The 143413-nt window shown below is 44.7% G+C and overlaps 4 protein-coding genes and 1 pseudogene across 11 annotated transcripts; 2 read left to right on the top strand and 3 right to left on the bottom strand.

Annotated features, from left to right (window-relative positions):
• The first annotated feature begins 31872 nt into the window (after positions 1–31872).
• Positions 31873–85058, top strand: LOC120865178 (core histone macro-H2A.2). Its single transcript, XM_040242192.1, has 9 exons — positions 31873–32150; positions 53300–53531; positions 67331–67437; positions 68695–68892; positions 70504–70614; positions 72025–72124; positions 75807–75896; positions 82498–82672; positions 84246–85058. The coding sequence occupies exons 2-9, from the start codon at positions 53360–53362 to the stop codon at positions 84409–84411; spliced, it is 1119 nt and encodes a 372-aa protein (XP_040098126.1). The 5' UTR covers positions 31873–32150; positions 53300–53359; the 3' UTR covers positions 84412–85058.
• Positions 55629–59090, top strand: LOC120865180 (annotated as a pseudogene).
• On the bottom strand, positions 85053–102282 carry AIFM2 (apoptosis inducing factor mitochondria associated 2). Of its 5 annotated transcripts, none has more exons than XM_040242189.1 (10): positions 102179–102282; positions 94726–94919; positions 94255–94370; positions 92997–93116; positions 92207–92299; positions 90262–90370; positions 89022–89174; positions 87103–87303; positions 86618–86792; positions 85053–85381 (listed from the first exon to the last, which is right to left on the bottom strand). In XM_040242189.1, exons 2-9 carry the CDS (start codon positions 94901–94903, stop codon positions 86641–86643), a joined length of 1122 nt encoding a protein of 373 aa, XP_040098123.1. In that variant the 5' UTR covers positions 94904–94919; positions 102179–102282; the 3' UTR covers positions 85053–85381; positions 86618–86640. The 5 variants fall into 5 exon arrangements, with proteins under 5 accessions (XP_040098123.1, XP_040098125.1, XP_040098124.1 ...); XM_040242191.1 differs by having other exon boundaries at positions 90280–90370; positions 102179–102251; XM_040242190.1 differs by lacking the exon at positions 102179–102282 and adding an exon at positions 101920–102032.
• A 6429-nt stretch (positions 102283–108711) lies between these two features.
• TYSND1 (trypsin like peroxisomal matrix peptidase 1) lies at positions 108712–119302 on the bottom strand. Of its 3 annotated transcripts, none has more exons than XR_005721327.1 (4): positions 117659–119302; positions 115566–115696; positions 114123–114558; positions 108712–111922 (listed from the first exon to the last, which is right to left on the bottom strand). XR_005721327.1 is itself a non-coding variant. In XM_040242183.1 (4 exons), exons 1-4 carry the CDS (start codon positions 118828–118830, stop codon positions 111705–111707), a joined length of 1707 nt encoding a protein of 568 aa, XP_040098117.1. In that variant the 5' UTR covers positions 118831–119302; the 3' UTR covers positions 108712–111704. The 3 variants fall into 3 exon arrangements, 2 of the variants coding, with proteins under 2 accessions (XP_040098117.1, XP_040098118.1); XM_040242183.1 differs by having other exon boundaries at positions 114373–114558; XM_040242184.1 differs by lacking the exon at positions 114123–114558.
• Positions 119303–121232: 1930 nt separating this feature from the next.
• Positions 121233–134489, bottom strand: SAR1A (secretion associated Ras related GTPase 1A). 2 transcript variants are annotated; one of them, XM_040242186.1, is made up of 8 exons: positions 134366–134475; positions 133760–133968; positions 130920–130993; positions 130683–130802; positions 130194–130259; positions 127608–127711; positions 124691–124822; positions 121233–123642 (listed from the first exon to the last, which is right to left on the bottom strand). In XM_040242186.1, the coding sequence occupies exons 3-8, from the start codon at positions 130975–130977 to the stop codon at positions 123526–123528; spliced, it is 597 nt and encodes a 198-aa protein (XP_040098120.1). In that variant the 5' UTR covers positions 130978–130993; positions 133760–133968; positions 134366–134475; the 3' UTR covers positions 121233–123525. The 2 variants fall into 2 exon arrangements, with proteins under 2 accessions (XP_040098120.1, XP_040098119.1); XM_040242185.1 differs by lacking the exon at positions 133760–133968 and having other exon boundaries at positions 134366–134489.
• Between the last annotated feature and the right edge of the window lie 8924 nt (positions 134490–143413).

The raw sequence follows: 143413 nt of genomic DNA, 5'->3' as shown, positions 1-143413 counted from the left end.
CCGTCCAGTGGTTAAGAATCTGCCTGCCAGTGCAGGGAACACGTTTGATCTCTGGTCCAGGAAAATTCCACATGCCACAGAGCAACTAAGCCTGTGCACCCCAACTACTGAATCCCAGGCATCTTAGAGTCTATGCTCCACAACAAGAGAAGACACCACAATGAGAAGCCTGCACACCACAAACAGAGAGTAGCCCCTACTCACTGCAACTAGAGAAAGCCCGCACGAAGGAATGAAGACCCAGCACAGCCAAAATAAATAAATCACCTCTAGATGATGCTTGTGGAAGGCAGGTGGGAGGGAACTTGGGGCATTCACCTTGTGGCCCTCCCTCTTCAAAACAGAGCATCAGAAATACAGTCATTGCATCGAACAATTTAGGGGTCTGATGAAGAAGAAGAAAGTCGCTCAGTCATGTCCAACTCCCCATGGACTGTAGCCTACCAGGCTCTTCTGTCAGTGGGATTTTCCAGGCAAGAATACTGGAGTGGGTTGCCATTCCCTTCTCCAGGAGATCTTCCCGATCCAGGGATTGAACCCGGGTCTCCCGCATTGTAGGCAGACGCTTTACCATCTGAGCCACCAGGGAAGTCTGATGAGGGTCTGACGAGGGGCTTCTAAAAGGAAAAACGTCTACCTCGCCTCTCCTCTTCCGAAGCAGAGCAGACCAACAACTCAACAGGATATATGAGTTCCCCATCTGACTCCGCCATTAAATATGACCAGGAGCCCTTCCTGATCTGAAATGTTCCCCCTGGGGTGAGGCACATAAAACACCTCTTCTGTTTTCTGTTTCCTGACATTTCCTTTCCCACTGTCCTCCCCCACCCCAATCCCCAAACTTCTATCAGCTCCTTAATGTAAAATTGGTAAAACAGACAAGTACTTTAGATACATAGACCTGTAGTTTCGAATGATTAAACCCCACGATGCAGAAAATAGCATCAAAAAGGAGGAGTGGGAAGGTTTCAGCTGTTTTTTGTTTTAAAGGACTGATATTTAAAAGTGCCTGTGAAGAAGTTTTCAGGGAGCTGATCTGCATAACAAAATCTCAGAAAGACATGGAAGAGGAGAGGGGCTGAACTTTTTCACAAGCAATCAGGCAATGGAAGTATTCTTCTGTTAAAAGACAATATTCAGAAAAAGGTAAAATCATGACACACTCTCAGATATAAAAATGAACACATGGTAAAGATTTTATTTGACTCATACGATGAGAGAACCAGACAATTGTCTTAACCTGTCCAGAGGAAAAGTTTAAAATGTACATATGTGTGTGGATGAAAGGAATGTTGAGAGGAATAGCAAAGGGAACAAAGCCAATTATTACCATCGGGGACAGAATTTACATATCTGACCATCACCTACAACTTACAAAGGGTTGCAAAATACTGGTAACCCAAGATAGGCTGTAGAGTAGCGATCCCCAACCTTTCTGGCACCAGGGGCTGGTTCTGTGAAAGACAATTTTTCCACAGACCATGGCTGGGGGGGGATGGTTTCAGGATGATTCAAGCGTACTGCATTTATTGTGTGCTTTATTTTTATTATTATTACATCAGGCAGTAGATCCCAGAGGTTGGGGACCCCTGGTGTAAATGAAACATAGTTTTCCATTAAAACACAAAAGTATATTTCTCAATTGTAAAGCCATGCTCTGCTTTATTTAATACCCAGACCTATTTCACCAATATTAAAACCCATCAGCTTTTTCAACTCATACGTTATGCTGGTAAAAGTATAATCAGGAAAACCCTTGAACAGCTATTGATGGAGCCCCATATTTGAGCGTTAACCTTCTGACCTTTGTGAGCTCTGGGCCCTTCCCCTCTCTCTGTTCACTGTCTCTCCCACTGTCACCCCACCCCACCCCCACTTAGCTTGGGGCTAAGAACTCATGACATAAATAACTAACTCAGCAGAGCTTATCAAAAGCAGATGTGGTGAAGGGTGTTGACCCTGGATCTCATAGCACTCATCACTGGGTAAGCAATAAATCTCTACGTATATACGGCTAGAGTCTTTCCTCTGAATTAAAGACCCCTGACCCTTCACGTGTGTGACTGTTAACTAAGAAGGCCCTCTTTGCTACTGGCCCCTTAATTCAGTGAGCTGACAGTTAAGATGCTCTTAGCATAATGAATTGCGGTCTCTCTTTTTTGAACTCATAAAGCTCCCCCCCACCATGATGCTTCGTGCATATCACCCACCTGGCCTTTTTAATCGGCTGGCAGATTCACAGCATCTTAGTCCTGGAGACATGAACTATGTCCCCCACCCCCTCCACTTTTTCCCAGTATTAATTTAACAAAAGTGGCCACTGTATTAGTCTTGCCACTGCTGAATACTGGTTTCCTTAGGATTTCTGGATTTCAAGTTTAAATAATAAATCTTAATATTCATTCGAGACACTCTCGTGGCACTGAGAGATGAGACCTTCACTAGCTCTCCATCTCCTGAGGCCTCTACTTTGCAAAAAAAGTGAAATCATTGAACTCAAAATCTCTTCTGATACTATGATGGCCTACAGCGATAGCTAAAGATCAATTGTGATCAATGGTACTTTTATATGATATGACTATAGTTGTTGTTGACAGCTGTAAGTGTGGCTGAAGAAAGTCAGCATATTACCTCTCAGAGACAAGATTTGTAAGGTGGGAATTGAGGGAAGATTGGCTTGGATAGCAATCCCAGCTCAGGCTCCACTCGAGAGAACAGTAAATTCTCCCAAATGAGCTGTCAAAGGGCATCTCTAGGGATTCTGAGCTTGAACAGGCCTTGAAGAGCTTGGGAACCAAATATTGCAGAAATAGATTGTTTACCTCCCTGGCTCTTCAAGAGTGAGAAGGGGTCAAGCTGAGTTGAATACACTCTCCTTCAGTCCTCCCAACTCCAAACTCTCACTAACAACATCGGGTGTAAGAATACAATGTAAATGGAGAGAGATTCAACCAAAACATGGGCCTGTACTCTTCAAAAATATTGATGTCATGAGAAACAAAGACAGACCAAGGAACTGATCCAGAATAATGAAGAATAAAAATTACACCGACATGAGACAGAAGTAGATCCTGGATGAGAAAAAAGGAAAGCTATAAGATTTACTATAGGGTAACTGGAAACACTTGAATATGGTCTGAAGCTTAAATAGTATTGTATCAATGTTACATTTTCTGTTTCTTGTCCGACTCTTTGCAACTCCATGGGCTGTACCCTAACAGGCTCCTCTGTCCATGGGATTTTCCAGGCAATAGTACTGGTGTGGATTGCCATTTCCTTCTCCGGAGGATCTTCCCAAACCAGGGATTGAACCCTGGTCTCCCGCATTGTAGACAGACACTTTACCGTCTGAGCCACCAGGGAAGTCCCTAAATAGTATTGTATCAGTGTTAAATTTTCTGTTTCTACAATGGTCTTATAGTTATATGTGTGAATATTCTTGCCTTTAGAAAATGCACAGTGAGTAAATAAATAAAAGTAAAGGGGAAGGATAACTACAATTCTCAAATAGTTCAGAAAAAATGGATAGTGATAAAGACAAAAATAAAATAATAAAACAAATGTGGGAAAATGCAAAAATGGTAAATCTGGGTGAAGGGTATATAGGAGCTCCTTATACTACTCTAATTTTTCTTTGAAATTATTTCAAAAAATAGATTTAAAAATAAGACAATATAGGTATAATTTTAAAGTGCTGAGATGGAATAATTTTGAACCTAAATTCTATATCCAATCAAACTATTATTCTAGTATCAGAAAAAAATAAAGACATATTCAGATGTGCAGGACTCAGAATACTTCTTTGACCATGAACTCTCATTGCAGTTATAATCAAGATGGCCAACCCTACCCAGTACTAGAAAGTGTACTTCAACCAAGAAAAAAGAAAGAAAGACATTTCTGGTACCTGTGTAGAAATGCAAATCAATGAGAGACCACTTCACACCCACTAAGACAGCAATAATAAAACAAGATGGATAACTGTAAGTGTTAACAAGTTGCAGGAAGAGAGGAACCCTAATAAACTGCTAATGGGAATGCAAAATGGTGCAACTCCTTTGAAAACAGTTTGGCAGTTGCTCAAAAAGTTAAGCAGAGAGCTACCAAATGACCCAGCGTTTTCATTCCCAGGATTATACCTAAAAGAATTGAAAACATATGTTCACACAAAAACTTGTACACTAATGTTCATAGCAGCATTACTCATAATAATAAAAAAAAAGTATAAACAACCCAAATGTCCATCAGCTGATTAATGGATAAACTGACTGTGATGGATCTACATAATGGAATAGTATTCTGTCAGAAAGAAAGAAAGAAATGAAGCACTGATCCATGCTACACCATCCGTGAATATTGAAAACATTGTGTTATGTGAAAGAAGACAGAGGTACCAAATTGCAAAAACATATGAATTAAAACAATAACAAAAATGGAGAGTAGCATAGAAATATACACATTACCATATGTAAAATAGAAAACTAATGGGAAGTTGCTGGAGGACACAAGGGGCTCACCTTGGTGCTCTGTGACAACCTAGAGGAGAGGGATGGGGTGGGAGCTGGGAGAGAGGAAGAGGGAGGGGACATATGTATACCTGTGGCTGATTCACGCTGGTGTATGGCAGAAGCCAACACAATTATTGTAAAGTAATTATCCTCCAATACTTTGGCCACCTGATGTGAAGAACTGACTCATTGGAAAAGACTCTGCTGCTGGGAAAGATTGAAGGCAAGAGGAGAAGGGGACGACAGAGGATGAGATAATTGGATATCAACAACACGATGGACATGAGTTTGAGTAGGCTCTGGGAGTTGGTGATGGACAAGGAAGCCTGGTGTGCTGCAGTTCCTGGGGTTGCAAAGAGTCAGACACCACTGAGTGAACTGAACTGAATTATCCTTCAATTAAAAATAAGTTTAAAAAATACATATAAAGTTGAAAGAATAATAAGGCATTCCCCAAAATTACTAAACATTTTTGTTTTATAATAATAAATTTCCAAATTCTTCAAGCTAGACTTCAACAGTATGTGAACCAAGAACTTCCAGATGTCCAAGCTGGATTTAGAAAAGGCAGAGGAACCAGAGATCAAATTGCCAACATCCATTGGATCATCAAAAAAGCAAGAGAATTCCAGAAAAACATCTACTTCTGTTTCATTTACTACGATAAATTTTTGACTGTGTGGATCACAACAAATTGAAAAATTCTTAAAGAGATGGGAATACCAGACCACCTTACCTGCCTCCTAAGAAACCTGTATGCAGGTCAAGAAGCAAAGTTAGAACCAGATATGGAACAATGGACTGGTCTAAAATTGGGAAAAGAGTACATCAAGGCTGTATATTGTCACCCTGCTTATTTAACTTATATGCAGAGTACATCATCCAAAATGCTGGGCAGCAAGAAGCACTAGCTGGAATCAAGATTGCTGGGAGAAATACTGACAGCCTCAGATATGCAGATGACACCACCCTTAAGGCAGAAAGCAAAGAGGAACTAAAGAGCTTCTTGATAAAGTTGAAGAAGGAGAGTGAAAAAACTGGCAAAAACCTCAATATTCAAAAAACTAAGATCATCACATCCAGTCCCATCACTTCATGGCAAATAGACGGGAAAACAATGGAAACAATGACAGATTTTATTTTCCTGAGTTCCAAAACCACTGCAGATGGTGATTGCAGCCACAAAATTAAAAGATGATTGCTCCATGGAAGAAGAGCTATGACAAACCCAGACAGCATATTAAAAAGCAGAGACATTACTTTGCCATCAAAGGTCCATATAGTCAAAGCTATAGGTTTTCTCAGTAGTCATGTATGGATGTGAGAATTGAACCATAAAGAAGAGCTGACAAATTGATGCTTTTGAACGGAGAGACTCGTGGGAGTCCCTTGGACAGCAAGGAGATCCAACCAGTCAATCCTAAATGAAATCAACCCTGAATATTCATTGGAAGGACTGATACTGAAGCTGAAGCTCCAATATTTTGGCCACCTGATGTGAAGAGCCAGCTCACTGGAAGGGACCCTGATGCTGGGAAAGATTGAAGGCAAAAGGAGAAGGAGAGACAGAAGACACGATGGTTGGATGGCATCACCAACTTAATGGACATGAATTTGAGCCAACTGTGGGAGATGGTGATGGACAGGGAAGCCTGGCATGCTGCAGCCCATGGGGTAGCAGAGTCGGACATGATTGAGCTACTGAACAACAACAATATTAAATCTGACAAGAATAAAAGGAAACAGACACTCCAATATACTGTTAGGAAGGACATAAATTCAAGACAGTTTGACTACATCTCTCAAACTTTTGAACATATCTACTAAGTGAACTTGAAATTCAACTTGAACCTACCATACAGAACTTTTCATATGTTTTCATATGTTTCAAAAAAGAATGTAGGTGTTGTAACATTGTTATAGAAAAAAAGTAGAAACAAATCTAAATGTCTACCAATAGAGGAAATATTTTAAAATCCTGCCATAATCCCTTCTGCAGAATATTAAGTGGTTGTTAAAGAAAACCATGTAGTGCCAACGTGACTAGCTCTAAGATTATGCTGTGAATTGAAAAAGCAAGTCACAGAACAATAGAGAAAAGATGTTACTTGTAAAAAGAAAATAACTGTTTATGTACTTATATATATGTAGCTACAAAGAAATAAAACTGGAATTGCGCTCACCGAATATTTAACAGTAATGAACCTCTAGAGGGAAGGGAGGCTCATGTGCTAGAATGAAGAGCGCTGTGTTGTTTCTTCTCCATTTAATAATTATTTTCATCTTTTACACGGTAAGAATGTACTTGTGTATTCTGTACTTTTTAAGACAGAAGACAAGGAAAGTAAAGAAAGCAAATTGAGGGGAAAATGTACTAACAAAAAACAAAATGGGACTTTTCCCTGGTGGTCCAATGGTTCAGAATCCACCTACCAGTGCAGGGGACAGGAGTTCGATCACTGATCGTGGAAGATTCAACATGCCAAGCAACAGCTGAGCCTGTGGACCACAGCTTCTGAAGCCCACTTGCTTTGGAGTTCATGCTCCGCAACAAGAGAAGCCACCGCAATGAGAAGCCCGCAAACTACAACTAGAGAAAGCCCATGTGTGGCAATGAAGATCCAGTGCGACCAAAAATTGATTAATTAATAAATGAATTTTTAAGTGAAAGGAAATATTAATACTACAGTGGTAGTATCAATGGCTAATGTTCTCTCTCTCCCTCCAAAATTTCCATAACAAAATTCCAAACTTGCTTTTGGAATGAAAACCTTTATTTAAAATGTGTCTCTGGACTGGACAGGAAACTCCCTGAGCACCTGGTATTTCTCTGACTAGCCTCCGAAAAGCAGCCTAGCCCTTCCAAATAGAGCCCTAAAGATCCATGCATCTTTGGGGCAAAAGGGATAGGAACATCTTTCTTAATTGCAGTTTAGAACGGTTTCCATCAAAACAGTTAAATAAACTTACTATCTTATCTGTTCAGTTTATCATGCCATCATAAAACCATATGATAATGATAAAGATGATGATGAAAGACTATGTAATTACACAGGGAAATGTTTTTGACAGTTTTAAGTGGAATGAAAATAAACAGGAAACAAGATCAGTTAGTCAGTTCAGTCACTTAGTCATGTCTGACTCTTTGCAACCACGTGGACTGCAACACACCAGGCTTCCCTGTCCAGGAAACAAGATGTTAGATTCTAATAATACATGGACAAAATGAACAAATGTAACTCACACACAAAAAGAGTTCTTTATGTAAAGTGACAGGATTCTGCTTGATTTTTTTCCCAATGATTCTAATAGATGAAAACAACTGGGAAGAAAAGAAAAATGAGTGGAAAATAAATGGGATGTTATTTCACTGGAACATGAGTGTTGTCTATTAAAAGTAAAAACAGAAACGTTCTGATCAATAGTTCTAGAAATGCCCTGTGTACAACTTCAAAATATTTTTCAATATAAGCCCTCTTGATGAAAGTGAAAGAGGAGAGTGAAAAAGTTGGCTTAAAGCTCAACATACAGAAAACGAAGATCATGGCATCTGGTCCCATCACTTCATGGGAAATAGACGGGGAAACAGTGGACACAGTGTCAAACTTTATTTTTTGGGGCTCCAAAATCACTGCAGATGGTGACTGCAGCCATGAAATTAAAAGACGCTTACTCCTTGGAAGAAAAGTTATGACCAACCTAGATAGCATATTCAAAAGCAGAGACATTACTTTGCCGACTAAGGTCCGTCTAGTGAAGGCTATGGTTTTTCCTGTGGTCATGTATGGATGTGAGAGTTGGACTGTGAAGAAGGCTGAGCGCCGAAGAATTGATGCTTTTGAACTGTGGTGTTGGAGAAGACTCTGGAGAGTCCCTTGGACTGCAAGGAGATCCAACCAGTCCATTCTGAAGGAGATCAACCCTGGGATTTCTTTGGAAGGAATGATGCTAAAGCTGAAACTCCAGTACGTTGGCCACCTCATGTGAAGAGCTGACTCACTGGAAAAGACTCTGATGCTGGGAGGTACTGGGGGCAGGAGGAAAAAGGGACGACAGAGGATGAGATGGCTGGATGGCATCACGGACTCGATGGACATGAGTCTGAGTGAACTCCGGGAGATGGTGATGAACAGGGAGGCCTGGCATACTGCGATTCATGGGGTCGCAAAGAGTCGGACATGACTGAGCGACTGAACTGAACTGAACTTATATATCATGTATCAATATTATATAGATAAAAATATATGCCAATGTATTACATATATAATTATACATATATAGAGAGAAAATCCCATGGATAGAGGAGCCTGGTAGGCTGCAGTCCATGAAGTCGCTAAGAGTCGGACACGACTAAGCAACTTCACTTTCACTTTTCACTTTCATGCATTGGAGAAGGAAATGGCAATCCACTCCAGTGTTCTTGCCTGGAGAATCTCAGGGACAGGGGAGCCTGATGGGCTGCCATCTATGGGGTCGCACAGAGTCAGACATGACTGAAGCGACTTAGCAGAGAGCAGAGAGAGAGAGAGAGAGAAAAAATGCACTAGAATACTCAATGTAACATTGTTTGTTATTTAAAAAATAGGAACAAACCTATGTGTTCATCAATTGAGGAAATATTTAACTTCTTAAATGTTTTAATTTCTTTTTATTGGCAAACAGTATAATCTGACAAGGGGTTAATATCCAAAAGATTCAAAGAACCCCTATAACTCAACATAAAAAAAAGCAAACAGCCCAATTTAAAAACAGGCAGAAGATCTGAATAGACACTTTTCCAAAGAAGACATATAGATGGCTAACAGGCACATGAAAAGACGCGCAACACTGCTAATCATCAGAGAAATGCAAATTAAAACCACAATGAGAGATACCTCATGTCTATAGAAATGTGAAAGTGAAAGTCGCTCAGTCGTGTCCAACTCTTTTGACCTGATGGACTGTATGTAGTCCAGGCCAGAATACTTGGGTAGGTAGCTGTTCCTTTCTCCAGGGGATCTTCCCAACCGGGGGATCAAACCCAGGTCTCCCGCATTGCAGGTGGATTCTTTACCAGATGAGCCACCAGGGAAGCCCGTCTATCAGAATGGCTATTCAAAGAGACAGCAAATAACCAGTGTTGTTGAGGATATGGAGAAAAGCGAAGCCTCAGGCACTGGAGGTGGGAATGTCATTTTGTGCAGCCACTATGGAAAATAGTATGGAGATTCCTTAAAAAACTAAAAATAGAGTTGCCATATGGTCCTGCAATCCCACTCACGGGTATATATCCAGAGACAATTGTAATTTGAAAAGATACATACATCCCAGTATTCATGTTGTTGTTGTTGTTGTTCAGCCACTAAGTCGTGTCCAATTCTTCACTACCCCATGGATGGTAGCATGCCAGGCCTCCCTGTCCCTCACTATCTTCCAGAGTTTGCCCAAGTTCATGTCCATTGAATCCAACCATCTCATCTTCTGTTGCCCTCTTCTCCTTCTGCCTTCAATTTTTCCCCAGCTTCAGGGTTTCTTCCAATGAATCGACTCTTCGCATCAGGTGGCCAAAGTACTGGAGCTTCAGCTTCAGTATCAGTCCTTCCAATGAGTATTAAGGGTTGATGTTCATAGACTATTAACCACAGTCAAGACATGGAAGCAACCTTAATGTCCACTGACAGATGAAAGGTTAGAGAAGATGTGGTATGTGCACACAGTGGAATACTACTCAGCCGGAAAGAGAGAATGAACTCATGCCATTTACAGCAACATGTATGAACCTACAGAGTATCACACTAAGAGAAGTCAGAAAGAGAAAGACAAATAACCATCTGATATTACTTACATGTGGAATCTAAGATGAAACAAATGGGACTTCCTCAGTGGTAAAGAATCTGCCTGCCAATGCAGGGAACAGAGGTTCCATCCCTGGTCCAGGAAGATCCCACAGGCCGAGGAGCAGCTTAGCCTGTGAGCCACAACTACTGAGCCTGTGCTCTAGAGCCCGGAAGCTGCAACTACTGAGCCCACGTGCCGCAGCTTTGGAATCCTGCGTGCCCTAGAGCCCAGGCTCTGCAATAGGAAAAGCCGCCACAACGAGAAGCCCATGCCGAGTAACAAGAGAATAACCCCTGCTCGTCACAACTAGAGAAAGAGCCCACACAGCAGCAAAGATCCAGCACAGCCCAAAATAAATGAATTTTAAAAATAAAAAACAAAATGAAACAAATGAACTTATTTATGAAACAGAAATAGACTCAGACATAGAAAACCAGCTTATGGTTATCAAAAGGGAAAGGGAGTGGAGGAGGGATAAATTAGGAGTTTGAGATTAGCAGATACAAACTACTATATACAAAATAGAGAAACAATGAGGTTCTACTGTATAGCACAGGGAACTATATTTAATACCTTTTGATAAGCCATAGTGGAAAAATATGAAAAATAATATATAGATGCATAACTGAATCACTTTGTTGTACACCAGAAACCAACACAACATTGTAAATCAACTATAATTCAATTTAAAAAAAGGAAGAAGATGACTTTGTGGGTATTATGTTAAGTGAAATAAGTCAGGCAGAGAAAGAAAAATACTGTATGATTTCACTTATTTTGGAGTCTAAAAAACAGAGTAAATGAACACATAGAATAAACCAGAAACTGAATCAAGCATACAGAGAACAAACAGCTGATTGCCAGAAGTGAGGGCAGTACAGAGGGAAATTAGGAACTTGATTCGGGGGAATTTCTTTTAGGAGTGACTGGTTTGATCTCTTTGCAGTCCAAGGGAACCAAAAGAGTCTTCTCCAGCATCACAGTTCAAAAGTATTAGTTCTTCGGTGCTCAGCCTTCTTTATGGATCAACTCTCACACCGTAGGTACCATAAGTAAATAAATAAATATGATGGCAGTAAATAAATTTTTTTCTGTTAGAAATGTGAAGTTGGGAGTCATTTTCTTGCAATTAAATTTGGAGGCATGAGATGGACTAAATGTTTGTTTTCACTCAAAATTCATATGTTGAAGCCCTATCCTCCAATTTGATGGTATTTGGAGGTAAGGACTTTGGGAGGTATTTAGGTTTAATCCCCATGATGGGATTAGTGCCTTTATAAGAAAAGAAAGAAAGACCATAACTCTCTCCTCTCATCTTCCCTTCCCTTTCCTTCTCTCTCTCTCTCTTTTTTTTTTCTCTCTCTCTCTCTCCCCACCATGAGAGGGCACAGCAAGAAGGCAAACATCTACAAGCCAGAAAGATAACTTTCATCAGAAAGAAACCATGATGGCACCTTGATCTTGGGCTTGTAGCCTCTATAACTGAGAATATAAATTTCTTTTGCTTAAGCCTCCCAGCCTATGTGTTATGTTAAAGCAGCCTGGGCTCACTAGAACAATCAGTAAATTCTAAGTAGGATAAATATTAATCAGTTCAGTTCAGTTCAGTCGCTCAGTCGTGTCCAATTCTTTGCGACCTTTATTACAAACACACAAAATCCACAACCAGATGCATCATAGTAAAAATACTGAAGCTCAAACCCAAAACTAAAATCTTGACAGCAGCAAGGGAAAAATGATTCATCACATATAAGGGAACCCCAATAAGATTAATAGCTGACTTCTCCGCAGCACTGAGAGGCCAGAAGGCAGTGAGATGATATATTCAAATTGCTGAAAGAAAGAACTGTCAACCAAGAATATTGCAGCCAGCAAAACTATCTTTCAAAAATTAAGGTGCCTTTTTATTTATCAATAAGTAGATATTTTAAGTAAGATCCAGTATGAATCTTCAAGACAAAAGTAAGTGATCTCAGATAATTGTTCTGTGAATTTAAAAGTGCTCTTAAGAATGAAGTATATAAGAAAATTCAATGTATGAATACTAGAAGTCTCCAAAGAAGAAAATTAAAATAAAGGAATAGAATAAATATCAAAACCCATAATTTTAAAACCTTTCTTTAAATTAAAAGATTTTGAAACTACATTTTAAAAGAACATATCATATGTATCTAAGATTATCAACCCAGAATGACCAATATCACAAAATATTCTAATGAAATTGCTAAACTTAAAAGAAAAAAAATACTTTGGATATCCAGTTGAAACAGTAGTTGAGTTATAAAAGAAAGAAAATTAGATTACCATGAAATATTTCTACACTAGCATTTCTCCAGAAGCAAATGGAGAATATTTTTAAGATATTCAAAGAAAGAAAATACAAGCCTAAGATTATCGACAGTAAAAGTAGCACTCAGGTACAAAGGTATAAAGTGTTACCAACACACAAAAACTTATGAAATATTGTTCCCATGAGAACTTCTTGAGAAATATACCAAAGAATAAGCTTTAGTCAAGCAAAACGATTAAAGGAACATTTAACATAAGGATTGGTGATAAGTAATAAACAAGTAGCTATTTATAGAACTAACACTAAATGAGGTCTAAAAGAGAGAGAGATTTATAGTATGAAATGGCTGAAGTGCAAACAAGTAGATACAGTTTAAGTGGGGCACAATATGCAAAAAAATTATTTTAACACTCCTTAGTAATAACACTGGGGGTTGTAATATTACAGTTATTATTCTAAGGGTGTTTTGTGTGAGGGACAGAGTAGATGAGTAATTGTGGGATATTCTATTTCTATCATATCTTCTGTCCTTAAGAATCAAGATTCTTGGTGTAGAAGAGAGGAAATATAAATATAATATAGAAGCTGAATTTTACAACTCTCATTATAAATTAGAAGTATCAGTATGAATGCATGAGATAGTCTCTCTCTTAAAAGAAAATACACAGACACATAAACTTACACACATAAAATCTTAGCTCTGTGCACTAAAGAAGCCTGAAAACAATGACCAACAGCAACGGCGTAACGCTGACCCACTAACAGCAATGACCATCCCTAGCAGAGTGTTTAAAATGCCATTTTCTATGAAAAGACTTCTTGGGCAAGTTGCCATTCCTGGTTTGGGGCAAGAAATGTACAAGATGAGCCTGGAACATATTGGCATGTTACAGAGGAATTTATTAAGCTATTAAGGTGTTAAAAAAAAAAACTCAGAGCCCTTTCTTTGCTTTCACCTGAAACTGTCACATCATTTGTTAATCAGCTATACCCCAATACAAAATAAAAAGTTTAAAAGAAAACTCAGAGCCAACTTGAACAGGTTCCCCCTAACCAGAGACAGGGCAATTTGAGCTTCAAAAAGCATAATTGCAATTGATTAAAACCGATCAGTCAAAAAATAAATAAATAAAATAAAAAAATAAAATAAAACCGATCAGTCAATGAGTTAATAATGATATTAAAAATGAATTTTTAAACTAAAGAGTCATCTTGAGAGAATGATATGAAACCAATTTGTTATCTTAAATGAATCATTTACTCTACCTTCCCATATAAGCTGTACCCTGTACCATGAATAGTCAAATAGTAATGAGAACATGTGTCTCTTTATAAAGCACTCCACCTAATAAATGAAAAAGAAATTAAAGAATTAGAATATCTCCATTTTGCAATCCTCAGTGAATGAATACATTTAGGCATTAAACATTAATGCTAACATCACAAAAAGAGAAACAACCAGACATTAGGTACCTCCTGGTGAAATCTTGCCAAAGGAATTGAACCCAAAACTGATCAGACCTCTGGATCTGGCTGCCCACTTGCAGGAAACATAAAAGACTCGGGCAATATGTTAAACTTACACCAAAAATATGCATCAGCAAAAGCCAGAGCATGTGAAAGCATAGTCAAACAGTTCAGTTCTTCCACAGATCAAACAAAAGAAAAAGAAAAGGATGAAGAAGCCTATATATTAAAAGAGACTTAAAAGGTGCATAATAACTTTTTTATGGGCAAGACTAAAGTTTCTAGAGATGTACCCCTGGGTGATAAAACTACTAAGTAGAATAAAGGAGCGATCACTCTAGAAGCCAAGACAGGGACTTCTGTTTCCCATCAGGATGGAGTAACAGGGACCAGATTGAGCTTCCCACCTGAAATAACTAAGATATAGACAAAATATATGTGGTGGTTGGGGGGCGGGGGGTGCGTTTTTAGATATTGGCTCTCTGGCTGCACAGAACAGTGATCCCTAGGACGTGGGAAACAATGGAGGTAAACTCTAAAACTGCCACAGCTTATTGCCCAGGAAAACATCCAAGCCAAAATGCAGACAGGAGAAACCCGGCAGTCTTCCTGAGCTGGGAAACAAAGTTGGGAGTCCAGGAGGCCAGGTGGCTAGAGTCCATGGGGCAAGTGACAGGTGAGGAGAGGAATGCATGGCGAGAGCACCAGAGGTCCACAGAGAACCACCTCTGCGTACTGATCAGCACTGTGGCTATAACAAAACCACCCAAATCTGGGGAAGGAACCATCAAACAGAGAAAGGTGAACAATTCCTGGAGCTCCCGTAAATCCAGGTAAAATCCATTACCTGGAAAAACCTTATAATTCATGAGGCATTAAGTAGTGGGGCAAAATCAGACCTAACACAAAAATTGTTCTGACCTCACCTATTGCTGTTTTTTGGTCGCCAGGTTGTATCCGACTCTTTGCAACCTCACAGACCTCCAGGCTCCTCGTCCATGGGTTTTTTTCAGGTAAGAATACTTAAGTGGGTTGTCATTTCCTTCTCCAGAGGACCTGCACCTCACCTAACAAAGCTTAAAAGCAAACCTCAAAGTGGTCAAACTGTTCCCAAGTAACTTCACTGAATCCCAGACATGAACTCAAGATTTGCAGAAATATAAAATATCCAGTATCCCACATGTTAAAATTTATAATATGTGGAGCCAACGAAAAATTAGGTAAAAAAAAGGAACAGGAAAATGCGACCCATAAAAAGGAGAGGCAGAAATGATGCAAATGGTTAGTAGATAAGGACATAAAACAATTGTAATTACAATACGCATAGTTAATAAAGTAAAAGAAAGGTTGACCATGCAGCAATTTGAACAAAATATTTTTAAAAGATCCAAACGAACAGAGATGAAAACTACAGTATCTGTGATTTTAAAAAACATACTGGGCAGGAGGACCAGCATATTAAATATTGCAGAAGAAAAAGTATTGAACTTGAAGACCTAGCAATAGAAACTATCCAAAATAAAACATACAGAGAAAAAAAGTCTGGGAAAGAAAAACCTCAGAGCACCTGGGAGCAGTGGGGTAACTTCCAGCAGCCTGAAAAAGAACAGGTAGAGGCCCCAAAGAAGAGGAAGAGGAGGGAGGTGGGGCCAAAATTGAAGAAATAAATAATGGATGAAATTTTTCCAAAATTTATCAAAATTATCAAATGCATATATCCAAGAAGTTCAATGAACCCAAAGCAGAGAATACAAGCAGAAAACTTTACTGAGGCATACTCCAATACTTTAGCCACTCGATACAAAGAGCCAACTCATTGGAAAAGACACAGATGCTGGGGAAGATTGAAAGCAAAAGGAGAAAGGGGTGGTGGAGGATAAAACAGTTAGGTAGCATCACTGACTCAACGGACGCCAATTTGAGCAAACTCTGGGAGACAGTGAAGGACAGAGGAGCCTGGCACACTATAGACCATGGGGTTGCAGAGTCAGACATGACTTAGCGACTGAGCAACAGCAAGATTTTAGCCAAAATACTTAGGTCAGTGTAAAGATAAAAATCTTATAAGCAGCCAACTGATAAGAATACAACTAACTAGGGACTCCCCTGACATTCCCGCGGTTAAGACTTTTGCCTTCCAGTGCAGAGGATGCGGGTTTGATCCCTGGTTGAAACAGTGTCAGACTTTATTTTGGGGGTCTCCAAAATCACTGCAGATGGTGACTGCAGCCATGAAATTAAAAGACGCTTATCCCTGGAAGGGAAGTTATGACCAACCTAGATAGCATATTGAAAAGCAGAGACTTACTTTGCTAACAAAGGTCCGTCTAGTCAAGGCTATGGTTTTTCCTGTGGTCATGTATGGATGTGAGAGTTGGACTGTGAAGAAAGCTGAGCACTGAAGAATTGATGCTTTTGAACTGTGGTGTTGGAGAAGACTCTTGAGAGTCCCTTGGACTGCAAGGAGATCCAACCAGTCCATCCTAAAGGAAATCAGTCCTGAATATTCATTGGAAGGACTGATGCTAAAGCTGAAACTCCAGTACTCTGGCCACCTCATGCGAACAGCTGACTCATTGGAAAAGACCCTGATGCTGGGCAAGATTGAGAGCAGGAGGAGAAGGGGACAACAGAGGATGAGATGGTTGGATGGCATCACTGACTCGATGGACGTGAGTCTGAGTGAACTCCGGGAGCTGGTGATGGACAGGGAGGCCCAGCGTGCTGCGATTCATGGGGTCACAAAGAGTCGGACACAACTGAGCGACTGAACTGAACTGAACTGGGAAGCTAGGATCCCACATGCCTCATGACCAAGAAAACCAAAGCACAGAACAGAGACAATATTGTAACAAATTCAATAAAGACTTTGAAAAAAAAAAAAGATCCACATCAAAAAAAAAAAATCTAAAAAAAAAAACTAGTGAATGGAAACAGAGCGAGTCAGAAGACCACGGAGCAACATTTTAAGAACTAAATGACTACAAAAACTTATAATCCTATAATTTTATACTCAGAAAAAAAATACCTTTCAAAAACATAAGTAAAATAAAGACTTTTTCAAGCATAAAAGAGCTAAAAGAATTTATTAGCAGCAGACCTGTACTTTAGGAAATGTTAAAGGAAGTCCTGCAGATGGAAGGAAACTTAGATGGAAATCTGAATCTATACAACAGAATGAAGAGCACCAGAAATGGAAATATTTGCATAAATATAAAGTGTTTTTCTTATTTGTTAAAATCTCTTTAAAAGATCGTTGGCAGTTTAATGAAAATAATAATAACGTATTTTGAGGCTTGTAGCACACATAGAAGTTATAAATGATAAAATGCCATACATGATAAAAGTCAGAATAGTGGTTACTTTCATGGGAGGTGAGGGGGTTGATTGAAATGGTGATGGGGCAGAATGAGGGGTTTCTGGTGTTGGTAAAGTTCCACTTCTTTATTTAGATATTAATTATGAGTGCTCACCTTGTGATAACTTATATTAAGCCATACATTTGAGTCATTTTCTAGATAGAGGTTTCATCTTACAAGACAAAGTCCTTAAAAACAATATGAAGAGTTTTGTGAATCATATAGACATGCTTAGAAAAAAGGAAGGAGATTAAAGTCTTAATGGTTAGTTTATGGATGTTGAGAGTGTGGATGAAAACTACTTTGCTTATTTTTTTTCCAAAATGCCTACTATGGACATTATTTACTTTTGCAATCAGGAAAAAAATAAATAGAACCAATAAATACTTCGAACAGAAACACTTTACCCACAAATTGGATATGTGGTCTTTTAGGGAAAAAATTCATATTCATTTCACTGTCTTTGCATCTTTGCTTTGACTACATCAGTCCTGCCCACTTCTCTCCAAATTGGTTTGGAGTGCGTGCTAACAGTCAATATCTAGCAGACAGTAGATATTCCAAAAGTTTTTTGTACAGAACTGAATTAAAGGCAACTAAAACCCCATTTTTGTCAATCTGTTGCTCTAATTTAATAATATTTCACTGAGAGATAGGAATCAGGAACAGTTATCCCAAAGCTAGAGTTAATAGTCAGAGACCCTGGGAGACTCTGGTCTTGTCTAGAAGGGCTTGTGATTATTTTGTAAACAAAGAGACTGAGGTATTGCACTCATGAATTCTGTAGAAAGAGCCATAGTTCCAGTATGCCAGACAGAAATACAGAGTGCCTCTAAATATCATCTGACAAAAACCTTATGCCTGAATTAGCTGTACCTCAAACCAGGGCAAACGTAAATGAAGCCTGCCACAAACCTCCAACCGCACCAAAAGACCGTGTCCCAAGGGAGGAAAAATCAGCTCAAGGAAAATACCAGGTTTGACTGGAAATCTGAGGACCTGACAAAGACACAGCCTACTACAAACTTAATTGCTCACAGAGCAAAGCAGGAAAGTGAAAAATAGCCCGTGAACATCTGTTGTTTGTGAATGACTAGGGCTGGGTCAAGTAAGATTAGCCACAAAAGAATGTCAGCCCGATAGCATTTGCAAGAAAACACTTTACACACTCAAAAGATTAGCAAAGGGACTACAACGTACTTTAAAAAAATAAAAGGAATGTCCAGGTTGATTACTGATTTTTTTTTAATGTAAAAAGGAGTGCGGTGGCACATGGGATGTCACGAGCTCCCACTAAGTATAACGTAGGTTTTTTTTTTCATGGCAAAGAGGTTCAAAATTTGGGATTTTATCTAAACTTGAAGCAATATAAGAAAATTTTAAATAGTTCCAAGAGAACTATTTAACTGGGGCTATTAACTCAACTGAATCATTCATACACACAACCATTTTAAGGATATATAAATGTGAGCTAAAGGTGATCTGAACACACATTCTGCTTGGAAAATAAAAACATGTTCATGTGAAGCTTAGTTTACAGAATTTATTCTAAAAGGAATTGAGAGCATCTGATGGGTGAACATTTGCTTCTTTGGGTTATGTACCATAATATCCTCAACATAATTTTCATTACAAATGACTATATGGGTTACCAAAGCAAATACAAAAATCACCACAACATTCTGCAGTAATACATGCAGTCCTTTAAGCCAAGTCAAAGATGGATAATACAGAACTGGAATCATTCCTAGACGGAGGACCACTAGCAATAACCCTTAATAGCCCAGAGTCTCCAGCGGCACATTTAAAGCAGGATTCCTAGAGCCTGCATTTCAGCAACCACCATGGAAAGAAATAAACACTTTGGAGTAGCGCATGAAGCCCTGCTGTTCAGAGCTGGCTGGTTCTGAGCCAATGGTTTCTCATCTCAACGAGTAGCAGCTGTCATAGCTACTCTACAGGGATGTCGTTTTCAAAGTTCTTAAAGATCTTAATTGTGACCAGCCCCTCTGGCTTTGACAGGCTTCCCTGGTAGCTCAGTAGGTAAAGAATCTGCCTGCAGTTCAGGAGGCCCAGGTTTGATTCCTGGGTCAGGAAGATCCCCTGGAGAAGGCAAAGGCAACCCACTCCAATATTCTTGCCTGGAAAATCCTATGGACAGAGGAGCCTGGTGGGCTACAGTCCATGGGTTTGCAAGAGTCAGACACCACTTAGCAACTAAACCACCACCACCTCTGGCTCTAAGGTTCTTCCTGCTCACTTGTTACACTGGGAGCACTCAATTTCATGATCACCGACACAGGATGAAGCGGTGACTACCTTCACCTAACAAGCTGGATGAAGGTGGCAACCAGAGAGAAAGGCAGCCCCGTGTACTAGAAAGAGAATTGGGCCTCTTGACAAAACCAGACTCAAAGGTCGAGGCAGCTGTGACCTTGTACAGATGAGAAAATGATTTCATCAGTAAATGGTGACTACACAGTCCTTTGGTCATAAATCTATGAATACACCAGAAGATTCTGGGTTCATCTGCTTAATTGCTTCCATGAAAAGTATCTTTTAAAAAAAAAAAAAAAGTATCTTTTTATGAAAATGAATGTGTGTCAATAAAGAAATGGGGTCATTTTCATTTGTCCACATAAAATCCAACTGCAAAATCTTCCTGTGTTGAATTATTTTGGAGTCTCTTCTAACCTTTGATGTGAGACACACACAATGATGTGTAGTGAGATTAACAGAGGCAGTTAGGTGGAATGGAAAGAACCTTGGAATCTCCATCAGAAGGTCCCAGTTCTGATGCCTACTGGGCCACTAGCTGGGTGACTTTGGGCCCATAAGACAAAGTTAGAAGACAAATTCTCTCTGAGACTGTGATGTAACTGTGCCTCTTGACAGAGAAGCCTAGAAGAGGAAAGGAAAACATGCCCTAGGTACATCTCAATGATTCATTGCAAAAGACTGTTCTTCATCTTATCCAAAATGCTTGTTTTAATGTACATCTTTAGTTTTGGGTTTTTTTTTTTTTTTTTTTTGACCATGCCAAGCAGCATGCAGGATCTTTGTATCCCTGACCATGGATCAAACCCATGAATCAGTCTTAAGTATACATACGTCCCCTCCCTCGTGAACCACCACCCCCCACACCCCACCCCCTCTAGGTTGTCACAGAGTGCCGCACTGAACACCCTGTGCTATTCAGCAACTTCCCATTAGCTATCTATTTTACATACGGTAATGTATATGTTTCAATGCTACCCTCTCAATTTGTCCCACCCTTTCTTTCCCTTGCTGTGTACAAAGCCTGTTCTCTATGTCTGCATCTCTATTCCTGCCCTGCAAATAGTCATCAGTACCATTTTCCTAGATTCCATATATATGCCTTAACATACAATATTTGTTTTTCTCTTTCTGACTCGCTTCACTCTGTATAACAGGCTCTAGGTTCATCCACCTCACTAAAACTGACTCAAGTACATCCCTTTTTATGTCTGAGTAGTATTCCATTGTATATATATATATATATATATATATATATATATATATCACAACTATTTTATCCATTCATCTGTCAATGGACATCTAGGAGTTTCCATGTCCAAGCTATTGCAAATAGTGCTGCAATGAACACCGGGGTACGTGTGCCTTTTTCAATTATGGTTTTCTCAGGGTATATGCCCAGAAGTGGGATTGCTGGGTCATACGCGATTATTATAAGAAGTATATGAGATAATACATGCAAAGCACTTAGCAGAATACACAGCACATCATAAGCATGCAACAGAGTTTATTATTATTAACATCATTACTGTTCTAAAAGTGCTTTGAAGACCCAGGCACATGGAAAATGTTCAATAAATAATAGCTATTGATATTATAGGGGCTTCTCCGGTGACTCAGAAGTAAAGAATCTGCCTGCAATGCAGAAGAACCGGGTTTGATCCCTGGGTTGGGAAGAACCCCTGGAGAAGGGATCAGCTACCCATTCCAGTATCCTTGCCCATTCCAGTATCCTTGCCCGGAGAAGTCCATGGACAGAGGAGTACAGTAAGTTTGTATGTTAAATAAAATTCATTTTAAAGATTCATTTTAGAGCAAATATTTAAAGATGTAATTACAAAAGCACAATATGGTACACCTCCCACCCCATTCTTGACTATTATTATCATTTTACAGATGAGGAAATTAAGGTTCTAAGAGATTCTATCACCTCCAAAGTCACACAGTGGAGGAACTAGGACTAGAGCCAAATCTTTCATTTCTAAGCTCCATGAACCCACGTGAAGAAAAACAAAATAGGTTAGGAGTGTGGTCGTGTGACACCAGTTCACCCATCACCCAACTGAGAGATGCGTTACCTCCTCCACTGCTTACCACTTCTGAGCCTTTCAATGCCCTCATGTGAAAAAGGTGAGACATTTATTTTACATATAATGAAGAACCTCCTCCAGTTCTGAACGTGACAGAGTGAACATGCAGTGGATTAGTCTACTCACAATGACCTAAACAAGACAGAGGTGTAATTCTCTCCCACATACCAGGGATCATTAGAAGCCCAGAGCTGATAAGGTGCCCCACTATGCTGGGGACCCAGATTCCTTCTCTCTTGTTGCTCAGCCTTCCCCAAGCGTTACCTGCTTCTGCAAGGCTGAGGATGGTTCACCACCATAACCACGTTCCAGGTAAAAGGGTAGAGAAGGAAAAGACCAGCCTCTTCCCTTTAGAGTTTGACGTGGAACTTGCACACGTATCACATGCAGAACTAGCCAGAACTTACTAACACAGCCACATCTAGCTCCAAGGGAAACAAGGAAAAACAGTCATTATTCTGGCTGTCTCACTAAAATTTAGGGGAAGGGGTTCTTTTAAAAAAGGAAAAATACACTGACTAGCAGGTGGAACATTAACTCTGTTACCTATGTTTATTTTCACTTCCTCCTGAAACTCCACTAAAATAATAATAAAGGAATTCACAGACATAAACCCTTAAGGAGAAAAAGTGTAAGAGAAATGACCACAGGTGAAAGTATCAAATGTGAGAGTATTAACAGGCTAAAGCTGCTTTCAGATATGCAAATAGTTTCACCTCTATGCACCCTTTCTCAGGAAGTTCCTGGAAAATGTTCCCCACCAAAACAAGGAAGTCAACCAAAACTAAGAAGGACAGCAAAAGGGGAGAAGGAAATTGTTAAAGGAGTGGGAGAGATAAATCCCTCAAATAATTAGACAGCAATCCGAGAAAGCAAACAGCACAGCCTGGAGTATGCAAAGAGAGAGATCCAAGAGAAATGTCTACGAGAATAGGAAGAAAAGAGGGGGAAGAGAAAGGAGATGGAAGGGGAGGAGAAGAAGGAGAGAAAGGAGGAGGAGAAATGTTATCACCCCTAAAGTAGAATCCCATTCTTCTCATTAGTAGACCTGTATTCCAAAGAATTAATCTCCAACATATACAAGCAGCTCATGCGGTTCAATACCAGAAAAACAAAACCCAATCAAAAAGTGGCAAAATACCTAAACAGACATTTCTCCAAAGACATGAAGATGGCTAATAAACATATGAAAAGATGTTCAACATCATTCACTATTAGAGAAATGCAAATTAAAATCACAATGAAGTATCATCTCACACCGGTCAGAATGGCTATCATCAAAAAGTCTACAAACAATAAATGTTGGAGAGGGTATGGAGAAAAGGGAACCCTCAACATTTCCACTGTTGATGGGAATGCAAACTGGTACAGCCACTATGGAGAACAGTGTGGAGATTCCTTAAAAAAAAAAAAAAAAAAAAACTGGGAATATAACTGCCATATGACCCATCAATCCCATAGCAGGGCATATACCCCAAATAAACCAGAATTGAAAGAGACACATAGACCCCAATGTTCACAGCAGCACTATTTGCAATAGGTGGGACATGGAAGCAACCTAGATGTCCTTTGTCAGATGAATGGATAAGGAAGTTGTGGTACATATACACAATGAAATACTGCTGTTGTTCAGTCACTCAATCATGTCCAACTCTTTGCAACCCCATGGACTGCAGCACACCAGGCTTCCCTGTCCTTCACCATCTTCCAGAACTTGCTCAAACGTGTGTCCATTGAGTCAGTGATGCCATCCAACCATCCCATCTGTCATCCCCTTCTCCTTCTGCCTTCAATCTTTCCCAGCATCAGGGTTTTTTCTAATGAGTTGGCTCTTCGCATCAGGTGACCAAAGTATTGGAGCTTCAGCTTCAGCATCAGTCCTTCTAATGAATATTTAACACATTTGAGTCAGTTCTAGAGGTGGAAGAACCTGGAACCTAATATACAGAGTGAAGTAAGTCAGAAAGAGAAGACAAACACTATATATTAATGCATATATATGGAATTCAGAAAGATGGTACCAACGATCCTACATGCAGGGCAGCAAAGGCGATACAGATGTAAATAACACACTTTTGAACTCAGTGGGAGAAGGCGAGAGTGGGATGATTTGAGAGAATAACACTGAAACACATATATTACCATATGCAAAATAGATGGCCAGTGCAAGTTCAATGCATGAAGCATGGCACCCAAAGCCAGTGCTCTTCGACAACCCAAGGGGTAGGGGTGGGGAGGGAGTTGGGAGAGGGGGTTCAGGATGAGGGGGACACATGTATACCTGTGGCCAATTCATGCTGATGTATGGCAAAAACCATGACAATATTGTAAAGTAATTATCCTCCAATTAAACTAATTTTTTAAATAAAAACAAAAATCATATTCCATTATTATTACTATATTTAGAATTGTGTTAACAAAAAATTATGGAAATTTGTTTCTTCTCTTGCTATATAAATACCTACATAATATCCTCCACAAATCTAAAATATTGACTATCTGTCCCTTTACAGAAAAATGTTTTCAATCTGCGCTATGAAGGAGGTTTTCTGGGAGTACGTAACAGAGGAATCAGAGCTAGCTGGTAAGGTGAGGAGTCTGGGGTGAGACGAGAAGATTGAGTGGGCAGCTATCTTTTGTGGGGGAAATCCCCGTGAGAAGCTGCCAACAACACAAGATGGAGCTCAACAAAAACACACACACACAAATCGTCCCAGAGCCTTAGTATCTCCCAGGAGCTCAATAGCTCTCAGTGGACCTTTCTGTGCCCAAAAACCCAAGCTAAGAATTTTCAAGGAGGAAAAAGGAAGGAGGGAAAGAAAGGAGGAAGGAAGAAGGTCAGGGTGGGCGGGGCGGGGAGACAGGGAGGGAGGGGAAAAAAGAAGAAACAGGTTGAAACCTCTATGGACAGCAAAGGTGTGAGTGACTAAGTCTCCTTTGACATAAACTCTCTTCCCATTCACTCTGAAGCTCTTCTCCAACCCAAATCGAATAGAAGGAATACTTAGGTGAGGCAGGAAGTCTTCTATTGAAGCCCAAGCATGAAATTCTCTCTCTCTCTCTCTCTCTCTATATATATATATATATATATATATATATAGATAGATTCCTCTGTAAGAATAGGGGAGGGAGAAACACAAGGGCTGCTGAGAACCAGACCTGAGGAGGCCACAGCTGAAAGGTTGCAGGAAGCCATGAGCTGCCCCATTCCCACTGTTTCGAGCTCATTTCTCTAGTGCCTTGGCTAAATCAGCCTCCTGCCCGTGGAGGCTCCTGGGACACGCTGTGCCCTGGTCCACTGCCTGCAGTTCCCCGAAAGGCTGAACTGGAACCGGCCTCCAGGTGGGAAGGTTGGCAGCCCAAACCAGGGAGCAGCAGCGCCAGTGAAGGTGAACCTGCTCAGGGGCCCCAGGCTGCAGAGATCCCAAGCAGACATGACCTTGGATGTGATCTGGGTCAATAGACATTTCATCGATTCAGATGCCCTTTGAAGTGGGGAGCTTGGGGGTAAATGGGTTCAGTCCAACTGTCCTGGGAGACTTGTCCACATATTGGGGGTCTGGGGGCAGTGCCCATTTCATCTCTAGCCCCACTCCTGGGAGGTATTTATGGGAAATAAAACGGAATGGCATCCAGGCATCGTCAAGGAGTCCTCAAAGGTGAGGGAGGGCCCCCCCGCCTTCAGAGCTGGGACTCTGGACCTGATGAACGCAATGTACTTCAGTGCCGGCCTTGTCTCTGGGGTTTGACTTACATCACATGAGGATTTTTCCAGATCCAGAGTGGTGGGGGGTAGGAATTTTCACTTGGCTGCACCAGCAGGAGATCCTCGTGGTTACATTTACCAACATCTCACCTCCAAGTCTCTGTGCCCATACTTCTGCCTGAGATCTTAACAAAGAGGAGTTAATGTGCTGTCATAGAATCTGTCCCCTTTGAGGTTTGACTATAAAGACTCTTCCAGAGTCCCTTGGAGAAGACAAATAACACTTTTGTCCACAAAGAGACACCCAGGGGAAGAGTGGTGCTTGGAAGGACAGAGAAGCAACTTAACTTTGGGGAATGCACCTGGCTGCCTGGGGGATACAGGGAAAGGACCCCTTGGACCATCTACCTTCGCACTTTTCGATTTGTGTGTTATATTCAGGTGTCATATATATCATAATGTCTGAAATATAAAAATAAAATTAAATATTTGGGGAAAAAACTTGGTAGGGTTAATTTTAAGAATACTTTGGAAAACCAAACTATAAGAACTGGTGTTGACTTAGGAAAGGCTTCAGAGATAAGATAACCACTGACTCTGGTGAACCATTTTTTATTGATAATGTCAAGGTGATTTCTGTATCTATCACCGTGCCCTGAGTTATCAGGTAGATGGCAAGCTTCTTAAGAGAAGAAAAACATACCTTTTTGTACCTCTCCTGTGACCTAATCCAGTTTCTTTAAAAGGGCACATATTAAGAAATATTAGATTCCATTCCAAAATAATTGTTAAAATATGAATATTCAGTGGCGTATCTGTTTTGTGTAGAGGGCTGGGGACAGGGGGTTTTCCCTTCACTTTCATTTGTTTCCCTCACCTAAAGTCCTCTTTTCTTTCAGTATTAAAGGTAAGATCTAATTTTCAATAAGGGCTACGAGTTGGTGCCTAGAAATCAAGTGGCCAGGATCATTCAATAGTGATTTGCCTTCTTGGCCTCCAAAACCAAATCCAAGGCTTGAGTTCAAGGCCATAGTCCTACCCCATCCATCAGAGCTGTGCACTACCATGAGGCCATAGCTCTCCGAATGCTTTTACTTTTCTAGAAAAAAACATGTTTCTCATGCAGCAATCTTAATAAATGCGATTGGGCTCCATTTCTTGGCTTTGAGGTAATGAAAAATTAATTACCATACTTTTACAAGTAATAGTTTCTACTCACAGCACTCCCTTAGAAGTAAATATATCATAAATAGTTACTGTTATACCAATGGCTGGTAGATTGGGCAGCCTGTCGTCCATAAATCCTTTTTCAACAGACATGTTATTTCTTCTGGGGAACAAACAGATTTGTTTTAGATCAGAGAGTCAACTGACAGATGGCCTTTGTAAAAACACACCATTTGTATAAATAAATTATAGTTTTACTATGGGATTCTGCTTGTGCGCATTTGGAAAATCAATGCCCCCATTCTCTAGAATGGGTCTGAACTGTAAAGAGCCATTTCATTGAGGTGTGAGGCCACATCGCACAATCTCCCAACACAGATGCTAAAGTCCAAAGTCTCTAGATGCACGCTGCCACTTCCCGTCACAACTGTCACAAAGAGTTCTGCCTGGGGGTACTGGGATGATCTCCCAGGGAGCTCCAGCACCAAACAGAGCAAGATACCAACTGGCACACTCCCCTGAGCTCCAGGTTCTGTTTCCATTCAATTTAATGATATCACGTGCCTTATTTCCCTAACTACAACTCTGCATAATTGGGGCTGACAATGTATTTCCCTTAGAAACATGAAACATTTCATTTTCCTTTACAACATAGCTCATTGGTTAAATGCTAAACATTTGGTAGATTTCTTTAAAATCCAAATCAGGCCTTTTTTTTTTTTTTTTGGCCTGGGCTTTCTCTAGTTTTGGTGAGCAGGGGCACACTCTTCTTTGCCATGTGTGGGCTTCTCACTGTGTTGACTTCTCTTGCAGAGCACAGGCTCTAGGCGTGTGGGCTTCAGGATTTGTGGGCTCACAGGCTCAGCAGTTGTGGCTCAGGGGCCCTAAAGCGCTGGCTCAGTAGCTGTGGCACACAGCATTGCTCCACAGCATGTGGCATCTTCCCAGACCAGGGACTGAACTCGTGTCCCCTGCGTTAGCAGACGGACTTCTATCCACTGTGCCACCAGAGAAGTCCCAACCTGGGCTTAACTCTGAACCTACAACAGTCTCAGTCACTACCCGTCTTATAACGTCCACATATGTAACATACACACCAAATATTTACTTGTTCATATGTGGATGTATATACATAGATATGCATCACAGCCACTCATGTAAATCCCCCTTTCAAACCAAAATGTCCTGCGTTCATTCTAACTGGCTTCAGTTGTGTCTAACTCGCTTCAGTTGTGTCTGACTCTTTGCAACCCTATGGACCATAGCCTGCCAAGTTCCTCTGTCCATGGGATTCTCCAGGCAAGAATACCTGAGTGGGTTACCACCTCCAGGGAGTCTTTCTGACCCAGGGATCGAACCCGTGTCTCTTGCGTCTCCTGCTTTGGCAGGCAGGTTCTTTACCACTAGCGCCACCTGGGAAGCCCAAAAGGTCAGGACACAGTATCTAAAAGGACATATTCTATTGTTGTTCTTAAGAACCAGAACCAGTAAAATGTTTCTTTTGTTAGGGGACGATGTTCATTTTAGCCTGAGACACCAAGAATGCACTTTGCTGGCACAATAATTGCCTATGTGTTCTCTCTTTAAGGATATTATTCACTACCCAAAATGATTAAGATTTTAAAGCCACCAGTTCTGATAAGGAAATAAATGTTTAACATTAATCATGTTTACAATTCAAAATATAACAACAGGAAAGACTCCGCATTTCTCTAATAAAAAACTTTAATGTCAGATTGCCTAATATTTTCCAGGCTATAAGGTACATTTAGAAGCTGCGTTTGCTTCTTAGCATAGTGGGGAACTGTTTAGCTTGATGTTTTGTGGGCATTCATAACCTCAGGCTTCCAAGTTGCTATTTACAGTTAGGCCAGTTGGTGCCTTGATGGAATTAATATACCATCTAGAATTGCTTAACTTACATTCAAAGAAGACCTTAAACCAATGATTTCCATCTGTTTTTATGACACTCCCAGGGAATCTCAGGTTACTTCAAAGGAGATCAGAATTCTCAAATGAAATTACTCTGGACATAGAAATCTCATACGCATGTACTTAGATATGTCAGATAAAAACATACACCTACATGATATAGTCTTCTAGAAGAGGTGAGGATCAGGAAATTAATTAGGTAATTGCATCCCAAGATCTCAGAAGGGTAAGACAATCACAAATTATAATAGCTGTCATAAACCAGATTAGAACTAATCATGGAAAATAAAAACCCACTAAATTCACACATCAAACATTTGGATCACAGAAAAAGTAAAATGGCTTTGGAGGGTGGGCAAAATTGAACCTATTTTTAAAATTGATGATTTTGTGGATGAATTACTAGCAGACCCAGCAGAATATGAATCTGGTAGCATGGCTAATTCATTTCTTTCATCTCTAAATCATGTGACATGCCTGTCTCTAAGTGAAGAAACAGTTCATCCTGCATCTCAATAAAATGTTTATGAGAGATCCTTGTCACTAATGGAGTCAACTCACAATCAATACATTTATTCATAAAATCACACACACATACAGGTGAAGGGTTAAGAAAATATTTTCACTGCCACGGTAATCAACCAAACGTACTATAATCATGCTTTTCACTGACTCCTTGAGGATATGGATTGGGAACAGTCCAAGAGATTTTCGACCTTGTGCCCAATCACAAAATTGCTCTGCTTAAAGCAAATGCTTCCCTGGTGGCTCAGCGGTAAAGAATATGCCTGCCGTGCAGGAGACCTGGGTTCAGTCCCTGGGTCAGGAAGATCCTCTTTATAAAGAAATGGCAACCCACTCCAGGATTCTTGCCTGGGAAATCCCATGGACAGAGAAGCCTGGCGGGCCACTTAGCAACTAGACAACAACAAAACAGAGTATGAGGCTGCCACTTCCTAATTGTAACTGGAGGCAAGTTTGTCTCCCGCTCACTGCCTCAGTTTCAACACCTGTAAAAAGGAGAAAACACCCACCCCATAGAGTTGTTGTCAAGATTACATGAGTTAGTATTGGAAAAGCTCAGTGCACACAATAAGCATTCAATAAGTGTAGGGTCTTACTATCATTATTTATTATTCACCTTGTCAGAGGCTCCCTGTGTGGGAGGCCATTGCAGAACTCAAGATTATTGATGAACTCATAATCCTGTTGACTATTTCAAATGTATTTTAACTATACAATATTATCTCATGCTAAATTCCTGTTCATGTTCTAGGTGTTCAATAATAAATATAGACAATTTAACTAGATCTGCACATTAGGTTACATGTTTGTCCCCTCTACATCCTTAATACTAGATTTTTCCTATTACATAAAGGGTTTGACCAAGTGAACTCTGGGATCTCTTCTAAGAACCAGACTATTATGAAACTGACATTCCCTTGATTCTCTGAATTTCAACTACATCATCTATTTGAAGGAACCAACCAGCATGAAAGGGGAAAGTCCTGTCTAGTAAATTTCTTAGACTCAGCCTTTATCAGAAGAGCATATAAGAAAATGCTACGATGAAACAAGTTATATAAACTACACATAAAAATGACCATGCCTACATTTTTATTGGGAAGTTATAGGGAGAATGTGAATCTAATATATATTGATGAATTATTCAGCTCTATTTCAGTCAGCCTGGCTGCCTGTATCACAGGATAGGAGGATTTTTCAAGCACTCCCAGAAGGCTCTTGAGCCCTCTTGAATGTTGGCCTGGAGATTATTTCTGATCAAGTACAGGCATCAGAAATCTATATAGTAGGGAAGGTAGGGGCTTCCTGTAGGAAGGGAAAATCGAAACCATTATGAGATGCCCCAGGGGATCATTTTTAAACTCTTTAAACATGTCTTAGGAAAAGAGAACTTTGTCCTGACTAGATTTCTGACCTGGTAAGTGACCTTCAAAGACAAAGAACAGTGGAGTCATACACAGGGAGTGTAAAAGAGTACGAAGGTGAAGGAAGGAAGTCCCAATGAACAGAGACCATTTGGGTCCAGGAGACTTCGAGAAGCCATGTGAGAGTTAAAGAGAGAGAGGTTTGTTTATACCTTTATGATACATCATAATCTTTTGGGAAATAAACCAATGCTCAAAAAACCCTTTGAAGCACATTTGGTTTAATGTGCTATCTAATTCCATCAACAGCCCTGATTAATTAGCATAAATCCAGAGGGTAATGGACATTTGGGGTCTTCCCATTTAAGTCTATTGGAGGCTTTTACACTGAAAGATTGCCTAAACATTTATACATTTATAGCATCAAATACACATAATATTACCAAATGGAAGAGGCTTTGAAATGCATCCATTTGGCCAGTGTTGGAGAATTGTGTTTTCCTGTGGGTTTCTCTTTTGTGAAGACATCAAAAATTTGCCTCTCCTTTTGTCAATCCTTTGACTTACCAAGAGCGGGAGATCACAGGAAACAAGGATGGCCCATAGCAAGTTAGCTTTTCCCACTGAAATAAACAAATTCCTTGACTCAACCCCCCTAGCCATGGAGCACTAGCTAACGTAATACAAAGGACAGAACTGGCTTCCAGTAGAACAGAACTACAATAAATTCCATTTTCACACCTGATATTGTCCACCACACCCCCATATATTTTTTTTTCCAGAAACTAATAGAAATTGGTCTTTAAGACAATAGCCTCCTGCTAGTCTTAATACCTACCAAGAATACAAATTAACACCCCGTAAAAGCAACTGAACTAAAAATTATGTCCACGCACAGTCTTACCCATGAAAACATACATCTGCTACTCCAAAGAATATGCAACCCTGGATTCTGTCTTAATTTATAAAAAGCTAAAAGGCAGGCATGGATAGATATAAAGTCTTAGTTCTCGTGGCTGTGGCCACCCAACGCTTTCGTCCCAGTGGTGGACACAATCGTTAATGTATTTATTATTCTTTGAGGACACGAGACATTGGAAAATGGCATTTTTCCCTTTCACCTTCTAAGGCTTTCCCCAGGACTACCAGATGAACGCCCACGCCACCTTTTTCCACCAAAGGTGGATCCCGCTAACAGGAGACTCTGGATCGAGACCATAGCGCCTCAGTCACCAGCTCTGGGGGAAGCCTCATCTTAGCAAGTAGCCCTCAGCGCATCCAGCGGATCCGCCAGCTAAGCGGAGGCCGCGCGGTTTCATCATTAATGCTCCTGAAGGACAATAGCTCATCAAGCCCCACCGAAAGCCCCGGACCGGTCGCGGAGCATGGGCTGGCGGGGGATGAGGCTGAGCGACTCCTCCTAGAGGTGGTTATGTGGAGAAGGAGCAATCCCTTCTCCCTCCTCCTCCTCCCCCCGCTACTATCCGCGGCCCGGAGAACTGCCGCTTGCCGCCATTGACACGCACAGATAGAACCCAAAGAAAGGCAAAGAGTCCTGCCCGGCACCGGCGCCGCGCCGGCCGAACCTGCGCCCGGGAAGCGGCGCGCGGAGGGCACCGGGCGCCCGGAGCAGGCGGTGCAGCACCAGGTGAGCCCGCCATGGCGGTGGCATTATTGTTCAGGGGGCTTCGGGGTCTGGAAACAAAACGAGTCGCGGGGGCAGTGCAGGGGCCGGAGAAACCCCCCTGCCCCTCCCCGCTGCCCAGCCCCTGCGGGCGCTCCCCGGAGAGCCGATCCTTGCCGCAAAAAAAAAAAAGAAAGAAAAATTAATAAATCAAGCTGCCCAACTTGCCTTCTCGGGAAATAAAGGGGGGGGTTGCTAAAGAAGCGGTAAAATTCCTGGGGCTGGCGAGGAGCCGGGGGCATCTTGGGCGATGAGGGAGGGAGGAGAAGGGATGCGGGATCCAGCCGCCGGCCCCGGGCAACGCTGGCCCCGAGGGAGCGGAGGACTCCTGGGGATGCGGAGTTGGGGGCGCAGAGGGGGAGAAGGGAGGCGCCCAGCCGCAGAGGAGGGCTAGTCCGGGGGCGGTGGTCTGCGCAGGGGCCGAGAGAGCCCAGGCAAGGCCGCTCTGGGGGCCTCCGAGGGTGCCCAGGTCGGGCGCCGGCTGCTCCGGGCTGACAATGGAAGGGGCGCGGAGGCGCCGGGTGGAGGGAAGAGACCGGGGTCCGGGGGCGGGCCGCGCCAGAGAAGGTCAGGCCGGGGACGCGGGCCCCGGGGGCTAGGGTCTGGGGCTGCCGCGCGGTGAGCGGGGCGCCGCGGGCGGCTGCGAGCCCCGGGCCGGTGCGGAGGAGGGTTCGGGGCCGGGCACTCCCCTCCGGTTTCCTTTCCGGGGCGCCCGGTGCCGACGCGCGCGCTGCGCTTTCCCCGGGAAATGGCGGCCCCTCCGCCGCTAGCTTGGGCAGTCCCAGGTTCCCGCTTTGCGCGGGAAAATAATAATAATAATTAGGGTGGAAAGGAATAAAAGTAAAGTGTCTACGACTCAGGAAAGGGCTGCGCCGGGCGCCAGATGCGGAGCGAATCGCGCGCGGGGCGGGGACCAGCCCTGCCTCCCCGGGCGCCCAGCCCGCTCTCCAGGAGCACCCTAGTTCCAGCCTCGCCCGCCTCCAGAATTCCGCCCGCGGGTGTCCTTCCCCACCTTTCCTCCTGGGGGCGCCCTCCGCTCCTGCCCTCTTTGTTCCACACAACGACGGCCCCAGGGCACTGAGCCTCTCAAGGGCCAAACGAGCCTCCTGTTCCAGTCGTTTCCAGACCCTGATTATTCCTGGCCTGAAATGGGCCGCCGCGGACTTGAGTTAAGCCTGGTCACCGCTGGGTTTATTGGCAATGGCCCCAGGGTGGGCGAAGCGATGAAGGGGACGAGGATAGGCTGAGAAACCACAGCGCGAGCTCCTGTGTATTTTAAGGGGGTGCAGCAGGGACCACAGCCCCGAACCCCTGATGGTAAACTAAAGGCAGTTTGGGTTTTCCAACAGCGCTAATGAACTAAAGTATTAGCCTTTCTAGCCTTTCTCCAGCCCAGGGGAATTCAAAACCTGGCCTAGGTCTAAGCCCCTTGAGACTTCAGGGGCCCATTCCCCAATTGGTCCAGCACAGCAAACGACTTCCTCATTTTTTTCATTTATTTTTGTGTCGAAATGCAATTGTACCCTCACTGGGCTGCGCAGTTGCTACTGAAACGGTTCATTAGGTGAGAGAAAAAGAAACCCTGTTAAGAGCGAACATGTGTCTTCCTTTATGTTATTTCTTATTTAGGAACAGTTCCTTTGTGAAACACAAACCAAGTTACATGTAATTCTCATTGAGTTCACATTTAGCTGAAAGCTATCTCTTACCCCTTTGTAAAATTCTTCTTATTTTCAAATTAATGTTCAGAACAGCAAGATTTGGAACTTCACTAGTCGATTTTTAGAATTGCTTTAGCTCAAGATTATCATATAAATAAATATAGGCACTGCTTGCAGGGAAGTTTCTCTTGAATCACGTAATTCACACCTTTAAAACCCTTATTTCCTGTATCCACATTTCCTTTAAAAATATGCCCAGTTCTCACTCTGGTTTTTCCTACCCTGTCACAGTTCCTCCTCACCCAGATCCATTTACTGCCATACTTTGGACATTATTAATGGTTTCCTCTATTTCAAAACCCTATAAAAGAATTTACCTTCTTGGATCTCCCTCACCATTCCATCTTGTCTAGTTCCCCGGGGTTTTGAGGCGCCTTTGGTCTCCTGTTTCCCAGCGGGTGGGACACCCTGCTAGCTATTGTCTGAGATAACCAGGTCTGTTTTCACTTCTTCCTGCCAGTGAGGCAGAAGAGAATCCTGTCTTAAACAACTTTAAATGAAAGATATCTGTAACTTGTTCAGGAAGGAGGTATGTGCAAAAAACAACCACCACCACCAACTTTCTTAGAATTGTTTTCATTCTCAAAGTTAGATGCTATCTTGGTAAATGCTTTTGAAAAGTGTGTATTAACCAGAGGTGAACAGAAAACTTATGGTTAGAGAGCATTCAACAAGCATTTGTGAAGTACCAGTTATTAAACCCCACTGGATGGGGGAAGAATTCCAAATATGAGGAGATCCTAGACCCTGCTTTCAGAATGCTTACACCCCCAAACCTAGGAAATAAACTATATATGAAGGTAAAAGAAGGGGAAAGGAGATTAAGATTGGCAAACTAATGGGGAAATGGGTACTTTTATATACTGCTGACAGGTGTGTAAATTGATATAGCCTATTTGGAGGGCAGTTTGGCAGTGTTAATAATGTGCATATTCTATGACCCAGCAATTCCATTTCTCAGTATATATCGTAGAGAAGCAGGCAGGTGTGTACACATATTATGTTATTCCCTTCCATGGCAGAGTTTTGGTAATTTTGAAATTGAAAAAACCTAATGGCCACCAGTAGAGAATGACTGAATAAACTCTGTACATCTTCTTGGAAATTAGGAAATGGTTAAAAAGAATGAAGTATACCTATGTATACTGAGACAGAAAGGTCATTAAGACTTATTACTAATGAAAAAAGCAAATTGCAAAACAATATATATTGAGTGGTACCACTTTCATAAAAACAAAATAAAACCATGAATTTGTATAAGTAAAAATGCATACATAAACAGATAGGAAAGGTGTAGAATGAGACACCCACTAAAAGAGACAAGAATTAAAGGCATTGTGGAGGAGTTTAGTCATATTAATCATACCCATCCATAACCATTGTTATAATATTTGAAATTTTACAACTTGGATTAATTTGTATGTTGCTTGGATAGCTAAACACAATTAATTTCAAAGTGATTGATAATATGTAATAAAAGCCATAATTAAAATGCTACAACAGTTTTTAAAGGGAGAAAAGAATTCTAAGCTGGAAGGGAGGATTTGGGCAAGGCTTCACAGGGAATGTAGCAGGATTGGAGGGAAAGAGGGAGGAGAGATAAGGCAGGAGAAGGAAGCCTAATGTAGATGCCAGGCTCTAGCTAGCACCTCCTCTTTCTTCTGCGTGATGGTGTACATTCCCTCACAGGCTGAATCCTGGCCTGTCCTGCCTGCCCAAGTTCAGGCTGAGGAGTGAACTAAATGAACAGGTCACAGCTGCTTTCATCGCTGTGATTCTAATACCTTAAGTTAGATGTAGAAGGAAAAAATGAGGACATGAGTCCTAACAGTGGTATTGGAAAATGGCACTTTGAAAAGGAATGTAGGGGGGACTTCCCTGGCAGTCCAGTGGTTAAGACTTCGCCTGCCAATGCAGGGGGTGTGGGTTCGATCCCTGGTCTGGGAGCTAAGATCCCACATGCCTCAGGGCAAAAAAATAAAATAAAACAGAAGCAAAATTGTAACAAATTCAATAAAGACTTTTAAAAAATGGCCCACGTCAAAAAAAAAAAAAACTTTATATAAATAAAAATGGAAAGGAATGTGGTGGAAACGAGAATGGGGATTGGTTTTCCTCTGGATACTCAATGAGATATGAACTGGGAAGTAGGTTGGAGGGAAAAGTGTTTGAGAAGGTGATCCATTCCCTCTCCCCAAATATTACAAAAGGAACCCCAAAATACTTTGAAAACAAATCGTTAAGGTTGGTTTCACTCATTGAAGGAATATTTTTTTGAATGTCAAATGTGTAGATAATACTATGCAAGGTGCCAGTGTGGATGAAACATAAAACAGAGGGTATGAGAAACAGCCCCAGACCAGGGTTCCAGAAGTGGGGGTGAGGGGACTTGGTCTGGTCTCAGACTGTGTAGCCATGGACAAGTCGTTCAGTGACCACCACCCCTCGTTTTATTGTGGCAGAAACTGGGGAGGGGGTCTAAATGACTGATCACTCAGGTCCTTTTCAGTCTTAAGTTATGATGTTGTGAGATCTTATGGGTCTAACATTGTGGTGATTGTGAATTCCCAGGCAGATGGAAGATGGAAATATGAGATTAGAACGAGACGGGCCCAAGGTGCCAGGCCTTGAGGGAAACAAAAGCATTCCCGCAGAGCATGTGGCTCTTGGTGTCCTCCCAGGACTAACGTTTCTTTTCCACCCCTTCACATTGCCTCCTAAGAGGAATGAGAGAAGCAGAAAGACATCACTGAGTTTTAAGCCTCGTGTTATACACACATCCAGCACTGTAGTATTATAAAAGTCGCTTTTGCATTAAAATGTTAGCCTGCATTCTATCAAAATAGTCTCTAAAACTTTCTTTTGTGGAAATAAGTCATAATAGCTAATGTTTATTAAATGCCTTCCTGCCTGCCAGATACTGTTCCAAGCATTTTATATGTATTGATGAGTTTCATTCTTATAACAGCCGTAAAGACAGGTACTGTTGTTATACCCATCTTGCAGAAAAGAAAGGAGAGGTTAAAATGTATCCAAGGTCACTGCACAACTGGTGGGTGGTAGACTTAGGACTCCCACGCAGGCAGTCTCACTCCACCAACCATATCCTCCTGTGTGCGCAGAGAGAACAGGAGATACCAGCATTCCACTGATTCTCAGATTATGTTCTTTTTAAAGTTTTTTAACGCTATTGTATGCAAATTTTCTGTTGAAACTCTTCTTTATGTCACTATTTTACCTGACTATATCAATAAAAGATAAAGAGCATCGGATTGAACCACCTCACACTGTACTTTAAACTGTCTTTGTCATGAAGTATTAAATAAGATAAATTTGGTGGTTTCTCTGAAGCCCTTACTGTTCATTTATCCATCTCACCATCCATCATACTTTGCCCGATTTATTTGACTGGCATTGCCAATTTCGACTTGGAATGGAGTAAGTAATTCAAGTCAGAATTCCCATGCTTTGACAGAACGTGTATGGAAACAGGCATAGGACCACCAGCCTCGTACAGGGATGTTTATTTCAGCTGATTCTGTGATGCCACAAAAATTAAGTACAGCAATAGTATAGTTTAGGTCAAAATTGCAACACATGGTCTGACCAAAGATTTGAAGGTCATTTCTGGATATGAGAAGTAGTTCTGATGATACAGTTTCGATGCCTAAATGTGGTTATTTCCATGACAACAGGATAAAAATCTAACAGAATGAAATCAAACTTTCTGGGAAAACCCAGACCCTGTGCTCACTGATCTGGCCTCAGTAATGGTTCATACACAGAACTGCGTAACTTGTATTTTTGCTGCCTTCACTGCTCAACAAAAACATAACAGTCAGTAGTGGTGGAAGAATACAAAAAGGTAAGTTCCAGTAGCTTATATCATATACAGCATAAACTTTTGGATCAGACGATAATTCACTGGGTTCCCCACCAGAGTGCTCAACATCCAAATCGACCAGTCTTCCACAATTTCAGTACGGTGGTCATCCACTCAAGCACTGCCCCCTGCTTCTAAACTGGATTTTCACCCCTGGCTATTCTTTGGTAAACAATATAGATTGTCTTGGGGTGGAAAAGAAACAAGCCATAAACTCAGTAAAGGTTTTTGGGTCTGCTTTTCTTTTCTGTGGTTATCATGGATGATGGAATAGTGACTTCAAAGGAAAGATCACCAGCATATGATTTAATTCTACCCGATTGTTCCATTTCTAGGAATAAACTAACAGATGAGGGTGGGGGTTCAGAAGGAGTGACATTTTAAGCATCTTCCTAGAGTAGCAGCAACTTTTAGGTCAGAAAGGACCTCAGAGGTACTCTCCAGGGGAGTACCACAGGCCCAGAGTTCCTTGGAGGCCCAAGACAATAAAGGGTGGGGACCAAGCCGTCAAGCTTCCCAGGCCTTACCCATTCCAATCCGCATAACTCCCCCTCTTTCTGCATGTTATATATATTCTGAAAGGTGTTTCATTTGAGCAAAAGAGAGGTTCTGAAAAATCAACTGATTTGCCCGAGGGCCACAGCTGGTCTATGCAGACCTGGAATCCTCCCATTGCCCCACCATAATGCATACTGTGAGGTCTAGCTTGTTCCACCCGCAGATGGAATGGCACCGTATGGCTGGCAGTCTCCTTACTATTGCAGGTGATACAACCTGCCAGGGCCCCAGACTATGGGGGACACTCACCACTTGGACCAGGGAGCAACACTGCCTGTCACCAACATAGAACCGAAGCAACAGCCCCCCAGCCACTGTTGCCCACAAGGTAGCCACTGCCTGAGGACCAACGTAAGGAACACAAGGTGGGGAGAGGCAGGCAGGGGGAGGGAGGGAGGAGAAGGGGCTCCAGGACAGCTGCCTCTGCTCAGCATACAGTCTGTTGTAGCTGTGAGAGCCTGCAAGTGGCGCCACCTGTATCCTCAGTTGCCCAGCAGTATTGGATGTCTCTGGAAGCCCCTCGTAGGTCAGGCAGCACAAGGGGCTGCAGCCCACTCACTGATGGACTGGTCCACTCACCACCAAAGGAGGCTACATCCCCTTCCCTCCCGCTGAGCAGCTCATCTGTGTTCAAAGCTAGTCCCCGGCAAGGACAGGTCACTGTTATAACAATACACCTCACTATTAATCTGAAACTGTTCGATTTTAAGGAAACAGGATAGCATGCCCACTGTTCTGATTTGTTAATTCTCAAAAGAGCAAAAAGACAAAACCAGGCTGGACTCAGTGAAGGGTTTTCTTTTATTGTGTTTTCCGTGAATAAATAGATTCAGGAAGGCAAACTGGTTCATTTTCTTCTGGGATGTGTTACTAACTCAGAATCAAAGAGAATTCAAAGTATTTTTATTCATTCATGTATACTCATTTCTCATCTAATTAATACCATAGGTGGCTAAATATATTTATATTAGAAAGTAACAGAAGGCTAATAACAAAGAAGAAAAAAAATCCTTAACTCTGGTTCAATGAAGACAAAATGTTTTAAGAGTCACCAGAGATAATTGAGGAATATAAAATTTCTTATCCAGAGATGGTACAAGACTTGGGGCTTCCTGGTGGTCCAGTGGTTAAAACTTTGCCTTCCAATGCAGGGGGTGCAGGTTCCATCCCTGGTTAAGGAGCTAGGATCCCACATGCTTCATGACCAAAAAATCACAATGTTGTAACAGATTTTACTTTAAAAATGGTCCACATTAAAAAAAAAAATCTTAAAAAGTCACCATATACTACAGTAGCAGCAGATAGCCTAAGTCCACTCCACATCGGCTCCATCCCACACTCTGCTCTCCAACCCTTCTAAAATGTCTCAGACAGCCGCATATCTTCTGCCTCTGAATTATAAAGAATGTGCTGGCAGTTGATTTCCCCGCCAAATTATTCCAGGACATGACTTGAGATGCTTTTTTAAACGGGACTGATTTGTAATCCAGTAGCAGCAGCAGTAACAGTATAATTTAAATAAATTGGGTTAATGCTTGGTTCTAACGTTTGTGGTTGGTTAATTTAGTTAATTTGATCCATGTCATCTTGATGAAATTGCATTTGATATAGCTTTTTACATTATAAATTGTTAATGCACTTTAACATATATGACGATAAAATTATTGACTCTTCTCATTCACTTAAAGGTGGCCTTGGAAGAAAATGGTTTGGAAAGTATTACTTGTGCAATAATGACTTGCCCTTGGAGTTCATAAATGGAAGTGTAATAGAGCAAGTGATTTAGCTAGCACTACTGAAAATGGTTTTTACAGCTACAAAATAATACTAATAAACTACTATTATTTTAATATAGTACTTATAGTAACACACTGAAATATGTTAGGATTTTATCAGGTATGAGACTGGAATATTTTTTTCTACCCTTTAAAAACATATATCTACATACAGTTAATGTATTTACATTGAATTCCCTAATGTCCTACCTAATTTTATTTCATCTCATTTTATTCTCCCAAAGGATAGTTTTGAAATGACAAAGTAAAGATGCTTATTGCAGGATCTACTTTGTTTTTCATAAATATTTACAATAGAAAATATTCTGAAGCATAGTACGACAGATTAGGGAAATATCATGGGAACTGAAGATGAATAAATTGAGTAAATTTCAGCAATTTTAAAATGAATCCATTAGGGGATGACACTATGAATTTCATGATTGTAAACATTACAGAAGTTTGTTTTTAAATTTATTTCTATCATTCAAAAGCGAGAAGACCTCTTAGTTCTAGATTTAAAATAATGTATGTAGAAAAGCATTTTGATTTATATACTTCTGAAGGGAATGACCTCAAAAGAGTATTTAAAATAAACTGTCTTGATAGTCTAGATCCTTCGTCAAGGTGGCTCATCAGCCTAATCAAACTACACCTGTGACACACTGGCTTGTAATTATTGCTGCCAATCTCAAATGCTGACTGCTATCTCTTTTTAAAAGATGGTTTGCTGAAGCTCAGAGGCAGAAAAAGTTGTCATTTAAATCAGAATTGCTGGTGGCTGCTAACAGGCCATCTTGCCAGTTGGCTACTTTGTCTGTTCCCCATCAGTCTGTATATAATAAAAACTTCAAGAAGTTGGGGCATGAAACTTAGTTTATTCTCGATCAGCTATTTATGCTTGAGAAAGAACTTATTTAAATTAAAGAAAGATACTAGTCTAAAAAGAGCTTCCCTGGTAGCTCAGCTGGTAAAGAATCCCCCTGCGATGCGGGAGACTTGAATTCCATCCCTGGGTTGGGAAGATCCCCTGAAGGAGGGCATGGCAACCCACTCCAGTATTCTTGCCTGGAGAATCCCCATGGACAGAGGGTTGCAAAGAGTCGGACACAACTGAGTGAATAAGCACACAACACATACATTGTTCTAAAGAAACCAGATTATTTCATCTTTTCATGAAGGCAGTCAGTGTATTAAGTAAAGTTTGCTGTTTCTCACCAAGAGCAATTCATTCAGTTAGGGCAAATGCTTGCTTAGGATGTTTTCTTTCCTTCCACTCCTCCCATCTGGGATTACAGTATAGTTTTAAATATTGTTTATAGGAATTCCATATGCTATAATTATGCAAATACAGACACACTGAATCTAATTCTACTAGTGAGTCTTATACAATCTTTCTTTTTGATGTGGACCGTTTTTAAAATCTTTACTGAATTTACTGGGCTTCCCAGGTGGCCCTAGTGATAAAGAACCTGCCTGCCTGTGCAGGAGACATGAGACATAGATTCAGTCCCTGGGTTGGGAAGATCCCCCGGAGGAGGGCATGGCAACCCACTCCAGTATTCTTGCCTGGAGCATCCCATGGACAGAGGAGCCTGGTGGACTACAATCCATGGGGTCAAAAGAGTCGAATGTGACTGAAGTGACTTAGCACACTGAATTTATTACAATATTGCTTCTGTTTTATGTTTTGAGGTTTTGGCCGAGAGGCATATGGGATCTGAGCTCCCTGACCAGGGATCAAACCCAAGCTCCTTGCGACAGAAAGCAAAGTCTTAACCACTGGACTGCTGGGGAAATCCGAGTCTCCTACAATGTCTTGATAAGAAATTTTGTATTCCTCAATTGTCTCAGGACCAGTTAGTTTCCACTGACTCACCTGGTGATGAAAGTAAATCTGAATTTTTCAATATGCCATTCTTATTCAATCACAAAACTCTTGAGCTTTTTCTCTTTACTGGTATCCGCATATCTAGGCTAATTCCCAAGTGATGTTTGTTAAGATGTTAAATTAAAATGACACTTTCGATTTCCGGTCCTAAGTGATGGACTCTGAGCACCTGCGCTTTCCTAGAGCACATGAGCTTTTCCTCTAGAGCCCACAGAAATAATGGTAAAAGATGTACAGAGAAAATAAGCCCTTCACAAGCAAGCAGTGGGGGCTGCTGCTGATGGTAATCAGCAAATGGGAGGGAGATTTCAGCAAATTTCTTTCTGTGACTGAAAGCACATAGAAACATAAATGGCATCACTGAAAGAGCCACAGCTAAGAATAAAAGCAGGCGGGAGCTGCCCTGAAGTTGGGCAGGATGAAAAATGGAAAGTCACTGAAGGTCTGTCTCCAGAACAGCTAGGTGAATGGGTCTCTCTCCCTCCCCTGCTCCTAGTTGGGCTTCTGTCAACCTGGCATTTATCCTCCAACCTGACAATCTGAGGTTTCTTCTCTAAAGAAACTGAACAACTACAGAGAAGATCTAGAATCTGGAGGATGGGTATGGCTCTACCAAGTAAAACTCTCATTCTGCCATTTGAGGGCTCTCAGTTCCTAACCAAGCATCCTAAGATGATGCCTCCTAATTGGCATGCCCCATGCATGTACCCTGAGGTCCCAAACAGGAACGATGCCTACCAAACAATGGAAAGCTTTTCTGTCTGCCTGTAGTAAGCAACCGTGTCTTTCATTCATAAATATGAATGCATGCCCAAAGATCACCAGACATGGTAGGAAAGCCAACATGAAAAAGAAAGATGAAAAGAAATAAATGGGACAACTGAGTCGAAAACCTCAGGTATGCAAATGACACCACCCTTATGGCAGAAAGTGAAGAAGAACTAAAGAGTCTCTTGATGAAAGTGAAAGAGGAGAGTGAAAAAGTTGGCTTAAAGCTCAACATTCAGAAAACTAAGATCATGGCATCCAGTCCCATCACTTCATGGCAAATAGATGGGGAAACAGTGGAAACAGTGTCAGACTTTATTTTGGGGGGCTCCAAAATGACTGTAGATGGTGATTGCAGCCATGAAACTAAAAGACACTTACTCCTTGGAAGGAAAGTTATGACCAACCTACACAGCATATCAAAAAGCAGAGGCATTACTTTGCTAACAAAGGTCCGTCTAGTCAAGGCTGTGGTTTTTCCTGTGGTCATGTATGGATGTGAGAGTTGGACTGTGAAGAAGGCTGAGCGCCGAAAAATTGATGCTTTTGACCTGTGGTGTTGGAGAATACTCTTGAGAGTCCCTTGGACTGTATGGAGATCCAACCAGTCCATCCTAAAGGAGATCAGTCCTGAATATTCATTGGAAGGACTGATGCTGAAGCTGAAGCTCCAATACTTTGGCCACCTGATGCGAAGAGCTGACTCATTTGAAAAGACCATGATGCTGGGAAAGATTGAACGCATGAGGAGAAGGGGACAACAGAGGATGAGATGGTTGTATGGCATCACCGACTCAATGGACATGAGTTTGGGTAAACTCCAGGAGCTGGTGATAGACAGGAAAGCCTGGCACGCTGCAGTCTATAGGGTCACAAAGAATCAGACACAACTGAGCGACCGAACTGAACTGAGTCAGTAAAATAATTTAGAGAAAGAAGATGATGTTAACATAGCCCAGCTAGTTTCAGGGAGATTGGAAGACATGGTGCATTCATTAAAAAAAAAAAAAAAGATGCTGTGAAAAAGGAACAATCAAAGAACAAGAAAGAACGCTCAGAAATTAGCAATATGATTACCAAAATTAAAAAGATGGGATTTCCCTGGCAACCCAGTTGTTAGGACTCCACACTTCCTGCAGGGGACATGGGTTCGATCCCTGGAAGGAACTAAGATCCTGCATGGGAAGAGAAGGAGTGGGGAGAGAAATTTAAAAGCCTGAGAATCAGAAGGAAAAGGTTGAGACTTGGGGGAGCAATCTGGGAGATCCAAGACCTAGTTTACAGACATCCCATTAAGAGACAGGTAAAGGGAGAAGGGGGAGAAATAAAAGAGATGGGGAAAATACTCAAATACATAACAGGAAAAAATTCCAGGAGTTTTGAAAAATTTTCAGATTGAACAGGCTTATCATCAAGTGCTGACACCTAGACACATCCTTGTAAATTTTAGAACACACAGAGAAAATTTAAAAGTTTGGGGGATTGGGGTCTATCAAACTTCTCTATAAAACTTAATGTCAAAAATGATGGCTCAGTGGCTTCAAAACATTGAAGCAAAATGACTTTGATGCTAGAAACTCCACCAAATAATAATCCAAAGATTATTCAATAAGGACAATTTCATTTGTGTAAGAAAAAGTTCACCTCTCAGCACTGTCCTGGAAGAGCAACATGAGGCAGATAAAAGGAAAACAAGGGAGAATGCCAATAAGGAGGAAGTCATGAATCCAGGATGAGCTAGGAAGACAGCCCCAGGATGACCACTGGGTAGAACAACCACTCCACACTGGAGCTCCAGGAACAATGTCTCTGGGGGGAAAGTGCCCCCTGCAAACAACAGTGTGACCTAGAAGCTGGGTGATGCCCAACCAGGGATCAAACCCAAACCCCCTGCAGTGAAGGCTTCCCCAAGGGCTCAGCAGTAAAGAATCCATCTGCAATGCAGGGGATGCAGGTTCAATCCCTGGGTCGGGACGATCCCCTGGAGGAGGAAATGGCAACCACTCCAGTATTCTTGCCTGGAGAATCCTATGGACAGAGGAGCCTGGTGGGCCACAGTCCGTAGGATCACAAAAAGTCAGACATGGCTGAGCATGAGAGCACTAGTCAATTGCAGTGAAAACCCAGAGTCCTAACCACTAGGCCACCAGGGAACTCCCAAGGCACATTTCTCTTCTGTCAACAAGAGCAAAGATAAGTACAGTGAATCCTCATTATTCATGGATTCCATATATGCTAACTTGCCCACTCACTGAAATTTATTGGTAACCCAAAAATCAATACTTGTGACACTTTTGCAGTCATTCAAAGACATGCACAGAGCAGATAAAGCTGACCCATCCACTGCACACCTTCCCAGCTGAGATCAAACAAGGCCACACTCTGCCCTCTTGTTTCATCTCCCACCTTGTACATGAGTCTTCATCATGGTCTATTTAGTGCCGTGTTTTTCAGTTTTGTGCTTTCTGTTAGTAACCTCACTGTTCCAAATGACCCCCAAGTGTGGTCTTGAAGTGATGTCTAGTGTTCCTAAGGGCATGGAGGCTGAGATGTGCCTTATGTAGAAAGTATGTGTGTTAGATAAGCTCTGTTCAAGCAAGAGTTATTGATGCTAGCCATGAGTTCAGTGTTAGTGAATCAACAATTCATATTACATAAGGTGTCTTTGAACAGAAACATACATCAGACAAGGTTGTGTATTGATCCGTTGATGAAAATGTGATCAGAGGCTCACAGCAGCCCAACCTTGTTTCCCCAGAACAGCTGTTCACCACTCACTAATGCAGTGTCCTACCTACTTTATAGAACACGTTGTAGCACATGGAACTCTGCTCAATGTTATGTGGCAGCCTGGATGGGAGGGGAGTTTGGGGGAGGATGGGTACATGTGTATGTATGGCTGAGTTCCTTTGCTGTCCACCTGAAACAATCACAACTTTGTTAACTGGCTATACTCAATATAAAATAAAGTTTTTTTTTTTTTTTAAAAAAAAAAAGAACTACTGCACATAACAAGGATCTACTGTAATTACACAAATACCTCATTTTACTGTGCTTCACAAATATTGCAGTTTTTCACATATTGAAATTTTGTGGCGACCCTGCCTTGAACAAGTCTACCAGAGCCGTTTTTCCAGCAGCATTGACTCACTTAGTGTGTCTGTCACATTGAGGTAATTCTCACAGTATTCCCAACATTTTCGTGATTATTATTTTTGTTACGGTGATTTGTGATCAATGATCTTGGATGTTTCTGTTGTAGCTGTTTCAGCATCTTTTTAGCAGTAAATTATTTTTTAATTAAGGTCTGTACATTTTTTTAGACATGCTGCTGTGCTGTGTGCTTGGTTGCTGTGTGCTTGGTTGCTTATCCGACTCTTTGTGACCCCATGGATTGTAGCCCGCCAGGCTCCTCTGTCCATGGGGATTCTCCAGGCAAGAATACTGGAGTGGGTTGCCTTGCCTTCTTCCAGGGGATCTTCCCAACCCAGGGATCAAACCCAGGTCTCCCACATTGCAGGCAGATGATTTTTACTGTCTGAGCCAACAGGGAACCCAAGACGTACTGCTATGGCATGCTTAGTAGACCACAGTGACATGAAAACCTAACTTTTATATGTGCTGGGAAGCCAAAAAATTCGTGTGGCTCACTTATGGGGTTATTCTGGAGCTACACCTACAACATCTCTGAGGTATGCCCGTAGTAACTTGGGTGTGTGTGGAATGTGCTAGCGTTGGACCACAGAGAAAGAAGTGTGATGCTAGCATCCCACTCAGGTCTGACGGGAACGATATTTACAAAGCCTTCATCATGTAAATGCTATTCATCGGCATTTATTTTTAAAATTTCACCTAGGGACAAAATTGTGATTACAGAACAAAATAGAAATGTTGTAATTCGGGATAGTGGAAAATACAAGAGGTGGAAATAGGGAAGTAAAGTCGGGAGGTGAGGGCCAAGGAAAGATTGGGGCTCGCACATCCTCATTTTACATGGCGAAGGCTTAGGAATCAGTACCTAAAGCTGTGTGTGTGAAAGTTGCTCAGTCGTGTTCAACTCTTTGCAACCCCATGGGCTATACAGTCCATGGAATTCTCCAGGCCAGAATACTGGAGTGGGTAGCCTTTCCTTTCCCCAGGGGATCTTTCAACCCAGGGATCAAACCCAGGTTTCCCACATTGCAGGCGGATTCTTTACCAGCTGAGCCACAAGGGAAGCCCAGCTATACTGGAATGGGTGCCCTATCCCTTCTGCAGCAGATCTTCCAACACAGGAATCACACTGGAGTCTCCTGCATTGCAGGCCGTTTCTTTACCAGCTGAGCTGTCAGGGAACCCTGAAGTTGATGGAGTCAGTAACAGGAATTGAAACATATTATTTAAGGTTTTCAATGCAATCAGTGGTTGAAATAAAATGATAAACTTCTTCACCTTTTCACTTTATTTTACTGTTGTGTGCAAGTATTAAATTTAAAGATAAATTCAAAAAATTTAAATAACTTCTTTAACTTTTGTTTTCCCAGCTTTAGGGAGACCCTGAGCCGGTCCTAATTATATGTTTCAGCTTATATAAGCTCACAAGAGAATGTAGGGTCTTGGCCATTTTTTTTTCACAGAACCCAGAAGAAAAGCCTTCCATTCCATTTATTAAGTGGTTCAGTCTCAACAACTTAATAAGTATTTCTGTCCTAACAATTTAGTAGCCATTTGAAAAAATAATAACACATGAATTAGGAGAACAATTGCATCCCATTCTTAAATAACCAGGGATGAGTTAGAAAGAGGGGGTGTACACCTATTGGACAGTACATGATTTCTCCCACCTTGGAATCAGATTGAACACCCCATTCTCATTCACATTCATTTTCACCCCGCACTTGCTTTTAATCACAACAGCCAATAACTCAGCTTTGCAAAGATATGGAATCACCAAAAGGAAGATAGTACAATCTACCCTGAACCACCGGTGGGACCACACAAGCTGGTAGGTGTAGAGACAACCAGAGGTTGACTATCTCCGTAGTCCACTTGAAAGCTTAAACACTCACTGTTTTGTCCCAGGGTCCCTTGGCACACAGTTTGGGAACCATGGCTCTAGCACCTTTAAAACTTTATTATGATCTGTCATGCAACTTCATTGGAAAATATTTGAGGACAAAGGCCATGTATATTTTACAGTATCTAATGTAGTTTCTTGTTCAATAATAAGTGCTCCATAAATACTTTCATTGAATCTATGATCTCATAGATTGTAAGATGCATACTGATTTCTAGAGATTAAAAAAAAACATTTGAGTGCATCATAAAATCAATGAAATACAATAGTAATTTTAATAGACTGGTGTGATTTTATTGCCCAGGTCTGAGTCAGTGTTGCAATTTAATATTAACCCGTGTGATACCTGTAAAGTCTAACCCATCAGTGTTCTTATGGACTTAAAACCCAAACATAAAAATAAATCCTGAAACAACAGAGTCTGATATGCCCTCTTCCCCAGCACACACAAAACCAGTGGTGTCCTCCCAACCGCTGTGCTCCCAGAGGTGAAAGGCAGTGAGCAGGCCACACTCATTTTCCCTGCCTCTTCCCTGAGTTTTATTTTCCTGCCCTCCCTCAACTTAACACGCTTACAGCTCTTCTGTTCACCTTGCAAGTCGTTATGAGACTTTCTACAGTAGTCATACCTTAGTCTTCCAGATGTGGAAGGACAGGTATGATACGGATCCGGCTCGTGTCTGGTCTGCTCTCCCATCCCTCTCATCCCCCGCGTAGTGTGTATAACCACTGGAAGAGTTTCATCCAGCCATCTTCCTTCTTCAGGCCTATAAACAAACATCACACTGTAGTCCTTAAGCTCTGCCTAATTGAACAGAGCTTGTTTTCGAGGAGAAAGTAAGTAAATGTAAACGTTTAATTATTAGTCTAGTGAAACAAGTTTCACGTTGCCGTGGTTCTTTTCTCTTGCCAGGAGTGGCCCTCCACAGGGGTTCATAGTCACAAGAGGAGGGAAACCTGCGTTCGAGTTTTTTAACTCCTCTATGACCAAGCCTGCATAGAGTCAGGGGTGGTCTGGAAAAGAAGGAAGTTAAAGGTTATCTTTTCTCACCACTGCAAGCAGAGTCCAGAGCAGGCTAGTGGGCAAGGGGGGATTTGGAAAGTAGGGTCTTCTCTCAAGTGGGCTGAGGAGGTTCTACCCTCCCTTCCATCTATGGGTCCCGGCAGGTGTGACCTGTTAGCTCCCATGAGTCTGCTGACTGCTTCCCCAAAGGATTCCCGGACGTGGTCTGATTCTTTGAATACGCAGGGGCCTCCCAGCCCTCGAGGCCAGGAGTTAGGCACCTGGCTGCTTAAACTCAGCACAGTGGGTGCACGTTCAACCAGAGGGAGACCCCTTCCAGGGCCTGAGGGTGGGCTCTTGTCTAACACTTGGAAATGACTTGTCCAAGGAGACACCTACTGACAGAACAAAAGACTTTATTGGCAAGGGGGTGGAGAGCAGCAGGGTAAGGGAACCCAGGAGACCGCTCTGCACATGGCTCACTGCCTCAGGGTTTGTGGTGGTGGTGGGATTAGTTTTGGGGTTGACTCTGGCCAGTCATCTTGCCTGTGCCCATACTTGGTCTGACTCGGGGTTCTCCCTAGTGGTTCGGGCATCTCTCAGCTAAGATAGGTTCCAGCATGAGCGTTTCTGGGAGGTTGGCAGAATATTTCGCTCTCCTGATCAGGACCTCCTGTAGTGAGACCTGTAGTTCATGCAAATGATTATTATTGTGCCAGGCCACGGCGACTGGTTGTGGTCACTGGTTTCCTATCAGAAAGACAGGTCCGCAGACACAAAAACTCTACAGTTCTACTAAAGCACACGCGACAGTCCACCTCACATTTAGACTTCAGATAGCGCTGCACCCCTAGCTCTAAGGCCCTTTTGTTGTTTAGTCGCCAAGCTGTGTCCTCTTTTGAGACCCCATGGACTATAGCCACCAGGCTTCTCTGTCCATGAGGTTCTTCAGGCAAGAATACTGGAGTGGGTTGCCATGTCTGGAAGTCAAAGGAAGAAATTCTCGATACAAAGTGCAATGTTGGGGGTGATCCCTACATTTTATAGTGTTCAGCCCGTACGTTACTTTGATCTAACCCTTGTTTTCCTTTCTTGGCTATTTTATCTTCATGAATGTGTTAGGCATCAATTCCCTAAAGTCCCCTATTTCTCTTCTACTGCCAGTCCTCATTTCCAACTTGTAGGGCAATTTGTGACTCCACTTGGCTAATTCTGGGACAGTCCCTGGGTGGCTTTATCCTGCACACCTAGTCATTCCTTGTCTGTTTTCATTTGAGAAAATGTCCTGGGCATGGGGGGGATGAAGGGGTCCTGCCCTTGTGACATTTGTGCTCCGTGGGTTTTGCTCTCTGTCAGAGAGATTATGACTTTCCAGCACGTTGTACTGTTGCCATAGAGTATATCCATCCTGTGATGGGCTTCTCAGGTGGTTTCCTTGGCAACCACACCTACTAATCTTCCCCCTCCCCCAACTTACCGGTAACTGGGGAAAGGACATAATTGGTTTAGTGGAGTTACCAACACTAACACATCTTTATGCACCTGCACAGGCTTTTAACTCTTTAGAACTCATTTATTAAAGAGACTAAGCTTCTTTTCCAGAGCCACTGGAAAGTGCATTGCCAAAGATTGGAATGTGTAAGATCAGAGAGACCTTCAGGATCAATTAGTCACCTCCCTGTTTTACAGAGGAGGCCCACACGAATGACACACAGAGCTCCCATAGCTGGTCATGAAGAAGTGGGACCACACCCAGGGACTCCTGCCTGGTCCCAGGCTTTTTCCACTACACCAGGGGCCACCCTCATTCTGAATGTCACTAGTGGCTAGCCAGCATGTGCCACGAAGCTGTCCCTGAGAACAGCAACTGTTTAACATTGTTGGGAGTGTTCCCTGTCCCCCAGGATGGTACAGACCAGTAGGTACCTCATACACTTACTACTAATGCCTGACCTAAGTTTCTTTAATATGAGTTGATGTTCATAGTCCTAATACGCAGCTACTTGCTCCATCACAGAGAGGACAGCTCTAAGTGGATTTGTGAGAGTTTGCAGCAAACGCACAGAAATGTGGAAGTTCTAAAAACACTGATGCTGTCTTATCCTTGTGCCTTACTGGGAAAGAGATAAAAGTTCTTAGGCTATTTGCTCATCTGTCTCATACTTAACTTTGATGAACACCTACATCTCTCGGTGGCAAAATGACATAAAATAGAAGTGCAGTAAGTACATAAGAACATACAAAAAGAATGTATGTAAAGTATGTAGTAAAAATGCCTCTAACTTACATCATTTACCTCTGAGATAAGAGGGTGCTGAGAATGGGGTTTGTTGCTAATTCCATAGTTTTTATATAAAAATCCTCAGTCATACGGAGTAATCAGATACTTTAGAAAATTGAACTCCATGTTCGGTCTTCCATCTGGATTAAATAAATCCCAGTTCTGTATCTTTCATATTAGTCATGAGTTTATTTATCTAGCACTTTCTTCTATCATTTTTTTTACTTTCATGACATCTTGGCTGTTGGCAAACCGACCGAGCCAAAATTTGTGTTGCTTCAACAGGTAGAACCAATTTTATTTTTTACCTTCTCCTCATTTTCCATCCCCAAAGAAAATGGCCACTGAAAATAATGTTGCCTTTGGGCCAGAGAGGTTTGATTCCCTAACATTTTTCCTAGAAAACTTTTGTTTCCTTTTCTTTGATCCTTCTTGTTTGTAATTTGCTGTTACTTATTCTAGCTTATATTCCTTTTTTTGGTTATAATACTCTCTCCACCAACAGGTTAAGCTCTATTACAATTCTCTGAATTAGTTTTAGCCTTACAAAGGTTTCTTCAGATGTATATAATTATTTTTCATCTTTACACTAAAGATAGCTTCCTGAAATAACAATAAATCATATATGTCTCTCTCCATGCATTGTACTGAAGTCACCTCTTTGTGCTGATTCTGAAGTTCCTCCCCCCAAATCACCCTGGGTTCCCCATTCCAAAGAGCAAGAGTCTGAGTTGCACTATGGTTTTTCATTTGCTGTGTTACTCTGTATCAGCATATTCAATAAAACTGCCTCCTCTGGCATATTTCTGTTTGCAAGGATGCTACATTACTAGAGAATTTAGAGAAGTGTTTCCATCTAAAAGGTGCACATCAGCTCTGAGTTGTGGGTCTAAAGCTAACCATTATGATAAGCATGGCCATATTAACTTTGTACTATTTATTAACAAGAGGCAGAAGCAAATCAAGGCAAAGAGGAGCCATATTGGTTTTCTTGTTGCTGCTGTAACAAGTATTCCCCCAAATTTGGTGGCTTTGAACAATACAAATTTATTCTCTTACAGTTCTAGAAGTCAGAAGTCCAAAATCATTTTCTTTTTTAAACTTAATTTTATTATTTCTTTGGCTACGCTGGGGCTTCATTGCTGCACATGGGCTTTCTCTAGTTGCGGTGAGCAGGGTCTACTCTGTAGTTTGAGTGAGCAGGCTTCTCATTGCTGTGGCCTCTCGGGTTTCGAAGCTACTTCTAGGCACGTGGGCTCAGTAGTTGTGACCCATGGGCTTAGTAGCTCCTCTGCACGTGGAATCTTCCCAGACCAGGGAACGAACCTGTAGCCCCTGCGTTGACAGGCGGATTCTTATCCAGTGGACCACCAGGGGAGTCCCAAAATCATTTCCAGTGGGCTAAAATGAAGATGTCAGCAGGGCTGCTTCCTTTGGGATGCTCTGAGGGGAGAATCCCATTTCCTGCTATCATCCTGTCTGTCCTCTCATCTCCCTCCCTTCTTAGAAAGACCCTTGCAATTACATTAGACGCACCCAGATAATCCAGGATAATCTCTCCCACTTAATCACATCTCCAAAGTGTCTTTGGCCACATGAGTGAGTGAGAATCGCTCAGTCATGTCTACCTCTTTGCAACCCCATGGACTGTAACCCGCTAGGCTCCTCCATCCATGGGATTCTCCAAGCAAGAATACTGGAGTGGGTTGCCATTGCCTCCTCCAGGGATCTTCCCGACCCAGGGATAGAACACGTGTCTCCTACATTGCAGGCAGATTCTTTACCATCTGAGCCACCAGGGAAGCCTATGAAAAGACGTTTCTGAGTATAAAGACAGGTCAGCTTAAAGAGTATCAGCAGATAACATGCTTGAGTAGCCAGTTCACAGGTTCTGGAGATGATGAAGTGGGTTTCCCTGGAGGCTGACCACCGGGTATCCCTCTCCTGAGTTTCTGTGGCGTCTCCTACAGAGGCTGGGCTGGCTGGGTGGGATGAGGAGTTGTTCATGGGTGGGCGTGCCTACACCCAGCTCCCCATCTGCAGCACCCTGCAGGGGCAGCCAGGTCTCAGCTACCTCCCCGGGGCTATCAGGTGGGTCGCAGGTGCTCTGGGGCTGCACTACTTTTCTCAAGCTGTCGGCCAGTCGTCTTCCTCACCCTGCCATCTTTCCTTTCCAGCATTGAGTCAGTGCCCGGAGGCCACCCTGTAAAGCAAGCTGCGAGGGAAACTAAGGCAAGATGTCGGGCCGGAGCGGGAAGAAGAAAATGTCCAAGCTGTCGCGTTCAGCCAGGGCCGGGGTCATCTTCCCGGTGGGCAGGCTGATGCGGTACCTGAAGAAAGGGACGTTCAAGTACCGGATCAGCGTGGGTGCTCCCGTCTACATGGCCGCAGTCATCGAGTACCTGGCAGGTAATGTGAACACGCAGCTCAGGTAACCCCTCCCAGGTAACCCTCCTCCCCCTCCCCCCACCCCTACACCCAGGCTGGGCAGGGGAGCCTTGATTCGCCCTGTGGCTGTCTCAGGGTCGCTGTGGGGGTTATTGGGGTTTGGGGTTGCCTGATTGACTAAAACTGACTCTTGCTGGCTTTAGGGAAGAGGACAGAGGATCAATGTGAAGGAAAGAGAAACAAAGGGACTTTTCTAGACCACCCCAAGAGAGGTGTGTCTTGCTGTATACAAATGTAATACGTAAATTTCTAGGCTCCCGCAGGAGACAAACTACAGGGAAGATAGGGGCTTGCTATTCATTTTGCAGGAGAGTTTTTCACTTTTACTCCAGGGTCCTCGCTTCAGTACTCCTGCTGTACTGAACTCGATGTCCATAAATAATGGACTCAGTGTCCATAAGTAACGTTGACTCTGGCACTGAAAGCATCTTCAGTTGGTTCTATAATGCCAACAATATTTTAATTTTACTCTCCATTACAGAGGTGGTCCTCTGTCTACAGATACATTGGAAATAGTTTCCTATGTTGGTTGCTAAGATTTTTTTTTTTACTGAAAGATGACATTTTGTTGTGTGTGGTCTCTGTCTATTTGAGGACTTAAGCTTTTTGGTTGTGGCTCTCTTATGTCTTAAACAGAAATCAAACTTCACAGTATCAAAACATATATACATATATAAAATATATAAGTATAAAAATACATAGGAAGAAATGTGATTAGTTCCTTGATAGGTCATTTTAGCCATCAGCAACAATATCCCTGACTTTGCCCAAGGTTAACAGATTCTCCAGATACCAGGGTTAAATCCCAGTTAAGTCCATGGGATAACTCTCCAAACTGTCTATCCGGGAAGCCGAGCTCCCTGCAGCGGCAACATGACCCAGCTTCTGTCACCAGCTCCCTCTTTCCCTCCTGCTTCTCCTTCAAGAGCGGCCTCTTCCTTCTCTTTATCTACTCAGTCCTGTTCTGCCCTCTTGGTCCCCCATCGCTCACCAAGCAACACTTACTGGCAGGAGGTTTGCTATGATCCACCCATGAAAACCTCCTCCCCTTGGAGCTTCCATCAGGCAGACCTTGGCATCTTGAGTCTTTATCTTTTCATGAAATGCTGGTTCCTGAGCAAGAAGTTTTTTGGGAGGATCCTTTAGGAGGTTAGTGAGAAGGGCAGGAGGGATCTGAAAAGCAAACCAATCAAGTGTGATACAGCAGTGCTTTTCAAAGTGGGGGTTGCTCTGGGAATCCTGTGGACAAGGTCAGGAGTAAGGCCTGAGACTCTGCATTTCTAACATGCTACAATGCTGCTGATGCTGCTGGTCCAGGAACCAGTCAGAAGAGTGAGATTTTAGCCAGTCTTTCAGCAGCAGGAATACTTGTTTAAAATGCAGATTCCTGGCTGCACAGACTATACCCCTCAGGGTCTGATTCATTGGGTCTGGAGTGGGACCCAGGAATTTGATAGGAAAAAAATCTCCTGACTTGGAGGGAGAGGAGGGACTTTGAAAGTGATGACAGAAGTTTTAAAACAACCTATCAGGTCCGTATCACCCACTGATGCAAGAAGACCCTGAGTAACCCAGAGATGCCATAGCCTCCAAGCAGGGAGCCAGGATTCCCTGAGGTTCTTCAATCCCAAGCCATGCATTTTCTACTTCAATACACTGCCCCATTACACTGTTTGTATAATCAAAATAATTAGTACCTCCTGTGCCTCCACTTAGCCAAAGCCTAAACTGTGCGTAATAAAACAAAATTTGGCCTTTTCAATCACCAGAGACTCTCTTCTTTGGTTCACATGTGTTTGATGAGAAAGCTTATGTTTTCCTCTCAAATTTCCTTTCCAACAAATATTGGCCAAGCCTCTATGTCAGTGCACACAGTAAGTCCTTAGACTTTTTCCTGGTAATAGCATTGGGCTGTTTATATGATTTTTCATTTATTTTGGCTTACTTCCACGAGACGCTATAGCAATGCATATTATAGCCTGAATGTCACACTCTGGACTTTGAGACGGCACATCCGTGAAGACTGATGGTGTCTCTCAAAGTAGAACATCACCCATTTTCTCATAGTCCTTCATTCACTCAACAGATATTTATTGAGCACCTACTATATGCCAGGTGTGGTTTTAGATGCTGAGGATACAGCAGAGACCAAGGCAGACAGGAGTCCCTGCCTTGGAGCAGAGTGCATTCTGGAGAGAGAAATGAGTGAACAAATGGGTCAAGAAATGAGTGGAGTGTATGTGCTGTGTCAGATGGTGATACGTGCTCTAGGATGAATAAAGCAGGAAAGGAGTGAGGCTGTTCCTGGAAGCTGGGAGCTGACGGGAGGCCCACTGAGGGGGCTGGCACCTGAAGGAGGCCAGGAAGGGGCATGTGGGGTGGGCCCTCGGGGCAGAGGGAAGCAGGTGCTAGGAGTGTCTGAGAAGCAGCAGTGGGGACGGAAGGCTGGGGCTGAGGGAGGGGCTCAAAGTGTAAAGGAGGCCCGAGGGACAGTGGCTGGTCGTGGAAGGAGAACTTGTCATGAAGGGTTTGAGCAGAGGTGGAGCAACCTGACCTTGCAGGCAGAGGGATACAAGGCCGAAGCAGGGAAAATGGAAGTAAGTTAGTTAGTTGCAGAGATCCAGGTTAGAGATGTGAGGCTGGGGAGCAGCCAGTGAAGCTTCTGAGGAGGGATCAGAGTACTGAGGGATTTTGAAGGCAGAGTCAACAGGATCTGCTGACAGGTTGGACATGAAGTGTGAGAGACAGAAGGAGGAGGAGCACCCGGAAGGATGGTGTTTCCAATAACTCCTTCCCAGGGCCAGCCTCCAGCTGTCCTGGGTCAAATGGAGAAGATGGAGCGGGGCTTCTGGCTTCTGTGTGTCCTTTCCATCCCTTCCATTTGTGCTTTTTCCTCCTCTCCAAACTCAGGCTGGAGTTGAGAGCAGGGGTTTAGATGTCAGTTTAAATCTGGTTTCTCAATTTACCAGCTCCATTACCTTGGACTAATTCCTTAACCTCTCTGATCTTTGAGTATTTTCAGAGCTAAGCTCATTTAACTTTGTTAATGAGCCACAATGTATGTAAAATGTCTGGTGCATAGGATGCACTCAATAAATGCTTATCCTTCTCCTTTCTCTTCTATGAAGAGCTGATGAAATCATTCAGGGTAAAGTGTAATGACTAATTCCATAAGGGTGGTTTATTTGGGGGCTGTATTGCATTTTAATGAGACGAGGAGTTTAAGCCAAAAGAATGAATCATTGCTGCAGGCCATTGGTGAATAAGTAAAAGGAGGATTTCTGTTAGCTGTTGTTTTGTTTTGTTTGGGAGAGGGGCATGAATTGACTTTGTTTAGGGAAAGGAGTTGAAAGTGTGAAAGTCTCTTGTCACCCTTGAAATGACCTTCAACATTCATGACAATATTGACTGAGTTTCTCCTTTGGACCAGGCCTTGAAAATACAAAGGAAGACATATAGATGTGGTCCTGGGTTTACATTCTAGCAGGACCAACGAACATTAAACACAACAAAAAAGGGACTTCTCTCGTGGGCCAGTGGTTAAGACTCTACACTCCCAATGCAGAGGGCTTGAGTTCAATTCCTAGTCAAGGAACTAGATCCCATATGCCTCAACTAAAGATCCCGCATACTACAATTAAAACCTGGTGCAGCTAAAAAACAAAAAACAACACAATAAGATGGTATGCCTGTGGGCAGGGAAGCTAGAGGAGCTTTGGGAAGCAGGGGGAGGCTGCCTAATATCAAGCAAGGGCTATAAAGATCTAAATCAGGTTCTCAATCTTGGTTTTTTAACAAATTGATTGATTTAAAATCCTGATGCCTGGATCTTACTCCCAGAGATTCTGGGATAATCCCTGGGCATCAGGATTTTTTTTAATTTCCCCAAAAGATTCTGATGGGCAGCCATGATGAGTAATTAGTAGGAGCTGGATAGACTCAGATGGGTTGTCAGGTTGCGGAGAAACGAGAATGAAGATCGAAGTTTAGAGGGAGTATGTGGCCCCTTGCAGGACCTGGAGGCATTTCTGTGTACGTGGAGCAGAGCTGGGGAATGGGGAGGGTGAGAGATGAGATGGGGGAACAGGGGACAGGGCTTTGAGGGCCACGTGAGAATGTGCACATTTTGCATACTCGTGCCAGGAGAAGGCATTGAAGGCAGGAGGTGGCATACTGGGGCCCTTCAATATCCATAATGGAAAAGAACATGAAAAAGAATGTACAAGAAGCCAGTAGGAACCTGAAACGTCTTGTAGTTGTCTGAAGATTCTTCAGTCACTATGTCAAGCGACACAGATGTTTCTCTTTTCTTCATTTGGTGCAGATCAGGGATCTAAACTTACCCTAAAAGCCCACTGTTTGTCCCCACTGGAATGGCAGGTTTGGCAGCAATTGTTGCATATGGATTACATAGATTGAAAAGCAGGGGAAACACTAAAATGTCTGTTCACCTGACCCACATGCGTGTGGCAGCCCAAGGCTTTGTTGCGGGAGCAACGACTCTTGGTATAGGCTATTCCCTGTATCAAGAATTCTGGGCAAAACTAAACCTCAGAAGAGGAGATGCCGTCTTGGTCTTGTTGGTGGTGCTTGCTTTAGTTAGACATCTCATATTGAGCTCATATGTTTATACTGAAAATAAATTGTTTGGGTCAGACAAGAACATGGTAATTTGAATATTGGCTTCCTTTCTTGCAGGCTTGATTTGTGTGGTGACCACGTTACTGGTGACTAGTTCACTAGCTAGGTCATTCAGGGGAGTCAGATCAGCACAAAAAAAACATGTCACTTTTAAATACACTTGATAGCGGTACCTGTCCACCTTCTTAAACTCTTCTGTTGAAATTAGTTCCAAAGAAGACAACATGCTAATCCTGAAAATGTTCCCAGTTGCTGCAGAATATCATATGCTTTTGACGTAATGTAGGAATCCTATTTACCCCAGTTAATTTAACTTTCTGACTGCCTTGTGGACTGAGTTCTGTTTTAAGGGCTGGTTGGCTCTTGAGGAACCCTTTCAGAACAGTGCATGGAATACAACGTTATAAACCTCCCTGCAAGTCTGTGTGTGTTTTTAAACCAAACCTAAAAAGCTGGTAACAGAGCCACTTTGGAATAGTATTTATTTTAGAATCGTAGTTGTAAACATGAGAATAACTTAAATTGTAGATCCCTTTTAGCTCTTCTGTAATTGCAGAATTATATTTTGCTGCTGTTATATTAGAATAATTTTAACTGTTATTTTGAAACAAATGTGTATTTTAAGTGCTAATGCAAAGGTAAATGAAAAACACTTTAAAATGTGTGCAGTATGTTTATTTTCTCCAAAAAAATCATCAACTAAATAAAATGCCTATAATGGAAGTGATTGATGAGCAAGCTGGTTTGGTCAGACATTATACAAATTTTGGTATATCACAGAATGCTTTGCTGTACTTGTGAAATTCTCTTGTCTAACTTGAGTTTACATTCCATGGTGATAACATGGTAAATGTAGTGTTATTAAAGTAAATGAACACACACAAAAAAGAATGTACATATACATATGTGTAACTGTCACGGCTTACAGCAGTAATTAACACAACATTGTAAATCAACTATACTTCAATTAAAAACTTTTTTTAAGAAAAGGGTTTTAAAAATAGCATGTAAACTGGTGGGAATGCAAATTGATTCAGCCACTATGAAGAACAGTATGAAGATACTTAAAAAACTAGTAATAAAACTACCATATGACCCAGCAATCCCACTACTGGTCATATACCCTGGAAAAACTATCATTGAAAAACACACATGTACCCCAGTGTTCACTGCAGTACTATTTACAATAGCCAGGACATGGAAGCAACCTAGATGTCCATGGACAGATGAATAGATATAGAAGTTGTGGTACGTATATATAATGGAATATTACTTGGCCATGAAAAGGAACAAATTTGAGTCAGTTCTAGGGAGGCAGATGACCCCAGAGGCTGTTATACAGAGTGAAGTAAGTTAGAAAGAGAAAAACAAATATTGTATATTAACACATATATATGGAATCTAGAAAAGGGTGCTGATGAACCTATCTGCAGAGCAGGAACAGAGACACAGGCTCAGAGAACAGACTTTGGACACAGCAAGGGAAGGAGCGAGTGGGATGAACTGAGAGAGCAGAACTGACATGGATGCATTACCGTGTGTGAAATAGACAGTTAATAGGAAGTTGCTGTTAGCGCAGGGAACTCAGCCTGGTGCTCTGGGACAACCTAGATGGATGGGATGGGGGCGGGGGGCGGGGGGGTGGGTGTGAGGGAGGTTCAAGAGGGAAGGGACATGAAAACCCATGACTGATTCATGTTGTTGTATGGCAGAAACTAACATAACGTTGCAAAGCAATTATCCTCCAATTAAAAATAAATAAAATTTTAAAAAATAGCATGTAAAAATGCAAAGTCATATTTCACAAATCTTTGAAATTCATGAACCATTCTTTCTATTAAGTAAAACTGTACCAAGAAATTATCCATATTTTAAAGTCCATTTTAATTTTTCCTGGAACAGATCCCCCAATTTCATAAAATCTATTAGAATTTTAAATATTTAACAAATAAAAATAAAATCTATACCAAATGGAAAAAAACAAAAGAGTGGGTGCTACTTAGCCAAAAAAAAAAGGTTGCACAAATTTTCAGGCGCTTGGGGAGCAATAGTAGTTGGCCTTGCCTGATTTCTCTGGACTGGCTGCCTGGCTGACCCGAGGTTCACACGTCATTATGACTTTAGAGCCATAGGCCATTTCTGGTCCAAACCTATGGGGGAGGTTGCACACTCCAGCAGCAAGTACATGTTGGACTGCTCATCTAGAAACATCCACCAGCCTCCGAGAATGGACATCACATTCATAGTTCAGTTTATCAATCTGTAAATGCTGGCCCAGTTTACATCTCTGATGTAAGTGAGGGAAATGGACTGAAAAGGCAAGCCCAAATTCTGGAAAAGAATTTTGTATCCATCAGCAATGTTATCATGTAAATCTAAGATATTGAGAATGAGTAATTTATAATCATTTTACAGTGAGAAAATGTTCTGTAATTATTTTTAATTGACTGGACAAATAGGCCTTAAAACAGTGTTGAGTGACTTCCCTGGCAGTTCAGTAGCTACGACTTCATGCTTCCACTGCAGAGAGCATGGGTTCAATCCCTGGCTGGAGAACTAAGATCCCACATGCCAGTGAGCATGGACAAAGGGAAAAAAAAAAAAAAAAAAACAAGGTTGAATTTGAGAGCACCTCATGAAATCTTCATGTAACTGAGAAACCTACCATTTACACATCATTTCCAGACAATTGGGTCTATCCATTTAACACCAATGAGTAAATTTAATTCATAGCAGGAGAGATAAGAAAGCCTTCCTCAGTGACCAATGCAAAGAAATAGAGGATGACAATAGAATGGGAAAGACTAGAGATCTATTCAAGAAAATTAGAGATACCAAGGGAACATTTCATGCAAAGATGAGCACAATAAAGGACAGAAACGGTATGGACCTAACAGAAGCAGAAGGTATTAAGAATACATGGAGTGAGTGAAGGCGCTCAGTCGTGTCCGACTCTTTGCAACCCCATGGACTGTAGCATACAAGGCTCCTCTGTCCATGAAATTTTCCAGGCAAGAGTACTGGAGTGGGTTGCCAATTCCTTCTCCAGGGGATCTTCCTGACCCAGGGATCGAACCCGGGTCTCCCGTATCGCAGGCAGACGCTTTAACCTCTGAGCCACCAAGGAAGAATACATGGAAGAACCATACAAAAAAGATCTTAATGACCAGATAACCACGATAGTGTGATCACTCACCTGGAGCCAGCCATCCTGGAATGCTAAGTTAAGTGGGCCTTAGGAAACATCACTACTAACAAAGCTAGTGGAGGTGATGAAATCGCTCACAGTTGAGCTATTTCAAATCCTAAACAATGATGCTGTTAAAGTGCTGAACTCAATATGCCAGCAACTTTGGAAAACTCAGCAGTGGCCACAGGACTGGGAAAGAATGGCAATCAACCCAATCCAAAAGAAAAGCAATGCCAAAGAATGTTCAAACTACCGCACGATTGCACTCATCTCACACACTAGCAAAGTGATGCTCAAAATTCTCCCAAGTCAGGCTTCAACAGTACGTGAATCGAGAACTTCCAGATGTTCAAGCTGGATTTAGAAAAGGCAGAGGAGCCAGAGATCAAATTACCAACATCCGTTGGATCATAGAAAAAGCAAGAGAATTCAAGAAAAACATCTTTATTGACTACACCAAAGCCTTTGACTGTGTGGATCACAACAAACTGGAAAATTCTTCAAGAGATGGGAATACCAGACCGCCTTACCTGCCTCCTGAGAAATCTGTATGCAGGTCAAGAAGCAACAGTTAGAACCAGACATGAAACAACGGACTGGTTCCAAATCGGGAAAGGAGTACATCAAAGCTGTATGTTGTCACCCTGCTTATTTAACTTATATGCAGAGTACATCATGTGAAATGCTGGCCTGGATGAAACACAAGCCGAAATCAAGATTGCTGGGAGAAATATCTGAGAAATATCACCTCAGATACACAGGTGACACCACCCTTATGGCAGAAAGCGGAGGACTAAAGAGTCTCTTGATGAAAGTGAAAGAGGAGAGTGAAACAGCTGGCTTAAAATTCAACATTTTAAAAACAAAGATCATGGCATCCGGTCCCATCACTTCATGGCAAATAGATGGGGAAACAATGGAAACAGTGAGAGACTTTATTTTCTTGGGCTCCAAAATCACTGCAGATGGTGACTGCAGCCATGAAATTAAAAGATGCTTGCTCCATGGAAGAAAAGCTATGACCAACCTAGACAGCTTATTAAAAAGGAGAGACATTACTTTGCCAACAAAGGTCCATCTAGTCAAAGCTATGGTTTTTCCAGTAGTCATGTATGAATGTGAGTCAGTCTATAAAGAAAGATGAGCACCAAAGAATTGATGCTTTTGAACTGTGGTGTTGGAGAAGACTTGAGGGTCCCTTGGAGTGCAAGGAGATCCAATGAGTCCATCCTAAAGGAAATCAGTCCTGAATATTCACTGGAAGGACTGATACTTTGGCCACCTGATATGAAGAACTAACTCATTAGCAAAGACCCTGATAATGGAAAACACTGAAGGCAGCAGGAGAAGGGGACAACAGAGGGTGAAATGGTTGGATGGCATCACCGACTCAATGGACATGAGTTTGCACAAGCTCTGGGAGTTGCTGATGGACAGGAAAGCCTGGCGTGCTGCAGTCCATGGGATTGCAAAGAGTCGGACACAACTGAGTGACTGAACTGAACTGATTTAACACCAAACTTTTTTTAATCTATTGATTTTTTAGTTTTTACATTTGGGTTTGGAAAAGATCACTTTGGCAGCCAGGATCACATCTGTGGTTGCACAGGTTGTACGCTGCACAAGGACATACATTTAAGGTAGTAGCACTCACATCACAGACCTCAAAGAACTGTATCTTATGAACATTTCCAGCAGATGGCGGTAAAGCGTCTTGTCCTAACAAAAGCAGGGCAGTCCAGCATCTTGAGGAAGGGGCATCTTTTTCTAATTTGCACAAAGATGCCATCGGCCTGTGCTGGCATTTTTGGCATGGGTCTAGAGGAAGACAAAACCGGGGACAGGAAAACCACTTAGGCAGCCACCACAATTATATGGGCTGGAGGAGAAGAGAGCTTTAACTCAGGTAATGGCAATAAGTTTGGAGAAGAGAAGAAAAGGTGTGTAAGACTGATGAGGCCAAGTGAAGAGAGGGAGAAAGAGAGGTAGGGATAGAGAATGACTCCAGGTCTGTGTGTGGATGGAACTGCCAGTCCCAGGGGTGATGGGAAGAGCCTGTTTCTGGGAATGATTTAGATTTGGGGATGTGGTGAGTTTTATTTACCTGCAGAATACCCAGGTGACATCATGGCAGGGCTGAAGGGACAGATCTGGTGACATGGGAAGGAGGATGGAAGCGGGTGCTGTGACTGAGAGAGGTTTCCCCAGAAGACTGCGCAGCCTGAGCAGAGCAAAGCTCCCAGACCGGGCCCAGCGACACCGCCACCTAATGGGCGGGTAGACAAACGTGCAAAGGTGAGGGCAGGAGATGGTCCTGCGTTCTGGTATTTCCCATCTCCTGTGAGCTGAGCTGTCCATTGTTGGTTTAGATTGTGTCCAGAATGAGAGGACATGGGCTCTTCCAAGAATAATGTGCGTGATGAGCTTTCCTGCATCCTTTTTGGCTAAGAAATCATTCTTTTTACTATCAGTTGTATTCCAGATGGTTACTGTGACTAGAAGTGTGACTTGTGAGAAGTGAGCGGTTTGCTGTAGAAATTTCCAGACTTCCCATGGAAGTCTCCACCACTTAACAAATTATGATCTTCCCACAAATTTTGCAGTGAAACATTGTGTGCCATATAAATTCAGTTTTTCTATCGACTGCCAGTTCGCACAAGATACTTGTATTCCCAAAATCAATAAAATCACTCAGGAGTGTAGCAAACTTTTATAGTTGACATGAATATTTTTGTCATAACAACATTTGAAAATATTAATAATGATTAACATTTCAAACATTTAAATGGTGAAATCTGCCCCAAGGAACGCTTAGGCTAAACATCCAACAGAGAAAAGAACTTCTAGGTCTAGATTTTCTGCTGTGTATTCTTTTTTTTCCTCTTTAAAGAGAAAAAGTTCTACCTCTGCTTTTGCACTTGAGCACACAATCAAGCTCTTCCTTCCTATAAATTATTTCGGAAGAGTTAGTCCAAGAGCCCAGCTGCACACGGGCCAGACTCACCTGTGGGCCTGCATTGCGCCTTCTAACAAATTGCTGCCTTTAGCCTCTTCCTGTGGCTGTGTGCGATGAGGGCAGATTTTCCCTTTGAGAACCCAGTCTTTGCATCTGTCTGTCAAGCTGAAAATAACGTGACCTTTAGGGGCTTCCTGAAGGCTGCAAGCATGGGCTGCAAGCTTCCCATTAGCCCTGCCTCTCATACTGATGGTTAATTTGATAAACCCTGGAGACGATCCTTAACTGCCTCCTCTAAATGCTGGTGACAGAGGCAGGACAGTTACGGTCCATGATGCTAAAAGAAATTCACCTATTCAGAAGCTTAAAACTCAGAGGCCCATTTCCACCATCTAGACAAAGGGGTGAGTGGAGTGCTCCTTCCTCCCAGGTTTGGGGCCCCTAGGATCAGCAGGTATAGGAAAATCCTTTAAATTGTGCTCAGTGGGGTGCTATACATTTCAACCTAGAGTCATAACACAAGCTACTTGAGTCATAACACAAGCTACTTGTGAAGACTTTACAATGACACCTCTTTTGATGGGTTCCCTTTTGTATAGTTTGATTGATTGATTGATTTCTTTGGCTGTGCTGAGTCTTCTGAGTGGGCTTTTCTCTATTGTGGTGAGCAGGAACTACTCTTCTTTTGCAGTGCACGGCTTCTCATCGTGGTGGCTTCTCTTGTTTTGGAGCACAGGCTTTAGGGCACTCGAGCTTCAGTAGCTGTAGTACATGAGCTCAATAGTTGTGGTTCTCGGGCTCTAGAGGCCAGGCTTAAGAGTTGTGGCGCACAGGCTTAGTTGCTCCGCGGCATGTGGAATCTTCTCTGACCAGGGTTCGAACTAGAGTCTCCTGCACTGGCAGAAAGATTCTTTACCACTGAGCCACCAGGGAAGCCCCATTGGGCACCCTTTTTAAAAGAAAGAAAGGTTGGGCAACAATCTGAAGGCAGCAAACCATGTTAGATATCTAATATGGCATTCATTTCAAATGCTCTTGTGTTCCATTCCCAACAAGGCTGCTCATATTTTTCAAACCACAGTGCCTCAATCTTTGATTCAGAAAACGCTGTGATTGTGTAAATGAATTGTTGGTAAACACCATATTCCTTGCTTAATAACCTGGAAAAGATGTGAGAATGAATTTGCAGTGATTTAGTGCTTTTCATTATGGAAATGCCATATAAATATTTAACTCTAATGCTTATTTTATTCTAATTTTTTGTTAATCACATTTGCTTAGTTAATATGGCGTATTTATGCCAACTTTTTATTTTATTGCCATAGATTTTATGAATGATGGCAATTGCATGTGTTGTTTTATTTGAAATTGGGTTGATTGTATAGACTCATGCAAAATTGTCTATTAATTTTAGGGCTTAGTATATATGCCATTGTACCAGCAAATCCCCTCAACACACACACGTACACACACACCTGCACACATACATTACAACACATTCATGCACATACAATTCTCCCCACCCCACATATAACACATTGGCACTTTGCCTCTTTCTCTAGGGAAGGAATTCTTTCTAGGGAAGGAATTTTTTTACAGGCTCATTCATACTTTTGAAGGCAGACAAATTTGATTTAGCAAAACATTCTTCTAAAATTTAGAAAGAATAAAAAAAAATAATAAAACAAAGGTGGAAGGAGAAAGCATTCAGGAGTATAAACCAATTCTATGGTTTAAAAAAAAAAATTTTTGACTCCAAAATTTTGATAGTATGTGAAATACTTTTAGGAATATTCTTTTCTTTAAACTTTTTCACATTTATCAAATGATACGTTTGCTAAAGTCAGAGCCATGGTTAGGTCCTGAGGGATATGTGAAAAACCCCTGGGGCCCAACAAACCTCCCTTCCTAGGTCTCAAAGGTATTTCCGTTAGGAGTTTACCTTTTAGGTTAAGTAGTTCCTCACCTCCTGAGTATAAATCAGTTCTTTCCATCCACTTTCCTTTAGGACATAAGGGACCAGGGGCATCAAGTGAAGAGGAAGGAGATTCTGAAAGGGGTCTCAGCTCTCCTCAGAAATGGCTGCACAGTGAAAGAAACTCGGGTTTTATGTTAGGGTTATGTTTTAATAAGGGTTAACTTCTGCTCAATGTGGGTTTCCCTGGTAGCTCAGAGGTTAAAGCATCTGCCTGCAATGCGGGAGAGCCGGGTTCGATCCCTGGGTTGGAAAGATCCCTTGGATGAAGGAAATGGCAACCCACTCCAGTATTCTTGCCTGGAAAATCCCATGGAGAGGAACCTGGTGGGCTGTACTCCACGGGGTAGCAAAGAGTCGGACACGACTGAGCGACTTCACCTTCTTTCTGCTGAATGTGGCTTAAACAAGACAGTTTCTTTTTCTCTCATACAAAAGAAGTCTATAGAAGACAAGGAGGCTCCACGGTCATAAGAGATTCTGGTTCCTTCTATCTTGTTGCTCTGTAATCCACTTCTTACTCTTGGACAAAGGTGGCTGCTCAAATTCCAGCCATCGTGTCCTCAGTCTGCCAGTAAAGAGGGAAGAAGACCACTGTCCTTTCATTGATGGATACTTCCCAGAAGTACCATGCAACACGACCAGATCTTTGTCACATGACCACATTTATCAACAGGGGAGATTGGGGAATACTGTCTTCATTCCTGTGATTATGGGCTCAGCAAAAAATTAGAGGTCTACCACTAAGATGGGGGAGAATTAATGTCAAGGGACAGCTAGAAGACTTTGCCACAGGATCATATATCAGGTCTTTCTAAAATATCTTACATGTCTGTGACCTGAGTACTTTTCAGTTTTCTGGATTTCTTTCCAGTCCCAGACATAAAAATCGCAAATAAGTAAAAGTGATCAAACTCAAAGACCATTTCCAAAGAAAAGCTTTGGAAAGCTCAGACCCCATTCTATGATTGCCTATTAACACTCCCTTGAAATTTCAGCGGAAATTCTAGAATTGGCTGGGAATGCAGCAAGGGACAACAAGAAGGCCCGGATAGCCCCAAGACACATCCTGCTGGCTGTTGCCAATGACGAGGAGCTCAACCAGGTACGTCTGAAGCATTGATACCAGCCACCAAATGGATTTGCCAAACACATTACTGCTTGTGGACCCAGCTGGTTAGAAATCCTTCCTGCTGTAGTGCCCAGTTACATCTACACTGAAACATTCAGATAGTGTAGGACTGAGATTCAAAATAAAATTGTCTCTGGAATAGACTCCATTATATATTCTGAATCTTGCCAGAGCTTCGCTTCCTCTTTAAAAGCAAGCTGTGTGTATTGCTAGGGGAGGTGCGGTACACACGTGTTCTTCTCTTTACAGTTTCCTCACCCAAACTTTGTTGATGATTTATTCTGATGAGGGCAGAAGTGCCCTTCTTTCTATTATCAAAACTAACCCTTTATACTTTAAAACTGATTCCAGATCAAGTAAATTCCCACCTTCATTCCCCCCACCGAAGATGTGTGAGGTAGCAGGTAGATAGTATAAGAACTTTCATTTATATTTGTTTTCTGGTCTTATTTTTTCAACCTGTTTGTGGCTAAGAATCAGTTCCTATTTCCAATCCAACATGAACTGATAATTTCCAAAACTAAAATAAAAAGTAATTACTAGAAAAATTAAAAGACAAAAATATACAAACTACCAGCTACAATTTTGTTGTTACTAGATCCAATAGATAAGCAATAACTCTATCAACTTATTAGACACTTCCTCATGATTTCTGTACCGCTTTTGCCACAGATGGGTAATAATAGCTTATGGACTGGCCCTGGTTGCAGACCACACTTGGAGTGGCATTGCTATAGAATGTGCAAAATGTATTAGTTCATGTCGATTAGTTAGAGTAAACAGATATCCATTGGGAGGTGCATGGCCAAACATATTTTACTGGTGGAATGCATGATCAAAGGAGTGAGGAAGGTTGTTAACTGAGTCTAGCCCTTGCATTAACCTTTGAACCCCACTTTGTCAAGCTGTGCTCCTACGTCTGAAGCTCTTTATCCTCTGTTATGTCTGGAATTTCTGAGCTCTGGGCAACATCCCTGGTTCCACCCTGTCTACGCTTTCATTTCACTTTGCTTGTTTTTTTTTCCATACAAAATTGTGGATTGCCTTGATACCTACAGAGAAAAGCCCTACCCATGAGACAGGGAAAACCAGTTAAATCTCATGTATCCTGCAGTTTCTTTGGAAAGCAGAGACCAGATTTAACATGTTCTTTGCCAGCAGTTAGAATCATTTTTAATCCAGAACCAACATGCTCTTTGCTGTCTGAGCTCACACATCATCTCTCTTCAGCTGCTAAAAGGAGTCACCATCGCCAGCGGAGGCGTCCTGCCCAGAATCCACCCTGAACTGCTGGCCAAAAAGCGAGGGACCAAAGGCAAGTCAGAAACCATCCTCTCCCCTCCCCCAGAGAAAAGAGGAAGGAAGGCCACGTCAGGAAAGAAGGGGGGAAAGAAATCGAAGGCTACCAAACCACGGACATCCAAAAAGGTAAGCCTAGTGGTACCTGTGAGCCCCAGACCCTCATAGAACAGGAGGGAAGTTGAACCATCCAAAGAGGAGGATGTTGCCAGCATCTCCAAAGGACTGGGGACTTGCCTCAGTCTGGTACCGTGGTTGGGTGGGGGGAGGAAATGATAGGAATGTCTGTGAAAAAGAATAAAGAGGGGACTTCTTGGCATCCCAGTGGTTAAGACTTCACCTTCCACTGCAGGGGCGTGTGGGTTCGACCCATCCCTGGCCTGTGACGCGCGGGGATGACCCATATCCCTGGCCGGGAAGCTAAGATCCCACATGCCTGGCAGCCAAAAAATCAAAACATAAAAGCAGAAGCAATAGTGTAACAAATTCAATAAAGAATTTAAAAATTAGCTACATCCAAAACATCTTAAAAATAAATAAGTAAATAAAGAGATCAGCTCAGATAATCATGTAGGGTCTACTAGAGATTTCCAACCCCAAAACATGGTGGTTTTCATGTTTCTGGACCCCTTCCACTGCCCCCACCAAAATCTTTGGTGAGAGATGCTGGCCTGGAACACTACTTCCCACCTCCCCCATGTGGCATGCTGACACATCTCTAGCCTTCCACAGAGAGTCATCCAAGTTCAGCCACTGGCATTTCAGGTGTTTGGATAACCTGATATGCTACGTAGCTATTAACTCAGAGATACCATTTGTGGAGTCATATTTTTCATATGCTGCCCAGTACAGCAACTACTAGCAACATTTGGCTATTTAAATTTGAATTTAAATTAATTAAAATGAAATAAAACTCAGTTCCTTGGTTGCTCCAGCCACATTTCACATGCTTGACAGTACCAAGCAGCACAAAGGTAGAACATTTCCACGAGGGAAGGAAGTTCTGTTGGACGGCACTACTCTGGGGTTTTCAAGTTTTCATTCCTCGGACCTCTGTGATGACTAAAAAGATGACAAAAGAGTTCATTTTTCGGCCGCTGTGCCCCAGGGAGTCCTGGAGAGAAGGGAGATTGAACAGTGTACTATGAATGACCCCAGCCTCCATAAGGTGCAGGTGTTGAAAAGAGCAAGAATAACATACCTGTGTCCAGGTTTGAGTAAGGACTGTGGGTGCATAAGAATCCCTTGCTGCTGCTGCTACTGCTGCTGCTAAGTCGCTTCAGTTGTGTCCGACTCTGTGCGACCCCATAGATGGCAGCCCACCAGGCTCCGCCGTCCCTGGGATTCTCCAGGCAAGAACACTAGAATGGGTGCCATTTCCTTCTCCAGTGCATGAAAGTGAAAAGTGAAAGTGAAGTCGCTCAGTCGTGTCTGACTCTTTGAGATCCCATGGACTGCAGCCTACCAGGCTCCTCCATCCATGGGATTTTCCAGGCAAGAGTACTGGAGTGGGTTGCCATTGCCTTCTCTGAAGAATCCCTTAAATACACTTTATTTTTTGTAGTATCCTTTTTTCTCCAGATTGGAATCCCTTGCTTCCCTCGATGAAAAACAGTAGAACCTAACACCTGACCACTTCCTTTTATATCCAACGGGGTGGTTACCAAGGGAAAGACTTAAAAGCCACTTTGGGCTTTTTCTGGATGATTTCTCATCTGTCCTTCTGGTTTCTACCAACAGTCCAAACCAAAGGACAGCGATAAAGAAGGGACTTCAAATTCCACCTCTGAAGACGGGCCAGGGGATGGATTCACTATCCTGTCTTCTAAGAGCCTTGTGCTAGGGCAGAAGGTAATAAAGAAAGTTGTAATGTGCTGCCATAAAGCATACTGCATTTTCATAACCTACTGTTTACAAGCAATGATGCCACCTTCATCCATTCCTTCCCTGTATAACTTTCACTCTGGTCTTGTATTCATTTTTAAACTAAAAAGCTATGCTGTGGCAATGTCTGCATTGTGAGGATAAACAAGCTCTTTAGTCCTGAGAATTGTTTATGCTGACATTGGTCAGCCAGTGGATCTTTCTGCTCAGTATCTTTCTGCTTCCCATGTCCCAGTTATTCCTGTGCTCACCAAAAACAAATCCAGGGCTAACTTTCTCAACCAGCCTTTGGGAGGCCTGCTTTACATGGTGTGATGTAATTTATCATGAAAAGAAAATAGAAAGATATGTTCCCTGAATATCCCTGGTGTTAGAAGTGAATTATTTGCCAATAATTCAGTCTGCTTGCCTTTCTAGGCTGCAGAAAGAAAACAAACTGGGTTATACATTTGAACAGTTTTCAGCAGCACAACAGCAGCCCCTGCCGAACATGCAGATAATTCATTCCCACAAGCATAACAGACAGTTTATCTACTAAGTCAACTGGGGCTGCAATAAGACACCTGTGGAAAGAGTCAGTTAATCATCTCAGGTAGCAAAATGTTTGCAGCCTGACAGTGGTAGAACCTCTTTTGAAGCCACTGGCAAGAGCATGTTTTGAGAAGCGCATCAAAGTTACTAATTGGTTACTAATTTATCACTGATGAGAGCAGGGGAGCAAAGGGTGGAAGTTATGTCCGCTCTAGGGGCTGTCCGTGGTTATGATATGATTCGCTTTCTCTCACTTAAATAGGGGAGCAAGAAGTTCTTGCTTAGGTGGGGAGATGATGGCGAATGGTTTCCATTCCACTCAGTTCACACATTTCCACTCAGGGCAGCATTTCACAAGTGTGGCTCCAGGGTCCCCAAAAGACAAGGTGGCCATACACAGGCAGGTCAGAATCCCGGAGCCCATCACTTCTCTCCTGCAGAAGTGGTTGACTTTGCGTCCCTGTCCCCAGAGGTCTGTGCTGCTCTGAAAAGAATGCTGGGAACTGAGTAGCTTCTTGCAGGAGCTACTCGGAAACTACAACGTCAAACACCAAGACCACCCAGAAGAGAAATGAGGACATAATCTATAGGGAGAAGAAAAGGAAGGGAGATCCCATTCCTGTTCCTGGAAGAGGAGGCAGATTTGTTGCGTGCTGCTAACCTCAGGGTGAATATCAAATCCACTGAGCTCAAAAGAGCCTACTGAGAACCACACACCAGGGAAACTTGAGATGGTTGTTCCATGTAGAGCCTTTTCTGTTGGCAGTCAGTGAAAGAATGCACAGATGTGAAGGTCTTCCGTAGGACTTATCTCGCCCAACTCTCCATCTTCTCTTCCCAATGCAGCTGTCCTTGACCCAGAGTGACATCAGCCATATTGGCTCCATGAGAGTGGAGGGCATCGTCCACCCAACCACAGCCGAAATTGACCTCAAGGAAGATATAGGTAAGGTTCTGAGACTTCAGGAGAAGTGCCTTAGAATAGCTACTGTTCTGGCAAGTTCTCGTGAGGCTGGTCTCTGTCAGCTGGAGAACCTCTGCTTGGCGGACCCTGTTAATCAAACTCTGCCTTTGTGTTTAACTGAACAGCATTGAAGTATTGGGACTTCCCTGGGGCCTCAGACAGTAAAGAATCTGCCTGCAATGCAGGAGACCCAGGTTTGACCCAGGGATCAAAAACTAATTTTTTTAATATGCATATATTTTTGAAATTTTTATTGAAGTGTTATACAAAGACAGACCATTAGTGCACAGCTTGATGAATAAAACTGTGTGACCAGCATCGTGATCATGAAACAGAACCTCGCCAGCCCCTCACAAGGCTCCATCCCTCGTCCCAGGACCATTTTCTCCGAGGGTAACCACTATGATGTCCTCTGTCTTTTTTGTTTGCTTGTTTGTTTGTGGCTGTGCTGTACAGCATGCAGGATCTTAGTTCCCCCACCAGGGATTGAACCCACGCCCCCTACAGTGGAAGCACAGAGTCTTAACCATTGGGCCACCAGGGAAGTCCCTACCACTAGCCTGTCTTCTAATAGCATAGATTTTATAGAAGTCGTGCAGTAGGTCTCCTTTTGTGTCTGGCTCCTTTAGCTCGACTTTGTGAAATCCACGCATGTTGTTGAGCTTGGTTGTAGTTCATTCATTGTCTTCACTGTGCAGTGTTCTGTTGTAGGAATATAACAGTTTGTTGATCCAGGGTGCCCCTGGTGGCACTGGGGCCGTTCCAACATGGGCTATAATGAGTAGTGTTACTCTAAGTATTGTTGTGCTTGTTTTGGGTAAACCTGTACATATATTTTAAGCTGCAGTATTGAGAACACCTCTGGTAAAAAGGAAATTGACATCTGGAACAAGTTAGTCTGTCTGTAAGGCTATACACAGCCAGTGGATTGCCCCCTGTCCCACCAGTGGGACCAGGCTAAGTGGAGGAACCTAGGAAGGTAACCTTCCTGACACTAGAAATAATAAGATGGCAACTAAATGGTCACCATCTCACCCATTTTTACAAGACAGAAATGAGTAAAGAAAGGGTTTTGTTCCTGGGATAGAGGGCTTGCTCCTGAGGTAGGTGATTTGGGGTGGATACTAGTAGCTCAGCCCTGGATGGCAGCATCAGGGGCCCCAGGCTGCCAGGCTCACCTGTGTGTCCCCTTTGGCATCAGAGGCCACTTGCTTTGCTGAAATGGAGATACGATAGCACTGGGTGGGAGAAAACACAAAAAACAAACAACAAAAACTAGTATTACAGAGAAATAGGGTTTCTCTTGCACATGGAGATGGTGAAAACTCCTCCACGCCTCAAACCCAGCCCAGGCTCTACCAACTGCCCTCAACTCACTGCGTTCGGAAAGCCTCCCCCTACTGGCCTTAATCTGGGAGCTCTGCCTTAAGTGTGTCCTAGGACACGACTGAGTGACTTCACTTTCACTTTTCACTTTCATGCATTGGAGAAGGAAATGGCAACCCACTCCAGTGTTCTCGCCTGGAGAATCCCAGGGACGGGGGAGCCTGGTGGGCTGCTGTCTCTGGGGTAACACAGAGTCGGACACGACTGAAGCGACGTAGCAGCAGCAGCAGTGGCTCAGTTGGTAAAGAATCTCCCTGCAATGCAGGAGACCCCGGTTTGATCCCTGAGTGGGGAAGATCCCCTGGAGAAGGAAATGGCAACCCCACTCCAGGATTCTTGCCGGGAGAATTCCATGAACCGAGGAGCCTGGCGGGCTACTGTCCATGGTGTCACAAAGAATCAGACACAACTGGGCGATTAACACTTAAGTGTGTCCTAGCTTCTCACACAGAGAAGGCAATGGCACCCCACTCCAGTACTCTTGCCTGGAGAATCCCATGGATGGAGGAGCCTGGTGGGCTGCAGTCCATGGGGTCACTAAGAGTCAAACACGACTGAGCGACTTCACTTTCACTTTTCACTTACATGTATTGGAGGAGGAAATGGCAACCCACTCCAGTGTTCTTGCCTGGAGAATCCCAGGGACAGGGGAGCCTGGTGGGCTGCCGTCTATGGGGTCACACAGAGTCGGACATGACTGAAGCGACTTAGCAGCAGCAGCAGCAGCAGCTTCTTACAAATAAAATGTTTATTTTTTAAAGTTTTACCTTCTTTTTCATTTCTACAGTATTTGCATTTTTATATCAGGAAAACAATAAAGATAGCTCTATTTTTTAAGTAGTAGGTGATAGCAGAATAGAAAAAAACACTAGAATTGGAACAAAAACTCAAGGTCAGATCCCAAACCCAGTGGAGGTTCTGAGTCCTTAATTTTTTAAAAAGATCATCAAGAGTTCATGTCATTGAGACTGCTTTATGAACAAATCAACCCCTAAAAAGGTCCTTTGAAGAGTCTGTGTCAATTGCCAACAATATAACTTGTACCATAGACTTACTTTGATAGTACTCATAATGGTATCACTTCTCCCATTTTATGCCTCTCCTTCTGTTTTTTCTTATGCTTCCTTTTTGCCTTCAAGAGGGATCAGTCTTTTATATCTCCAGTATCCTTTTCCTCTACAGTGGAGACTTCTTCTAAATGAGATATCAAGTTAAGAAATAAAGACATAAGTTGAAAAAAAGAAAACTTTATTTATCTAACCCTAAACCTTAAAGTTATAAATACTTTTGTTTTCTTTGCAGACTTTTTTTTTTTGGCCACACCACGGGCTCCGGCAGTGAAAGTGCCAAGCCCTAACCATGGGACCACCACGAAATTCCGTCTTTGCAAACTTCTGAGGCTTCTTGTTTATTGTTGTATTTCTGGGCCATTTTTTAAATTTCTAATTTGGGAGTGAGGCATTCTGCATCTTCAGAGCAGCCTCTTTGCCTCTTCCCTGTTCGGACTAAAGGGCCTAGACCTGCCTCAATAGCTTCTGCTCCTTGTGCTCATTTCACATTCCACAAAGGCAAACCCCTTTGACTCTCCAGACTTATAGTGTGGTACAGTTACGGAAACAACATGACTGTGTTTCGCAAATATTCTTCCAATCCAGCTGTGATTTGGGAAATAATTCCTATGATACATTAGAAGCAATAGTAAGTGAAATAAAATATTAAATAATTCTTTTAAAAAAAGTTTGCTAGAATCTAAGTACTGTTGGATAGAAGCACAGGGACCCTTGCCACCAGTGATCACTGGCAACCAGGATTTAATTTTTTAATTTTTGAGGTTTATTTATTTATTTATTTACTTTTGGCTGTTCTAGGTCTTTGTTGCTGCACGAGAGCTTTCTCTAGTTGGAGAGAGTGGCGGCTACTCTCTAGCTGGGGCACACGGAGTTCTCACTGCAGTGGCTCTCTTGTCCCAGAGCACAGGTTCTAGACGCATGGGCTCACCAGCTCTGGAGCACCGGCTCAGTAGTTGTGGCTCATGGGTTTAGTTGTCACGCAGCATGTGGGGTCTTCCCGGACCAGGGATTGAACCCTTGTCCCCTGCTTTGGCAGGCAGATTCTTAAGTGCTGGACCACCAGGGAAGCCCGGTAACAGGATTTAATTGTGAAAGTTGATTGCTACTTTCTAAGCACTTTCTTAAGACGTAGTAAAACTGTTAACCAGTGTAAATTAATGGCTTTGAAAAGGGCAACCACAATGGCTTTCCGCTATTGTCCTTCACAGGTAAGGCCTTGGAAAAGGCTGGGGGCAAGGAGTTCTTGGAAACGGTAAAGGAGCTTCGCAAGTCCCAGGGCCCTTTGGAAGTAGCTGAAGGTAAGTGTGGAATTGGGTCACGTCCCCAGCCACCTTCCCCCCTAGCAAGACATGATTCACACACATTCAGTTCACAGAGCAAAACAGGTCACAACCAGTCAGGAAGGTGTTTTTTAGCATCTCTCAGATAATTTGAGCAGGCCCACATAGATCATTTCATACTTCATGGGGACTATAAAGTATCTGGATAGTTCAGGCTAATTGGCATTGTCAGCTCACCCAAAAATGGTCTAGAATGGCTGGGTAACTTTCTGTGTGTGCGGAAAATGCATGACAGAGTTTACCACTGTGACCTTTAAACTTGTGCAGTGGCATTAAGTATACTCAGCACTGCTTCTCTGTCACCGCTACCTGGTTCCCAGAACTTGTTACCACCTTCTGTAGCAACTCCACATGGATTGAGTAGTCACATCCCTCCCCCAGCCCCTGACAACCACCAGTCTGCTTTCTCCTTCTATAGATTTGCCTCTTCTGGATATTTTATATAAATTGAATTGTATAATATGTGATCTTTTGTGTCTGGCTTCTTTCACTTAAAATGTTTGGAGGCTCATCCATACTGTAACTGGTATCGGTGCTTCATTCCTTTTTAGGGCTGAATACTGTTTCGTTTATCCATTCATCACTTGGGTTATTTCCACCTTTGACTTCTGTGAATAGAGTTCCTCTGAACACCTGTGCACAGGTTTTTGTTTGTTTGAACACTTACTTTCAAAGGTAACTTTTTGACATGTGGGTCCGACTTCAGATCTGTGTTCACACTACCTCCAGGGACATCTAGTTGGTGCCAAGTGCTGCCCTGGGGTGGGGGCTCCAAGGACAAAGAAAATGCACTCCTGTCCTCCAGCACTAGACAGTCGAGAAGGCGAGACAGACACAGAAGTGGGGCGCAGAGAGGGAGCCATACACTCTGCTTGGGGAGTTGGGGAAGTACCAGTGAGGATGCGAGATCTGTGTGGGGGCAAGGACACTGTGGGCAGTAGGGACACAGTGTGAGAAGGCAAGCTCAGGAGCCGGCAGGGAGGAGATGAACAGCAGCCAGAGATGGGCCTGGCCCTCGGGCTGTGCTAATGGTCTGGGTTTGACTCTGTATAGACTAAGAGAGGTGCTTTTGAAAATAGAAGCTGGGGAATGTCACGATCAGATTTGATTGCAAGAAAACTTACAGGGCTACTGATCAAGAAAGAACACATGTCCTCACTTTACAGTCTGCACATACCACTCGTCATACGATGATAGATAGAATTTCCTTTTTAAAATTTTAAGACATTGGACTTCCCTGGTAGTCCAGTGGCTAAGAATCTGCCTCCAGTGCAAGAGGCATGGGTTCAGTCCCTGGTCCGGGAGGATCCCACATGCCGTGGAGCAACTAAGCCCTTGTGTTATAGCAATTGAGCCTGTGCACTGCAACAGAGAAGCCCCTGCAATAAGAGGCATGTGCACCACAATGAAGAGCAGCCCTTGCTTGCCACAACTAGAGAAAGCCCTCGCACAGCAGCGAAGACCCAGCACAGCCGAAAATAAAGAAAAAGTTTTAAAAAAATTTAAGACCGAGGCACGCTGACATAAAACATAAGCATCCATGTAGACAGAGATAGGAGAGCTGCAAGCAGCATCAGTGAGGGGATGTGGGAGCTGGGCTGCAGTTCTGGTAATATGCAGAGAAATCAGGAAGTCACCTGCTGAGGGAACTAGAGTCACCTCACACTTGGAAGGGACGCGAGCCAGGTTCCCTGCTGAGAGAAAGGGCTGGGTGAAACTCCCAGCCCTTACAGGAAGCCAAGGTTCTGCCCGACACCTTGGGCTCTGGCTCGTGTGAAGTCCATTTTCTAGAGTAGCAGAAGGGTGCAGAGTGCCCCTCACGCAAGCCCAGGGCCATGTCACGCATCAGCTGAATGCCTGCATCTACCCCATCTCTTGTATAACTGAGAGACGGCCCTGAATCGTCTGTGGAAGAGAGGATCCTAACTGGGGGTCTGGGGGAAGCACCTGCAAACTGCCTGATAGGATGGGAAGGAGAGAAAAATAGCTTCTCTGCATAAAACAAGATGCTGCTAAAGAGTTCCAGAGGTAGGAAATAGGAGGTAGGGAAGCAGTATGTAAAAGGATGAAGGGACTTCCCTAGCAGTCCAGTGGTTAAGACTCCATGTTTCCACTGCAAGATCACAGGTTCAATCTCTGGTCAGGGAACTAAGATCTTGTATCACGGGCCAAAAAGTTTAGAAAATTAATAATATTAATTAATAAAAAGATGAAGAGTTACAAACTACTATGTGTGAAATAAATAAACTACAGGGATATATTGTTCAGCGCAGGGAATACAGCTAATATAGCCAGTATTTTATCATAAGGTTAAATGAAGTATAATCTATAAAAATCCTAAAGGACTATGTTGCACATCTGAAACTAGTATTTTATAAATCAACTATACCTCAATTTAAAAAAGGCCTTGACTGAGAATTTTCCAGAATGAAACCCTTGAGTCCTCAGGTTGAAAACATTGAGTATATTTAAAAAATCAAAATAAATCCAAAACCTGGCCTATCATGGTGGCATTTCCAAAAAATCAAGAGAAACCTGAAAAGCAGCCCATGGAAAGGCAGGCATTTGTAAAGATGGTTCTCCTGCCAGCAGACCTGTCAGCAACAAAAGATGCTTGGAGACAGAAGTGTCTTCAAAGCACCAAGGGGGAGGACTGTGCACTAAGAAGGTCACATGCTATTTGTTATTAGTCAACAGGGAGGGTAAAAGGTGCGGAGTTTCAGATAGCAAAAGTTGAGAGTCAGGGGTCCACGGATTCTTGCTGAAAGGACCGCAGAAGCCTCACAGGGAGAAACAGAAATGAATCCAGAAGGATTGAGAGAGCTGCAGGAAACAAGCATAAGCTAAGAAAGCAGATCCCGCTATTAGGGCCAAGTATTCATGCCCCGGGGCCAAACAGCAGTTATCTCCCTGGGAAGCAGGATTTTGTGTGGGTGCATCTGGAAAAGGGAAGATAGTTCATCAGGGTTTAAATTATACCTTTTTTTTTTTTTTCATTCAGTTTCAAAACACCATCACTTGTAAGATATGTCCTTATTGTAAGAAAGAATACATTTCCAAGATGGAGTGTCCAGTAGGAGACCCCACACAAAGCCTGGGCACCTTCAGTTTAACAGAAGGCAAAACATGGACCCACCATGCAGAAAGGGCAGCCAGTACCTGTCTTGACCTTGCCATTGGGTAGACCAATGGGGAAAAGCCTCACTAGGGAATTTGAACCACATGCTGGTATGCCTGTGGATTTGCACTGTGGCCACAAAACCTCAATTGGGAAGGCTAGTGGGACGTGACCTGGGTATGGTAGAGTCCCCAGATGACACAGAAGCAAATGCAACTTCCCTGTGGAAGAACTCATCTCGGTCCAAGCCCACAGCGATTATAAGTGCGTCCAGATTCCAGCCGGGAAGCTGGATTGTAGAGGGGTGGGACATGGTGGTAAAAGTGAAGCAGATGGGCCTGGAGTGAGGCAAGTCAGAGGAAGCCAACAGGTGGTGCCAGTGGCAGAGACAGAGAAAGCGGAACTGGCTTTGGGCGTGAGCGATGACTCTGATGGGCACCTGTTGGACCTGGGGCTCCAGCAAGGTCACTGGTAAGCAGCTGATGAAAACTGAGGACAAAAATTGTTCGTAGGAGCCAGGGCCAAGTGGCAGCAGAGAGAACACTAGGCCTGGGTGGACAGGAGAAGGAGGGGCTGCTGCACAGGGCCGTGGAGACCAAGGATCGGCTGCAGCCGCAGCCTCCCAGCAGGACAAGGGGCCACCCTGCCGTCCACTTGATGGTGGTGACTCTGAAAAGGTGCTGGGCTCCCCTGAAGGAAGGTTCTAGAGGCTCCTTGCAGCCACTCTGCCATCTCAGAGCATGGTACCCACCAAATGAAGGTGACTCACCAGGGGATATCACATCACATAAAGAGTATTAGTAGATGTTTCTACCAAATATCAGAGTCCCGAGCCCCAAGATCACTTGACCTTCACCTTGGCACCTCTAGAGAACACTAAATCGTTACAACTACAAGCCGGGGTTTCCATTTCCAGTTGCCATGGAAATGCTTTGTTTTAGGCTGACCTGCTACCATGGACTTCCTTCAAAATCTAGGGTAAGGACTTCCCTGACGGTCCCCACTGCAGGAAGCCCGGGTTCAATCCCTGGTGGAGGAACTAAGATCCCACATGCCATGTAGCATGGACCAAAAACACCAAAGAAAGAAACAACAACAACAACAACAACAAAAATAGTGTAAATAGAGAGTGTCAGGGGATGAGAAGGCACGCCATTTTTTCTTGATTAACTTAACACATTTCTTGTTTCACTTAACACTACCACTAAGGGTACATTTCTCTTATTTAAAATGACTTTTAACATTAAAAAGAGTATCATTCAGCTGGTAACATGATCATATTTTAAACATATATAAAATAAATCAACCTGGTTTGTAAGAAGCTGAAATCTCCCCAGCATATAAGAACAGTGAGGACCTCAGGGAAGTTGCCCCAAGCAGTGCCAATCCCCACGATACTGGGTTCCCTTGAACCACAAGGCCAGTGGGAACATTCTGCTTCTGGTGTACAAATGTACATGGTCGGAGAGTCAACCAGTCATGCCCGCTGCTGCCTCAGTATTTACATCGACTGATTCCTTAACTCACTCATTCACTAATCAGACACTTGGTACCAGCCTGGGCACTGGGAAGGCAGGGCGTTCACAGCTGTAGCCGACAGGCAGGGGATGCCCCTTGCATTTGTCGCCACCCACAGGTATAGCCTCTTCAGCACGGTGGATGGACATCACTAGGAAACACAGCTCATGTACTGGGTGGGCATCATACCTTCCAAATAAGTCTTTTAAACCAACCCCACATGCTGCTCTGGAAGCCATTAGCAGCGTGACCTGCTCGAAGTCCCCCGGTCTCCCAGAGCCTGGCCACTGCAGGAGGGTGGGGGGCCCCTGCTAAATTTGGTTCCTTGAGTGGCACAGAGCCCCAGCTCCACAAGGTGGGTGGCTTAGAGGCAAGCAGCAGGTGGCTGCAGCCACCGACGCCCCCAGGGGCCAGAGAGTGGCCAGTGGGTCACACCCAACCGCTCCTTTGGAGATCAATGGCCACGGGGACCTACCTAGAGCTCCTCACTATCAGCTCTGGCACTGACAATAAAGAGGTTTGGGGGAGTAAAAAATAAAAATAGGGAGTATGAACTGAAATTATGAGACCAAGCAGGCGTGATCTAACTTCACAACGTGTTGTGAACACCTGCTCGCTGCAGGCTCCTCAGGTATACAGGGATGATCAAAAGACAGTCCCTGTCCAAGGAGGTGTACAACCTAGTAGAGTGGGTCTCAACTTATGGAGGGTCCTCAAATCACCAAGCACAAGGCCTGCATCAGACCTACCAAGTCAGGACCTCAGATGGGGAGAGAAGAGAGGGCTTGTCAGTTTTTAAAAGCCATTGTATTAGTCTCCTATCACTAGAAACTATTACACGTCTGCAAAAATTAGCACAAACTTGGTAGCATCGAACAACACAAATGTATTGTCTTAGCGCTCTGGACATCAGAAGGCCGCAATGAGTCTTAAGAAACTAAAATCAAGGTGCTGGCAGGGCTGGTTCCTTCTTAAAGCAGCTATTCCTTGCCTGTTCCAGCTTCTGTTTGTGCTAAGTTATTTCAGTCATGTCCGACTCTTTGTGACTCTATGGACTGTAGCCCGGCAGGCTCCTCTGCCCATGGGATTCTCCAGGCAAGAATACTGGAGTGGGTTGCCTTGCCCTCCTCCAGGGGATCCACCTAACACAGGAATCGAACCAGCATTTTTTGGCAGGCAGGCTCTTTACCACTCTCGCCACCTGTGAAGCCCACTCCAGCGTCCGGCCTCCTGCATTCCTTGACCCCTGGACACATCACTCCCACCCCTGCCCCACTGTCACAGTGCCTTCACCTACCTTTGACCTCTCTGCCTCCCTCTTATCAGATCCTGTATGATACATTTAGGGCTCAGCTGGATAGTCCAAGATAACCTTCCCATCTCACTGTCCTTCGCTTAATCACATCGGCAAAGTCCCTTTTTCCACATAAGTTATCATTCACAGGTTCCAGGAGTCAGAGACGAGTCCACTGTGTACCTTTGATTGTGTGTGTGCACATGTGTGCTCACTCATGTCCAACTCTTTGTGACCCCATGGACTGTAGTCTGCCAGGCTCCTCTGTCCATGGGATTTTCCAGGCAAGAATACTGGAGTAGGTTGCCATTTCCTCCTCCAGAGGAGCTTCCCAATTTAGGGATCGAACCCACGTCTCCTGCATTGGCAGGCAGATTCTCCACCACTGCACACACTACCTGGGAAGCCCCATGCCTTTGATTAGGAGGCCAGAAGGCAGACCGTGTGAATGTCTGTGGCATGCTCTCACATCTGTTTTCACTGTTTACCCGAAACTTGTGCCAACTGTCAAAAGCAATTCTGACGCGGCTCTTCCTCTCCTGAGGAGGACACAGGAGGTTCAGCCTAACCCCCTGGCATAATGTGAAGACGTAAGAAATAACCTGCAGCATCTCTCTCTCATGTCGCAGCTGCCGTCAGCCAGTCGAGCGGACTTGCAGCCAAATTTGTCATCCACTGTCACATCCCTCAGTGGGGCTCTGACAAATGTGAAGAACAGCTCGAAGAGACCATCAAAAATTGCCTCTCAGCAGCAGAGGACAAGAAGCTGAAGTCGGTGGCGTTCCCGCCCTTCCCCAGCGGCAGGTAAGATGTTCTCTTCGGGGCGGGCAGCAGGGATGCTGGGTCAGTTCATCCAGCCTTCTCCCTGGGAACCAGCTGCGCCCCCACTTGGTCACATCCAGCTTGGCCATGCCAGAGGACGTAACCAAGGACTGCCAGTGGCAGCCAAGCACTTTGACCAGGCGACAGAGTGAGAAACCCAGTTTCCATCGTTCGAAACACACAGAGAAAGGTAGCCTCCAGGAGGAACAGGAGGCAGAGTTCCTTTTTGAGAGCCGGGTTCAAAGGCCACGTGCCCACCAGCTGTCCCTGTCTAGAACACAGAATGGGAAACACCAGGCTCGAAGGCGCTTGCTTCTCAAAGCATGGTCCACCGACCAGCAGCAGGGAGCCCACAGAGTTAGGATGCAGATTTCAGAATCCCCAGGGGAATCCCATGCTGCTCTGGGGTTGGGCGAGCCCTGTGGCTGAGGCTGGAGAAGTGAAAGGTCCTCAGCAAGGGCTTGCTTTCAGGGGTTGGAGAAATGATTGCTGTCTCTGCCTTAGACCCCAACTAGGAGCGGGAGCAATATTTCAGGCAAATAATGAGGCTGTCTGTCCTCACATATAGCATGGCCTCTCCCCTTCCACTCACAGCCAGAGGGAGTTATTGCTTTAATTTTGAACAGCCTCTCTCTTGAGAGTCCTCCACAGCGAAGATGATTTACAGTCTGAAGATGTGACGGCTGAGTCATACCGGAAGGCAGAGAGGGAAGGAATGAGGCTTAGCTTCCTGCCACAATTCTATCGTAACCTAAGTGGGCAGTGCTGGGTCTCCATAGGCTGGCCTGGAGACGCTATGAATGGAATTCTCTGCATACAACTGCAACCACTCACCAGGATGTCCTGGGCTGGGAGATGACAGCTGACCAAGAAGAATTCTTATCAGGCCAGCGCATCCCAGACCCACCCAAGGGGGCCAGGGTGTCACCACAATGGTTGGGTCCCTGGCAGACAGCTCTCCTGTGGCATCCTGGGGCTTGGGGCCCTGCCCAGAATCATCACTGCTGAAATTACATTGGCGCATCCACATGGGTTAGTGAGAGGAAGGTGAAATGCATGAAACAGGAATTAATAAAGATTGCCTCTTTTGAGCATACATTTGTGCCCTTTAATAAATAATCCGTTTAGCATGGAAACCAGTTTTGAGCAAGCTAATAAAAACTATACAGGCTTTCTGCAAGATCAGGTATTTTAAATACCGAGTTGGTATTTTTTAAAGCTAAGCCGGACTTGAGTCAGGCCACATAGATTCAAACACGGGTCTCCTCACCAACCAGCCCTAAAACCATGGTGCCTCTCTGAGCCAGTGTGGCACTTGTAAAGTGGGGACTTTACAAGGACCTTGCCCGTCTCCTTCCCAAGCTGTCCCTCTTCTGGGGTCAAAAGAGATTGTGTGTGGACCCCCCTGCATACAGTAAGACCTTGAGTGACAGGAACAAGGGCCTGGTGCCAAGATAAGAAGAAACCACGTTGCCCCCACCCCAGGCTGAGGGCAGAGTTCCTTCATGGGCCCCAGGACTAAAGTGACATTGGCTCCTCTTTCCTTTTGGCACAGAAACTGCTTTCCCAAACAGACGGCAGCCCAGGTGACCCTCAAAGCCATCTCGGCCCACTTTGATGACTCGAGTGCATCCTCGCTGAAGAACGTCTACTTCCTCCTCTTCGACAGCGAGAGCATCGGCATCTACGTACAGGAGATGGCCAAGCTTGATGCCAAGTAGCCGCTCTGTGTCCACAGGCGGCCACCACACTCACCAACGGGAATCAGGAGGATCAGAGTCACAGGAGCGGGGTTTTATCTTTAAAAGGAGAGAGGAAGGGTGACGGCAGGGGAGCGGAGGGCGGCTGAAAGGGAAGCGGGTAGCAGGAGCTGCGGGAGCAGGCCCTGCCCACGGGAAGAGCCCTCTGCATTTCCATTATTTCATATTCTCGTTAAAAAAGAGCCTCAGTCCGTGATTAACCAGGTCTCCACCAGGCTTTTCTTTCTATGTGTTTTCTTCCTGTTGTTTTAGAACTTTTTAAAAAAAAAAAACACAGACTTTGTTTAGATTTATAGCATTGACTTTTACACACACAGATAATCCTTTCCAAATTCTTAAAATCTTCCGTTTCTCCTTTTTTTGCAAGGGAAGAGGGCGGAAAAAAAAAGTGACTTGGGCTTTGTTGGCTGTCTGTATTCAGTGATGGGAGAGAAGAAAATTAGAAAGGCATCTCACTGGTGCTTTTCTTTTCTGTTTTAGTGCCCCCACCTTTAACCCTATAATATCTGTAACTGCTCTTAAAAAGATTTTGCTTCAGGCTTTGTTTTGTTTTGTTTTGTTTTTTTAAAGAAAATGAAAGAAAAAAAATAAAAGATCCAGTGTCTTTCTTACAATATATTCTTTTATTGCAACATTGTCCTCAGTTTGGAGAACTGTGTCCCCCTGGACGGACACTTCTAGAATGTTATAAGCAGAACAGGGCCTGTCCCTAGGGACAGAGGCTCCCACCATGCCAGGCCCCAGGGCAGACGGCACACAATGGTTTGTGTTTCTCAGGCAGCAGGCCCGCTTGCAGGAAGGGAGCCTGATTGGTTGTGGTCCGCAGGAATGGAGGCCTGGGTGAAGCCTCCATGGGGTGGCCATCCTTTGGGAGAGAGGCACAGTCTCTCTAAGGCATGGGCAACAGCATGGAACAGACTTGGGCCACAGCCTAGACAGGATAGACCACAAGACCCTAGTGAGGCTGGTATCCTAAGAATTCTGGCCAAGTACCCAGAGGTTAAAAGTAGGCAGGGAGAGTCAGGGTGGGCCAGGGCAGGGCCTGAATGTATTCAGATGAACTCATCAGCCACTTCTGCCTTAGGCTTGTGGTCCCAAATAGGCTTGTCCTGATTAGAAGTCCTCTCTCTAACAGAAGAGTCAACTTTTTATTTTTTATACCTTAACATCATTGGTGGCAGGCATTATTGCCACAAGGCTGAGCCTCCAGATAAGTGACACTGGGGTTGGTCAGGAAATCGGAGGAACAAAACCACAGGGTTCCCACAGGGTATTCCTGCCCCAGCATCAGCTAGAGATTTGTCACAAATTTGCCCATGATGCTAGCCTGGAAGCATGCAGGGGTTCCCCTGCTGAACCCCAATCTATTCCCTGAATGTTAGCCAGACTGTAACCCATGAAAATGGTCACATTAGCTTCGCTGCCTTTCCTTAAACATCCCTAGCAGCTGGCAGACCAGGCTTCTGTCTTAACCCTTTAGGGCTATAAAAACTCGCTCTCTGGTAGAATGGACTAACCAGGAGGGAAATTTCATCTAATGCTTCTTAAATACAACCTATGGTATATAGTCAGGATCTAAAAATAGAAATATTTGTTTCATGAAGAATAAAAATGATATGGACTAACAGTTGAAAAATCAGGCTCCTATTAATCTGAGTGTTGCAGGATGTACAGGCTTCCCCAGGCCCCATGTGATGGGAGAGGTTGGGATGCAGACCATCCCTCCATCCCAGCCCCCTTTCCTTAGCTGGTTTTGTGCAGGCCCTCTTTCCTGCCCTTAGAGACAGGGAGATGCTTCCTGCCACCAGGAGAGGGAGCTCTCTCCCTTACTCAGAGCTCTGAATGCCACATACCGCACGCGCACACACACACACAGCCAAGAGGCGGCTGGGGTAGAGAAGGCAGGCTATGCCCTTCCCAGGAACAAGTGAACCCTTCAGCCAGCATGAGTGCAAGAACACCTTGGCAAACCCAGAACGAGTTCCTGAGGGGTGTCTGTTTTGACATTAATATCCCTCTCCCTCTCCCAGTTTTTGGTTTCCTATAAATTGTGTTTCTGGTCGGCACTTCACTGACATCTTACTCCAGGAAAAGAGCTTTTCCCCTTAGGCATTTGTCAAGTGGGTACCATCTGTCAAGAAATCTGATCCCCAGGCGGCGGTGGTACCTGTCTCTCGCCTGGATTCCCCATCAGGGTGGAGACTGTTTCATGGTTTTCCAGCTCGTGGAGACCAACAGGTCCCGGCTCTTGGCCAGCCGAACCATAAGCCGCCCCACATAGAAGCCGCTGATCTGGCCCACACCGTCATTTCTCCCCATGGCCAGGAGGAACGTCAGTGAACCTATGGAGCAGAAACATGCACACAATCTAGAATCCTGCTCACTGTTCACGGGCCTGCAACTCCCTGGGCACAAACCCTTCCCGGGGCCTTCAGTGTCGGGGCGGGGAAATGCATACGGCTTTCAGGAAGGTGGCCAAGTCCCCAGCATATCTTCCTAGAGCTCTGGGTTGGGATTGGGGTTGTGGGGGCGGGTTTCTATCCCTAACTTTCAGAGTGTGTTCTAGCGTTCAGGCATCCTAAAGTCCACAAAGGCTTCTCTGCATCTAACCCAAACTCTCTTAAGACTGTGCCGCATGTGGGGCTTCCTGACCTGGCTTGTAGGTTTTGAGGGGCCTCTGTTTCATGGAGTTGACAATGTTGGCCACGGCGACGTTGGCGTGGAGGCCAGCGTGATAGGCCATCTTGGGCTCCCTCACGTCAGCGCAGTCTCCGATGGCATAGATGTGGCTGTAACCTTCCACCTGGAGGTACTCGTTTACTCTTAGAGCACCGTTGCCGGCCAGCCGGTCACCTGCCAGGAAGAACCAGCCCGAAACCAAGATCCTGAGCTGCCGCGGCCACCTGAACCGCAGTGAGGACTGGCCGTGGTGCTGGTCCGGCCACCCTCTAAAGGCACATCCTCAAGGGGCAAGTCTCCTTCCTGGTTTATTTCTGCCTGACCTCTCCACCTCAGAACGCTTCATGCAAAGGTGAGGTTACAATTCTAGGGTGGAAACTGGTCAGAAATATCAGAAAGGGTCACTTCTTACAAAGCACTTGAGTATGTTACCACGATTAACAAGAATTCACTTATGATGATTAAGTCACAACCTAGGCAAGTCTTGGATTTCCTTCTGAATGAGGATCAGATTTTTTAAATAACCGCAGGGCTTTAATAAATGACAAACGTTTCTTTATAAGGGACTTTAAACAATTTACCTTTGGAAATATAACATTAGGACCATTAGGTGTTAAGTCCTGGGATCTCTGTACATTTTAAGCCCTCGATCCCACCCCCAAACACCCAGGACTAGTTTCTTTCTAGGATTGGATCATTCTTTTCTGCTAGACACACAACAGGAGCTTCTTATCTAGGAAAGGTACTGGGGAGCATATGATGGGGACCTGGGGACACGCCCACAGTGGGGCCTGAGAAGAAACCACTGAGTCTCCAGCCCACAGATGGAGCCATGGGTCCAGCTCCCTCATCTCCATTTTAGTTCAGTAAATCAACGCTGAGCTTTAAGAACAAGAGGTTTCATTATCACCCCCATTCCTCAAGATTGTTCCAAGCTCAAGCGGTCAAATGTCTGGGTCAGGATTTTGGGAGAGCAGCACCTATGGACAGAGAAAGGCCTGACCCTGGAATTTCCCCTGCATCTGCAGAGAAAAGTAAATAAGTGTTAGTCGCTCAGTTGTGCCCAACTCTTTGGGACCCGATGGACTGCAGCCCACTAGGCTCATCTGTCCATGAGATTTTCCAGGCAAGGATACTGTAGTAGGTTGCCATTCCTTCTCCAGGGGATCTTTTCAACCCAGGGATCGAACCCAGGTCTCCTGCACTGCAGGCAGATTCTTTACTGACTGAGCTACAAGGGAAGCCCAGAGAAAAGTAGAAAAAGCAGAGAAGTTACAGAAAGCAAATCTTTCTCTCTGAAACCTGTTTCCATCTCTCACCACTAGGGGCGCGGGATCCAGTTTTGGAAGAGTCTGGTCACTGGGCTGCTGCTGCTAAGTCGCTTCAGTCGAGTCCGACTCTGTGCGACCCCAGAGACGGCAGCCCACCAGGCTCCCCCATCCCTGGGATTCTCCAGGCAAGAACACTGGAGTGGGTTGCCATTTCCCTCTCCAATGCATGAAAGTGAAAAGTGAAAGTGAAGTCGCTCAGTCGTGTCCGACTCCTAGTGACCCCATGGACTGCAGCCTACCAGGCTCCTCCGCCCATGGGATTTGCCAGGCAAGAGTCCTGGAGTGGGTTGCCATTGCCTTCACCTTGAACTAAGTCAAAAACAGCCATCACCATCAAAACAGCCTTCACCATCAAAACAGCCTAGGGAAGCACAGCAGGAGTGAACCCAAACTTGAAGTTTGATGTCACCATTCAGAAGACACCAAAGGAGCTGTTGAGATAGGGTGGGGGTGGGGGACAGAGCGCCGATTCCTGAGGCAGAGTCCTGCAGGACCTTCCCCAGGGGCTGGAGAGAGAAGAGGTAGCCTGCAGAAGGGCCCTCCACTCAGCCTCCCACTTACCAAACGCGCTGCGGTAGGCTGCACTGTTGATCTTGATACCGTTGCAGACAATCACCAGGTTGGCGTCCACCTCCGTGCCTTTGTCTGTCTGCACCTTGATGCACTCACAATGCTCATTGACAGACAGCGCCTCCAGGTTGCTTACCCGCTCACCTGTCAGGGGAGACTCGTTGACCAGGAGGCTGGCGGAGGGCAGCCGTGTCTCCAAGGCCGAGGCCCAAGCCAGGGCTGGCCTAACAGCCAGACACCAGTGCACTCTGCAGCCCTGAGAAGCAACAGCAGGACATCTGGTCCCAAGGGACCCAAGGGGAGGCAGGTTCCAAGAAGCAACTTGGGGAAGTGAGGTTGAGTTTCCCAATAGGTTCTCCGAAAAGTTATTTGAGGAAACCACCTCCCTGAATGTGCACTCCACTAGCCCAGCCAGGCAGGACGAGCCCTCCAGGCTTTTCCCCGTCAGGGACAAGGGAAGTCAAGGGGTCCACTGTCCTTGCTGCCTGGAGGAGGGCTGTACAGCCACTTCCATGAAGCCCAGGAGCCGGGAGGGTTCTCATGGAGCAGACACCTCGCCCTCCCAGCAAAAGGTGAGAGGGTCAGGGAGTGAACTGGGGGGATCACACCCCCAGAACAAGAGCCCCACCCTAATATGCTGGGTAGATCTCTTCCCTCCTGCTCTGGACAAAAGCCATGCTCTTCACCACCCACAAAAAATGAAAGTGTTAGTTGCTTAGTCGTGTCTGACTTTGCGACCCCATGGACTGTAGCTTGCCAGACTTCCTCTGTCCATAGAATTCTCCAGGCAAGAATACTGGAGTGGGTTGCTGTCACCTTCTCCAGGGGATCTTCCCGACCCAGGGATCAAACCTGGGTCTAGATTCTTTACCATCTGAGTCACAGGGAAGTCCCACCACCCTCAAAATACAAACCAAAACCACCTCTTCTCTCCACCAAAGAGACATCATAATTCAGGTAGAATATTTTATGCGATTTTTAAACCATTCAACAAATGGGTCCCACCTGTACTCCGTCCAAAGCAACATCCAGGACAGTGCTGCCTCCACGACACAGAAGTCTGTCAGGACCGGGGCCTCGGCCCTGCCCAGACACACCTTCAGGAGAACAATGAGCTAAACGGCACTGAACAGAAAGCCTGGGCTGAGCGCGGCCACCCTCACTCGGACTGTGGGCAGAAACCAAGCCTCTGCCGGGGAGAGGGACCGGGCAGGAGGGGCCTTGCACATACTCAGCAGCAGCTGCACGCCTTTCCGGAGCAGGATCTCCTTCACTTCCTGCCGGACACAGGGCAGGAGCTCTGTGTCTGCAAGGGCCATCTGGGAGTGAATGAGAGTGACCTGGGGGCAAAGAACCACAGGGCAGAGAAAAAACACTGAGTCTCCCACTCACACAAAGAGGCCCCAAGACATAGCAGCACTTCTCCCCCACCTCCTCCCAACTTCCAGTTTACAGGTGAGGAATCTGAGGCCCCAGAGAAGTAAGTGGCCCACTGGCAGACCAGTTATAAAACAGTAAAGAATCCGCCTGCTATGCAAGAGACCTGGGTTTGATCTCTGGGTCAAGAAGGTCCCCTGGAGACCCAGTCCAGTATTCTTGCCTGGAGAATCCCATGGACAGAAGAGCCTGGCGGGCTACATTCCATGGGGTCGCACAGAGTTGGACACAACTGAACGACTAACACTTTCACTTTCAGACCAGTTAATGGTGAGCTGGGCTGGAACCCATATCTCCCAGACTAGAATTCTTTCAGATGTGCCAATGCTTCTTGACACACACCTCACTGAGAGCCATGTGGAAAATGATTTTCAAGCATCCTTGGACACTTACACAGTCTCTATGTAGGCCATTGACACCCTGTAAATCAGGCTGACATTTACACCAAAGCTGGTTCTAAAACCAGTGCTTCCAGGCATGTCTATTTGCTGCCTGGGTCAGTGCAGTGAAGTGGAAGGCAGCCTGTAGAGATGTTCAGAGCTTGGATTTTGAAATCAGACTGCCTGGGTTGAAATCCCATCTCAGATATCCACTCAGACACCTCCCAGAGACTTTGTAAGGTGGAGAGTCGCACTCGGAGGAATTTTGTAATGATGAAATGACTAAGTAGAAAGTACATAGCTCAGCACATATACGTGTGTACTCAAGTCATGTCTCTTTGGGTCCCTATGGACTGTAGCCCACCAGGCTCCTCTGTCCATGGGATTTGCCAGACAAGAATACTGGAGCAGGTTGTCATTTCTGCCTCAAAAGGATCTTCCTGACCCAAGGATTGAACCCACATCTCCTGCGTTGGCAGGTGGGTTCTTTACTGCTGAGCCACCTGGGAAGCCCCAACTCAGCACATACTGACTCCTCAATAAAGGGTAACTACTATTACTCTTACCTGTCTACTAATTATAAACATACAAGAATTATACTGAGTTATTTACTACTTCAGACCAGTCTCTACCCCATAAATCAAAATTAATCAACTTCTACATCAGTCACTCATAATAATTTCCAATAAATCATCAGAGAATAATAATTAAATTAGCCTATATTGATCTTACTTTTCAAAACCAACCTGCCCTTCTCTAGGGAAAAAGAACCAGCCACAGGCTCCACGTGGCTCCCAGAAGCTGATCTGGCATCAGCTACAGGCAAGCTCTCGCCTCATGGATACATAATTGGTGATCATCACTCAGCCCTAGGCTGAGCGTTTATAGCCTGCTCCGTTTGTCTCGAAGATGCCAGCCAGACAAACGGGAGCAGGGCCACCCTCTCGCAGGCAAGAAAGCAGTGCTGGCCAGTCCTTCCCCAGCAGGGGCTGTGAGGGGTGCGCTGCAGGGTCCCCCTATCTGTCCAGGGAGAAGACTACTGTCTCTTATCCAGAAAAAGTGTAAGTGTTAGTCGCTCAGTCATGTGTCACTCTTGCAACCCTATGGACCTTGATCCCCCGGGTTGGCCTAGAGGGCAGAACCCCTCACTGAATGAGGGCACACCCTAGCTCTCCAGGAAGAATTCCCAGCAGAATGGGACTTTAGGGGGGCCCCAGTACAGAGAGCAGGAGATGGGAAACACATGCTCCCACTTTATGTTAATGAGACTCCCTTCCCAGGCCCTGAGCAAATTCTGAGGTTCATTAGACAAAAAAGAAGCCCACTTTGGGGAGTTCAAACCCAAGGTCACTGGCCTACCTCTTTCTCTGGGTATTCCGTTTTAATCTCTGCTGCCATCTCCACTCCTGCAGAGCCTCCTCCCACCACCACAATGGACTGTGAGCGCTGGACCTGGAGAAGCAGGAAATGTAAGCACACCCTCAAGTCCACCCCACCTCTGGGCCCAGACTAGGAAGTGGGTACCTTGACCAAGGAAGCATAGGGAACCCTTTCCAAGTTCAGGGTCCAAATAACCTTCCTGGGGGTCAGGCTCCTGCTGGGTGTCTCCTTGCATTTCTTACTAAGCTCTCACTACCTGCCCACCTAGCAGATGAGCAGATCTGCCTGAGTTCATAGGCTAGGTTCTTAACTTAAAGTCTAACATCTGCTCATGACTATGTGAGAAGATCCCCAGGCCTCTCAGTGGCTTTGCAGAGAAGGAAAGGCCTGACCTCAGTCACACGGCTGCATGACCTTCTCCAGGTCCCCATGCCTCATCTATTCAGTGGAGACAGACCCATTCCACCCACCTCTCAGGATCCCCATGAGAACCAAGAGCATGGATCCAAGCCCGCTCTATAAAACATATGCCCTGTACAAACAGGAGCCAATAGCTACATGAGCAGGTCTAGATGCCCATGTCCAAACTTCATGACAGGTCCAAAGGTCTTCTCCCAGGAGCCTCTTTCTGGTAACTCTGCATCTCTGCAACCCCAGACACCTCCTGGCGGCTCCCTGCTGCAGCCCCAGGTGTCCTGCAGCTGTTTCACTCTCCAGGCACCCCCCAAGCTCTGTCCTCAATCCCCGCCCCTGGCAGCGGGCAGCTCACCTGTGTCACCATGTTCTCATAGGCCTGGATGGCCATCTGCTGGCTGGAAACCTGGTTAAACTTGCCCGGGAAGAGCCCAGTGCTGCCCGTGGCCAGGATGAGATGTGAAAAGGGTAGGGCCTGGGAGGAGCAAGGGAAAAAAAAAAAAAAGGTGAGGGTAGAGCCTGGGCTTCTGCATCCAACCCCAGGCTCCACCAGGCAAAAAACTATTTCTGGGGAATAAGTAGGATTCTAGCTTCCAGTGTGGAGTTAGTCTAGAATCTCCCTATTACTACATTTATTCTAGAAGAAACTTCCCCCATCCTGGCCAAAAGAAGGAAAAAAAAAAGGGGGGGGAGAAAATCCCTTGGGCTGGCCAAAAAGTCCATTCATTTGGGTTTTTTTCCATAAGATGTTACAGATATAAAATTGACAAAGGCAGAGCTGCTCTGATGGGAGGGAGACTGGAGGGTCTGGATCCCACTCAGCCCACCACTCCCCCATGGAGGCCTGAGATGCCCTCAGGGACCCAAAACCACAGGATAAGGAGGTTTCTATCATCATGCCAAGCAGAGGTTCTATAGTCTTAAAATTGATTCAAGGAGGACTAATTCACAAGAAACCACGCACTCATTAAAGACAGGAATTGGAGCCCCTTTGTCCAACCCCCACTTAGCTTTGACTAGAGCAGAGGGCCAGGCTGGAGGGGACCCCCCCAGTGCGCGGGCAGGTGGCGGCTCACTGACAGATTTCTGGTCCCTTGGGGATCCACCAAACACTGAACTTACGCCAGTCTGGGTGCTGGGTCTGAGGAGCACTAACTCCAGGAGGAAAACCTCTGCACCCCTCCCCCACCGGGTGATGTGGGATTGTGGCACCTACCCTTTGATTCCAGACAGTGAGGGGGCCTCTGGGCTGGGCGAAAAAAACTGCCTGGGTCCACATGCTGGTGGAGTCTTTCCAGCTGTGGGGTCTTGGGCAAGCCTCTTAAGGTTGGGGTGCACCTCCCTCCCAGGGTCACAGTGGACATTAAAGGAGAACACACTAGGCTTCAGACAGTGCCTGGCATACAGGGAGGGCTCCAAAAATGTCTGCACCACTCTCCTGTGGCCGCTGGGGTCTGGTCTCGGCTCAGGAGGCATCTGCTATCTTCCAGGCACAGGGAAGGGATGGGGGCGCCTGGTCCCTGAGGAGACCAGCCCAGGTATCCTCCCACCAGCAACCACATCCCTGGGGCCTCCTGAAGTCAGCTGAGAACAGCCAGCTCCGCTGGACTCACCTGGCCATCCTCCAGCACCACCGTCTGATTCTTCAGGTCTATCTCGACCACCAGGCCCTGCCTGAAGTTTTCCTTGAAGGTCACCGAGTAGGAAATGAATGTCTTTTTGGCAAACCCTGGCGAATGGATAGAAAGGAGGTTGCAGTATAAAGCTGGGCTGCCCTCAGGAGGCCAGAATAACTCAGAACCCGTCCTGAGCTGCATGCCAACAGTGACACCGCAGGTTAAACGCCCCCTGGGTAGCCACTACACCCTAAAGCACCCAGTCTGAGCCCCAGGTCCTCAAGGAAGCTCACACTCTGACTTCTGGGGCCTTCATGTGGTAGCTGCTTAAGGGCAGGGACTTAAGATTCCCCAGAACTTGTCAATGGTGGAATTTAGGCACCTTGCGGTAAAGGGAGAAAACCACCCTCTGACCCACAGTGGTGAATAGGCACTGTCACAAAGAAAGCCCAGAGAGGGGCCCCTTACCACTCTCCACGGAGGCCCGGAGGGCTGCCACGTTGTGGTGGAAGGAGTCCTTCATGTCCACCAGCACAAAAGGGATGTTCAGTGCCTGCAGCTGGCTGGCGGCAGCAATGCCACCAAAGCCCCCGCCCACAATCACAACATGCACGGCTCCCGCGTCCATCGAGACCTGGGACCCCATCTCGGACCAGGCACTACTGGGATAGGAGGAAAGACCGTATCAGATTCAGGGGGGCTCAAGGTTGAGAAGGCAGAGGTGGGCCCACAGCAAAAAAGGCCTCAAATGCCAAGACTTGATTTTCTGAAAGCATGCAATCACCTTTGAATGAAACCCCAACTTTTGTAAAATTTGAATTAAATTCCAAAGGAACAAGGGGTATCCTAATTCCATCTCATCCCCCCAGCCCTCCAGTTCCCTTCTCCAAGGCATCTACTGTTACCAAGTTTATATGAATCCTTCCAGAAATATTCTGTGCACCTACAACCATAATTATTTTTTTTGCACGCATTAAACAACTATTTTGCACTTATTTTCACTCATTAATATATTCATTCAGTCAATAATATAAATTAATGAACCTCTTCCTCTTTGATGTGTTCTGTGCTGTGGATGCCATAGTCAGAGACAGACAGAAAGATAAAGCTTAGCCCTTGTAAGGGAGGATTTCAAACTCAAAGGGCCAGTGGATGATGTGGGAAGCTGGGTGGGTGCACAGTTCCAAGGAACAGTGGGTGTGCCTCTGGGGAGCTGGTGAGCAGAGGCCACGTTAAAGGAACAAACAGAATTTTTTAAGGAGCGCACTAAGCAGACAGTGACCAGAGTCCACCCAGCTCACAGGTCACCAGCTTCAGCCCCACGTCTAAGGAGATCAGTTAGCCGGTAAGACAACCAGCCTATACAATAGGCTGCGGTGTGAGGCTATGACAGCAGGGTCAGGAGGAGGGGGCTGCTGGAACAGAGGAGGTGCAAAGGGACTGCTGGGTGACATCCTCCAGGAAAGAGGCGGCAGGAAGGAAGCTCTGCTGCGAGAAGAAACAGTGCTGGTTAAGGACCAGGAAGGAAGCCTGCAGGTGAGAAAGAGGCTGGAGAAGTGCTGATCATGAGGGCTCCAGGGAGAGCGGCAGGTGATGCAAGGTCCTGCTTGATGTCCAGGAAAGGGGACCTGCAATCAAAGAGAACATCTGCAAGGAAAGAGGGCCAGGTCTGCAGGCCAAGTGTGGCCCAGGCTCACACACACACGCATGAGCACAGCAAGGAGGAGTGGGGAGGAAGCAGACAGACAGCAAGCTGCCAAAAAGCGATGCAGAAGCCCGTTCCGGCCCACCTTGTACCCTCAGGCAGCACTGCAGGCAACTGGAAGGCCACCACTCTGCCCTGCATCATCAGTGTGGTCTGGGGCACAACACCTCCCCTCTCTGGGCCTTCATTTACCCTCTGTAATGGGAGGGGCCAGCCCGCAATGTCCTTGAACAGTAGCTTTCCAAGACACAGTGGTCCCCAGATCTTCTCACACTTATGCGGACAGCTTATGGTTGGACCTCCAGGCACTGTTGCCATTGGTATTCAAATACACACTAATTTCTCTTCTGGGGAAGTAAAAACCTGGGTGAGGGAGAGCAGATCTGGCATAGGAGATTGGAGGGAATTTTTAACTTTGCCTTTCATTGACTAAATGGTCCCCAATGTGTTGAAACTTATGCATTCTACCATTCTTTTTAATTATGACTTTTTTATTGGAGGAGAAATATCAATAACCTCAGATATGCAGATGACACCACCCTTATGGCAGAAAGCAAAGAACCAAAGAGCCTCTTGATGAAAGTGAAAGAGAAGAGTGAAAAAGTTGGCTTTTAAGGCCAACATTCAGAAAACATTCAGAAAACGAAGATCATGGCATCTGGACCCATCACTTCATGGCAAATAGATGAGGAAACAGTGGAAACAGTGGCTGACTTTAATTTTGGGGGCTCCAAAATCACTGCAGATGGTGATTGCAGCCATGAAATTAAAAGACACTTACTCCTTGGAAGGAAAGTTATGACTAATCTAGACAGCATATTAAAAAGTAGAGACATTACTTTGTCAACAAAGGTCCATCTATCTAGTCAAGGCTATGGTTTTTCCAGTGGTCATGTATGGATGTGAGAGTTGGACTGTGAAGAAAGCTGAGCACTGAAGAATTGATGCTTTTGAACTGTGGTGTTGGAGAAGACTCTTGAAAGTCCCTTGGACTGCAAGGAGATCCAACCAGTCCATCCTAAAGGAGATCAGTCCTGGGTGTTCATTGGAAAGACTGATGCTGAAGCTGAAACTCCAATACTTTGGCCACCTGATGCGAAGAGTTGACTCATTTGAAAAGACCCTGATTCTGGGAAAGATTGAGGGCAGGAGGAGAAGGGGAACAACAGAGGATAAGATGGTTGGATGGCATCACTGACTCAATGGACATGAGTGTGGGTAAACTGCGGGAGTTGGTGATGGACAGGGAGGCCTGGTATGTTGAAGTTCATAGGGTCGCAAAGAGTCAGACACAACTGAGTGACTGAACTGAACTGAGTTGCTTTACAATATTTTATTGGCCTCTGTCATATGTCAACAGGAATCAGTTTTACAAGTGAGAAACTGACAGGGCTGGGACCAAAACAAGCCCACCAACAGGTATTGTCACCTTCACGGTCCCAGGCCCTCAGAAAGGTTGTCCAGATATAGCCCGAGGAGTGTTCATCAGGCTGAATCTGCCAACTGGGCCAGGACCCAAGAGGACCCCAGGGACCAGCCAGGGACAGAAGCAGACACCAGGAGCTGAACAGGGCCTGGGAATGTGGCAGGTGGTCAGGCAGGCTATGGAAGGGGTACATTTCACCTGCCCCCTTCAACATGGCTCTCCTCTGTGCCAGCCTGCCCTTGGGGCCAGCAGCCAGTGAAGAGGTCTGAGAACCACCCAGAGAGCTCTGCTTCCAAAGCCAGAGGGGTCATAGGACTAAGAAGCTACCAGCTTGTTGGGGAGAGGGGTCCACCATGGGCCACCCAGGGAAGCTTGAGGTGGAGCCCTGAAAAACAGCTGGAGCTAGGGGCCTTCATTACAGAGGAAATAGCTTGGGCCAAGAAGTCCAGTGGCAGGAGGGGAGAGGGCGTGAAGGGTTCAAGGAACAGGTTTGGGCAGTCAGGAAAGCAGGTGACAGGGGCCAGCACACACAGAGGACTGTCATGTCAGGCCAGTGTCTGGACCTACAGGCTGCCCTGAGGCCCTCACAGGGAAGAAAGGCCCGTGAGCCCAGCACAGGCTGGACGTGCAGTGGGTCAGTCAAACGAGTTGAACTCCTGCTCCCTCAGCGACCCCAGGATCATTAACTGGTTCCCCGGAGGGCAAACCCTGGCCTCACCCAACTAGGCACAGCCCTAGTTGAACTAAGTCTCTAGTTGTCCCAGGTGCAGAGTGGGGCCTAAGCACACACCCAGGCCCAGGAAGGGCTGCCGTAGCCAGGTTGGGGAAAGGAGGCATTTCTTAGCCACAAGCTGCCTGAAGCCCCTCTCCTGGAATCCACCCTTCTCTCTCCTCCACTGACCCCTGACACACTCACTTGCGGACAGGGGGCCTGGCGGCGCTCCAGCCCATTCCACCCTTTCTCCTCCCTTGCCCAACACTCTTAGATACGCTCCTCTCTCTTGGCTCATCCAATGCCAATTCTCACCTGGGCCCTGGACTCCCCTCTGATCAACCGTGACCTACTTCTCCAGACACCTAAACCCTTGGCTTAAGCCACAGATCTGCACTCCCAGGCACACACCCTGTAGGGGCTCAGAAAGCAAGTGTGCAATTGGTGATGTTGAACTATAGGTTCTAACGTAGTAGCAGTGCTGGGCAAACAGCCTGAACCAATGGGCAACTTCCATCAATCAGTGGAAACCTCCACCAATGGGAGATTATAGGCTAGTTATTATACACCCATACGGTGGAATATTCTGGAGGCAGTTTTACAGTGGAAGATTTTTTACATGAAAAGTTTGTTCATGATTCATTTGCACCCACAGATTATACAAGACCAAGAGAGAACCATAACATAAACTATGGTCTGTGGGTGATTATGTCAATGAAGGTTCATCAAATGTGACAAACGGAACACTCTGGTGAGTGACGTCAATAATGGAAGAGGCTGTGCGTGTGTCGGACAGAGGGCGTGTTGAAAATTTCTATGCCTTCCACTCAGTTTTTCTGCGAACCTACGACTACTCTAAAAACATCATAAAGTCTTAAAGAAAAAAAAAAAAAAAGCTTGTCCATGAAAAAGTTAGACAATAGAACAGCACGTAGAGCCTGATCTCATCTGTGGACCACCAAGCACAGGTACCTAGCTACTCCTACACACACACATGTAATGATGAAAACAGCGGGCATCCGCTGAGCTTTCAGCAACATCTTTGCATTCAGTAGCGGGGGTTCCTCTTCATTTTGGCAAGAACTTCAGGAACTTGCCCAAGATTAATCCTCAGCAGTCTGACATCTGCACTCTAAACCTAAATGCTAATAGTGCTTGCCAGATGATGTTTTTACTTTCTTCTTTGAGCTTTTTCCCCTCTTTTTTGGTATTGTTTGAATATTTTTTAAGTGAGTATGTCACTTTACAGAAATAATAAAGTTTTAAAGACAGAGCAGGCCTCCTACCCCCTAATTTTCTAAACTGAGATGTTTGGGGGATTTCTCTGGCAGTCCAGTGGTAGGACTCTGCACTTTCACTGCCGAGGGCCGATTCAATCCCAGGTCAGGGAACCAAGATTCCGTTAGCCATGCGGTGCAGTGAGATGAGATGTTTTTCATATATTATGAAATTCACTATCTTAGAGTGTACAATCCGGTGGATTCTAGTACATTCGTAAAGTTGTACAACCATCACCACAATCTAATACCAGGACATGTTCATCACTACTCCCCTAAAAAAGACTCCATATCCATTAGCATTCGTTTCTCTTTCCTTCCTCCCTCCAACCCCTGCAATCATTAATCTTTCTGTCACTATAGATGTGCCTACTCCATACCTTTTGCTTCTGGTTTCTTTTGCCTAGCATGATATTTTCAATATTCATCCAAGCTGTTACTTGTATCAGTATTTCATTTTTTTTTATGGCTGAGTAATAATATTCTATTGTATGGAGATAGCACACTGTGTTTATCCTTTGGTCCACTGACAGACATCTGGGTTGTTTCCCCCTTTTGGCTAAAGTGAATAATGCTACTATGAATGTATAACTCTTTGCATGAACAAAAAAGTTCTCTTGAGTATATACCTCTGAGTGGAATTGCTGGGTCCCATGGTAACTCTAGACTTCACTTTTTGAGGAACTGCAAACTCACCCTCTGATTTTACTGATCATCAAGCCAAGAGAATGAGCACAGAGGATCTTGACTGAATCTTCCCAGATGCAGAAATGTCAGCATAAAAGAAGGTCCAAGAGAACAAATCCTAACTGTCCAGCAACTGCTAAGTAATGCTATCTTTGCTCCTTCCCAGACACACACACAATGTGGCTTATACTCAGATTTTCTCAGTAAATCCTGTTTCCTCTGCCAAGGACACTCAGCCTGATCCCAATGGGACTCTTCTCTAATAAAACAAAGGGCTTTTAGAAATCAACTGAAAAACAAGCAAGTAACATTTAGGCCAAAGCTGTGAAGAGGTCATGTCTCAGAAGACACACAGCGGGAACCATGTGGGCTCTGATCAAAGGGTGGATATCATCCCAGAATTGTTTCATAGAGATTACAAATAAAACCTACCACTTTCTAGAGCTCACTGGTTATGCCCAAGGTAGATTCCACAGCCATTTCCAGAGTGGCTGACCTGGATGAGAGGGCCTAGCGTGCGTGTGTACGTGCGTGCTAAGTTGCTTCAGTCATGTCTGACTCTTTGCGACTCCATGGACTGTAGCCTGCCAAGCTCCTCTGTCCAGGGAGTTCTCCAAGCAATAACACTGGAGTGGGTTGCCATTTCCTTCTCCAGGGGACCTTCCTGACCCAGGGATTGAACCTGCATCTTCTGCATTGCAGGTGGACTCTTTACCACTGAGCCACCGGGGAAGATCTGAAAGGGCCTAGAGAGTGACTCAAAACACCATAAACATACCCCTCCGCACAGGGGAAGGCAAAGGGGTGAATGGCCTCCCTCGCTGGATAACAGGGCCCGGGCTGAGAGTGGGCACTCCACAGCCAGCTCCTCAGGAAACATATGCAGAACAAAACCCCAAAAGACCAGTTTCCGAAAGGGACTCAATTCTGAAAAAGGGGTTGTCGTTTCATGTCCCAGGAGAGGGCATTTTTGGACAGACAGGTTCCTTCATGTGTCATATAGCCTCTGGTGCCAAAACCCAGGCCACACAACTTGTACAGTCTCCTGGGAGCCAGTCACTTTGTGGTTCCCTTAACATCCCCACAGTCTGTGCCTGGACCCTGGCTTCCTCATTTCACCACCAGACATAGAGATCAGGCTGGCCCTGGAGCATACCTGCTCTGCCCAGCCCCTCATTTACCTGATGGATAGTCCTGAGCAAAGTCCCATCCAGCTGGGCCTCACCTCCCGCTCTGAAATGGACCCTCCAAATGAGAGGTTACTGACTGCACTCCTTGGAGGCCTCTGAGAGCTTAGGGCACGTACATACCCAAGGAGGCCTCCTTGATGTTTTAACACGTTTACATATTTTGAACACAAGGTGCAGAGCTGGGACACGTGGAAGCCCCTTCCCAAACCAAGTCTGAACCTCTGCCCTGTGCCTTCCCTGCTGTGGCACCATCAACTCCCAAGCCCCTTGCCTCTCTCAGTGTCATGGTACAATCAAGGGGCAGACAGAGTGTAACCAGAGGGGAAACACAGGGTATATTTAATGGGTGCTTTGAAACAAAAATGCCAGACATCAGGCACCAAAAGCAGCTCCTGCTGGATCAGGAATTCCTGGACCCCGCCGGCAAATCCGAGTTACTTGAGTCACCTCTGGCCCTAGTTTCCGGGAAAGCTGGAGCTCCGTGGAGGAGCGGACCTCCCAGTGCACCCTGGAGCCTGGGTAACCCCCGCATTTTCCTCCTGACCCTGAGGCTTTGCTCCCGCCTTGTGACACCGGCTTCAGTCCGCCCACGGCGGCTTCCACCGTCTAGCCTCGACCCTCGGAGCCCTCCCGGGATGGGGGTCGGGGGAAGGTGTCTGCCTTACTTGGGAAGACTTAGCACGGATCTCCAGGGTAGGGGGTGAACGAGGTGACAGGCAACTTTGCTCCATCCTCGCTGGAGCAAACTTCCTCCTTGACTTTTGGGGGACCTGGGGGGCGGTGCAGGCCTGAACCCCACTTCCCATACAGATCGCCCTCTCCTCCCAAGGCCACATCGGGCGCCCCGGCCCCCGACGCTGTTCCGGCACCTTGGGGCCCAGCAGCCGCCGGGGTCCCGGAGAGCCCGCCCGGCGTGCCCCTCACCTGCCGGCGGTCTTTTGCCGCTCCCGCTCCCGCCAGCAGCTCCCGTTGTCGCCGCCCGGCCCGAGGCCCCGCCCGGGCCGGCGTGACTCGGCGCGTCCGCCCTCCAGCCTGGGCTGTGCCCCCGGCGGCCTCCCAGGGAACTGCAGCCGCCCAGGAATCAACCGCTCCAACCGTGGGCCCTTGACCCCTGCGGCCGAAGCCGCCCGCGCTGCGCCGGCCCTGCTCCCCTGCGGGAACCCCTACCAGTCGCCGTTCCTTGGAGCGCGGGCTCCCACGCGGGCTGTGGGACCTCGGCGGCGCGGATCACCAGCACTCTGCCCTCGCTTAGGTAACAAGCTGAGCACCTAATCCATGTCTGTATTGTGCTAGGCGCGCGGGGTGGGGGCGAGGGGTTGTAAAATGTAGAACAAGACAGGCATGGTTTCTGTTTTCCTCGAGGTTGATAGTCTGGGAAAAGATACTACACTGCAACAACAACAACAAAAAAAAAATATATATATATATAACTAATTGTAGTAAGAAAGACTGGGGGCAAAAGAAGGGTGCCAAGGCCTCTCTCCAAGGATAAGTTAGCCCTGGGCAGAGAGGAGGCAAAGAACTGACAATGGGGGCATTGCAGGAGAGGCTGGGGACAGAGCAGCCCAGCGTGGCAGGATGGCACAAGCCTCCAGGCCCTGGTGAAGACTGTCCAGGGCAATGGGGAGCCCCTGCTGGGTTTGTTTGTTGGGTTTGTTGTTTGGGGTTTTTTTTGGTTTTGGTTTTGGTTTATTTTTGGTCACAGCATGAGGGATGTTAGTTCCCTAACCAGGGATCAAACCCATGCTCCTGCAGTGGAAGCGTGGAGACCTAACCACTGGACCACCAGGGAAGTCCCACTGCTGGGTTTTAAGCAGAAGAGTGAGGTCTGAGTTAAGTTGGAAGGTGAAAAGATGGGGGAATGGAGGGCTGCCTGAAACTCGGGGAACTAGGAGGAGGAGAGTCCAGGGGGAAGAAGAAAGCGGTTGGACTCTGTCAAGAAACATACTGATGTAAACTGGAGGTAGGATCGAGTCAATTTGGTGACAGATAAGCCATCTTCTGGAGAAGGAAATGGCAACCCACTCTAGTGTTCCTGCCCGGAGAATCCCACAGACAGAGGAGCCTGGCAGGCCACAGTCCACGGGGTCGCCAAGAGTCAGACACAACTTAGCGAAACAGCAAAGCCATCTTCATCTATTTAATGCAAATATTAGCACTAACACGAAGCGTTGTAGAAGAGTTGATGGAAAAAAAAATAAAGAAAAGGTTCAGTGAGATCATTTGTGTGAAGTGTATTAGTATGTTGCCTGGCACGCAGCAGCAGAGTACAGAGCAGCCGTTTATTACAGCTCTTTGATATAAGGGAATTAGGTTGCCCAAGGCTATGACGCAGAACATTGGCAGCTTCCTCTCTCCCAGCCCTGTGCTCTTTTGAATGGTGCCCTTTATTGCCTTGGTTTTCATGACTGTTTATGCTAGAAGTAAGCATTTCTGTACCTTTTCCAAAAGCTGTGGTCAGAGGTCTTGTTTTCAATACCTCTGGCGTAGGGAGTGTTGTGAGTAATTCCATCTAGAAGATGCTGGTACCCAGAATCATCTCAATGTGGAGGAGGAGCTGGCATCCTCCCATGAACATACCATGCTCATCATTAGCCTATACACCTCAGGCTGCATCTGCTGGTCCTTGGGAATCCTCCCATCTCCTCCCATCCAGCTGGCACCCTGCCCAGTGAGAACATGAGCTGAAGAAAAGAACACAGTCAGAGGCATGGGAGTCTGCACCTCCTTCTCTCAGGCCTTGAGGTCACAGAAGAGCAACTGTGCCAGAGTGTGGGGTATAGAGAGCCCATAAGCCCTGCCTATCCCACCCCTGCCTCTCAGGGATGCATCAGAGAGCCCCGAGTTGGCTTTGATGTTCTGGGTGCAGTGAGCCTTCATTTGTCCTGGGCTTTGCAAACTTCCAAATAGCTTGTATCTCCTCATAGTCCTTCTGAAACCCCTAGAGGAAAATGGTGTGTGTGTGGGTCGGGGGGGAACGCACACAGTCATGCCCAACTCTTTTCAACCCAATAGACTGTAGCCTGCCAGGCTCCTCTGTCCATGGGGATTCTCCAGGCAAGAATACTGGAGTGGACTGCCATTTCCCACTCCAGGGCATCTTCCTGACCTGGGGATCAAACCCACGTCCCTTGTGTCTCCTACATTGGCGGGCAGGTTCTTTACCGCTAGCACCACCTGGGAAGATCTAGAGGAAAGTGCGGTGTGTGGGGGAGGTTGTTAAACTCTGACACTGAGGATAAACACCACCATTGACTAGCTCTTTGGGGCAGAGACCTGGCTTTGCTGGACTTTGAGTCCCCAGCATCTGGCACTGACCCCAGCCCTTGGTTCCCTCAGAGTTCACTAATGTTTGCTTAAATGATTTTAAAAATATATTTATTTGGCCACACTGGGGCTTAGTTGTGGCCTGCGGGATCTTTTGCTGTGGTGCACACACTCTTTAGTTATGGAACTCGTGCTCAGTAGTTCTGGTGCACAGGCTTAGTTTCTCTGAGGTATATGTGGGATCTTAGTTCCCCAACCAGGAATTGAACCCAAGTCCCCTGCATTGTGAGGCAAATTCTTAACCTCTAGACCACCAGGGAAGTCCCTGCTTAAATGATTTTTAAAAATTAAGATATAATTCACATACCATAAAATTCACTTTTAAAACGTAAGACAATGGGGTGAAGGCTATGTAATCCTCACCATTATCTAACTCCAGGATATTCCATCGTTTAGTTGCTAAGTCATGTCTGACTCCTGGTGACCACATGGACTGAGGCCTGCCAGGTTCCTCTGTCCATGGAATTCTCCAGGCAGGAATACTGGAGTGGGTTGCCATTTCCTTCTCCAGGGGATCTTCCAAACCTAGGAATCAAACCCGGGTCTCCTGCATTACAGGCAGATTCTTTACCTACTGAGCTATAAGGGAAGCCCAAAATGTTAGTTGCTCACTCATGTCTTTGTGACCCCAAGGACCCATAGCTGTCCATGGGATTCTCCAGGCAAGAATACTGGAGAGGGTTGCCATGCCCTTCTCCAGGGGATATTCCTGACCCAGGGATCGAACCCACGTCTCCTGCACTGCAGGTGGATTCTTTACTGTCTGAGCCACCAGGGAAGCCCAGGATATTTGCATCACTCCAGAAAGAAACCTCACACTCAATAAGCAGTCCCTCTCCACTCCTGCCTCCATCCGGCCCCTGACAACCAGAATGATTCATATCTGATGAAACAACCCTACCAGTACTCCTAGAAACATAGTAACTAATATTTGTTGAACACAAACTAAGTGCTTTGAATAGCTTTTCAAATTTACTTTACACGTGGGTCCTCCAAGGTAAGTCTTATTCATCTCCACTTCACAGATGAGGAAACTGAAACTCAAGCTAATAAATCAGCAAAATCACATAGTTAGTAAAGGAGAGGAGCTGGGTCTTGACCCTAAAACCAGGACATCATCGCTAAGGGAGCCAGAGGTCACTGAGCAGGCATAGGAGAGACTCAATGGTGAGTCACACAGGCATCAGAAGTTCACTGGGCACGTGCCCTGGCGCTGTGGGAAACGGCCTGCCTGGGGCAGGGACACAGCTCTGGGGCTTGGGAAGGTCAAGGAGAGTTTTGTGGAAGGACTGGACCGATACAGGTGAAGTGGATTCCAATCAGCAGGGTACCAGGAAAGGACTTATTTAAATTGCAGCACAAACCTGAAGCTGGGAGGGAGGAGAGAGAGACATGCAGTGGCCCATGCTGGGTTTGGGGCGTGGCTTGCAGGGCTGGTATGGCCCATCTCCAAGGACCTGACCCACACCAGGAAAACTAGGGGAAGTGTGACTGTCATTCAACACCTTCTTGGCAACCAGGGAACACCTTGATTCAAGAGAGGGGAGGGGGTCCCAGTGGAACCTTCTTGTCCCCATATCACTCCTCTCTTCCCACTCAACAGTATACATATCTTTGGCACTGAAAATCATGGCTCCTTGCCTAACGAGGGACTTTTGTCTTTGAATTTCCAGATGCTGGAGGGACCAGGGAGATACAATTCAGATGCCCTAACGTCAGTAGTTCTATGGAACCTTAATGATTAGTAGGGGGACTTCCCTGGCAGCCCAGTGGTTAAGAGTGTGAGCTCGTAATGCCAGGGACACGGATTCAATCCCTGATCAGGGAATTGAGATCCTGCATGTTGCATAGCACGGCCAAAATAGTTAGAAAAAAGTGAAAGATGGGAACCTTGAATTTAAAAAACAATAATAATAGTAGGAACATCAGGCAGATTGTCTAATATCCCAGAACCTAAGAGGAGGACGCACTGCTGGCTCTCAGCAAGGCCTGAAGGCATACATTCCCTGACAGCAACAGGTGTCTCTACTGCTGGCTCCCAGGGCTGGGAGGAGCGCCATGGTACTCGGATCAACTCAAGGGCCCAGAGAAACAGAAGCGGTATTCCCATTTGAGGAAGGGACAACTCTTAACTTTATCTGAAGAACCTGGTCAGTTTTAGCGAAATTCACAACCCTCAAACAACGGGGGGAATCCTCCAGTTTCTTCTCTCCCTTGAAATGTGGTTTGGCAGAGTGCTCACAGCTAGGGGAAGGCTACATTCATGAAGCTAGGTTCTACTGCTGTGACAAGCAGCCCCCCCAGTCTAATGGCTCAAATACAACAGAAGTGCATTACTTGCCTGGGCTTCAGTACCTGGCCAGTGGACTGGTTAACGCAGCTGCCCACCCCACACCATCATCCAGGGACCAGCTAAAGGGGCTGCCTTCACCAAGCGGCTGCCAAGGTGTCTTTTAAGGGATGTCTCCACTCCCAGCGGGTGGGGGTAAGGGCACAGAAAAGGCCGGACCTGGAAGTGGGGTACCTCCCTTCTGTGCTTTGGAACTCATGGACACACCTGACCGTGGGGATGGCCAGGAGATGCTGTCCAATAATGCATGGGCGGAAAGAAGAGAGGAAAACATCCTGTGTCTGCCCTGCTGACCGAGGTCTTAGCCTCCCTGGTTTACTTCCCGTGCTACTGCTTGTCCTTTCTCAGGCTCCTGCGGGTTCCTGCTCTTAGACACTGGCAGCCCCAGGCTCTTCACTGCACCTGCTCCCAGATGTAGCAAGGCATGAGAAAATGATGGGCTCAAGCAGATATTTGCTCTCTTGGACATTTATTGAGAAAATCTGATAATGGGGCATGTGACAAGGAAATCTAGAGGTAAAAGGTCATGGAGAGAAGGGCCAGAAAGACCAAATTGTACTAACACAGGAGGAGAGACTCAGTGCCCAGAAGGCCAGAGGAGAGGAAGCAAAGCAGAGAGGGATGCTGAGTCATCACTCATGCCGAGAGGGCCCTAGAGCTTCCCCAGGCCAAGCCACTTTCTAGCACCTGTGCAGGAGCATCTAACACCAAACTGACTTTTATTTTGGTAATACAAGTGAGTCTTCATTCCTAAAGCAGCACTAAAACAAGACCTAGCTTGGCAGAGCCAGCCAGCTCTCCACAAAGGTCGTTCTCCCCTTCTATGGCACAGGGGGCCTGCCGAGGAGCATCTGCCAGCCAGGGACTACGTTGCCAATCTCCCCCACACCACTTTGCTGCTGGCTGGGGCCAGATTCTCATGGAAGGAATGTGAGCAGGAGCGATTATAATGTCACTTCTGGGCTGAAGCAGTTAAGAAGCAAGGGTGACTTTCTTCCCTTTTTACTAATGAAGTAAAAAAAATCACGAGGCAGGCTTGTGCAAAGCAGTAATGGTGGCCTGTTTAAGAGCAGCATCAGAGCAGAGAGGCAGGGACACAGCCTGATGGGGTCAGAAGATTGGCTACATGTAGGGGGTGGAACAAACAAGTTAATATATTGAGGATAACGGAGCTGTGTTTCCCACTGAAAGGAGGGAGGTACCAATATGAAAAGGGGACAGCTAGAATGAACCTTGTGGTATTGAGCTTGTAGTTTCAAACTGCAACTGTCGGTGTTAACTCGTGGCTTACAATATATAGAGACAGAAATAAATGCAGATCTACGTTCTGTCTACTGAGAGGGCCTGGGAGCAGCAACACCTCAGTGAGAAGCATACCCAGTACCTAGATATTTGTTTCTAAATACCATTCTCTAATGAAAAAGGACCCCAGAGAAGTGACTGATTCCAGGGAAAGTGCAAGGTAGGTCTAGAACAGTACGTTTTAAAGGAAGTTCTCAAAGAATGATGGGGAGGGGACTTCCTTGGTGGTCCAATGGTTAAGACTCCTTGCTCCCAGCAGGGGGCCGAGGATTAATCCCTGGTGGGGGAACTAGATCCCACATGCCACAACTAAGTGTTCCTGTGCCACAAGTGAGACCCGGCACGGCCAACTAAATTAATTTAAAAAAAAAAAAATGATGAGGAGAGGCCAAAAGAACACAGAAGTTAGTTTGAAGGAGTTCCCACCAGCCAATAGGGACAATTTGGGCATCAAAATAATGACAATAATAGATTATAATCCACTGATTAAAATACAAATCCATGATTCCACAAAAACATAGTTAAACAGAGAGAAGGGAAAGCTTTCACTTCAATAGAATGCCCATGAATAAATGTAGGAGGAAAAATGAAAACAAAAGATTACCATTTGGCAAACATTAAAGTTATTTTGTCAAGGGACATCAATGCGTGATAAGCATAGTAGATGAAACTGGGTGGGGAACAGTATTTTTACACAGTCTTCAAATATTTCCACACAAATACCTATTAATGACAAACAAAAAAGAAAATTTATAGTGGAGAAACCTAGCAGGCATCATCTTAGTCAAAGAATTGATATTATCATCTGTTATTTGACAAAGATCGTGTGACACCCAGGAGGAGAAAATGAGAAGACATCACTAGTGTAATATCCCAAAGATGTACATCCTGAATCTAATCATGTGGAAGTAGGGACAAACCCACACCAAGACACAGTCTACAGAATGACTTCAGGAAGGTCAAGGGCATCAAACTCAAGGAAAGACTAGGAGCTGCTCCACGTCAAGGTGGGGAGAGAGCCACGGCAAATGGGTACAATTCATGATCCCAGATGAGCTCTTTTTGTCACGGAGAACATCACTGGGGTGTTTGGCACAGGCGGTAAGGGGTGTCTGGGGGAAGGGTGTGTCAGGATTCTTGCTACTTTTCTGTAAGTCTGAAACTGTTTCAAAATAAAAAATAATTTTTTTAAAAAAGAAGCCATAATATCTTCTCCACTCTCTCTTGCCCCACCCACTAGCAGGATACAGAAGACCTGCTAGGGTCTGAGGTCCCAGGCCCAGGGATAAGAGCTGTAGAAGGGAAGGAGTTCGGGTCCCTTAACCCCAAATGCATGACAGCCACCACCACCCCAACTTTCCTGGTCAGGTGCACGACTTTGGACTTTCTATGAGCAATGAACACACTTCTATTGTCTTTAGCCACTGAACTGGGGGAGAGGGGACCTTTTCCTGCATTATCCTAACTCATGGGACTTACTCAACAGCCTGCTCTGCTCTCCACTTGAGGTCCCACAGACACCCCAGGGAAACATCTTGTCCCTAAACTTGCCAGCCACTCATCACCATCCTGGCCAGAGACCCAGCACCGCTTGACCCCTCTTGTCTCTCTGCGTCGCCCCACATCCAATCAAGCCCACTTCCGGTGTCACGCTGGAGCTTCTCCATACCCACCAGGCCTGCCTCGGCCGTCTTCCCCTCACCAGGCCCATTGTCACTGGTTCTCTAGCCTCCGTTCCAATCTTTTCTCCACTAAGCCTGGCAAGACATATGTATAGTACCACAATTCCTTGTCCCAGGCCCTGCTGCCTTCAACCTGGACACCCTCCCTGTTTCCAGCCCATCTGGTAAACACTTTAGTCTCCCCTCAGGGTTCAACTCGTGAGTCACATGGATGAATCCTTGCTTGATCCTCCATCCTTGGGGCCCTTGGACACAGTCTTCCATCTGAACAGGGCAGAGAGGCCCTGCTTGCTCCACTAATCAGGGCAGGGTGGGGGGCACACACCCGTTTCCCCAGCACAGCCTGAGCTCCTTGGCACCCACACATGCTGGAATAAATCCTCTCCCCTCCCACTCATAGCCAAGTCAGACCCCAGCCCTCCTTCGCCACCCATTAATTCACTACAGGCTTTCATTCGAGCTATTAAAACATTTGCCCTCTGGCCCCTTTCCTAATCCACACAGAGGAGAATCACTGTCTCCAGAGTGTTCTGTGGTTGCCCAGAGCCGGCACTCAACAAATAGATATTGAAACAAAGTACTCAGAGCAATTCTCTCTGCTTAGATTAGAGCCCCACCCCATTTCACTCCTGTCCCAGTTGTTCCCAAATTGCATTCAATCTGTCAATGATTTAACAATTATTTCTTGAAGGCTGGCGCACACAAGGCCCTGGGCATGCAATACATGTTCCTGATTTCAGGGGTTGGTCTTAACTCCTAGAGGCCACCGTGGCCTTGTTCACCTTTGAATTCCCCAACTCCTGTCCATTCCCAGGCCTGGCACAGCTAGGCACCCTGTAAACACCTGCTACCAGGCCAGGACCACTACTGACCCAGGCCTACAAGCCCATCTAGGGCTGACTGGCACTACAACCAGCTACTAGGTCGAGTCTGACACGTCCTGTGAGATCAAACCCCACTGAGACAGCAGGACAGAAAGTGTGTACTTCTGTGCCTGGAGCTTTCCTATTCCCCATTCAACTCTTGAAACAAAGAAAGAAAAAAGAATCTGACATACAAGGACCCATCCCTTGGAGGTCCTGTTTATTCCTGAACCCCAACCAGACAGCCCAGCAAGACACATCCCACCCCTCCACCCCACCCCACCCCAGATCCCTGAGGCCCATTTCACGGGCTGGAAGACTAAGGCACTGTGTCCGAGTGCCCCAGAGGTCAGGGCACCTGACATACGGAAAGCCGGGAGTCCTGGCTTCCAGGGATGCCACTGCTGGCCCACGGAACAGGACGACGCTTCTTCCTGCACCTCTGGTCTTCGGAGCAGAGCCCCTCTGCTGAGGTTTTCCGAGGGAGCCCCAGTGCTCTATCAGTGCCATTCTGACCGAGGGCAGAGAGGAGCCAGGGCCACAGGGAAGATGCTGCTCCAGGCGGCCAGCGACCATCGGGTGACGGGGGACAGACTCGAGACCAGGACTGGGCCTGCCTTGCAGCCCGCATCTCTGTCAGGACCAGGGCTGTCGTACGGCTGTCCTGAGTTCGCCAGAAGGGAAGGAGCAGAGCTCAGTCTACTGTCAGGGGGCAGAGAGAGAAAGCACCTCCAAACAGCCTGCCCGGTAAGAGGTCCGCAGAGGCTAAAGAGACGTTTGGTCCAGACTCCAGAGCTGAGCAAGGTGGGTAGTCAAGGGGAGGCAACTGGGCCCTGGTGGGTCCCATCTGGATCATGAGGCCCCCAGCATCAGCCCTCCCCACGGCATCAAAGGGCTGCTCTCCCCCGCAGAGGGGTGACACAGCTTCAGAGCTTGCTCCGCAGGGCCTCTGCTGGGGGCCGCTGCAGCCGCCACACCACCCTCACTGGCTCGGAGGCGCGGTCTAGCTGGCGGAAGCCACCCAAGTCGCCTGTCTGGCTGTACTGCTGCAGGGCTGGCTGGAGCACCGTGATGGGGATGCTGAAGTTCAGGTGGGGGTATGTGGCCCCTGTGTTATTGTCCCGGGTGTTGCTGGCAACGATGCCTGTTCAGAAGACAGAGAGGAAAAGAGGGTATGAGCGAAGGCTCAGGGAAGGGAGGGAGACCCACCTCTATCCTGGAGGCCCTAGGCCTGTGGGGGACGGGGGTGCTGAATACGCCTCATAGTGACAGACACCAGGCTTCATGTATTGACATAGGCCCCTTACACCCCACTCCTCCTTCCTGGCTTTACTTTCTCCCTAGCACTATAAGGATCTGACACACTATGTCTCACTTATTTTGTTATTTTTCTCTCCAACTTCTGTTATCTTTCAGCTCCATGAGGGCCGGGCTGCTGTGTTTTATTCATAATCTCCCCAGAACCTGGAAGAGTGCCTGGCATAGCAAGACCTCAACACGTACTTGGTGAGTGAATGAATAAATGAATCAGACTCGCACATAAGTTTTGGGTGGCCGGCTCAGTGCATGTGTATGAATTTTTTGAAGAAAATTTTAGGCTTACAGAAGTCTTGCCCAAATAGTACAGAGTTCCTGTACATCCTGCACCCAGCTTTTCCTTATGTCACCACACCACATTGATCAAAACCAAGAAATTAAGCTTCGTGAAATGCTATTAACTAGAGTACAGAACTCACTTAGACGGACCAGGGTTTGCACTAATGCTCTTTTTCTGATCCCACGTGGCATTTAGTCATCAAGTCTCCTAGGTCTCCTCCTATCTGAGTCACTTCCAGTCTTTACCTTTCACAGCCTTGACACTTTGAAGAGTACAGGTCAGTTATTCTGTAGAATGTCCCTCAATTTGGGTTGACCTGATGTTTTCTCAAGATTAAGACTGAGGTGATAGGGCGTGCCTGATAGTCCAGTGGTTAAAAATCTGGCTTACAATACAAGGGACACCAGTTCAATCCCTGGTCTGGGAAGATCCTCTATGCTATGGGGCAACTAGGCCCATGTGCTACAACTACTGAGCTTCATTTCTCCAACATTTACTAATAGAAATTCTTCCATAAGGGAAAGCTATCCTTTGGCTCCATTTTTAAATCCATTCAATATTAACTTATATTAGTATAGACTGACGAGTATTCATTCTTTTCTTGGGTTACAATGCAATACTACTGCTATTTGTTTTGTTGTTCAAATTGTTCCAACAGGAGCTCCTGCACATCAGCTCTTGGGTTTTTCAACATTTGACATGCTCATCATTTGGTTTTTCTTAGAGTTTCCTTCCTTTCCAGCACCACAAAGCAGCCCTGGAATCAGTCAGTTCCTGGTTCTTTTTATTAGAGAATGACTCTTAGAAACCAAGACATGGACTCTTGGCATGCTCATTGCCACTGGAGTGTCACTGGCTTCTGGCCTCTCTCAGCAGACCGAGATAAGAGACATAGGTATACACATATACACACCCACAAACTCATGCATACATGCATTTATATTTATCTCTGTATCCACTTATCTGTACACATCTTTTAGAAGGTCAACCAGTATATGGGAGAGAGATGGAATGCAGACTAGGATGAATGCACCTAACTGTCTTTCAAATGAATCACATAACCATTCTGAAGGGGAAGGAGCTAATCTAAGAAACTTTGGAAAACAGCCTTTTGACTGGACACTTTAAGGCTAAAGAACGGTACTCGCTCAAATATTGTCTTCTAGTTGGTAAATCTGTTTCTCACAGGGATGTGGTTAGGAATTCTGAAAGTACTTTTTTTGTACACTATAGTTGAAGAAATAAATAAATCTACTGCAGCTAGCAACAGAAAGGCAATGTTTCTCACTGTGGGAGAAAGCAGTCAGAAATAAGGGAAGGGGAAGGCTTGCATGAACCCTGTGTGCTGGACTGTAGGTGGAGGTATCCATGTGGACTCATGGTTGGCTTTTTTTAAAACAGATTAAAAAAAAAACCAAACGAGTTAACAAAATTTTTAAATCAAAAGATTTAAGAAATACATATTTATTGAAAAAAAAAGAGTTCACACTTCCTTGTGAAAAACTGTAAAGTCAGCCAGTGTTAGGCCCACATATCTTTGTAATGAGGCAAGAATGTGCTAGAGTTGAGTGGTGTTCACCCCGTTTTTCCTTTACCCTCCACTCACTGAAGACTCACTCACTCACTCACTCATTCATTCACTCATTCACTTTACCTGCCCAACTGGTAGGTTGGGCTTTTGAGTTTGCGACCCTTGGACTCATCCAACTACTGAGTTTCACAGATCAAATGATATTAAGTGACTTACCTAAGGTCGTGGAGTGCCTTAGTGGCAGAGAAAGGACTAGAACCCAGATCTCTTCCCTCCAAGCCCAGCATCCATCCTCTCCGACCTCAGAAGCACAACAGTCCAAAAACCTTGGCTAATTACCCCTGGGCGTAAGGCCCCTCATCTTTCCAGACAGAGGGTGGCTCCCAGGGCTGGCCACTGAGCACTCGTGGGTGAGACTGAGGCTCTGGCCAGGGGAAGGCTGGGAGAGGGCCAAGGAGCTGGTTACCCAGGAGGTCCCCGGAGCATGCAGAGAAGAGAGGTCCCCCGCTGGAGCCACCATGCACGGCACACGTGGTCTGCAGCATCACCGGTGTGTCATCCACCTGCACCACAGCCGACAGGATGCCTGAGGTCACTGAGGGCCCACAAGCCTGGCCGAAGACACCGAAGCCCACTACACTGACAGCCTCGCCTGCCAGGGAAGGAAGGAGGGTTAAGCTGGGGAGCCTCCTCTGTCTGGCAGGACTCATACACTCGCCAAGCCCCCTCCCTACCGGTCCTCTCCAAATTTCCAAACCCTGTCTGCCTTTCTAGTTTCTGCTCAGACGCCTGTTGCCTCCATGAGAACTTTCCCCAGGCCCCTACAGAAAGAGGTCAGGACCTCACTGTATCTGCTCCGTCACTTCTCTTCAGCCCTCATTCCCCTTCTGGACTGGGTAGTCACTTTTTAGGATTCCTAGCATCTAGCCAGGGGCTCAATACATGTTTGTGGAATTAACACCCAACTCCTGGGACTAAAAAGTCTATTGGTGAAAACAAAACGCTGACAATGACTACAAAATGGGCACCACCTTCCTTCACCAAGTGCTTTACAGGCAATATTTCACCCAGTCCTCACAAGACCTAGGAGTAAGTAGCATGATCCCCATTTTACAAATGTGGAAACCAAGACAAAGAATATTAAGTTGGCTGTCCAAGGATACAGGGCTACTAAGTGGCAGAAGAGATGCCAAAGCAGTGAGCTCATAATCCTTGTTACGTTATAACAAATCACATCCACAAACCAAAACATCTGGTACTTCTGTGGCAGCATCACAAGGCCTTTTACTCAGATCATGCCACTGGAGCCTCACAGACCAGCCTGTAGTGTTATAAGGAGTCCTCAAGTTTCAGCACCTCCACACTTCACTGCTGTGGGGCCTCAGGAAATAGACATGCTTTTTACCTTCCGCTGAGAATTCACCTGCCCCCCCACCCCCCGGCCCAGCCCTGTGGGCATGCTGAGCACAGCAAGGAGGCCTCTAAGAGCAACTCCAGCCAAAGCACTGTAACCAGGATGCAACAAGGTGCCAGCTTGACTCCAGCAGGAGTGAGGAAGGAAGCTGACCTGAGGAGCTGGCCCCTGATCTGTAGGCTTGATGTGCCCAACACTGATTTTCCAAGGTCCTTTCCTAACCAAAGGGACCCTTTGTTCATTACCTTCATGGAACTGCTCAGCGGGCACAGGGACAGGGACACCATCTAGGTCATCCTCCAAGCTCAAAACTGCTATGTCATAGGGAGACGTCTCCTGGGTGGCAAACACCACGCGTCCCCAGATTATGGCACTCCTGGACACAAGAGAAACCAAATGACAGGTTAGCTCTCCCAACCTTTAGCACTGGGAGGAAGCAAAACAATGAGTAACAGTGAAAATCATGAACTTGGGACTCAAAAGATTTAGTGTTAGCCCTGGAACATACCCGCAAGCAACTCTGGGCACATCACTTAGCTGTTCTGTGGAATTTCCAAACATGCTTTACAAGTGCAGAGTACCTCTCTAGACAGGTTCCTGCACATTATCATGATCACAGACACCCAGCACCCAGGGAGCACTGTGGGCCAGGCCTGGTGTTAATGTTCTATGGACATCATTTCATTCAGTCCTCAGAGCAGCCCCATGAACTAGACACTGGTATTATCTCCATTTCAGATGGTGCTTTTGAGGCCCAGAGAGGTTGAGTAAATATATCTCACAGTCACACAGTTCGTGGGAGAAGGCAATGGCACCCCACTCCAGTACTCTTGCCTGGAAAATCCCACGGACGGAGGAGCCTGGTGCATTGCCGTCTGTGGGGTCGCACAGAGTCAGACACAACTGAAGCGACTTAGCAACAGCAGCAGCACCAGCACACAGTTAGCAGGAGAAGCCAGGGCTGATTTTCCCAGAGTCTTCCTTTTCTGCCTCATTTGATACCAACAGTCTTGTCATTCAGTGGGACAGACATGATACAATTTCATCCTCTGGGTCCGTGTTTATATAGATGCTAGCACTTCTACAGCTCTTACTATGTGGCAGTAAGAAGACTTTACATGTCAATTCCTGGGAAAGCAGCTTAGACAGATTAAGCACATTGCCCAAGATTATGCATGGCTGCCTGTTACACACTCTGCGGGAGTAGCTTCCAGACCTGGTGGGTTCCCTAGGACCAAGAGCATGTTGGGGTGGGGGACGGTAGGAGGGGGGAGGAATTGGGGACCGCACACAGAGGAAAATTCTCAGTATCAGTCTTCCCTATACAGTCATGGCCATCCTGTTGATTGTCAGAGGGGATTTCTATGGCAAAGCCAGGCTGCGTTAACCTTGGAAGTTCAGTAGAGGCGTTTGGGAAGATCTGGGCTGAGAAGTTGGGTTGGACCACGTACAGGAGACCAGGCATTAACACCAAGGTGCTATAGTGCTTTGTTTTGGCCTAGGTAAAACATCTGGGACTACAGAAGAAACAGAAAGAACATGTATTAGAAAATCAAGCCAAGAAGCCGAGGCTGCCAACTCCACTGTCAGAGCAAGTGAAAAGTCTAGAAAATCAAGCCAAGAAGCCGAGGCTGCCGACTCCACTGTCAAGAGCAAGTGAAAGTACATGACAGCAAGAGTGCTTTCCTTGCAGAGAGGGGACAAATGACTGTCTGAAGTTCTAAACTGGCAGCCAAGACCACCCCACAACTATTCAAAATATACCTATTTGCCTGGGCCCCACTCTAATACTCTTATTAGGTGGAACCCCATATCTGTCATTCTGATCCAGAAGGGATGTTCTGGTTAAGATCTAAGAGATAAAGCAAGTAAGAGTAAAAGGCTCCTCTCTTGCTCCAGGAGGGTGGCACCCTGGGCCCCTGGCATTTCACTAGGCATTCAGGGGAAAGAGAACAGGGTTAGGAAGACTCCATTTAAGGGCCTCTGGTGTGTGGGTGCAAGGCTAAGACAGAGGAGTTGCTCAGAAGGAATTCAGACTGGGAGTGGGAGCTCAATGATGCTTAGCCAGGGATGCTGAACGCCGCCACAGACCTCGAGTTGCTTGGCATCTTGCCCAAGTCCCATTCACCCTCTGCCAGGAGGCAAAGAACTCCTTACTCTGAGGTTCTGAGTACCAAGGATGAGAGGAGGGTCCCAGGTCCCTACACACAGTGCACCACCAAGGCATGAGCCTGAGACCAGAAGGCATCCGTAGTCCTCAGGATTATGACTTGAGGCCTGGAATCTAGACCTGACACCTGGTGAGGGAGTGGAGTGCGGGCAACCTTGAGGGCCTTACTTGGGGGTGGTGGAGCGCACCAGGACCCTCGCCGTCTCCCGAGGAGCCACATGTCGGCAGGTCACCACCAGACGGGGCGCCACGGCCACTCCGGAGCCCCAGACCGAACCACACTCCACCAGCACGGCCGCAGCTGCCCAAGGGGGCCCGGGGTCTCGGTATCGGAGGGGCAGGCCCCACGGGGCACCCATCTCAGGCGGTAGGAGGGCAGCCAGGGCGGCAGTGTCGGGGTGAAGGCGGTAGAGGGCGGCTCGGGCGACGCTGAGCAGTGGGGCGGCGGCGCAGAGCAGCGTGAGGCCCACCCACTCGCGGGCCTTCCAGCAAAGGGGTGCAGCCACCAGCGCCACCAACGCCCCCGCGGGCCGTGACGCGAACACGCCTCCACCCTCCGTGCCTGGCAGGCAGCGGGCATCGGTGAGCAGCAGCGGGCCGACCGAGTTGCTGAGCACGCCGCGGCTGAGCGTATTGAGAAAGATGTCCGGGCAGAAGGCCCCGAACGGGGAGCCGCAAGCTAGGAGCGGTGCGCCCTTGGGCACGTCCCCGAGAGGCGCCACGGCCAATACCGGCCCTCGCTCCTCCGCCTCCTTCTCCGTCTCTGGCCGCACGCGAAGCAGCGCGAACCACCCTAGCGCTCTCAGCTGGTCCTCCTCCTCCTCCTCCGACACCTCATCATCCGGTGCGGCGTTTGCAAAGCGCCACTGCTCGGCCTCCTCGCCGCCGAAGAGATGCGCGAAGTGACCCCGGAAGGCTGGGCAGCTCAACAGCAGCAGAAGCTCGGCGGGGCGCGGGGGCTGCAGTGGCCGCCCGCGAGGCCGGGAGGGCGGGCTGGTTTCCAGGCTGGCGCAGTGGGGCGTGCACAACCCCGGGCGACCCCGCTCCGCGCGGCCTGCGGGACTTGCGGCGGTTGGGCCCCACTGCACGTGCAGGCGCAGGTCGTCGCCGCAACTGTCTCCGGGCAGGAAGGTGGCGCTCGCAGCGGTCAGCGCCCCGCTGCCGGCCCGCAGGAAGGGGGTGAAGATGCCCCCATGGCACAGCACCAGGCCCGGGCGACGGTTCAGGATCACCCCGCTGCAGCTCCAGGAGCCTGCCTCGGGCTGCCCTGCCCGGGAGGCGCTCACGACGCAGCCCGCCTGCTCAGCTGCCCTCATGGCGGGCCCCCACTGACGCCCCATGGCCTCCGGGACGGCACACCGAGGGCTTCCCGAAGAGGGAGCGAGCGAGCAAGGACCACGACCGGAACCAGCTGACCCCACGTAGCGCCACCCAAAGCTGGAAGCAAGAGGCGCAAGCACTGTCCCAGGGCTTCCTCGTCAGGCCGGATTGGCTAAACCCCATTGGCTGGGCAAGGGGCCGAGTCCTGATTGGCTGCTGAGGCTGACCCCGCCTTTCCCCGCCCTAGACCGTTCAGGTCACCTGCGCAACGTAAGCCGGAGCTGTAGGACCGGAGGACGAGCCCCGGGAGAGTGACAGGAATATGGCTTTTACCGGGAGATAAGGGCGTGCTGGTCTTTCGGAGCCTAGTCTCGTCTCTGTTCGCTGAACTGCAGGAAAAGGGAATACAAATATGTGCTGACGTGCGTAGACTTGCCCAGTCCCTAACGGGTCCTGTCAGTATCTGCCCAGGTGTAGGAGACATCTGACCTCTGATCCCTGCGATAAGACGGGCAAAGAAGCCGTTCAGTACTTTGCAATTTTGTAAGTAAACCCTACAGCAATCCACTAGGAGATAATAGAGCTCATAAGATACAACTCGGGGGTCTTTTGTTATGCCAAAGACCACACTACCAATCTCATGGAAACTGGATTTGCTCAAAATAAAATTGGCCTTCCAAACTATGATAAACAGTTGTTGTTTAGTTGCTAAGTAGTGTCCAACTTTTTGTGAACCCATGGACCGTAGCCCGCCTGGCGCCTCTCTCCATGGGATTTCCCAGGCGAGAATACTGCGATGGGTATTCTTTTACTTCCCCACCCAGGTCTCTTGCATTTCCTGCACTGGCAGGCACATTCTTTACCACTGAGCCACCAGGGAATCCCAGGATAAACAGTAGCCGAAGTCAAAGGTTTAAATTACACAACCCTATAGTTGGCAGTATACACATTTCATATAATGACAATTATATGGTTTAGGGGTTCCTTTTTCTGTACTAGATCATGGTTTGTAAATAGATCATGGTTTGTAAGCCATATAGTCTCTGTCTCAAATACTAAGCTCTGCTGTTTAGTGTGCAAAAGCTAAAGGAGTGGGATGGCTGTGTTCCAATAAAATTTAATTCAAATTACAAAGAGTTCAAATTCTTTATCATTGTAGCATGTCACAAAATTGCACTTTTTTCCCCTCACAGGTCATACAACAGGCAGCAGGCCAGATCAGGACCACAAGCTATAGTTTGCCATCCCTGATCTTTTCCAATGAAGTCATCCTGAGGGCAGAGGAATACGAACAAGTTGTTTTGGATATCCCTGAAGCAGACACCACAAGCTAGACATTTTATGAAGGTCTGTTTATCACACTATCAACTAAAGTACACATTAATTTTAATGAATAATTTTAGTAGATATTTATGTCAGCATTAATGAAAAACATTCAATTACATTACATAACCTTTCTAGTCAATTTTTGAATAAATTAATGCTGCTTGGTTTTATCTGCAACACAATACAGGGTAATGTTCAATATTTCCAGTCACACAAACCTGAGAAAGGGAAATGATCCATTATAGTATGAAGCAGTACTGAAATCAGCAGTTTTCCCATTGCAGGTACTATCTTCTTTTAGTTCTGTGACACAGAAGATGGCTTGATCACAGTAAAATCTGACTATCCAACTTCCCAAAAATTAAGTGTTTCTTTCTCTCTAGAGTGATGCTCAAGCCTCCAGCATGAACTGTTTGCATCAGGTTTTTCTCTATTTATGACACATCACAATAGAGTCCTGACCCCCTGAGTGCTGGGCTCATTGACTCAGCCTTTAATTTTCATGCTCTGATCTGACTCAAGTAGCACAAATAAATTCATATAAATGTAAAACCCATGCCATCATTTCACAGTATGTTTCAAGCTCAAGAAGTCTCTGGTAATTTAATACTCAGTCAAAAACAACCTGCTGCATTTTGCTTCCCATTCTATCCCAGTACTTAAATTTTTATAACCTTATTTGGGTTTTTTAAAATCAAAGCTTCCTACAAGCCTAGTAAATGCTCAAGCATAGGTTTCGTTACTTTTCCTATTTTGCAAAATGTAACATTTAACTGAATCTCCAATTTTATATCAAATGGTGAAACACAGCTAAACTGAATCCAGCCCCTACTAGCGTGTTAATATATGAGATTTTGTACAAAAAGTCTGCCATGTCCATCCTGTTGCAGAAATAACCACCAATCCTGGGACCACCATTTGTTGCAAGGCTCTCCAACAGTACTAAATGTATTGCTTGTAGTGGAATGTGTAAACTGGCTTGGTCTTTCCACACACTCACACCCTGCATCCCCTCATAGCAAAATTTTTGTCTCTCATATCTGTTGTATGTTCATACTCAGAACAAGCCAATGCCAAAAAGGAGCAAGATAGCAAATTTGTTTTAACTTTTTATTAAAACGCTTAAGATACAGATTGACTCTCTTCTGTAAATGACTTTTATTTTTCCTGAAATAGGACATAAACGCACTCTGATAAAACAGAATGAAAAGTCTCAATTCATGGGAGTTCCTGTACAAAGCTCTGATCCTGTTAGGAGCTGAGCTCCTTACAGCAGCTTCTTTCCTCTATTTTATCATAGGAACTGTGTTTTCTGTGGGGCAAGAAACAGACAGGCGCAACTTGATTTTTCAATCCCAGCTCTTTCTCCGGTGGCCAAAATAAACCACTTTCACAAAGAGCTGCCCTGTGTAGAATCCATAGTTTTCTAGCTTGCTAAAAATTGACTAGGGACAAATAGAAAAAAAAAAAAAAAAAAGGAAGAAGAAAACTAACACTGAAGCAATCACACCTCTCCTATCTCTGGATAGAGAAGTATGGGTTACCTTTAGCCAAAGGAAATCAAAAGTATGCACGTTAACTACCTAGTTCATTCACCATTAGCTAGATTTGTTCACTTAAGGCTTTAACCCCTTTCCAAACCAGCTATGCTTGCTAATAAATGAAAGACTTGCTCTTCCCAGCTTTATGCTTCGTTGAGCCTCTGCATTTGGTACCTAGCCATGAAAAAGTATGCTTTCCCAACAGGTCGGTACTGAAGACTAACGATGCGAAATCCAACTAAAGAAAAATACTCTCACCCCAGGAATGTGTTATCCGCACTTTCCATGCTCTCACATTAAAAGCAAGAATCCACTGAATTTAGTTCAGTCCTCTGCAAATAAGCCTCAACATCACAATTTTCAGTTCTGAGAAAAATACCTCTAACTTTTCATTAAAGAAGATATCCTTCCACATGAAGACCATCTCTTTATCCCTTCATCCTTTACTACAAGGGTAAAACATTGGTTAAGATCATGAAAATCCAATTTCACACGTGGCAATAGAGAAGTGGAATGCTATAAAAATAACCCTCATCACACTGCTGGGGACATGGAGGCTTTTATACTGGTGCTAACTGACAAGTGATGCTGGCTCAAAAGGAACAGCTCAACACACAGTTCTTGGATTAGAATTTCCCCAGGTTATTTCTGGCCTGGAGAAAGACAGCTTCACAACACCTCCCACCCACCCCCCAAATCTGGAAAAGTTACAGATGATAACCTTTAACACCAAAAAAAAAAAAAATTGATAACCAATACAAAAAAACAGAGTTCATGAAGTCCAATAAAGAAACCAAATTCTGCAAGTGGAATAAATCTTTCCTAGATTCAAACAAATGCTACAATATCAGATGTCGAATTTCTCAACTCACAGAATTAAGAGTCCTTAAGCTGTTAACTTTGTCCTGTATGACTCTCCTATTGAGAAAAAAATTTCCCCTAGAATTTGCAAAAATGACTGAGACACACCTGTAGTGTGTGACATGGGAGATGTTCCCAAATCTTTCATGAGGCGAAAGTCACTTTTTACAACTGAAAATGAAAAAGGTGCTACAGAAAGAAATGAAAAGTTTAAAACTGCATAAAAGCAAAGACTGGCTGAAATTGGTAACTTATTGAATAAAGACGGTAACAAAAACCCACGCTAGAACTAACTCTTCCACAGTGACCCATCTGTTATCCATGCTGGGAGGAGACATGACCGGAGCCCAGCACAGTGGAAAGCAGCCTCGGCTGCGAGGCTGCAATTCTGCTCTTTCCTGGTGCTCTGCGCACAGGGTGATGCCACCTACTAAAGACAGGGAGATGGGGGAGCCTCTCTCACCAGCCTGCTGTTCACTTAACTCAGCTCTGGACTCCAACGTGTATCTGTGCATAATTTTATGAAATATTTAAATGCCATTCACTAGATTAAAAAAAAAGAAAAGAAAACTCTGGACCAAGTATATTGTGAACTTAAAAAAAAGTTATGAGGAGGGTCACCAATTACATTAACAACACTTTCTTTAAAAAATAGAATCACTTTCTTTTGAAATCAACCACAGTGGTGAGACGTGTTTTTCTTTCCAGGTGGCCCGTGATGGCACACGGCTCTACTCGACAAATCCTACCACCTCCAAGTCCCGGGGTGCTGACCTGCACCAGCACGTGGGGCAGCATTACCTCCCAACAGTGTGGAGAAGAGCACATGTCACCACTGGGCAATGAGAGAGCAGACAGAGACTCTTGGCTTCTCAACGCCAGACACGGTCGGAGAGCTTTCCTTGTTCTATTAGAAAAGTTCATGAGGAAGCTGTGAATAGGATCAGTCCAGAGAAGTAAAACTCTTTTATTTTCACTGTCCAAACATCAGTCAATATACTGGGAGAGCCAGCGGAAGCCCTCGCCGTATCCTTGCCTCTTGAGCACACTGCACATAAACACTTCCATGGGGCGGGCATTCAGCTCCTTCAAGGTCACATTCCCCTAGGGGAGGCAAAACCAAGATGTTAGCATTTCCATGTGGAAAAGCTTGCAAGGGTGATGACAAAAATCACTTTCTCCATCTGTCAGAAGCAAATCTGAGCAGGGATTAATTACAGAAATGTGGTCAAGGCCACTGGGGTTCATGCTTTCAGTAGAGTCCTGCTCCCAGATTCTCTCACTGTGAAGCACCTTTGCTTTGAACACACGAACTGGTTCATCTGGAAAGCTATGGCAGCAAACCAAGAAAAGCATGTTCTCTTACGGACAAAAGAAGTCCAGGATTTCTTAGAAATAAGAACATTCTTATTAATACAAGCACTCAGAAATATATACGAATGACAGATTATGTCAAGAAAATAAAAATTCAAGTGTGTGTAAAATGGAAAACTAAGTTAATGAAAAGAAGTATTTCTAGAAAGAACTTTATAACCAAGAAGAGGCAAGACTAAGGAACCATGCAAAAAAAGTCAGAAAGCTACAGATTCCAGAAAAGCAAATTTTAAAAATTAAATATACCAAACCTTATGCGGAAAAGACCAGGATTCCGATAAACTAGAGCTGATCTGGATTTTTCTCTCACAAGCATACTTTTCTGCAACAAGATTCTACTGATCTGGAAGATTTGGGTTCTATTCCTGGTTTTATCACTGACTTGCTGTGTAGACCTGAACCAACCACTCTTAAGTTTCCTCATCTCCAAATGGGGGTAATAGTCCCACCTCTCTCAGCTGGAGCACAGAGAATAACCCAGTACTCTGAGTTCAATGCTTAGAAAATGATATAAATGGGCACTCTTCATAACCTAAAATTTCCAGTCCAAAAAAATTTCTAGGTAAAGACTCTGTCAAATACCTGAGAAAAACTCTCATTAGAAAACAGGGAAAGAAAGAACATGCTCCAGCCTTCACAGTCTACAAATCACCTCTAGAAAAACAAATGTTAAACCCAGTTACTTTTAAAAGACAAGTAAAATCTAGATTGTAAAACATGAATGTTTCAAAAGCTGTGAGTTGCCTTTATAATGTATCTGCTGAAGATTTTTTCTTACCTTTCCTGTGGTCTGTCCATAAAGCCCAAATATCTCACGGAGTTTTTCTTCACTGATTGCATCTGTTCTGTCAATTTTGTTACCCAAGATAAGGATTGGCACGTTGGATATTGTCTCATCTGTCATTAAAGCCTAAAGCCAAGATTTAGAAAAAGAGCTGGGTGAGGAATCTATAAAAGCCCACCAGACAATGAAGATAATTTTGCCTTTCACTTGTCTACAAGGTACCAAATGCAGAGTGAAAATCTGATCATATTTATACTTGAGTGATTAACTAAAAGTTAATCCTGACATTACATAACACCCTTATCTTTAGGCAAAAAGCCCCTAAAAATTACCTTAACATTAGTTAAAGATTCCCCAAAAGCTTCAAAACAATTATAATGTAAAGTTGTGTCTATCTGTAAAACAGCAGAACCTTAACTCTGAGCTAAATCCCTCAACCACAGACCATCCTCAGCTCTCCACTGAGCATTGTCCAGGAAGAACAAAGCTCTGCCTACAGAGCCTCAAAGATGACTACAGGAAACCCCAAGTATTCACTAGATGGCCCCTGTGTGCAACATACTATCCCCAACAATGACAGGAAGACGAAAGGTAAGACACATCCCTGGCTCAAGAAATCCTCACTCTATGCTCATCTCTCAATAAAGCAAGGCAAGGGGATGATTAACTCTCTCAATGAATAGGAAGAGAATACAAATACTAAAAGACATTCAGGAAAATAAAACAGTGACATGGACTGAAGCAAAGTCTTAACAAAGATGTGGAAACTAAACTAGACTCCGAATGAGGGGCAGGATTTGGACAGGCAGAACCCAAAGAATGAAGAAGATAAGCAATGGCTTTACAGTAGGAAGAGTTCATAAAGCCATATGGAGCATCACCTGGCTGGATTAAAGCATTTATGTTGATGTGTCTTGACAGAGTAAATGAGTTGGGATGGTATGACAAATATTATGGTGCCAGTCTGAGAAGTTAGCTGCAATAGATCCTAAATCCAGGATTTATTAGATAGAATCTACACTTCCAGTACAATGAATTCTCAAATAGTATCTATTTGTGGTGCTCAGGTAAGGGATGATCATCTAGCCTAAGATAGCAGCACGTACTGAATAGTGCAGCAAGCATTCTGGAGAAAGAAGTGAAGAGACTGATGTCTAAATGATAAGACAGACAACACAGGAGTCGAAGATGGCAAAGATTTCAAGCCTAGGAATCTATTCCACTGACAGGAAGAGCTAGAAAAGGAGGGCAGAATTAAAAGGATAAAGGGAAACCTACTATGAACATCTCAAGTACCAAGAAATGTTAGACAAAATCAGAGAAAGGATGTTATTCATTCATTAAATAGTAACAAAGTGCATATTATATATGCCCAAGGCTTTACTAGATATGGGGGTTTCACAAAGAAATAAGATCCCCACATCTAAGTTCCAGTGGGAGAGACCTAATAAAATCAGTAAAAACAACAGATGCTGGTAAGATGGAGAGTTAACAGTCTGAGAGGTCAGAGAAGGCTTCTCAGAAACAGTCATACCTAAATTCTAGGATCTCTTAAAGGACATTTAGAAATTTGCGAGCAAAAGCGGGTAAAGGTCAGGTGAGAAAACCAGGCAGAGACAGTTACTTCTGAATATTCAAGGGAGGGCAAGTTGTTGTCTATGTTTGGAATGTAGTTCAAGGTAGGCAATAGAAAAGCTGGAGAAATAAACAGAAGAAAGATTATGAAAGAACTTATGTGCTATGCAAAAGAGCTGTAGATTTTATCCCCAGACTGGTAAGAGATCTACTCAAGAATATTAAGGAGGGCAAAGACAAGTAGTATGTGGCAAGGTGGTGGTGAAATCTATAGTAATTTACTGCATGTCCGGGTACAGGATGGGGAAGATGAATAGTTCCATTCTGGGAGGACACAATTGGTAGGCAGAGTTTCTAATAAGTAGCACTATGTATGAGGTTGGAGCTCAAGAGAGATTCAAATAACAGAAACCCATCTGGGGGTCACTGGCATGATGGGTTGCAGATGAAAGAATGAGAGAAGCCTGGATCAGCCTGGGAAAAAGTACAGACCCTGGGGAGCACCAAGATTTAAGGGCTAAGCAGGGGAACGGGTGCTTGTGCCAAGAGTCAGAGAAGTATCAGCCAGAGAAAACACCAAAACCAAGAATGTAAAGGGGAGTTTACAGAGAGAGAATGACGAGTACCAACGGGTCAAATAAGGGAAGGATCATAAGACTACAGCTTCAGATTCAACAAACATACTTACACCAGAAGAGAGGTTCAAACTGCCAGGAACAAGAATGCAGAGAGTTATAAATCAAAGAGAAAGAAGAGGCAGAGTGACACACTATGGATTACAAAGGCGTTACAGAAGTACCAAGACAAGAAAAATGCAATGTTGACAAAGGAAAAAATCCGACACGAGTCCTAGTTAGTATCAAACAATGCATGTGACCAAAACTGAAGACAGAACAGCCTGTTAAGGTCTGGGAAGTCACTCAGTGCCAAAGGTTGGGCAGGTACAACCTGAGAGCACAGATTCAAAAACGCAAAGAACTCTAATATCTCCTTTAAGGTTTCACTATGCCAACACATCATAAAGAGTGAACATACATGATGCATGAAAGGGTAAGACATTAATTATGCTGGGAAAGCAGGCATTAACTGCGGAATGTCCTGAGCAAACTGCACATAGAATCACCCTATGATAAATTTAAGCAAAGTTAATTTACTTGTGTTCAAGCCAAGTTTCCTCAGAACATTGAGAAATAATGTTTTTTATTTCAAAATGCTTTCTTCCTGTAGCTAGGACTTTTACCAAATGTTACCTGGAATGATTAAGTACTAGCACTACTAAGTTGTATTTCTTAGAAGAAACAGAGGCCAAGAAAAGAAAAAGAAAATATAAACATACGTTAAGCTCAACTTTCGATTCCATAAGTCGAGGATGATCTGCACAGTCCACCAGAAAGACAATCCCATTAATTGCTGGGAGGTAATTTTTCCAAACCCGACGTGCTAAAAGACAAAGTTTGCAGTTGCCTCAATTAAAAAACATATATGCTGAATATGAATAACCTAATGGTCTATGAAGTAAGCAAATTCTGGCCAGGTTTCAATAGCATTAAACTCTGTACAGATTCTCCAAGTCCTAGCCAGTATTAAGTCAAAACAGAGGACGAATAAACTGATGGCCCGTGAACTGAATCTGATTTATTTAAATACTAAAATCAGGGTTTTCTGCCTGATTTTCTCAAAAGGTACAACATCCGGCAATCCCATGCCTATGAGTCCACATACACTGGGTGGATAATAATCAGTGGGACTGAGTGGTGGCTGCCCCTTTACATGCAGCTTCAGATCTTCAGTCGGTCAAAGTTTCCACCACTTCCTACTGTCTCATTTCCAATTTCACTCACTTAAAGGACCTACCTCACCCTGGAGCCATTTTAGTTTGCAACTTCTGAGTTAGAATATCAGGATGCAGATTACTTATCCATATAACTCTAGTCCCAAGTTAGTTCCTAACTAACCAATTTGTAAGCGTACTGACACTTTCATCCACTCAGCCCACAGGGAGACAGGGCTTGCCAGATGGTTGACGTTTCCAGGCCAATTACCTCAGTCTCCTAATTTAAGCCAGTGTGCCTTATAAATTTCAATTTTTGGTTTATAACATGATTTGACAATGATCTGGGAAGCAGTCCTTTAACTGTATTATAATTTCTAAACCATTCATTTCTATGGGATGATTAAGGAAGCGCTTCTACATCAGACATTTAACAGTGGTCACCTCTGAAGAGCAGGACTGGGAAGGAGAAGTTGGGAGAATTTCACTTTACCTTTCAGATTTGTATACTCATCATATACTGAATTTGCTACATTAATCCTGGACTACTTTTATAAGTTAAATTTTTAAGTTATACCAAAAAACAAAAACAAACAAACAAAAAAAACCCTCCAAATAGACAGCATCTCAGTAATTTGTGTAAAATGTAGCAAGGTTATTATGGAAGAAATGTTTCTGTTAAGTAAATTTTCCTCAAACAAAACTATGGACAAATCTTTCTTTATAATGGGGTTATATCCCAATAAATCTATTGTAAATTGAAAATCTCCTAAGTCAAAATGTATTTGATAAACCTTCCAAATATGGCTTAACCTAGCCTACCTTAAAAGTGCTCAGAACACTTTTATCAGCTTACAGTTGGGCAAAATCATCTAACACAAAGCCTATTTTATAATGTGTTGACTCTCTCATGTAATTCATTGAATACTGTATGTTTGTATGAAATACTGTATGAAAAAAAGCATGGTGCATGGGCACAGAATGATTTTAAGTGTATCAGTTGTTTACTCTCAGATCTCATGGCTGACTGGGAGCTGCCCAGTATGACTAAAGGCTGTTTTATCGTAAAGTCAAAAATCTTAAGTTAAATCATTGTTAAGTTGGAGACCATCTGTACATAAATTCATTTCCTTCTCTACTCTTATCAAAACCTGAAAGCTAAATTTATCACACCAAATAATATATAATTCCCAACTCAGGTATCTAAAAACACCTCCTCCTTCTGCATTCTCCAGATGGTCTCAGTTCAGCTTACAACTATTTTATCTCTGAATTTAAATCTGTAAGTGGTTACAGACAGTTCTGAAAGCAGCAGAAAAGATACCATGTACTGTTCTCTACCCAAATGAAAACGATACAAGCTTATTATAGGAAAAAAGGAAACAAGATCATCGTAGCCCTCCATCAATACATACCACTACACAGCCACTGCTAATGTTTCTGTACATGCTCTTTCAATCACTTCTATATAGGTATTTTATGTGCTGATGGTTTTACATATATGATTTTGTAGGATATGAACATTACATGAATAAGTAAGTGTAATGTTAATGAAATCACTGACTATAAAGTCATGCCAAACATAAAGTGGGCATCCATCAGATAAAGATGCCCCAAATTCTGCATAAACACCAGATAAGAATCTGGGAACCAAGTGGACATAGGCTGAGTAAGGCACAAAGCACTGAGGAGAACAACAAGGCAGAAGAAAATGTTCCACCAACTGCCCCAAATGGGGAGAATACACAAAATATCAGTTCAGATCAAAATCATCACAAATAGTCACTCTACTATCTTTGCAACTCTTGACAAATTTAAAATGACTTAAAATTACAAATAATTTCCTACATACACTCCACTGAATAAATGATAAAGAGACATGATTAAATTCAACATGTGATACTGTACTGGATCTTGTTTAAGAGAGGAAAAATGTTTATAGGAGCTTACCAGAACAAATGACCAAAAAAGGCAGTATACACTATAGAGTAGATTAAAATTTTCTGGGTTTGACAATTATTATGATTACGTAAGGGAATATTCATGTTATTAGAAAGCAATTTAAAAGGTATACATGAGAACTCTGCTTTGAAAAAGGGGAACAAAATGATCCAGAAGCCAACATCACCCTTCCACTGAATCATCTCTTACCTTGCTCATGCCCACCAAGATCAAAAGTTGTAAAAGTCATTCCAGCAATTGTCAGCTCTTCTGATGCTGAAAAATAAAGGAAGGAAATAAACTTCTCCATCCAACAAGGCCAAGCTACCAAATTATAATCCAATACAAACGTAAAACCTAATGGAAGCTTTCACTTTGTGAAGAAAAGGATACAAGGGTGAAAATACCCTTCAATTATTTTAAAAAGCCAAGTCTCTTTTTCTCCAAAGTGTTTGCTACCCCTTAGAAGTAGATATGGGAGCTGTGTCCCATGGCAGAACTAGTGAGAACAGATAGTGATAAAGTTCCAGAGGTCTTTAGATTCATGGGTATTTGACTTGAGCGTATCCTATAGAGAATTTTTTATCATCTCTTTTGGGGCTTCAGTAAATAAAAGAACTGCATCAATTGGAGATCCATCCTCCAACCCTGACACTGACCCTCAAATAACAAAAGGTCACCAGGTATTTTCAAACCTACTTGGATGTAATGTTGGAACATGCTGGCCCAGTCTGTCATCTTTGAGCATGTGTAGAAGAGTGGTTTTGCCTGCATTGTCCAAACCCAAGAATACAAGTTTTCCAGATTTCTTGTACAGTCCTTAAAAAGAAAATAATAGCAGCATAATTAGCTTCTACACAGCAAAATCTACCTATATTTAAATTGTCTCAGGAAATGCGCAGCATTTGAAATGTGTATTTCAGGAAATGGCTTTACCTAGGAACTGGAGCACACTGCTGAAGCCATTGTAGATCCACTCAAAGATGAAAGACATTATTAATGCTTACTCCCTGTATAAAATAGGAAAGCAGCAAACATTAGCCTTCTGAACGCTGGTACATTTCTAGAGACGTTAACTCTCATTTGCTGGCCCTCATGCGTGGTTACAGCCCCATGTTTTTGGATCTAAAAATCAAAGGATTTTGCACCCTGGAAGGAGGTCTCTGGGGTACTCAGATCTGCAAAGACTCCTGATTTTCTATCAGTTTCCAATCTATGATACACAGAGGACTAGGCGTTAAAGATACACTTTCCTCTTTCACTGTATGACTCCCTTCTCCAGGCACCTGCTCATTCACATTCCCTAGATACACCACAGCTGTCTACCAGTTAAGAAAACTTCTAGGAAATCACCCTCATCAATAATCTGGATCAAAATGTCACACTAATGTGCTAACTAGAAAACAAGAATAAAAGGCATATTAACCTGAATGAAAAGCATATTAACCCATTCTTGTAAACAACTCTAAAAAACAAGCTTGCTAAAATCCTACTAGCTGGCACAATTTGCACTGCTCCATTTACCAATTCTATCTCTTCTTAAACAGTATTGTTTAACCTCTTTTATAGATGTGTCTCAAGTTACAAAAAGATGACAGCACTATGTTGGAGAGCCATGAAGAGGTAAGAGAGTCCAATCATAATGTGAATAATTAAGACCCACCTAACCCATTTTACAAATATGGACTTTCTTAAAATAAGAAAATTCATTCAGGACATAGAGGTAGGCTCCTACAAAAGTACATACCTCAATACTGATATTAATATCACTTTTTCTACTGTTTCCCATAAGGCTAGACAAAACAAAAGATGACCCAAAGCTACTAAAAGGTATACATATACTGGGAATAAGCACGAGGACCTCTAAATGTAACAGTAATAGAATCTAGAGCCAATGGTGGGTGTTTAGTTTTCTCAGGGTCAGCATTTCTGAGCACACTGCATTTTTGCCTCAGCACCTCAGATTTGGTGCAGAAAAAAGAATGGTCCCCCACTTTCACTCCTCTCCAACAGCAAGAACACCTGAACACCAAGGCTTTATACTAGTTGTGGCCAATTGTTATCAAACAAATTTCCTGAAGTTTTTTTTTTAAAGTAAAGGTTTACTATAAAAGGGTTAGCTACAAAAACCTACCTGTATTCATTTAAAGCATTAGACAGCATATGTTAATTTTCTTTTTCATCCAGTTACTGTTTTTGGTTTGGTTTTCTTTATCAGGCCTGTGCCCTGACCTGTAAACTTTCAGGACTGCTTAGTGCTTATCTCCTATGGCTTACCATAGGTGGGTCAAAAGAAGCTTGGGAGTTTGGGTGGGGGTGGAGACTGAGGGAAAAGCTTTTATACAAAGACACTAAATAAGGATTTTTTTGCCTTCTTCAGCAACATCAAAATATATTTTGGTAGAAAAACCAAATTTAGTATGAAGTCCAATGACTTAAATACACTTGGAAAGTTCCTGTGCTTAAGTTTCCACTGTTGGTAAGTAAAAGAACAATGTGCCTCTCCTCAGCAATCCTACCAAACCAGTCATCCTTCTCTATTTTCTTTCTCTACCACTTGAAGAAGCAAGTCTCACCTTTAGAAAGCATGTCTCGTTAAGGTCACTCCCACTGATATCAACTTTAAAACCCAACACATATATTCATTTGTACTACACTGGTTTGCAGTCAGTACTTTATAGACATTTTGTAAAGTTTTACCACATCATTATAGAAGTGTTCCCAACTAGATAAATTCTCTGGAGGTTACAGAATGACAGAAAATCTCATTTTAAGGAATGTTTCATAATTAACTGAACTACTTTAACTTTCCAGTTTATTTTCCCTTGATATCCCCATTTGGAAAATCCTGTAATTCTTCCCTCCAAAATGAAGGTGATGTTAAAAAATAATAAAACCCCTTACTGGACACAAAGAACCTCACAGTAGTGCTACCCAAAGAGGAAATGGCTCTGAAGGTGCCTCCATCCTTGAGATCTTAGGCTTTGCACCCTCGAGTGAGTAGTTTTTCAGTTTATAAGGTGCCTGTACATACATCTCATTTCAGCCTCACACTAACCCTAGGAGGTAGGGATCCCTGGCTTCATTTAACAAGATGAGGGCGCTGATGGTCCCAGATTAGTTAGCTTAACCAAGAGAGCTCAGCTGAAAAGGTAACAATGCAAAGACTCAAACCCTCCTCTTTTAATGCCGAAGTCAAAGCCCTTCCTTTTAATATCACATAAAATTCCAGTGCAAATCACAAAACTGCTTAAAAAAAAAAACTTTCTTAAACCACCAATTACACCTATGATAACCCGATGTTTTCTTCCTTATAACCCATTACAACTTTTAAATCGTAAGTTAAATAACTAGCACTTTATTTCTTTCCTAGCCTTGACCCACTTTACCACCTTACAGCATCTTATGGCAAATCAGCTTAAGGGCTCTAACTACCAACAAAAGCACTGCCAACGTACCTAAAATTTGCAAATTTAAGGACGGATGATTCAAATAAATAAAGAGCACTAACTAGACTGACGATAAGTCAATAAAAAACCTATGCATCACTTATATTGCACATACTCGTTACTTATATATGCTCCGAGCAACTTTAAGACACTATTTCAGACAGATGTGGGATAGCAAGCAGCTGGCTTTCGGCTAGGAAACTCTGCTTAGCGGCAGGGTAAATGTCAAAGGTCAGCTCCACTGCAAAGCTCTGTAAAGCCCCATCACAACCTAAACAGATGTACCGAAATAAAAGAGGAAAGACAAGAACAAGGAAGAACACTAACCGAGATTTCTTCCCATGCACTGAAGAGAGGGAAAAGGGGGGAGGCGGAAGAAAACACGGGGTTCCACCCAGGACAGCAGATGATAATACACCGCTGAAGTGGGGGTGGGGAGAGCCCTGGACTAGGAGCCAGGATATCTAGTTCGAACGGTCACACTTGCTATCTGCGGGGTCTTGAGCAATTCACTATGCCTCTACAGGCCTTAATCTCTGTAAAAAAAAAAAAAAAAAAGGGGGGGATAATTATCAAGGACTTCAATCCACCCCACCGAGGGCTGAGAATCATCCGAGACAGGAGATGTGAAGCCGATTCGTAAACCGGGACGCACAGTAAGGACAGGAAAACTGGTATCCTGCCCAACAGCTGCCAAGACCCCCGAACGAAATGCGGATGGACCCGATACCCGTGAGGCCGGCAGGGAACCGAGCAGACCCGGCCAAGCCGGCCCGTCCCCGCCCAGAACAAGCCCCGCGGCCCCACAGAACCGCCTGCGTGTCACTTCCTCCCCCAACCTCGCCTGCGCCGGCCTCCACCCAGACCCTCCCTGCCCGCCACCTTCGCGCCTCCGGCCCCAGCTCCCTCCTTCGCCGGGGCCCCCTGACTCACGGCCCAAGGGGTTCCTCCGGCGGCAGCAGGCGGCTTGGACCCTCCCTCAGAGCACAGAGCCCAGCAGCACCCGGGACCGCCAGCTACTCGCCGGATATACGTAACACCCCTCACCGGAACTTCCGGGCGCGTGCTCGTCCCCACCCCTTCGTAGCGTCACGGCGCTGGGCCATCCGGGGCCGCCCTACCAGCGACTGGGGCCGCGGAGGGGCGGGCCTCGGCGTGACGAATCGCTCCGGGGCGCCTCTACCTCTCGTAGGGAGCTGGGGATGCCCGAGACGTGGCAGCGCTACAGCCCAATGGGTGGGGTAGGGTTCTGGAGTCTAGCAGCGAAACTAGGCGCTAAATCTCGCGGCTTCAGATACGAGTGCGTGTTTTTCTAGACGCTCGGGGAAAGTCACAAGTGGCGACCAGCGGGTAGGTAGGTTCTCGGAAGGAAGAGTTGACCTGAGATGGATTTCCGTAAGCTTCAGCGTTATGTCACAGTTCCCTGGGATAACCTGTTTTCTAGAAGAACAGCTAATACTCATTGAGTACTTATGTTCCAGTTCACTTGAGTACTTTGCACGCCTCATGTCATTTGACCCTCGTCACAGCCCTGTGAAGCCGATACTATTGTTATCCCCAGTTTACAAATGAGATAATCAAAGTTCATAATACTCTGGTAACCAAACCCAAGTTCATACCCTAGGAAGTGGCAAAGCACTTCCAAACCAAAACATTGGTTCCTGTTATACTGTCCTTCACCTGCATTTCCCCATTTAATCATGAGGACAGCCCTATGAGATTGGTATTATTGCTCTCATGTTACAGGTGAGAAAATGGAGTCATATGGAAAGATGAATGATGCCTTTGGATGAGAAGATGCAATATAACGATCTCAATTTTCTGTAAATAAAATTACGAATTTAACATAATTCTTATAAAAGTACAAATAAGATTAATTAAACTACCCTGTTTGTTCCTAAAATTCAAATGGAAAAATGAAAACAATCTCTGAAAAAGAACGTGGAGGGGAATCTAGCACTCAGATATTAAAACATGATCAGTTCAGCTCAGTCGTGTCAGATTCTTTGTGACCCATGGACTGCAGCACACCAGGCGTCTCTGTCCATCACCAGCTCCTGGAGCCTACTCAAACTCATGTCCATCACGTCTGTGATGCCATCCAGCCATCTCATCCTCTGTCATCCCGTTCTCCCGCCTTCAATCTTTCCCAGCATCAGGGTCTTTTCCAATGAGTCACTTCACATCAGGTGGCCAAAGTATTGGAGTTTCAGCTTCAGCATCAGTCCTTCCAATGAATATTCAGGACTGACTTTCTTTAGGATGGACTGGTTGGATCTCCTTGCAGTCCAAGGGACACTCAAGAGTCTTCTCCAACACCACAGTTTAAAAGCATCAATTCTTCTGTGCTCAGCTTTCTTTATAGCCTCAACTCTTTATAGTCTCAACTCTCCTGGAATAGAGAAGGTCTTTCTATTTGTGACTGAAAATCCAGAAGCCATAAAAGATTGATAAATTCTACCACAGAAAAATTAAAATACCTTGTGTGGCAAAACAGCAGTAATGATGACACCATAAACTCAAAAGATTGGTAATAAATTGAGAAAAAAAATACATGTAATCTCATCGTTGTTGTTGCTGTTAGTCACCTAATCATGTCTGACTTTTTTGTGACCCCAGGGACTATAGCCTGCCAGGCTCCTCTGTCCATGGTATTGCCCAGCAAGAATATCGGAGTAGGTTGCCATTTCCTTCTCCAGGGGATCTTCCTCACCCAGGGATCAAACCTGCGTCTCCTGCATTGGCAGGTGGATTCTTTACCACTGAGCCACCAGGAAAGCTGTAATTACATCATAGACAAGTAAAAATTTTATATGAAAAAGGTTTGTTAAAAAAAATAGGTAAGGAGAGAATCAGATGATTATCAGGGAAGGAAGTGTAAATGGCTCTTAATCATCATAAACTCACAATAAAAATATAGGTTACAGAAAATAATAAAAGTTAATAAATTTAAAACTCAATGAGATGCCATTTATTTAACTTATATGCAAAGTACATCATACCAGATGTTGGGCTGGATGAAGCACAAGCTGGAATCAAGATTGCTGGGAGAAATATCAGTAACTTCAGACATGCAGATGACACCACCCTTATGGCAGAATATAAAGAGGAACTACAGAGCCACTTGATGAAAGTGAAAGAGAAAAGTGAAAAAGCTGGCTTAAAACTCAACATTCAAAAGACTAAGATCATGGCATCTAGTCCCATCACTTCATGGCAAATAGATGGAGAAACAATGGAAACAGTGAGAGACTATTTTCTTGGGCTCCAAAATCACTGCAGATGGTGGCTGCAGCCATGAAATAAAAGATGATTGCTCCTTGGGAAAAAAGCTATGACTAACCCAGACAGTGTTTTAAAAAGGAGAAACATTACTTTGCTGACAAAGTTCTGTCTAGTCAAAGCTATGGTTTTTCCAGTAGTCATGTATGGATGTGAGAGTTGGACCATAAAGAGAGCTGAGTGCTGAAGAATTGATGCTTTTGAATTGTGGTGTTGGAGAAGACTCTTGAGAGTCCCTTGGACTGCAAGGAGATCCAACCAGTCCATCCTAAAGGAAATCAGTCCTGAATATTCATTGGAAGGACTAATGCTGAAGCTGAAGCTCCAATACTTTGGCCATCTGATGCGAAGAACTGACTCATTGGAAAAGACCCTGATGCTGGAAAAGATTTAAGGCAGGAGGAGAAGGAGATGACAGAGGATGAAATGGTTGGATGGCATCACTGACTCGATGGACATGAGTTTGAACAAGCTCTGGGAGTTGGTGATGTACAGGGAAACCTGGTGTGCTGCAGTCCATGGGGTCACAGAGTCAGACATGACTGAGTGACTGAACTGACTGAGATAACATTTTCACTAAGGTCAGCCAAATGTCAGCCTGTTTACTGGTGGTGAAGCTGTTGTCAAAGAAGGCCCCACCAAGATGCCATTTGGAGAGGACCTGAAAGACATCTGGGGGTGAAATGTTCCAGGCTAACAGCAGAGCATGTGCAGAGGCCCCAAAGAGGAGTGTGCATGGCAGGTTCCAGGAACAGCTGGGAGGCCAGCATAGCCAGGCAGGGTGTCAAGGGAAATAGTAGCAAGAGATGAGGTGATAAAAAGTACAGGGCAGACGGTTAAGAATTGGGAAGGTTCTGAGACCACCTAAAGAGTTAACCAGGCACACTTCCATGAATACTGGCAAACATGAGACTCCTGGGGCAGAGACCAAGGATTTTATTACCTCAACCAAAGCAAGTAGCACGAGCTTCATGTTGATATGTGTTGCACTTGCCCCCCACCAAGTTCTCTGGGGGTGATGCAGAGCAGCCTAGAGTGGGTTTGCATCACAGCTGAAGAACCCAGAGCTTAGGGAACCCCAGTCTTTCATAGTGGACTGCAGGCAAATTTGGCTGACTTTTGACCCAGATAGAGTCAGTATTACACTAGCCAGCAGAGAGACCTATCCCCTGCCCAGATGGAGACTCTCTTCCAAGGCTGTTCTTTATCTAAACATCTTTGAAAAAAAAAGATAGTTGAAATAAAGGCCTCTAGTACCTCCGCTACAAGAAGTACAGAAATATGAGAGATTCGTGGAGAGTTCTCTCTCAATAGGGGCAAACCTTTAGAGCCTCGTAGGCCACTGTGAGGACTTAGCCTTTATTGTGAGTGATCTGGAGATGGAGGGTTTTTGTTGAGTTTTATGTAATTCTCCTCCTCATTCTAGTCTTATTCCCCTACGTGTGCTCAACATTAGGTCGACAGGAACTCAGAAACTGAAATGGAGACTGAAATGCACCTGTGTTACTCCGAGGTCTCCAGAGAAAAAGAACCAATAGGGTACATAGATCTGTATAAGCGGAGATTTATTAAGGAGCAGGCTCATTTGGTGATGGAAACCAAGAAGTCCCACAATCTGCAGGCTGAAGAGTCAAAAAAGTGGTGAAATAATTCAGTCTGAGTGTGAAGGCCTGAGAATCAGGGGCCTGTTGGTGTAAGTCTTTGGAGTCTGAAGGCTGTGGAACGAGGAACTCTGATGCCCAAAGGCAGGAAGGTAGATGTTCCAGCTCAAGAAGTGAGAGAGATTTTGCCCTTCCTTTGTGTTTCTGTTCCATTTGAGCCTTCTGCAGATGGATGATGCCCATTGACAGTGGTGAAGGGACATCTCTTTACTTTGTATACTGAATCAAATGCTAATGTCTTCCAGAAACACAGACTCACCCAGAAATAATGTTTCACCAGTTATCTAGGTGTTTTTTAGTACAGTCAAGTCGACACATAGAAATTAACCACTTACTGAAATTGTCAGCATGGAGGCCACGGATGACCTTGATACATGCAGTTTCAGGGGAGTAACAGGGATGGATGCTGGACTGGAGTGACCAAAGGGGAGGCCAGGAGGGGAAGAAAGGGGGCGGTGACACTAGACAGTGCCATTTGAAATGTGGCTATGAAGGAGGGGAGAGACCAGGGAGCCAAAAAGGCACGGATGGTGAAAATTAGTGACTCCTTCCTGCATTGAGCATGGTAAAAACTGGAAAACCGTCTGTGTTAATACATAAAAAGTCATTCAACTCCTGAGAAGAATGTAAATGTCTAGCCTTTTATTAGCCAGAGGAGTTCATATAATGCTAGAAAAATCATTCCGAAAAGCAATCAATCTAAAATTTGAGGAGGTAAAAGTCTTAAGATTTCTAAATGTTTTCCCTTTAACATAATCTAGAGTGCAATTTGGAAGAAATCTTAATTCTTAAGCTAATTGTATGTTCCCGATATGTATACTGTTAGAGGGAATGTAAAATTGTGCAGCCCCTGTAGAAATCAACAGGGGATTTGCTCAAATATAGGAAATGCAATTACCATATGATCCAGCATTCCACTTCTGAGTATATAACTTACAGAATTGAAAACAGAGTCCCAAAGAAATATTTGTACACTGATGTTCCCAGCAATAGTGTTCACAACAGCTAAGAGGTGAAAGCAGCCCAAATGTCCATCAGTGGATAAATGGATAAACAAAATGTCATATTATTCAGCCTTAAAAAAGGACGGAAATTCTGACAAATGCTATAACATGAGTGAACTCTGGGGACATGCTAAGTGAAATAACCAGTCACAAAAAGACAAATACTATATGATTCCATTTATACTAGGTACTAGCATAGGTACTGAGAACTAGAATTCTCAGATTTGCAGAGACAGAAGGTAGAAGGGTGGTTACCATGGCCTGGGAGGGGGCAAGAGTGGGGAATTACTTAAGGGTTATGGTGGCACTCCTGCTGATGCATGAGACAGAGGTTCGATCCCTGGGTCAGGAAGATCCCCTGGAGGAGGGAATGGAAATTCACTCCAGTATTCTTGCCTGAAGAATCCCGTGGACAGAGGAGCCTGGCGGACTACAGTCCATAGGTTCACAAAGAATCAGACACAACTGATGAGACTTAGCACACACATAGTTTCAGTTTTGCAAGATGAAAAGAATGCTGGAGATCTGCTGTACAACACTGTGAATGTACTCAGCACTGGTAAACTATACAGAACACTTAAAAATGGCTAAGATGGTAAATGCGTGTTATGTGGGCTTCCCTTGTAGTTCAGTCGGTAAAGAATCTGCCTGCAGTGCAGGAGACCCAGGTTCGATCCCTGGGTTGGGAAGATCCCCTGGAGAAGGAAATGGCAACCCACTCCAGTATCCTTGCCTGGAAAATCTCATGGACATAGGAACCTGATGGATTGCAGTCCGTGGGGTCGCAAAGAGTCGGGCACGACTGAGTGACTACCACAACACACCACAATTTTAAAAAACATTTTTTTCTTTCACTTGGTATCCCGAGCACCTTCGTCTTTCTTTTCTGTGTCTGGTCTGACTTGGCATTTCCATTTTTTTCAGGGTTTTTCCCTTTCTCACCACTGTCAGCTTTTCCCCCTTTCTTTTTGGGTCCCTTTTCTCCCTTCTTTGCAGGGGCCTTTTCAGGCTTGGTTTCTGTCTCTGGAGGATCCGGTTTAGCAGATAATCTTGCTCCTGTTCATATTAACAGAGTTAACTCAACGCTCACAACATACTATCTTAATATTAGTAGAATAATTAATAGTAGTTTTTAATTAAAAAACAGTTGAGTTCCCCAAGAAGCATTAAGGATACAACAAAATAAAGATTCCTTCCTTACATTGCAGAAATTTCAACCACCTCCATACCTGCAGAAAAGAAAAAGAAAAAAGCCTGAATATGGAAGCTTTTTTTCCTTTTTTAAAAAAAATTAACTATCCTATGATGACTGACTAGATTTAGTAAAATATTAAGTTACTGTTCTCAGCGAACTCCAGAAATATACATTTTAGTTTGTGAATGCCCAATTATGGTCTTGTCTTGATACATAAGTATTTCCCTTTAGGAAGCAATGAAAGAATTTGTATTTTGGATTAATTCATTCAATACATATGAAGTACGTGATATATGCGAAGACATGTGCTAGGTGCTAGAAATACAGAGGGAAGCAAAAGAGACAGAGCCCCTGACCTCATGAGGCTTAGAGTCTAGTGGCACTTGGAAATCACCTCCTAGATTTTGAATGGCCCCACTGGAGAACCCTCTAGCACCTCCAGAGAGCCCTGGACCCTGCTTCGGAAACCACTACACAACTTGGTACTCCCCTCCACTGCCTCCCATGGGGCACCCAGCAAATGCTTGCGGAACATGTCCAAATGACATACCATACCAAGACCACGTCAGTATTTATAGAGGAGTTATGCATTCAGTAAATACGGCTGGACATTTCCTAATGAGAAGGGGTATGGTAGGGAGGGGGAAATATTACCAAACACCACTGCAGATGACCAGGATTCCTAGAATTCCTAGAATTCTGTACCCATTACAGAGATAATAGTTGTTTCCAGCTGTAAAAACCGTTGGTGCCTCTCAAGGTTCTCCTAAAGCCCAGGGTCTCTAGCAAGTCCTTTCATTACCCAGTCTTTGCCTACCTCGCTTGCCTGCCCTTCTTCTATTCTCCAACTTATAACCAGCATTCCAACTACCTACAACACATTAGATTTCACAAACATGTCATGCATGCTTAAGAATGTGTTCAACAATACATCTGTATTACCTTTACACCAGTTTAAAAGAATTAGGTAGCATCTAGTTCAGCGATCAATGCAAAGAAATAGAGGAAAACAACAGATTGGGAAAGACTAGAGATCTCTTCAAGAAAATTAGAGATACCAAGGGAACATTTCATGCAAAGATGGGCTCGATAAAGGACAGAAATGGTATGGACCTAACAGGAGCAGAAGATATTAAGAAGAGGTGGCAAGAATACACAGAAGAACTGTACAAAAAAGATCTTCATGACCCAGATAGTCATGATGATGTGATCACTAATCTAGAACCAGACATCTTGGAATGTGAAGTCAAGAGGGCCATAGAAAGCATCACTATGAACAAAGCTAGTGGAGGTGATGGAATTCCAATTGAGCTGTTTCAAATCCTGAAAGATGATGCTGTGAAAGTGCTGCACTCAATATGCCAGCAAATTTGGAAAACTCAGCAGTGGCCACAGGACTGGAAAAGGTCAGTGTTCATTCCAATCCCAAAGAAAGGCAATGCCAAAGAATGCTCAAACTACCACACAATTGCACTCATCTCACATGCTAGTAAAGTAATGCTCAAAATTCTCCAAGCCAGGCTTCAGCAATACGTGAACCATGAACTCCCTGACGTTCAAGCTGGTTTTAGAAAAGGCAGAGGAACCAGAGATCAAATTGCCAACATCTGTCAGATCATAGAAAAAGCAAGAGAGTTCCAGAAAAACATCTACTTCTGCTTTATTGACTACACCAAAGCATTTGAATGTGTGGATCACAATAAACTGTGGAAAATTCTTCAAGAGATTGGAATACCAGACCACCTGACCTGCCTCTTGAAAAATCTGTATGCAGGTCAGGAAGCAAACAGTTAGAACTGGACATGGAACAACAGACTGGTTCCAAATAGGAAAAGGAGTACGTCAAGGCTGTATATTGTCACCCTGCTTATTTAACTTCTATGCAGAGTACATCATGAGAAATACTGGACTGGAAGAAACACAAGCTGGAATCAAGATTGCTGGGAGAAATATCAATAACCTCAGATATGCAGATGACACCACCCTTATGGCAGAAAGTGAAGAGGAGCTAAAAAGCCTCTTGATGAAAGTGAAAGAGGAGAGCTAAAAAGTTGGCCTAAAGCTCAACATTCAGAAAACAAAGATCATGGCATCTGGTCCCATCACTTCATGGCAAATAGATGAGGAAACAGTGGAAACAGTGTCAGACTTTATTTTGGGGGGCTCCAGAATCACTGCAGATGGTGACTGCAGCCATGAAATTAAAAGACGCTTACTCCTTGGAAGAAAAGTTATGACCAACCTAGATAGCATATTCGAAAGCAGAGACATTACTTTGCCGACTAAGGTCCGTCTAGTCAAAGCTATGGTTTTTCCTGTGGTCATGTATGGATGTGAGAGCTGGAATGTGAAGAAGGCTGAGCGCCAGACTGTGAAGAAGGCTGAGTGCCGAAGAATTGATGCTTTTGAACTGTGGTGTTGGAGAAGACTCTTGAGAGTCCCTTGGGCTGCAAGGAGATCCAACCAGTCCATTCTGAAGGAGATCGACCCTGGGATTTCTTTGGAAGGAATGATGCTAAAGCTGAAACTCCAGTACTTTGGCCACCTCATGCAAAGAGTTGACTCATTGGAAAAGAGTCTGATGCTGGGAGGGATTGGGGGCAGGAGGAGAAGGGGACAACCGAGGATGAGATGACTGGATGGCATCACAGACTCGATGGACATGAGTCTGAGTGAACTCCGGGAGATGGTGATGAACAAGGAGGCCTGGCATGCTGCGATTCATGGGGTCGCAAAGAGTTGGACACGACTGAGCGACTGAACTGAACTGAGGACTTTCCTCGTGGTACATTAGATAAGAATCCGCCTATCACTGAAGGGGACTTAGGTTAAATCCCTG

Source organism: Oryx dammah, unplaced genomic scaffold (assembly GCF_014754425.2).
Source record: "Oryx dammah isolate SB20612 unplaced genomic scaffold, SCBI_Odam_1.1 HiC_scaffold_6, whole genome shotgun sequence".
Taxonomy (NCBI): domain Eukaryota; kingdom Metazoa; phylum Chordata; class Mammalia; order Artiodactyla; family Bovidae; genus Oryx; species Oryx dammah.
The sequence above is the reverse complement of the archived record's forward strand: the minus strand, read 5'-3'. Positions and strand labels throughout refer to the sequence as shown.

What these genes read in the sequence shown, in the direction of transcription:
- AIFM2 (XM_040242187.1), bottom strand. Translation starts at nt 101,274, where the DNA reads ATGGGACTTTGCTCAGGACTATCCATCAG. An exon ending in TGCTCAGGACTATCCATCAG is followed by an intron (nt 94,920 to 101,245) that starts GTAAATGAGGGG and finishes CTCCTATCCCAG; the next exon opens with TAGTGCCTGGTCCGAGATGG. An exon ending in AGGCGTGCAGCTGCTGCTGA is followed by an intron (nt 89,175 to 90,261) that starts GTATGTGCAAGG and finishes CTCCCCTGACAG; the next exon opens with GTGAGCGGGTAAGCAACCTG.
- SAR1A (XM_040242185.1), bottom strand. Translation starts at nt 130,977, where the DNA reads ATGTCTTTCATCTTTGAGTGGATCTACAATGGCTTCAGCAGTGTGCTC. An exon ending in CAGTGTGCTCCAGTTCCTAG is followed by an intron (nt 130,803 to 130,919) that starts GTAAAGCCATTT and finishes TTTCTTTTTAAG; the next exon opens with GACTGTACAAGAAATCTGGA. An exon ending in TGTTCCAACATTACATCCAA is followed by an intron (nt 130,260 to 130,682) that starts GTAGGTTTGAAA and finishes TTTATTTTTCAG; the next exon opens with CATCAGAAGAGCTGACAATT.
- LOC120865178 (XM_040242192.1), top strand. Translation starts at nt 53,360, where the DNA reads ATGTCGGGCCGGAGCGGGAAGAAGAAAATGTCCAAGCTGTCGCGTTCA. An exon ending in TGACCTCAAGGAAGATATAG is followed by an intron (nt 72,125 to 75,806) that starts GTAAGGTTCTGA and finishes TGTCCTTCACAG; the next exon opens with GTAAGGCCTTGGAAAAGGCT. An exon ending in CCGCCCTTCCCCAGCGGCAG is followed by an intron (nt 82,673 to 84,245) that starts GTAAGATGTTCT and finishes CTTTTGGCACAG; the next exon opens with AAACTGCTTTCCCAAACAGA.
- TYSND1 (XM_040242183.1), bottom strand. Translation starts at nt 118,830, where the DNA reads ATGGGGCGTCAGTGGGGGCCCGCCATGAGGGCAGCTGAGCAGGCGGGC. An exon ending in CGCTGAGCAGTTCCATGAAG is followed by an intron (nt 114,559 to 115,565) that starts GTAATGAACAAA and finishes CTTCCCTGGCAG; the next exon opens with GCGAGGCTGTCAGTGTAGTG. An exon ending in ATGCTCCGGGGACCTCCTGG is followed by an intron (nt 111,923 to 114,372) that starts GTAACCAGCTCC and finishes TCTTCTGAACAG; the next exon opens with GCATCGTTGCCAGCAACACC.